The sequence below is a fragment of the Hemicordylus capensis genome, chromosome 3 (genome assembly GCF_027244095.1).
Source record: "Hemicordylus capensis ecotype Gifberg chromosome 3, rHemCap1.1.pri, whole genome shotgun sequence".
NCBI lineage: Eukaryota > Metazoa > Chordata > Lepidosauria > Squamata > Cordylidae > Hemicordylus > Hemicordylus capensis.
Genome location: NC_069659.1, coordinates 17,604,277 through 17,748,455, shown reverse-complemented (window position 1 = coordinate 17,748,455; position 144,179 = coordinate 17,604,277). Strand labels below are relative to the sequence as shown.

Sequence of the window (144,179 nt, the reverse complement as noted above, 5' to 3'; positions counted from 1 at the left end):
GAAGGGGGCGGGCGGACGGACGGACATCTCCCCGCTGCCCGCCCGAGCGCCATAGGACTCGGTCCGGGGCGAGATTTAAAGGGCTAAAATGGCTTGAGGGGGCTTCGGGGGCGGCAGGGAAGTATCCTGCCGCCCGATTTTGAAGACAGGAAGGAGCCCCGGTCCGGAGCCATAGGAGTGGAGGGCGATTCTGCGGCGCATTTTTTAAATGAATTATGGCACCAAACTTGCAAAGCGCGGGAGGGGTGAGTAAAGCCCCCCCCGCCCTTAATGGAACCCCCCACCCTAACCCTCCCGAACCAAAACCACCCCTTGTCCGGACCAGTTCGGAGGCCAGTAGAATGGCCTCCGAACCGGTCCGTGCACACTACTACACTTGAAAGGTAAAGTGTGCCGTTGAGTCGGTGTCAATTCCTGGCGCCCACAGAGCCCTGTGGTTGTCTTTGGAAGAATACAGGAGGGATTTACCATTACCATCTCCCACGCAATGTGAGATGATGCCTTTCAGCATCTTCCTAGATTGCTGCTGCCCAATATAGGTGTTTCCCATAGTCTGGGGAACATAGCAGCAGGGATTCGAACCAGCAACCTCTTGCTCCCTAGGCAAGTTACTTCCCTACTTGAGAGTAACCCCTTTGAACTCACTGAGACTTCCGAGAATATTCCGAATGCTCCCTATCATCATTTGATGGCTCCCTATCTCCAGCGGGCTCACAGTTTAAAAGGAAGCACAAGGGAGACTCACTAGCAACAGCCACTGGAACGATGCTGTGCTGGGGGATGGATAGGGCCAGTTGCTCTCCCCCCTGTGAAATGTAAAAGAATCACCACTTTAACAAGGTGCCTCTTTGCTCAGTTAGCACGAGACTGTGCTTTGCAGGGGAGGGCAAGGCTTTCATATAGCAACTGGTCCCTCCCCATGAAGAGCAAAATCAGAACAAACTATGCTAGAGGTTTGAAAAAATGAGTCAGTCGGAACTTCAGTAAAGGTAAGCCTCACCACTGCTCTCTGATCCTATTTGATACCAAACTGATATGGTCTGGAATGCATCAAATCGTCTCCCAATAATGGAGGAATTTTTCTCCGGGATCGTTTCTGGATTAAAAATGCCCCAATAGAACCTCAGACAGAATTACCAGTTTGATGTGATGTCCAGGCCTAGAAAACTGCTACTAATGGTGGCCTTTGTTCTGTTGAAAGAGGGGTTCAAAAACAGATGTTGTAGAATGGGGGAGACTGCTATGGTAAATTGGGATGCAGGGGAGGGTACTACTTCCCGGCTCCCTCTCACAACAAACAGTGATAGGGGGGTGGTTAAAATGTTGGGGGTGACCCTTGGGCATCTTCTACATGGGGAGACTGGCATGCCAAAGCATTTGTGTTCAACACTCACATCCTTGGCCATGCACTGAGAAGAGTACAAGAACTACTGGTCTGTGCTTTGCACACTGAGCGTCCCTGTAACATTTTACCGGTAGAAGCGCCTGCCGGGCAAACCAAGAGGATCAATGAATGCTCTCTCCAGCAGCATCAGCTGATCGTTCATTCTCCGCACGGCAAGGGGGCTGTAGAAGTTGGAGACGACAGGTACATGACACACACACGTGGAAAGCACTTTCACTTTGGGTTCTACTTCCCATGGGCCAGTTCGGATGATACTTGTAAACACACGATTGGTATATCTGTGGGAGGGTCTTATACCCACTTAGAAAACAAATTCAGACGAACAGACCAATGTGGGTAGAGTGAATGATCCTATCCTGGACTCAGTTTTTACAATTTGAACTCAATAGTGTGTGGGGTGGAACACACCACTTAGCACTCCAGACGAACATCTAAATCAAGGATTCTCAACGTTGGGTCCCCAGATGTTATTGGACTTCAATTCCCATAATCCCCAACCAGAGGCCACTGGAGCTGAGGATTATGGGAGCTGAAGTCCAAGCTAGAGATGCTACATTCTAACCAGCTTGGGGTGTTTGAATTCTTTGCAAACTTGTTGCTGGGAAAATCCAGACTCTAGGCTTATTCAGATGATCAACAAGAGGGTAGAAGAAACCGCCTACCCTCATCTGGGAGGGGCGTGCACTCCAGATATTTGATCGCCTGTCAGTTCGAGACAAAGTTGGAAGCGCCGTCCACACTTGTATGCTAAGCAGCACAGAAAGTTCCCTCTATACTCAGCTGCTGAATGAGGGAGGAGGAAAAGCCCTCTGACCCTGCTGCTGCTTAGCACATGAGCATGGATGGGGCCTCCAGCCTTGTTTTGAACTGACAGATGACTGGCACACGGGAGCACAGACAGCTCCTGAAAGGGGGTAGGAGGTTTCCCCTACCCGGCTTCCCCTACCCTATTCTCAACTCGGCCTATTCTCTACCCTATTCTCCCCGGCTTCCCCATCCCTATTCTTGATCATGTGAACTGCCCTAATTTGTCTTTCCTTGCTTTTGTGCTCACTCCCTTGGCTGCCTCCTTTCTTCTCCCTCCACCCGCTATCAACAGCCCCCATTTTCAGCAGTCTCTGTGGCTCCATTTCACTGTGCATTGGAACTAATTAAGCAGCACTTAAGTGCACTGAAGTATTTTAGTATGCCCACTGGAAATCACTTAACCATATTAAAGCACATATTACAGCAACACTGCAAAGTGTAGAACACTCTAAGGCAGTGTTCTCTCTATTTTTCCCCAATCTGTGCACAGAATGAGTTTTGTTCTGGGCAGCAGCACCAAGGCAGTGTTGGCGCATCTATATTCTGATTGGGATCATCCTGATTCAATCTGAGCGCAATCTAAAATTAACTGAGAGGGAACACTGCTCTGAGGGCCAAACTACAAGTTACACTAAGCCCATCATTAACGCTGGCGGGCTTAACTTTTCTTTCAAAAATAGCAGCCAGGGGATGCAGGTTCAAATTAGGACCATGGTAGGGGGAACAGAACTTTAAGCTTTTACCCTCACCATGGTCCCGATTCAGACTGGCACTCCCCACATTTAGTATTTAACAAGGGGGGGTACTCCCATTGAGGTGAGGCCAATGGAGCTTTCCTTAGGAGACAAACAGTGGCTGACATAGCTCGTTACTCATGGGGGTTCCATTCCTTGCCTACTAGTGTGAGTAATAAAACCACATGTAACGAGGCATTATGCCTATGGAAATGGGGAAATGATTCCAGAATGGAGATAAAATGCTTTAAAAAACCCCAGCTTAAATACAGATTGAAAATGCAAAATTGCTTACTGTACCATGCTCTGTGGGGTCTGCATGTGCCCAGGAATGCCCCACCCCACCACAAAAAGTTGCGGGGGGGAAACCTGTTTTTTAAAAAACGAGCCAGAAAATGGCTCCTACAGACAGAAACAAGCCACAAAATGGCTCCTGTAGACCAAATGGCGCCAGAAGTGACTTCCAGGGTCACTTCCAGCCTTCTAAGAACCACGGAGACGTGGGTTTTAACCCTTTCGTATCCGTAGATAATGAAAATGAGTGTCAATTAGACACCCATGGATACGCAAAACCACGGATGGAGAGTCCGCAAATAGCAAGCTTTCCCTGTACTGCACAACACTGTATGCACTTTGAGTATTGTGTATACACAGTTGCGCAAGAGTGAAAATTGCACATACTGCATTTATACAAGAATGAACCTGTTATTTCCAAGTCTTGTATAAATGTGTTTTGCACAATTTCTGCTGCTATGAAACGCAGATCAGGCCTCCTATAACTGCTATTTGTCTCAGATGGAAGGCTCCTACTGGCTCCAATGGGAGCTTTTTTCTTTGTCGAGTCCAGATCAGGACCATGGTTGGAAACAAAGGATTACGCTCCCATCCCTGCATGATTCCAGTGAGCATCTCCCTTCCTCTAGTTACTATTTTAGAAAGAAAAGGTTAAGCCTTATCAGCAGTAATGACAGACAAGTTAATCTCCAATTAGATGAAGTCTGCAAAAATGGAACCATGGTTAATTCTGATTGGAACATTCCCCCCCCTCTTTCCTATCAGCATTAACCATGGTTTCATGGTTGCAGATTTCTACTTGTTTGATAACTTTCCTTTCGGATTTCGATAAGCCTTAAGCTACATCAGAAAACTACAGAGTGTGTAAAGCTCCAGTGTAGAGCACACACCACTATGTGAGTTTGAATTCACTAGGGTACTGCATTGACAACACAGAAGAGAAGAACTCAAGATAAAACGTTCTATTAAAATACTGCTTGCAGCTGGTTAGAAGTTCCCCATGGTTCATGCACGGATCTGGCAATATGCAACTGGCCCTGTTACTGTTCAATTTCTTGCAAATCTACTCTAAATAATTCAAACGGAGCAAACAGAGATACATTTAATTTGGAATTTTGTATTGGGTTTTACTCACTCATTCTTATTGAGTTGCGATAGCCTTTGATGAAAATCTGCTGCTGCCTCTGTAAAATTGGTCACAGCAGAAAAGAGGGGATCTGTGGGGGGGAAAGTTACCTTTTCACTTCCTCATGAAAGAGAACCCCAATATCTGTACTGTATTAGTAAAAAGGTACTTTTAGACAATAGTATGAGGGCAGGTGAGTGTCCACAGGACACTCAACCTCATTAGGGTTGCTCCTGAACTGGAAGATGGAGTTGCAGAACCCTGAACACAAAGTATTATATCTTTCTGAATTTTCAAATGGGGTCCAATTGATTCCATTTTCAAACGAAGAATTACATAAGAACCTGTCTAATACTGACTCAAACCATTGGTTCATCTACCTCAATACTGTCTATTCTGGCAGTGGATCTCCACGGTTTCAGATAAGAACTAGCTTGATTGGCTCAGAGCATCTGCGTGCTAAAAGGTGGCTCTCCTCATGCCCACCCCGCCCCCACCACAGCCCCCTCACCCCAGAGACCTCCTCACCTTCACATGAGCCCCCTCCTTGCTTGCTTTCTCTCTCTCCCACCTTCCCCTCTCCCTTTCTTTCCTCTCCTTCTTACCCACCTGTCCCTCTTCCCTCCCCTCTGGCGGCGGCCCCAACCCCGTACTCACCTTGTGTGCAAACTTTCCCCTGGGGGAAAGTGGAGTGGATTTTCCTGAGAATGTATGTGCGAGCAAGAGAGCATGTGCGCTCCCACAGTGCCCTGATTGGCTTAGCACTGCAAAGATTGGACTTGCCACATACCACCTAAGGCTTTAGAAAGATCCCAGCCCTACCTGGAGATGCCAGAGATTAACCCTGGGACTCTCTCCCTGCCACCACTGAGCTATGTCCCCATCCCCACATCTTTCTAATACACATTGCAATGCAAAATTTGGGGGGAGCCTCTGCAAAATAAATACGTTCCTAGATACATAAAATAATAAACACAGAAAGCTGCCTTCTACCAAGTCAGCCCTACCTGGAGATTGAAGCTGGGACTGTCTACATGCAAAGCAGATGCTCTATAGGGATGTGTGAGCCGGCTCGATTCGAACTGTGGTTCAAATCAAGCCGGCCTGGTTCAAATTTGAACCAGACCGGGCCCGGTTCTAAGAAATGGCTTATGGGCCGGGTCGGGGATACTTGTAAAGGGGAATCCCCTAATCCCTATCCTAAAGGTGTGGGGTGGGGTGGGGGTGAGAGAAAGGGGTCTCTGTACCTTTAGCGGAGGCAGCGAGGTGGTGGCAGAGCCATTGGAGGTGGTGGGGGCTCCTCCTTGTCCCCTGCCATCCTCCTGAATGACAACTTGGGGTGGCCGCTCTAATTTTCCAGGGCAACCCTAAAAAAGGTCCAGTTTTGAGTCGCAACCAAGCTGGTGGCAACCACAAATGGCCCTCCTCTGATTATCTAAACAGGCAGCAGCGTTCATGGAGAAGAACACCTCTTCCAACACTTGTGAGGAACCCGAGTGAACAAATAAGCTTTGAAAGAGAAACACTACCTAATTTTGAGCCGTGGGAGTTGCATGAGCTACATATTTGCTGTTGACAGAGATCAATGTCCTAGAATCAGGTTTGCCAAACCTCCAGGAATTCTCATCAATCTCCAAGGAACCACTGGAAGCAATCCTGGAGATTGCAATGGCCTGATACTATGGGGGGGGGGAATTGGGGGGAACCTCCCAGAATAGCTTGTGTCCAAGTTGGCAGCTCTAGCAGAATTGCATGGACTTAGAACACTATTTATGTAATACTCACCAAACGACACTTGGTACATCTCAAATTGTGCTTTGTGTTTCAGGGCCACCTCGTAGATTCCATTGGCGTAGGTCCTTAATGCTTCTGCGTAATCTCGGCAGTTGAGAGGAATGACGGGGGAGTCAGCCAGCTCATAAACCAAGCCTCCTCGGACCTGAGCAACAGCAAGCTGCTTCCTGAAAGTGGGGTCGTAGAACCATTCAACCAACTCAAAGGTCTCGTAGGTCGTGTGGTAGACGGGATAGCTGCTGAATCTGTCCACTTTCTGTCAAAAAGAACAAACAAGTGCATGTCATGTCCAACCTGATCCAAAGTCATGCACACTGCTGCCCCTTGTGGCAGCCTGCCACACTGCAGCAGGGTTTTTATTCTCTCAGGCTCCAGCCAAGCTCCACCTTCTGGAACCATCCATTGGCTCGCCCTGTAGCAGGAAGTATAAAAGGATTCCTGGCCGAGGCAGGCCTTGCCTCAGTATCAACCTCCTTTTGCGCTGGTGTGTTTGTCCTGCTATGTCTGCAGATGGTCTGCTTGGTGCATTCTTGGCTTGTTCCCAGCTCTTGTTCTGACTCTTGAACACTACTTGGCTAGACCTCTGGTGTGTTACGAGCTCCCTGCTCCTGTTCTGACCCCCGGCTCCTGACTGCTGGCCTGGCTTGGCCTTTGGTGTGTTCCTGGTCCGTGACTCCTGACTATCTACCTGTCTTGACCTCTGGTGTACTCATGGCTCCTGTCTAAACCCTCTGGATCCTGACTATCTACTTGGCTTGACGTCTATCATGTTCCTGGCGCTTCCAGTCCTGGCTTTGGACTCATGCCCCCTAGTGACCATTACCCACAGCTCAGCTTCTGAGTGTGTTGACTGCCTTCACAGTGTCCACACCAGGCAAAATAATTGCATACCACCAAAAACAGTCTCATGGTGGTTTACATACATAATTTAAAAATAAATAAAAATCCAAAGCAATAAAAACAATTCCAACAGTTTAAAACATTCAAAATGATTCAAACAATTGTAAAAAAGTAACCAAAAGCCTGCTTACACAGGAATGGAAGGGGTGTTTTTTGTTTGTTTGTTTGTTTGTTTGTGTTTGTTTGTTTGTTTTAAAGCTGTCAGAGGTGCATGGCGCATTTTAAAGTATGGAAGCACAGAGTGCATTCCAAAAGCCAGGAATGGCTATAGAGAAGGCCCAGGCCTGAGTCGACACAAGATGAACCGGTGACAACTGCAGACAGACCTCCCCTGCAGGGATTCAGGGCCAAACTAGAGAGGAGGACGCTAAAGAGTAATACTTCAGAATGAGGCTTGACAGAAAGGATACCACTTCAGATGAAGAATGTGCAGAATGTTCTGTCAGCAGAACGTTCTGACTCAAAATTAGCTGTTTCGAGTGTTCGGAGCTTGGAACATAATGCCCTTCAAATGAAGGGACTGTTCCGAGCTCAGAACTGAACGGCCTCCTTCCAAGTCAGAATATTCGGAGTGCCATTCTTGACTCCAAAATGGCGTTCTCCTGACCTCTGCTCATATGTGTGGCAGTCATTTGTGTGGCCAGCACCACCACACAAATGGCTGCTTTGCATGCACAGAGACCAGAAGAGTGCCATTTTGGAGTCCAAAATGCCTCTCGGTCCAACTCAAAACAGGGTTGTTCTGTAAGAACAGCCAGCTCAACCAGTTGTTCAGACAGAACGTTCCAGGTATTTGTGCTCCATTCCAAGTTTGGAATGGAATGAAAATACTGTTCCATGCACCGCCCTACTTCAGGCTACGAGGAGGGAGGAACTTTTAAAAATGATCTCTTATTTTTTAAAAAAATAAATCTCTGCAAGCAGAAGGCTAGCCCAGCAGGGAATGAGCTAGGCTAGAACCATCCTCCTCAATGTGTTCATTTTCTGTAGCAATCAGGACAGCAATATACATACAGTTCACAGAATTCAGCTTTTCATGGTGTGAAATTTGGGCTTTCCCTGGTAAGCCAACGGTTTCATTTATTTACTGCAGTGCACAAGAGACTCAGCACTAAGAGCCAGATTAGACAAGGAGGAGATCAGATCCCGCAATTGTTAGGGGTTTTTGTTGCTGTTGCAAAAAGCAGCCATGTTAAGGGTGGGCAGAATTCATACTCAGACCATGGAGTTAGGTAACATAAGAAGCTGCCTTATAGTGAGTCAGGCCATTGGTCTATCTAGGTCAATATTGTCTACACTGACTGGCTGCAGCTCTCCAAGGTTGCTGGCAGAAGTTTTCCCCAGCCATACCTGAAGATGCCGGTTAGTTAACCTGGGACTTTCTGCATGCAAAGCAGATGCTCTACCACTGGGCTGCAGCCCCACAGGGGAGGGAGAGGACTTAATCCTTCCCTCCTGTGTTTTCTAGGGATGTGCACGGAACCGACTTGCCCGGTTTGGTTCGAGTCCAGACCGGAATCGAACATGTCTGGGCCAGTTCAGTTTTTAAAAGTGCATTTTTTTAAACCTTATCATTCCTGGAGGTGTGGGGGGGGGAGTGGTCTGTGGAGGTTCCCCCTTCCCCCCGCCGGCCTCCATAATCACTCCCTCCATGACCCTGGGCCTATGGAGGCCCATAGGTCGCAAGTGGCTTCTGCGGGGCCTGGTATGACCCAGGACCCATTGAGGTCCGTAGTTCGGTGTGGTGGCCATTTTGGACTCCACCACACACGTGCAAACAGCCTTTGCGAGGCCTTGGGTCATACCAGGCCTTGCAGAGGCCAATTGTGCATGTGCGGTGACTTCCAAAATGGCCACCGTGCCGAAATCCGCAGGCCCGAATGGGCTGAAGAACCGGGGGTGATTACGGAGGCCAGCAGGGGGAGGGGGCCCTCCACTTTTTAAAAAGATCCATGAACCGCCCTCCCCCTGGGGTTTGGTCTGGGGCTGGACAAAACAGGGGTTGGTTCTGTTCGACGTCAAACCCCGTTTGACGTCGAGCCGATTTGCACATCCCTAGTGTTTTCTCAGGGAAAATCTATCCCTTCCCAGCTGGTGTTTGATCTGCTAAGGAAAAACCTTATGGATATAGGCAACCTTTTTAAAAGTGAGGGTGTGAAGGAATGAAGCACAAACCTCTTCTCCATTGTAAATATGGATAGAACGTTGGCTGGTCTCTGTGTAGGGCCATAAGTTCAGTCTTGCTTCACATTTGGTTTAGCATTTTGACAGTTGATTATTTTATTTTATTTTATTTTTAGGGAAGAGCTTTTAAAAAATTGGAGGGAATTTTGTGTGCGTTCTGATTGGATGGGCTGAAGAACTGATGGGCCAGAGAAACTGTATATATTGGGAGAGTTTAGAGAGGGAAGTCAGAGTCCTGGAAGGAGAAGTCAAGAGAGTCTGCTAGAGCAAGTCAGAGCTGGAGGTTGCAGCAGAAGGAAGGGAATCTGGAAGTCTGCTCGAGTGGATCCATGCAGAGAGTGAGTAGCCAGCAAGAAGAAGAGAAGCCTTCTAGCTGAAATCACGGGAAGAAAAGGAAGAGCCAGGCTGCTGGACTGAGCCCCGGAACTGTGCCGTAATCAGAACAAGGAGTCTGCCCAGCAAGCCCGAAGCCGAGAAGTAAAAGTCCAAGAGGACTCTGAGTAGGGACCAGTATAGAGCCACGTAGTGATTATGTTTCTCCAGCTTTTTATTTTCCCTGACCGGCTCTGTAAGTAACTGTTTTGAGTTTGTATTATTTTCTGTAAAAGAAAGGTTTTAATTGTACACATCTTTTCTTAAAAAGTAAACTTTCTTGTTATAAAAAAAAATTAGAAGCTTGTTGATTTGTCTCTACCCCACGCCTATAAGCCTTTCCACACTACTGAGGTTTGTTTTGGGGTTTTGGTTCTTTTGGATAAATGTGAAGGGCTGCTGTAGTGGACCCAGCCACACCCAAAGTCCACTTGGTGGCAGCGGTAAAAAGGTTAGGAGGAATAGAGGGCTGTGCCTCCACAGAGGGCAAGTAATGGCTTCTGGGGTCAAGCTTCATAAAGAAAACGGTGCAAGGGAAAAGGGACAAGCTAGTCCCACCCCCGGCTACTTTTTGCAAATATATATTTTTAAAAAATATATATTGCAAATATATTTTTAAAAAATATATCTCTACTTTTTCATCTAGCTTGGTCCTTAGTGTTAGTCTCATTAGTACTAAAAATTGCTGACTGACATTCTAATAGCCAGCCAGTGCATTGTGGGATTTTCCAGTGCTGCAGATAAATTCCAGACTAACACAGTGCATTTGCAGGGTGTGTGTGCACAATTTCGATGACCTCCCCTTCCCCTGAACATCCGCTTCATCACTCAAAGCTATGTCCCTGAAGGCCAGGTGATAAGAAGAGCCCTGCTGGATCAGGCTCAAAGTCTGTTTAGTTTCCTACAGTGGCCACCAGATTCCTCTGGGAAGCCGACAAGCAGGAGAGGAAGGCATGCCCCCTCTCCTACTGTTACTCTCCTGCAACTGGTATTCAGAGGCATCCACAAAAACAAATTAAGTGGCACAAAGAGCTTCTAGAGGTGGTTGAAATTCTCTCTCTCTCTCTCTCTCTCTCTCTCTCTCACACACACACACACACACACAACGTGAGTGTCAGTACTGACTTAATCACATGCACAGCACCCATCTCATGAAGCAACAATACTTTGTTAGGATATCAGCCATTAACAATTCTGGACCAAGGTACCCCAGAATTTCACAAGAAGAAAAGCTGGATTCTGTGATCCATAAGAACGATGCAAATTATTGTCCTCCAGACAGTCCCAGGGAAGGGGATTTTTCCTTTTAAAAGGAGGTGGCCAAAGGAGAGAAAAAAGAAAGCCCACTCCAATGGTGCCTGTGCAGCTCCCCAAAAATAAACCCGCAAATGGTGGTGTCAGCTTTCAGACAAGCTGGTCGGCTTACCCTATTCTTAGTATAACGTGCTCTGCCCGATGCAATCCCCAGCCGCTGAAAATAAGCTTCGAAATCACTGCCTGATCCCAGTTTGTTTATTCTGCCCAGAGAAGAGAGATGCTGGATTTAAGCCTCTTGCAGTGTTGCAGCATGGCATTAAAAGCAGAAAGCAAGCCTGATGGTTGCTCTAGTCAGAGATGGGTTTTCTAGAAATTTTTGATTTGTAAAATTATCTGGGGCGGGGGAATCTCATCTTGTGCAATTTCTCTCTCACTTGCATACAATTTGCAGTTTTTTAAAATCTCAGAAAATGGTACTTGGCAACTTTCCTGATGCCCTAAATGGATTGTGATTGATTTGACATGCTATATATATGTAGTGTTTAAAAAACAAACAAACACCATATTACCTCCCTGTATTCCAATCAATAAAACGTATATATACTCTTCTCACACCCTTCCTAGGGACAATAATCTGAAAAGCATTAATTACAACTTTGAAATTGCCAAGCTTCCCTAGGATGGCATTGGCACTCATCCATTATTATTAATGTATTTTATGAAACAATGCATTTTTAGAAATGGATTTTTTCTTCACAGAAAAATAAGGTGTGGGGAAATCTTGACCCCTGCACCTCTGGCTCAAAAAAGGCCACTTCCAACATTTGCCAGATAAAAAACAAGTTGGATTTTAAGAACAGCCCTGCTGGATCAGGCCCAAGGCCTAACTAGTCCCACACCCTGTTTCACACAGTGGCCCACCAGATGCCTCTGGGGAGCCCACTGGCAAGAGGGGAGGGCATGCCCAATCTCCAGCTCTTACTCCCCTGCAACTGATATTCAGAGGCATGTTGTCTCTGAAGCTGGAGGTGGCCTATAGCCCTCAGACTAGTAGCCATTGACAGACTTCTCCTCCATGAATTTATCCAAACCCCTCTTAAAGCCATCCAAGTTGTTTTGGGTAGCAGGAAAGCTCTGAAGCCAGACCCTAGCACAGGGTAGAGATCGAAGCCCATGGGGTCTTCACATGGGTGTCCAGAGTGGGGACAAGAGAGAACAGTCCGCCGCCCACCAGGATTAAGCCAGTTCCCACTGAACTCAATGTGTCACACTCCCAGAGAGGGCAGTATCGGATATCTGCCCCCTCAAAAGCCCTGCGGATGCTCTTGGGCTGCGGTTGGACATCATCATGCTAAGAGATTTTGTGTTGGCCATGCTGATAGCAGCAATGATGCTAAAGCTTCTAGCAGGGATTGGCTTGCTTGCCTGCCTGCAACAGAGAGAAGTGGCAGCAGTGACAGGGGCCGTCATCATTGGGCAGCTGCTGTGGGCCTGCGGCTGATGCCCAAACCACCTCTGTTCCCCAAGCTTTCATGTGGAGGTAACAGAGGGTCACCCATGCAAGAGGGGCCTCATGGGGGAGAGTTTGCGGAGGGCCCTCTCAAACCTGGAGATGGCCCAGAGGAAGGGCCTCTGTTGGCCACTGGCAAGCTGCTATAGACAAGGGCAGAAGATCCTCGGGAAAGTGAGGTAAAAGAAGCCGTGCTTGGAAGAGTGGATGCTCCCAGAGAATTAAGGGAAGAGGAGAATTCAGCAGGCAGAAGTTTGAGAAAAAAGCAGAATGGGAGGAAAGAAGAGGAGCATATGAACACAGATGGAGAACTCTGGTACAAATTTCTATTATATTAATTTTCCTGAGTGTGCCTTGGAATGTGCGTCCCAGAGCCCAGCTGATTGGCTGGGCGGCGGACGTGCTTGATTGGCTGAGGCGCACCCAGGAGGATTGGTTGCTGCGGCAGCGGCCCGGCCATGGAGGCCAGAGGTGGTGGGCCCGGCCTGGCCATGGAGGCAAGGCCCAGGAGGGGGGAAAGAAAGGGGGGCGGTGGCAGTGGAGAGGAGAGGTGACTGGGCCTGGAAGCAGAGACTGGGGCAGGAGGGGGGGGAAGAGGTAACCACCGGTCCCAAAGAGCACACAGATGCTCTGTGCGGGGTCGGCTAGTTGTTTTAAAATAGCTAGACCTTTGATTGTAGGTGACAGGCAGATAGGCAGAAGCTGCAGCTCAGCCCTTGTTTTGCATGTATAAGGTGCCAGGTTCAATCCATGACATCCCCAGATAGGGGTAGAAAATACCTTGTCTGAAACCCAAGAAAACTGCTGCCAGTCAGTCTGCCTCTAGCCCTATTCAGACATTATGTCCAACACTTGTACAATGAGTGTACAAGGTATACCCAGTACACATATGTACCCAGGTACAGTTATGCACACCTTAAGATGAGCACAGGTGCAGCAGTACATTTCCTATCTCTAACATGTATTTATTATTATTTGCTTAAGATATTTATATCCCACAATACTGCTTGGGATGCCTCACAAAGAAAAAACAGATAAAACTATACAAAATTAATAAAATTCTGTTAAAAACTAGATCACTTTGAAGGGCCTGTACCCAGGTTCACTTTTAAAATGGATCCAGGTAATATCATTCACACAAAAACATGTATGAGTGTACAGATGTCTGTACACTTGTACAACATAATGTCTGAATTGGGCTATGGTCTTTGTATCTAACACACACACGAGCGCGCGCGCACACACAATCTTCAAGGCAGAGCTATGGAAATGCAACCAAAGTGGGTTAGTAATGGGTCTCAAATTCTCTAAGGAAAAACAACAGAACCTCGGCATGTGGCAAGACTGTGGGATGGAAGGCAATGCCTGTATCTCTGGGTCACATGAGGCTGGTATGTTATACACACACACACACACACACACACACACACACACACACACACACACACCAGTGTCCATGGGACCCTTTACTTTCTCTGATCTGTAAAGACATTCCCTAAGTGAATGACAGCTGTTGACTCTCATGGAGAAAATTAGTATTTTCTCAGGGGGGAAACTGGGACATTGATCCAGTGAGAGCAGAACCTCATGCCATCTGTTACATCTGGAGGGGCACCCTAAAGGATGCCTGTAAAAAACTCTCCTTCCCTACCTCTCATGACAACAGGCATTTTACGCTCCTCACAGGGGTAATTAGATTAGTCACAACAACAAAACAAAAAGCAGCTGCAGAACAGAAGATTTATTCCAACGCATTTCGATTGATACGGTTTCCAAATTGCAAGGAATATTTTGCAAGAATCCTTGCATGAAAGTACCTCTGCCAGGCAGTTCCGTGAAAATATTCCTTGAAAACAGTATCAGTCGCAACACGTTGGAATAAATCTTCTATTCTGCAGCTGCTTTTTAGGAACCTAGGGAGCCGCCTTATTGAGTCAGAGCTTTGGTACATCTTGCTCAGTATGGTCGACACACAGACTGGCAGTGGCTTCTCCAAGGTTTTACGCAGGAGTCTCTCTCAGCCCTATCTTGGAGATGGGCTTTTGTTTTTTGTTTTTGTTGCAGCTATCTCAGAAGACATTGATCCTCTATATAGATCCTCTCTCTCTCTAGTTTTGTAGTCTCTTACAGCAAACAGAAAAATAGAATAGAATCAAACTTGCCTAAACTCAGCATCCATCAGAGGACCTCAGCAAGATGAATCAGGAGTGAAAAGATCTGCCTTTTCACTCGAGTGGTCTAAGAAGGGGAAGCAGGTATACAAAGCATCCAAGGACTGGATCACAAATGCATGTGCATTACTGGATTTCTCTGCACCTGATGGCTGAATGTGTGAACTGAAAAGCACTGCAAGTGAAGTGGTGTGAGTGATATGGATGTTCTACCCATGGCGTGAGATTCTGGATGGTGACACATACATGCTGACACTGGCATGCGATTCTGAATGGTGACACATCAAGTTATGAACCATACTAGGGGATCTCTTACCTGGGAAGATGCTTACTTTCTGGGGAAGGGTCCTTTTCAAGCCAGCTGTCATAGAGAGACTTGCTTTCATACCCTTCATCAGGGCTTAATATCTGGAGAGGGAAAGAACACAAAATAACCTTGGCTACTGTGATTGTTGCTCAGGCACTTAAGGATATTCCACGTGTACCAGAAGCAATGTAAAGTAAGATAATGCCCATTACAATCTACCTGTACAAAAAGGGCAGACTTGCAAATGGACAAAGGGGAAAGAAAAGATGTATTTTCTGTGCACGCATTCAGTCCCACACGTGCACACCAAGAAGTAAGTCTTGTTGAACTCAGGAGGAAGAAACTTCTGAGTCAACATGCTTAGCACGCAGCCATAAGAGCTGGTTCACAGACCGCTAGGAATGCAGATTCTATATGTTATGGCATACAGAAGGAGGGTCTTGTGCTCATGCTTATATTCACAACCTTAAGGTATAGGAACCTGGGAAAAAGTCAAGATTCTCAAGAAACTGGGTTCTGTACCCTGGCTACATTCTGATTTTTCTGCACTTGCATGGAATACACACACACACACACACACACACACACACACACACCCCTCTGTCTTTGTTCATTTCAGTTGCCTCTCTCAGGCACATTGGGTTAGAAGATGACTAGTAGGAAGAGGAAGTGCAGGAAGAGGAAGTACAGCCAGAGAGACTAGACTGCTTTGTACCTCTTTGGTCAGATTATACACCAGTTGGTTGAGAAGGGGGGTGCAGTCAACTCTTAATGTGTAGTTGCCTGAAAGTTGAAACACAGATAGAAGTTGCTTTATTTAAACACTAGTGCCCTCTCATTCCAGATTTCTCACCCTCTCTTTCCAGATTCCAGAGGAGAGCTGGTCTTGTGGTAGCAAGCATGACTTGTCCCCTTAGCTAAGCAGGGTCTGCCCTGGTTGCATACAAATGGGAGACTAGAAGTGTGAGCACATTCCTCTTAGGGGATGGAGCCGCTCTGGGAAGAGCAGAAGGTTCCAAGTTCCTTCCCTGGCAGCATCTCCAAGACAGGGCTGAGAGAGATTCCTGCCTGCAGCCTTGGAGATGCTGCTGCCAGTCTGTGAAGACAATACTGAGCTACAGTAGATAGACCAATGGTCTGACTCAATATATGGCAGATTCCTATGTTCCTATCTTGATTTCATCTTGCAGATACTTGTCCCCTTAGGACAGGGGTGGGCAGTTTATTGTGGCAGGGGATGCTAGGAGTTGTAGATCAGCAACTACAAGGAGGGCCAAGTTTGCCCACTCCTGCCTTAGGAACTACTAAGGCAGGCCTGCACAACTTTGGCCCTCCAGTAGTCAGGGATGATGGGAGTTGTAGTCCAACATCTACAGGAGGAAAAAAAGTTGTGCAGCCCTGTGCTAAAGGGCACAAATTGGACAAATTAGTAGTTTCTCACACACAACTACTTACTGATCAACTCTGTTAGGAATTAATCAACCAATAATTTACAAGCCACACAAACTTATTTCTATTATTTTCTGCCTTTGGATGTGAGGGACCATTGTTTCTTACCTTCCAAAGGAAAACATAATAGGTTGTGGGGTTTTTTAAGAGTCGAACTTCCATCTAGAACAGGGGTTCACAACCCAGTTGTTGCTGGACGACTACTCCCATCAACGTCACAATGTCATGGGGAGCAGTCAACAGTGGAGCTGAACAGCTGCTTCATAAATCGCCCCCCTGCAGCGTTCTTTGCACAGGAGTGGGTTAAAAGCTCATAAAATTTGGAGAGCAATAGCCAGGGGTGGGGGAGCTTCTGCAGTTTCATCTCCCATGTTGTAACAATAATGGATGGTTGTGTTCTAAGGCCTGTTGGATTTCTTCCTGCTACTTTTATCGACCACATAGATAGATTCTCTCCAGGATGATCTGTCTTCAACTTGGCCTTTAAGGTCTCCCCGTGGTGCATTTACTGCTGTAGTAATCGGGTCCATCCACCTCGCTGCTGGTCGTCCTCTTCTTCTCTTTCCTTCAACTTTCCTCAGCATTATGGAATTCTCAAGGGAGCTAGATCTTTGCATAATGTGTCCAGAGTATCATAGTTTGAGCCTGGTTATTTGTGCCATAGATTGTCACGGAAAAAACCATTGTTCGAACAATTCTAATCTTTGTAGGTGTAGACACATCACAGCACCTAAATATCCTTTCCAAGGCTTTCATTGCAGTCCTACCAAGTGCTAGTCTGCGGTGTATTTCTTGACTGCTGGATCCTTTACTATTGATGGTCGATCCTAAAAGGCAGAAGCTATCCACCATTTCAATGTCTTCATTGTCAATTCTGAGGCTGGTTGCTGTACCCTGTTGTCATTAGTTTAGTCTTCTTTACATTTAGTTGTAGTCCCATTTTTTCCACTCTGCTCCATGACTTTCATTACTAGAACTCGCAGATCATCCTCATTCTCAGCTATCAGAGTGATGTCATCAGCGTAGTGCAGGTTATTGATGTTACCTCCTCCAACGTTAAAACCACACTCATTTTCTTCCAATCCAGCTTCTCTCAGCATATGTTCAGCATATAAACTGAATAAGAAGGACATAGCCTTGTCTTACTCCTTTGTCAATCTGGAACCAGTCTGTTTAACCATGTTCCGTCTGAACTGTGGCTTCCTGTTCTGTGTATAGGTTTCTCATGAGAACAATGAGGTGTTCTGGGATGCCCATTTTCCTAAGGATATTCCACAACTTGACATGGTCAATACAATCAAAGGCTTTTCTGTAATCAAAGCACATATTGACTTCTTTCTGGTATTCTTTGGCTTTCTCAATTATCCAGCGTGCATCAGTATAATATCCTTATACAAAACTATGGTGTGGCCACACCTGGAGTACTGCGTACAATTATGGTCACCACATCTAAAAAAGGACATTGTAGAACTGGAAAAGGTGCAGAAGAGGGCAACCAAGATGATCAGGGGCCTGGAGCACCTTCCTTATGAGGCAAGGCTACAACACCTGGGGCTTTTTAGTTCAGAAAAAAGACGACTGCGGGGAGACATGATAGAGGTCTATAAAATCAAGCATGGAGTGGAGAAAGTGGATAGAGAGAAATTGTTCTCCCTCTCACATAACACTAGAACCAGGGGTCATCCCATGAAATTGATTGCCAGGAAATCTAGGAACAGCATACGGAAGTACTGTTTCACACAATGCATAATCCACTTGTGGAATTCTCTGTCACAAGATGTGGTGACAGCCGACAACCTAGATGGCTTTAAGAAGGGTTTGGATAACTTCATGGAGGAGATATCTATCAACGGCTACTAGTCGGAGGGCTATCGGCCATCTCCATCCTCGAAGGCAGGATGCCTCTGAGTACCAGTTGCAGGGGAGTAACAGCAGGAGAGAGGGCATGCCCTCAACTCCTGCCTGTGGCTTTCAGTGACATCTGGTGGGCCACTGTGTGAAACAGGATGCTGGACTAGATGGGCCTTGGGCCTGATCCAGCAGGGCTCTTCTTATATTCTTATGTCTCTTGATCCTCGACCTTTTCGGAAAGCAGCTTGAACATCCGGCATTTCCCTTTCCACGTAGGGCTCTAATCTGCATTGGATGATCCTGAGCATTATTTTGCTAGCATGTGAAATTAAGGATATTGTGCGATGGTTTGCGCAATCTGTTCAGTCTCCTTCTTTGGTATGAGTATGTAGACTGACATACTCCTTCCAATCTGTTGGCCACTATGTTGTTCATATTTGCTGGCATAGAGCCTTGACTGATTCTTCTTCTGTTGCCTGCCATATTGTATGGGGAAAAAATATTTCTGTAGCTATTCCATCAATTGCTGTAGCCTTCCGACTTGGTAATTACTGGAGTGCTGCTCTAACTTCATCTTCCTGTACTAGAGGTTCTTGCAAGTAAGGAATATCTTCTAAAGTATCTTGGATGTTGATGTCCCTGCCATACAGATTTTCAGTATACTCCTTCCATCTCTGTTTGGTCTTACCTGAATCAGTTACTGTCTGTCCTTTGGCATCCCTTAACATACCAATTCGAGGTTGGAACCACCCTCTGAGTTCAGAGATCTTTTGGAAACTTGCCTTGTTTTTCCATGTCTATTTCCATCCTCAAGGTCTTTATAGATGTCATTGCAGTACTGCTCCTTGTCTCTTCTAACAGCTTTCTGAAATTCCCTATTAAGTTCCGTTCTGAAGTCTTTATCTTTCTTGACTTTGGCTTTTCTCCTCTTCTGGGCAATTGCCTCAATTTGTTCTGATATCCCTTTTGCTTTCTTCTGTTTCTTGGTCTTTGGCCGTCTCTTTTCACATTCGTCCTTAACAACTTCTTTGATTTCATTCCACAGTTCCTCTGGTTCCCTATCAATGAGGTTCAGAACTTCAAAGCGGTTCCTGATGTTCTCCTTGAAAATGGTGGGTACATTCTCAAGATCATATCGTGGAGGCTGGATAGCTTTGTTTTTCCACTTTGACTTGGAACGTGCACATGAGCAGTTCGCGATCTGTTCCACAATCAGCCCCTGGCCACGTCTTTGCTGTTATAACTGAGCTCTCCCACCTCCTTGCACCAATTTGTTTTCTGTGTACTCCATCTGGTGATGTCCATGTGTTAAGGTGCCGCTTTGATTGTTTGAAGAATGTGTTAGCAATGAAGAGATCATTGGCTTGGCAGAAACTAATAAGTCATTCTCCTGCTTTGTTTCTGTTTCCTAGGCCATATATGCCAACTGTGTTTTCCTCCTTAGCTTTTCCAACTTTGGCATTCCAGTCTCCAACCACCAGCATCAGGGTATCTGTGTGTGTGTATATGTATATGTGTGTATATATATATATATATATGCCTATTCTTCTGCTACAATAAATTTGTCAGTCTTTAAGGTGCTCCAAAAGACTCTGTTTCTGCTGCAGATGACACAGCTACTCCTCTGAAAGTAATCTCCCCATATCATAGTTGTTTTGTAGTATAAAGAGCTGACCTTGAGGTTCAGTCCCCACACCACCACTGCACCATTGTTTCATAACTGTGGAGAATTTATGGAATGTCTCAGCACGAGTTGATACATGCATTTTTGGGAACAGCTTTTTCCACTGGAGAGGATCAAGAAATCAGATTTTTTTTTTTTAGTTCACAAGATGGTGCAAATGATCCCCCGTGTGGCAAAACCATAAACAGCAGCCACTGCTGTGCAATGCATATAATCAGTACTCTCATAGGCAGCTTTGTATGCATTCTGCACTAAAAACAATATTCTGTGCCAAAATTCTGCATTCTGCAACTTGTGTACATTATGCAAATCAAGCACATTTGTATAATCTTTTCTCTTGCATAACTTATTCCCCAGTAGTAGTATTTTCACAGGGATGTAGACTTTGCAATTTCCTTGAGCCAAACCTAGGAAAGCTGCAGGTTTGTTCATTTATATTACCGTGAAGTCTAGACTAACCCCCATAATCCTGTACTAAATACCATATGATTGAAGCCCAAGATCCAGAAAAATCAAGCAACTCCTTATTACAGAGCTTTTAAAAAGGAACATTTCGAACTGCCCAGTAGCATGCTATCGTAATTTGCGCATGTATCACAGGCCTCTGCAACCCATTTGTGTGGGGCCTTGTGGTGGGGGCACAAAGGACAATTGCCCCAGGCTCCAAAAATGAAGGGGGGCCCGTCCAAATATGGCTCAGTATCTGAAATGATCAGATGCATCCTTTTCATTCGTCAGTAAAAATAATCAGTTATATGTAATCCCAGGACCAAGAGATATTTCAGCATTTGGAGTTATTTTATTTTATAATTTAATTTACATTTATATCCTGCTATTTCTCTAAGGAACCCAACATGGTTATGTCTATCCTCACAACAACCCTGTGAGGTAGGTTAGGCTGAGGTGTACATGTGGCTGGCCCAGAGTCACCCAGTGAGTTTCATGGCTGAATGGGGATTTGAACACAGGTCTCCCTGGTCCTAGTCCAACACTCCAAGCACTACACCACACTGGCACTGGATGCAGTGGCTGACATGCTGTGCAACATTATGCCCATGGTGGAAAGTAATGTTTGTGCAATTGCACAAACTCTGGTTGGGAACCACTGAAGTAAACCATTCACATGAGCAGTTCAATGAGCAAGAGAGCCAGATAAAATATTCTCTGAACAACTTAATTTCTGCAATTTGATGCAACTTTGCAAACGTTATGTTCCACGGTGTGTATAATGTGCACCAAGAGAGCATCCAAACAGGACTTCTCAACTAACTGCACTGGTGCACACTCCCCTTCCTCAGAAAGCCCTCTGTGCCACCCAGAAATATGTCCCCAAGGCTGCTGGACCAGATGGACCTTTGCTCTGATCCCTCAGGGTTCTTTTCACCAGTAAGCAATTGATTGTTTAGAAGCCTGAACAAGTAGATCAGTGGTTTCCAACCAAGGTTCCTCCAGATGTTGCTGAACCACAACTCGCATCATCCTCAGCTACAAATTATTGGGGCTGGGGATGCTGGGAGTTGTAGTTCAACAACATCTAGAGGAACCCTGGTCGGGAACTACTGAAGTAGACCATTCACATGAGCAAGAGAGCCAGAGAAAATATTCTTTGAACCACCACCACCACCACACAGAGAAACCCAGGATCGCTCTATACATAAACATCTCATGGAACTAAGGCCCCAAATCCAGCTTCTGGCTTTCTTAAGCAAAGCAAAACACCACTCACCTTCTATTGAGGAGTCTGTGTTGATGTAAGCAACAGCCCGGGCCTGCAGAATTTTGACATTCTCCTGTAGTAGTAAAAAGATGAAGGCACAATCACAGGAGAGTTGGAAGGGACCTTGGAGATCTTAAGGTTCAGATTCTTGCACAGTGCAGGCATCTGCAGCAGCAGGGCTGCGCAATTTTGGCCCTCCAGCTGTTTTTGGACTACAACTCCCATAATCCCCAGCCAGAGTGGCCAATAGCCAGGGGTTAGGATAGTTATAGGCCAACATCTGCAGGAGGGCCAACGTTGGGCAACCTTGTGCTACATCATCTTTCACAGACAGTCAAAATCTCCAAATCTCTAGTGAAAGGGAGCCTACCACCAGCAGACTGCTTCACGGTTGAATAGTTCTTACAGTTAGGAATTTCCCACCCCACAATATCCAGCTTGAATTTGCTTCCTTGTACTTTTAACTCACTGGTTCTAGTCCTGCCTAGGATGTGCAAACCAGTTCGGGGGTTCAGTTCAGGGGTTTGATGGTTCGGGGTCAAACCAAACCCACCCACCCCGGTTCCATCCGGAACAGGACCGAAACCCCGCCCTCCCCATACACACCAATTCGTGATTTTAAAAAAACACATTAATTTTTTGTTTAACCTCTAGCCCCTTTGGGGGGCTACCTCTAGGTCACGGTGGGTCCAGGAAGGATCCCCCTCCCCCCTCCAGGCTCATTTATCACCACTGTGGCCCAGTTCACCCCCTTTTTCAGCCAGTTTGGGCCTTGGTAAGCTGGCACAGTGGCCATGTTGGTAAGCTGGCGCAGCGGCCAAAAAATAAGTCTGCCACACAGACCTGCCTCGCAGAGGCCATTTGCGCATGCATGGCAGCAGGCAACATGGCCGCAGCACCAGCTTTACAAGGCCTGAACAGGCTGAAAAAGGGGTGAACCGGGCCATGGCGGTGATAAATTAGGTTGGTGGGAGGAGGGAAAACCTTCATGGACCCACCGTGACCTAGATGAAGCCCCCCAAAGGGGCTAGAGGTAAAAAAAATTTAAAAATTCATGAATGGGTGGGGGGTTGGTTTCCGGTCCTGGTCCAGACGGAACCGGGGGGGTGGGGTGGGAGAGGTAAAGAATTAAAATATATATATTCATGAACCAGGGGAGTTCAAAGGGCGCCGGACCAAATTGGTCCGGTCAGGTTCGAGTGCAGTTCGCACTCGAACTGAACCAGGCCAGCCGTAGTCCTCCCCTCTGCAGCAACAAAGGAGCCCACTTCTCCTCCTGTGAGTCAGCTCTTCAAGTATTTGAGGATGGCCAACATTCTTTCTTTATTTTTGTTCCATTTCTATACCACTTTTCTCTGAAATAACCCCAAAGCAGTTTACAATATAATTGAAACAATGCACAACAGAAATTACAAGTACCAATATTAAATATAAAAGAATAATATATCTCTGTTTAAAAGTTTAAAAAACCTATATGAAACAGTACCATACAAAACACAAAGCAGCAGCGGTAAAAACTACTCTCATATAAAAGCCTGGGTGAAGAGCCACATTTTTACTTGTTTTCTAACAACTCTGATGGAGGCTGAGGAGCAGAGGCCAGCCAAGAACATTCCAAAGCCTGGGGGCAATGACTGAGAAGGCCCTGTCCCGCGTGCTCGACAGCTGAGCCTCCCTCACCGTGGGCACACGGAGCAGAGCCCCTTCTGATGATCTTGTCAAGTGGGCAGGAAGTCTTGGGAGCAGGTAGTCCTTCAGAAACCCAGGGCCCGAGCCATTAAGGGCTTTAAAGGGCCCAAGCCGTTAAAGACTTGAATGGGACCCAGATTATTTTCACCTCAGTAATATGATTGTCTGGGTTGCCTCCAGAAGGAAAACCCTGGCAATATGAATTGGAAGTCCAACTGCATTAACAAGTAAGGACCAAAAGAGCCTAATACATTTGCTCCACTGGTCTTCAGACTGACGCCCAGGACTGTCTCCATCATGTTCTCTGGCACCACCTCCCAATGTGGCTTATGTGTGCAAGCCACCAAACGTACATATATGAGTGGATTCCAGCTTGTGAAAGAAGACATGCTGAGAGCTCTTTCTGGGGAAGACTAAGGAGAACGCATGGGTGTGTACATGGACTCCCTTCACATCCCTCCTCAAAATCCATCTCTTCCTACAAGCCTTTGGCTCTAACCCTTTCCTCCAGATCCTCTTCTACAACTAGCTTCTGTGGTCTTCCCACGGCCACTTTCTGGCGTGTTCTGAGCCCATGCCAGCCGGCGGGATCAATGGTCTGACTCAGCATAAGGCAGCTGCCTGTGACAGAGAGAGCAGCTGACATCCAGACTCACCCAGACCTTGGCTTGCATGCACAAGGTCTCTGGCATAACGAGAAGACATTGCACAACCAGATGAAAAGTCGGCAATGCCCTCTGCATGCTATTTATGGCATTGGCCTAGAATCACCTAAAAGGGACAGATCCTCAGTCTATTTCAGGAGATGTTTCCATCCTTGCAAGTACTCTGCCCCATCTGAAGATAGAACACAATTCAGTCCAAATTAACCACATTTAAAGTTGCACTGTCGGGTTGCTGTCGACTCCTGGCTACCACAGAGCCATGTGGTTTTCTTTGGTAGAATACAGGAGGGGTTTAGCATTGCCATCTCCTGCGCAGTATGAGATGATGCCTTTCAGCATCTTCCTATATCGCTGCTGCCCGATATAGGTGTTTCCCATAGTCTGGGAAACATAGCAGCGGGGATTTGAACCAGAAACCTCTTGCTCCCTAGGCAAGTTACTTCCCCGCTGTGGTCTCCTTTATTTGACCTGAAGCACAAGCTTAACTTTTTGCCACTGAAACCACTTGAACTTAACAGTGCTCAATTAAGGCTGCATTGTGTCCTCTGGGCCATTTTTTGGTAAATGTTTTCCGCTTTTTTTTAGCAACATAGTTTCATCCTCTGTGCTCTTTTGATCAGTAATGTGTTTCCACTCACTAAAGATCAGAGACAGACTGTTCCCGATTCTTGCCGAAATTATATTCTTGTAAAGGTCAATTGCTTACCTCCGCCCACTCTGTAGAACCCAATAACCCAAACTCTTCTGCATCCCAGCTAGCAAAAATAATCGTCCTTCTAGGCCTCCAACCTGTATACACACAGAATTAAAGTTACACAGAAGAGCTCACATTTCCACTTTTTTCCTTTAAAAGTGAACAAAAATATTTTTAGAACATATGAACCTACCTCTTAGAGTCAGACCATTGCTCTACCTAGTCCAGCACTGTCTGCTCTGACTGGCAGCTGCTCTCAATTAAAAGACTCTTTCATCCTCCTTTATCCCAAATTAGTCCACCTGGGATCTTCTGCATAAAAAGCATGTGCTCTACCAGTGTGCTATGCCCCCTCTCTTAAAACGTGGACCTTCTTAGAATAAGGAAATCTTCCCATGTAGCTCAGCATTGTCTCCACTATCTCGATATGGCTCTACAGGGGTTCAGGCTCTTTCCAGATCAAGAAACAGAAGTTCTTTTTGCTTATCTACATGGTGTGCAGATGGTGTTTTTGGCCACTGTGCCATTTTGCAACACCACCGTTGTGAGAAACATGTCTTTGGACACTACTTTTAAAGGTAGTCAAAAGTTGCAATTCTCATTACAGACTGGCAGCAAATGGCCAGCAGATGGTGCTGCAAAATCACACAATGGCCAAAAAGGTAATCTCAACACCACATAGATAAGTGAAAAGAACCTCCATTTTCAAACAGATGTTTTTCATCTGGAAACACCCTCAGATAGGAGTCTTTGCTGGGGATGGAACCCGGGAACTTGTGCATGCAACGTATGTGCTCAACCACTGTGCTACAACCCCATCCAGGGAAGGCCGTGGAGTTCCCAACATCAGAGTGAGAACTGCTGGAGCTGGATTTTGGCCTCCATCCCTCCAAAACTGGCAGAACATAGAAACTTGCCTTACACTGAGTCAGACCCTTGTTCCATCTAGCTCAGTATTATCTACACTGACTGGCAGTGGCACTCCGAGGTTTCAGGCAGGAATCCAGGGGCGTAACAAGGCTGGTGTGGGCCCAGAGACAAAATTTTAAAATGGGCCCCTTGCTGACACACACACACACACACACTCTTCACATGTGACTTGCCTCTGGGGGGCCCTCGAGGTGTGGGGGGCCCCAGGCAGCCGCCTCCCCTTGCCTAATAGTAGTTACACCCCTGCAGGAATCTTCTGCAGCCCTACCTGAAGATGCCAGGGATTGAACTTGAGACCTTCTGCATGCAAAGCAGATGCTCTTCCACTGAGCTACAACTGACATCAGTATCAGCTGTCTCATCAGAAACTAAATCCTGGAAGATGCTTTTACACAGCATCCCACGGGCAACCCACATCTCAATCTGGTAGAGGATGCATGTTCTTGCGAAGTCCAGCTAAGAAGTCCCAGCTTATCCTTACTCTCCCCAGGATGTTCCATATTTTGCTCTTTGCAACCATCATTACCTTTCATCACCATCTTGCCAAAACTCCGAGCAACTTCTTGAAGAACGGCTGCTCCCGTGGTTGGGTCAATACCACCAAACACCCAGGAGTCTCTATGGCCTCCAATAATGATATACCTATCTGGGATGGGGGTGGGGGTGGGGGAGGTAACAAAAAAATGGATTCCACTCAGAATCAACTTGGCAGACTTTTCTTTCCTGGTTCAGATCAGAAATGTTTCAAGGGGTGCAAACTATGGAGTTTTTCCACCCAAGGCAGAAGATCCAATTCGTTGTCTTTCTGAGCCACACTGCCATCAAATTCTTTTGCAAACTTCTCTCTCACTCACAGAATCTTAGTTATTTGTGAACTTTCCTATCTGGTCACATCATGATGCCAGGAAGAAGTAAGAATTGCAAGGCAGGAAGTTACAGTCTCAAAACTAAAGTCAGCTCAAGGTGATGCATGCAGGTCTGGCTTTGTCAACACTGAAACATATTCTTGTTTTTCACTGTCTTTTGACAGCCTCTGAAAACGTTGCTGTTCTTCATCCTGCCCCGGGACACACTGCATTGCAAGACCCAAAAGGCCATTTTTGAAGGCTCTGGGAATCTGTGCAGTCCTTAAAATAGTCCACAGTACCCAGCCGTCCTTTGTATCAGGCCTCAACGAATTCTCTTGACTCTAGGAGCCGAACCAAGAATTTACGAGCCAGACTGCCCTCTACTCCAAAAGCGGGCAGGGGGTGGGCCTCACTGCTTGCCCCCACAACACCCTCTGCTCCATGAGGAGAACACTCCCCATCTTGCTCACACTTCCTTCTGGTTGCACGTGTCTGGCTCAGGCTGGCAACAGACTAGTCAGTGTGACCAGGAGGAGTGAGCAAGGCAGGAAGAGTGTGTTGCTCCATCCTCTTCCCGGCAGCATCCATTTGCCTCATTAGCCATGATGGCTACATGGGAGGTTCAGAGGTAGTCTATCTCCCTGAATACCAGTTGCTGCTGAGCAGTGGCAGATGAAGCCATAGCCTTCAGGCTTTTTTTGCAGACATCCTAGATGCATCAGGTTGGTCACTGTGAGCAGCAGGATGCTGTACTAGATAGATCTTCGGTCTGATCCAGTGGTACTCTGCTTATGTTCCTATAACTTGCCTAAGGCTACTGAGAGGCCTAGACTTGCGGTGAGATTTAAAAGCAGGAATACCCAAAATCCCTGCTCATGGTCTCACAGTTCATCAATTCATTCATGTTAGGCTGTTAGTAACACCCTAAACTCAGCAATCATTAAGCAAAGACTCACCAGGCTCTATTGCTCCTTTGATGGTCCCGATTACATTGTGTATTTGTGTGATTCTACTGATGGTGTGAACATGCATTTGAACTTTTCTAAAGAAGAAAAGGGAAAGATAAAGGAGATATGCTGTGGAATCACAGTAAGGCACAGTAAGGAGGAGAGCTGGTCTTGTGGTAGCAAGCATGAATTGTCCCCTTTGCTAAGCAGGGCCTGCCCTGGTTTGCATCTGAATGGGAGACTACATGGGAGCACTGTAAGATATTCACCCACATGCAGTCTTCCTTAAGCTGCTCTGCTTTTTAAAAGCCAGGGAAGAATCAAATAACTCCCTTCTGAGTTGTGGCTAACCTTCTCCCTTCCTGTATTTAGACGCAGGCTGAAAACTGTCTCTGAGTACAGTGATTTTCTGCTCGATTCTGGTTTGGCTTTATGTTAGTTGCTTTTTAATCATTTTTAGTAAGATGTTTTTGTTGGAGATGGAATTCCAGGAGCACCAACTCTTGGCACCTTTTATCCTAGCGATCACTAGGGGCACTAGTGAGGAAGGGGCTTCCTCTTTATTTCACTTTTCTCTCACTGGGTTCAGAGTGACAGTACGGCCAGAGGTCCTCAAACCTGAATGTCCAAAGGTGGGAAATCGCAGTTCAGACCCTAACTCAACCCAAGGGTTCTCTCACCAAACTCCAATTTGAAACCTTTGTAGTGAGGTTCGCTGCTTGGGCAGCTTGATTTGCGGCTGCCATTATGTCTGAATTCAGTAATGCAGACAGCCTTCCCCAGGACTGGAGTTGAGGGAAGGAAGCTCCTCCCTCTCCCCATCCCAATTGGCTGCCGTGGCTGACCATCAATCAAGTTGGCTACTCGTTTGGATGGCTTTAAGGTTTGGATAACTTCATGGAGGAGAGGTCTATCAACGGCTACTAATCTGGTGGCTACAGGCCACCTCTCAGAGGCAGGATGCCTCTGAGTACCAGTTGCAGGGGAGTAACAGCGGGAGAGAGGGCATGCCCTTAGCTCTTGCCTGTAGGCTCCCAGCAGCATCTGGTGGGCCACTGCATGAAACGGGATGCTGGACTAGATGAGCGTTGGGCCTGATCCAGCAGGGCTGTTCTCGTTCGTTCTCTCTCTCTCCCCGCTGCCCTTAATGCAGACAGAAAGCTCAGGCATACAGGCTGTTCTATCTAAGAATAAATTTAAAGCTTACTTGCTTTTGGATCTCAAACAACTGTCTCTTTAATGGGCTCAACCTTTACAGCTTACACTGGTTCCATTATAACTGGGGCTAGTCCAACTCCTCCCCACCAACAGTTTTAATGACATTTTTGTATGCAGTTTTGAATTCCTTTGCAGAATTATTATTATTTTTAAACGGTATAACATTTTAATACAGATACATAAACAAACTCCATTTGAGATAGAGCTTGAGTGCTGGAAAAATCATTCACATTAAAGTGAACATTACAAGACTAACACTGAAACAGGGGAACAGAAATTCTGTGCAACTCAACCGGTGATGCTTTTCCTAGCACACGGAGACAGGACTGAGCAAACATCATTGTCTGAGCTGTTGTGGTTCATGCTAAAAATAATAGCAGCAGCAGCAGCAGTAGCATATTATTTATACAGTGCTTTATAGTGTCTAAAGTACACCAGAATCCCTACCCCAACCCTGTGCTGCATATCAGGATTGTAATCCCGATATTGCCAGTGGACGGGCTGAGGCGGAGAAAGAACGGCTTGCTTAAGTTCATGGTGGAAGTGGATTTGAGCTTGAAGGTAGCTTAGGGGCTGAGCTATGAATCCTGCCCCACAGACCTCTAAACTCACAGCTCAGCCACTGAAGTTACAGCAGACCTGCGGCTAGAAAATAACAGCCACTCTCATCTTGTTAGCAGGACTCCTACTAACTGGGCAAAGAGGCACCTGTCAAAGTGGCGATTCTCTTTAGTTTAGCAGGGGGAGAGCAACTGGCCCTATCCACCCCCAACACAGCATCCCTCCAGTGGCTGTGGCTGATGTGTCTCCCTTGTGGTTCCTTTTAGGTTGCAAGTTCTTTGGCAACAGGGAACCATCTTATTCTTATTTTTCTATGTAAACTGCTTAGAGGATTTTTTTTGTTGTTGATGATGAAAAGAGGCATGTCAATAAATAATAAATAAATAAATATCTTGAATAGGCTTGGTTTGTGGGGAGAGCAGCAAGGGGAAGGCAAAGAAGCTTAAGCTGACCTTGTTGCATGGGTGCCTGAAAACCCAGGCCCAATGTTATAGGAGACATTGAGCTTTCCCTTCCAACTCTCATCTGGTGCTGTAGGGCCTCCCATGAACCTGTGGGGGGAAAAAAACCAAGTCAAACATTCTCCAAACAGCAGTCAGTCCCCTACTGTGACCGGCAAAAGGGAGCACTTTTTCACACAATGCATAATTAACCTGTGGAATTCTCTGCCACAAGATGGGGTGACAGCCATCAAGCTGGATGGCTTTAAGAGGGGTTTGGATAAATTCATGGAGTACAGGTCTTATCAATGGCTACTAATCTGGTAGCTATAGGCAACCTTTAGTCCAAGAAGCAAGATGCCTCTAAATGCCAGTTGCAGGGGAGCAACAGCAGGAGAGAAGGCGTGCCCTCACCTTTTGCCTGTGGACTTCTCAGAGGCATTTAGTGGGCCACCCTGCAAAACTGGGTGCTGGACTGGATGAGCTTTGGGCCTAATCCAGCAGGGCTGTTTTTATGTTCTTATGCAACAACTCCAAAGTGACAAGATGGGACCCAGCATTTAATCATGGGAGGCTCAACGGTGGAGCATCAGCTCATCATTAATTCTATACAAAACGGCTTTCTACTGAGTCAGACCATCAGTCCACAAGCCCAGAGCCACTACCAGTCAGAGCAGACCATACTGAGCTCAATGGACCAGCCACTGGACTCAGGACAAGGCAGCTTCCTATCCCTATTCTAGGGATTCCAAATCTTGGGTGGCCAGATGTAGTTACTCTCTTTCATCCACATTTTAAGAACTCAATAAATATTCCAGAATGGTGTATAAGGCAGAATTTTTTTTTTTTTAAGAAAATCATTAAAATGACAAAACATAAAATAGCAGCTCTATAAATTCCCATGCAGGCCAATCCTATCCATGCCAACATTAGACAGTCTTGCACTCATGAGAGTGTCCACCATGACGGGGAGGGCTCTGCCTTCCTAGGACAAGCCGCATCGTAACCATGAGTGGCAGGGCACATGCGTGAGTGACGCGGCAGGGGCGGGACTTCCTCTCCCTTCACCCCACTCTACACGGCTACAGCGGGGAGAAGTTATAACGTTCGAAAGAGGGTCATTGTGGGACTTATTTCTAACAACATTCAGTGGTGCTTACACCCCAATATGGGTAACTTGTAGCTTTCAACACTAAAAGGCCTGGAAAAATTAAAAAATTCTGCAAACACGAGCACCAAGGTATATTAAATCTACATACTGTAATAGTTTTTCAGCATCATGGTAGCCAATGGGATGCACTGGGATTTTGGGAATCCCTACTCCATCATCAATGTCATACCGGAAGGTGTACTCTGAGAAACCAAGAACAGGATGCTTGAAAATCTGCAGACACGAACTAGTGGATAGCCTACATTCCTTTAGAAGTGGGGTTCCAGATCTTAGGCCTCAGAGGTTGGACTACAACTCCCATCATCCTTGGCCACAATGTGGATGGCGGGAGTTGTAATCCAGCCTCCGGGGACCCAAAGCTGGGAATCTTTGCTTTAGAAGCAGGGAAGTCTTATATACTGAATAGACACAATCTATCAGGTGTGCAGGAAATGCGTATACGCTGGATATGTTAAATGGTTAATTGACCTAATGCAACTTATTTGGTGTGATAAAATACCAGCAGCAAGGTACCAAGGACTTGCTATTTGAATCTTGAGTTTTGAAACTTTTCCTGAATCTCCGTGGACTTTGTAGAGGTTCACCTGAGCCCATGTTTAATACAATAACTCAGGGTTTCTTAACCTTGGGCCCCCAGATGTTGTTGGACTACAATCCCCAGAATCCCCAGACATGACATTTGTGGCTGGGGATTCTGGGAGTTGTAGCCTAACAACATCTGGGTGCCCAAGGTTAAAAAAACCCTACAATAACTACCTGCCACAGAAACAATGCAAGTTTCATGTACTGCTTTCTGCATACAGCTAAGCAAAGAGAACCAAGGAGAGACCTGGGGCACACACACGGTCTTCCCCCAGATTGTGGACACACAGCTGCACCTCTTAGAGGCTACTGCCACTCACCCTTGGCTGGATACCCTGGAGTAAGTGGATCTCCTGCCCCATTGAGATTTAATACGTTCCCACGCTGGACTCCTCCTCCTGGAAGATTCCACCCATCCGGATAGGGATTCACTCCAGGAGCACAATAATCAGCAGGGTCCGAGTAAAGGATGATCCCTTTAGCTCCAGCTAACATGGCATTTTTAACCTACAATGCAGTTAAACATTAAAAAACAGTTTTCAACATAGATATCCTTCGAAGACAAGAAAGCAAGCAAACTGTGTTTCTGTTGCTACAGAAGTAACAGATCAGCAAGCTTGGAGAAATCTCTTCAAACTGCAATTAGTTCAACCAACTGGCCATGGGACATAATGGTCATCCACCATGCAGCTACATTTGTAAAAGTCACGCATTTATGCAAGAGCGCTCTCGTTGAACAGCACGCACATTATGTTAAAACCCACACAGAATGTTGCACAACATGTTAGCCAGTAATTAAAAACTGGATTGACCGGCCATCTTTAGATCAGTTGTCAGCTCTAAACATTAACTAAAGTTAATACAAAACCACAGAATATCTCCCTCCAAGGAACAGAGGACGCTGCCTTATATCAAGTCAAAACATTGGTCTCTCTAGCTCAGTATTGTCTTCACAGACTGGCAGCGGCTTCTCTAAGGTTACAGGCAGGAGTCTCTCTTTTAGCCCTATCTTGGAGCTGCCAGCGAAGGAACCGGGAACCTTCTGCTTGCAGATACTCTTCCCAGAGCAGCCCCATACCCCTCATTCTTGTCAAATTTGCAGTGGAATTAAGATTTTTCAGAGAAAATCAAAGAGAGGGGCATCATTTAGGGAGAGAGGAGCTGCAGCCACACATGATTAATCTGCTGGCACAAATACTAGCACTTATTATTCGGTATGAACACCAATCACAAGAAATTCTCTGGTCATTTCTAATCACAAGAAATAATGGGAGTTGTACATAGGAACATAGAAAGCTGCCTTCTACTGAGTCAAACCATTGGTCCATCTAGCTCAATACTGTCTACACAGACTGGCAGCGGCTTCTCCAAGGTTGCAGGCAGGAGTCTCTCTCAGCCCTATCTTAGAGATGCTGTCAAGGAGGGAAACATGGAACCTTCTGCATGCTCCATGGATGCAGCCTCATCCCCTGAGGGGAATGTCCTATAGTGCTCACACATGTCTCCCATTGAAATGCAAATCAGGGCAGACCCTGCTTATCAAAGGGGGCAATCCATGCTTGCTACCACAAGACCAGCTCTCCTCCCATAGTCCAACAACATCTGAGGACTCAAGTTTGAGAACCTCTGCCTTACTGAATTGGCGGCTCTGGAGAGGGGTGGGAGGAGGGAGAAGGAAGGAGAATGTAAGAGTGGCATTAAAAAAAAACACAACTTACTTTATTTCCTCTGAATATTTTCCCATAACGAGCAATGACAATTTTTCCTGAACAGTTAATTCCCATCTCTCGTTCCAGTTTGAAAAAGTCTTCCGTGCGGCCATAGTTTACATACACCAGATCTGCCTTTTCAACGATGGAAAGAAAAATTACACACGGTGTTAACATCTTATCTCTCCTTTACTCAAAACACTTGAATTTAAGGGGTTGTGCAATGGAATTCATTGGCAACAGAGTGCATATGTACAGATTTTCATTACTGCAAGCAATCAAAATGTATAACAGGAAATTAGGTCCAGCTTATTCTAAGGATCATCCAGTTTTGAAAACATAGAACATCAGAAAGAATAAGAACATAAGAGCAGCCCTGCTGGATCAGGCCCAAGGCCATCCAGTCCAGCATCCTGTTTCACACAGTGGCCCACCAGATGCTGCTGGAAGCTGCAGGCAGGAGTTGAGGGCATGCCCTCTCTCCTGCTGTTACTCCCCTGCAACTGGTACTCAGAGGCATCCGTAGCCCTCTAACTAGTAGCTGTTTATAGACCTCTCCTCCATGAAGTTATCCAAACCCCTCTTAAAGCCATCCAGTTTGTTGGCTGTCACCACATCTTGTGGCAGAGAATTCCACAAGTTGATTATGCGTTGTGAGAAAAACTACTTCCGTTTGTTGGTCCTAGATTTGAAAGAGCTCATTTGGAAGTACTCTGGGTGGTTGTGAGCCAGTTCAGACAAACTCATCCCTGCCCACACAATTAGGAATGGAGTTTGCCAAGAGTGCACCATTTGTGACATCTTCCATGGACATCCCTTTTATCACATGAGGAGGCTGTTCACCTAAATGGCCCCTCTATGAGCACTCCAAACACTTGAAATCAGGGTGGATTCTATCCCATTTGAAAAGCAACAAACAGTTCTGTTAAGAACTAATCTGGGCACGTCCCAAGAAAACCGTATAGGGAGGAGTTTAGTTCAGGTGATATATTTTGTCAGACAACGACTACTGGACATAGATCTACAGGAGGAGTGTACACGATTACCAAGGGGAATGTATATAAGCTCCCAAAATTTCAGTCATAATCCTTCTGAATATTTAGATCATATATTTGTACCTAAGTTTCGGAGAGCATTGACCCTTACTTGTTTGAATGCCCTTCCTTCTGCACTCCTAGATGGGAAATATAAACAAGTTCTGTATGCATTGCATCGTTGCTCTTGTGGCTCAGGGGATATAGAGTCAGTTGTTCATGTTGCTCCTCTCTTAAAGAATCATCCTGGCCATATGGATCAATTTTACTTGGACTTCTTGTTGTCAGATTTTAAGTCTGTTACCTCTATTAATGTGGCCAAGTTTTGTTTTGTTGCATCCAAACTTCGTAGAATCTGTATTAGCAACTTGAATATTTTGTAAATTATAAATGCATTATTTTAAATGTTAAATTGGTCCAAGGACTGTAATAAACTTACTAAACTTTCTACTGAACTGCCAACTTTCCTATCATATTAACTGATAATTACCATCCTCACAAGTTAGCCAGCCCACTTGTGCCACAAATGTTCAACATCTTGAATCAGGGTGGATGACATCATTACAAACTGTCCATATCTGTCACTCACTACAACTGTACCAAATTTGGTTCAGATCGGTTAGGCGGTTCACAAGTTAGCCCACTTATGCCTCAAATGTTTATGCATCCACCACCATGGACTGGGGTGGAGGACATCATCTCAAACTACACCATTTAGGTATCCCTTCAACCATATCCAATTTGGTTCATATTGGTCCAGGCATTGTGAAGTTGATAGGTGGGGGGCACACCTATCAACTACATACACAGAATGCTGGGTGATTTCATAAGCTTACTTATGAATATAGTCTAAAAACAAACAAACTTTATGTTTAGTGTTTTGCTGCTCCCAGGTTAGGATCAAGCTGAATGAGGTTAAATGGCCTGCGCTGTTTCACCCAACAGCCCACTGTACTAATACCTAAAAGTTCCACTTTTACTAATAAAAAACTGGGATATCGACAACCCCTATTGCACTGCATGGGAAAATAAAAGTACGATGCACTTACGGCATTAGGGGTCAAGGAGACCCCACAAAAAGCTTGCCTAATACTTATGTCCATGGATACAGATTCTGCTCTCTCCATGTCTTGTGGGAAAAGAGTGTAGAGGTTGAACATACAGGATATTTTCTATATCTGTAACAGAGCAAATGCTCAGTCTCCTCATCTGAGAGTCAAACAAGGATTTTGACATAGGTCCATCTCATTCAGCATCATCTACTCTGAGTGACAGTGACTTTCTAGGATCTCCAGCCTTCTCAGCCCTGCTTCCCGGGATAATTTTAACGGGAAATACCAAGGACTGAACCTAGAACTCTGCCACTGCACTATCCCTCGAACGATGACAAATTTAGATCCTGGTCGGGGTTCTCCAGGGTCTTACATGAACCATTTTGGCTGGAGATGGTGGTGCTATCTTGCCCAAGTTGCCCTAGAGGCAGAGGCAGGCCCTTGAAAAGGTCTCACAACTTGACACAACACTGCTTGGAATTAGACTGAGCCCTAAGCACTCCTGAGCCCAGACTATCCTCCTTGGCTCCACCTCCAAGGACCCCAGCGTCAGGGTTTCCCCAGGCTCCAGTCCATTGTTATGGTCCAGAGCTGGTCCCGCCTCCTCAGATTCTGGTCTGGTGTCATAATCCAGGGCTGGGGCCGACAGTGGCTCCCCCTCTCCAGTTTCCAGCTCAGAGTCTATAATAAGCAGGGGTTGGGACAGGCCGGGTTATGATAAGCACTGTTGCCTACTGGCCCCATGGTCCCTTGGCCAAGGCCAGCCTTGGCCAACCCTCAATCCTGGCTCTCATCACAGGATTTATGCAAGATTTATGATTACCCAGTCCTTACCACTGGTGTGCCTTGTGCAGAAAAGGCATTATAAGGCGGCAGCACCCCCGAAACATTTTCATATCCTGGAGGAGGGGGCTCAAAGAGCGACGACCTGAAAATCTGTTGGGAAGAAAAGATGTTGAAAGCGGAGAGAGAGAGAGAGAGAGCGCTGAAAATCAAAACTTCACTACAACGAAATGCCAGTTCAACATTTGAAAATTCTGGAACAGTTTCACAATCAGAATTGGACGCTTTGGATTTCAAACCAGTTCAGATTGCGATTATGAAATTCAGCTTAGGAAAAATGGCTGGGAACGAGGAGAGTTGAAGTTCAACAACATCTGAGGACCCACAGCTGGGAACCCTGGAACAGAAGATAACTTCTTAAGAGAAGAAGATAACTTCTTTACGTAGCACAAGGAAACATAATAGCTATTCAAGTCTCACCCGCTCTCAGATCTGACTGCAGGATCTGACATTGCTTGATCCTAGTGATCTTCTGAACACAATTCTTTTTGTGGCTCGCATGTAGCAGAGAGAACATTCTGCCCTCTTTACCTCAGTTCCATGATCATCAGTAATAGCAACATAGTTGGGGGTGCTTTGGTTTGGGTAGGAAAGCAGGACATCATAATGAACTAGTTCAGCTTTATCCAAGCCAAATTCCTTCCACTGGGTTTGAATTTGCTTTGCAAGATGAAGATTCTGTGCTGTTCCTGCCACGTGTGGGAGCTTGGTGAAAGAACTACAACAAGCAGAGAGAGAAAAGCTGGTAAGCAACAAGATCAAGTTTGCAAATGGGAAGAGCAGATGGACCCTTTTCCAAATAGTTTTGTAGGCCAGCTTAGCTGGACGTCTTGGAGGGGCAGACCTAACAGCAAGGTATTAGCCCTAATCAGACATCATGTTGTTCAAGTAAACATCTAGTCCAACTGCTGACCATTTTGTTCCTCCTTCTCTATTCATGCACAGCTGAGGATAAGAACATAAGAGCAGCCCTTCTGGATCAGGCCCAAGGCCCATCTAATCCAGCATCCTGTTTCACACAGTGGCCCACCAGATGCCTCTGAGGGGATCACAGGCAAGAGGTGAGGGCATGCCCTCTCTCCTGCTATTGCAACTGGTATATAGAGGCATCCTGCCTCTGGGGCTGGAGGTGGCCTATAGCCCTCAGACTAGTAGCTACTGATAGACCTGTCCTCCATGAATTTATCTAAGCCCTTCTTAAAACTATCCAGGCTGGTGGCTGTCACCACATCTTGTGACAAATAATTCCCTAGGTTTATTATGCATTGTGTGAGAAGTACTTCCTTTTGTAGGTCCTAAATTTCCCAGCCTTCCATTTGATCGGCTGATTCTTGGTTCTAGTGTTATGAGAGAGGGAGAAAAATGTCTCTCTATCTGCTTTCTCCACACCATGCATAATTTTATAGACTTCTATCATGTCTCCCCGCAGTCACCTTTTTTCTAAACTAAAAAAACTCAGGCATTATAGCCTTGCCTCATACAGAAGGTGCTCCAGGACCCTGATCATCTTGGTTGCCTTCTTCTGCATCTTGTCCAGTTCTACAATGTCCTTTTTGAGGTATGGTGGCCAGAAGTGGACACAGTACTCCAAATGTCGGCATAGTTTTTTATAAGGGCAATCCCCTTCCTAATGACTCAAAACATGGAATTGGCCTTTTTCACAGCTGCCACACACTGAGTCGACTCTTTCAATTGGCTTACAATGGACCATGACAAGATCCTCTCTTGGTCAGTCACCAACAACTCAGACACCATCAGAGTGTATTTGAAGTTGGGGTTTTTTGCCCAATAGGCATCACTTTACACTTGCTAACACAGAACCACATTTGTCATTTTGCTGCCCACACCCCCAGTTTGGAGAGGTCCTTTTGGAGCTCCTCACAATTTGTTTTGGATTTCACTTCATGAATCCGATGAAATGGGTTATAGTTCACAAAAGCTTATGCCACAATAAATTTGCTAGCCCTTAAGGTGCCACAAGACTGTCTGTGCTTTTAATCTGCAAAGCTCTATAATCTGTTCCATCATCATATACTTTATTTGTTGACTGACTCATAACAAATTATTGTCTGGGTGGTTCATAACACAACAGTTTTAAAAAACACCATCAAATAAAAACACATAACACAAGACAAACAAATTACAAAACAAAATAGGAAATACCATGCAAAACACTTTTAAAACCTTTTTTAAAACATCAATTTTAAAAAGCCTGAGCGAGCAGTAACATTGTAACCCATATATATTGTCACTGTTTTACAGCTCTGATGCTAGACCAGGAATTCCCAAATTTAGATCCCCAGTTGTCCTGGACTACACCTCCCATCAGTGTTCCCTCTAACAGGGATTCCCAGATGTTGACTACAACTCCCATAATCCCCAAGTAAATGCCACTGTAATTGGGGATTCTAGGAGTTGTACTCAATGACATCTGGGAATCCCTGTTAGAGGGAACACAGATTCCCAGCCACAATATTCTTTGGGAATAATGGAGCTGGTCTTGAGGCAGAGAACATGACTTCTTCTAGAATCAGTCAACTGATTCCCTAGAGGGCAAATCCAACTTTACATTTTTGTACTTGGATATAGACATCCAAGTCCAATCTGCGTCTCCAGGTCAACTTGCATCCCTTTAAAATGCTGGGAAGCAGAGGCCCAAACCATTTTTGGTTGCCACTTTCAATGCCCTAAACTTGCTCTTGGCTTCCATGAGATGGACCTTGAAAAGATCATTCTGGAGCTCTCTGTAATCTGCTTTGGATCTCATCATCTTAAAACAGTTGGTTGTCAAAGAAAGCAGTGAACTCACCGCAGAAATGCCTTGATGTTTTCTGCTTTCATTTCTGCAAGAAGTTGGCTTCTTGCATTTTGATAGACGGCTGCCGTGCCCCGTGGGCTCTCTCGCGATTTTGCACACCAGCCTGCAGGATGTCACAAGAACAAATGGCCATTTTGTCCCCATACCCAGTCAAGCAACACCAAGGACAGGTTCAGACAACCTGGGAATGGGCAAACCGTCAGTTCCTCGAGCTCAGTGGTGAGCCCAACCTCCAGTTGCAGGGGGTGGGGAGGATACGCCAACATTGGTCATGTCATCTGAACCCATCTAAAGGCTTGACTACTGTAGTGTACTCTATGTGAGGCCTTTGTACATAGGCCAGAAACTACAACTGGTACATAATGCTGCAGCCAGACTGGTCTCCGGGATAATCTGAAGAGACCCTATAACACCAGTCTTAAAACAATTGCACTGGCTGACAATATGTTCTGAGCCTCTAGTTCACCGCCACTGCTTTCTCCCCCCACCACTGCCACCGCTTTTTTGCCCACTTGCCACCTTCTTCCCTCGCCCGCCTGCCACTGCCTTCTTCTCATCCACCCGCCACCATTTTCTTTGGCCAGCCAGCTGGCTGCCTGCCGCCATATTTTGCTGCTGTTTTCTTTGCCCAACAGCCAGCTGGTAGGCTACCGCTGCCATTTTCTCTCCCATCCCTGTCACTAACCAGGAAGCTGCTCACAAACTCTCGCGAGAGCTACCACACATGGGATTAGTGACGGGCACACCTAAGAGAAATATATATATAGATATAGAAGACAGATTACCTACAAAGCCCTTAATGGTTTAGGTCCAAGGTATTTAAAAGAGCACCTCCTATGTCATGAACCCTCCTGCCTATTCAGATCATCTGGGGAGGTCCAGTTATGGCTACCACCAGCTCATTGGTGGCTATTCAGGACCAGGCCTTCTCTAAGACTGCTCCGAGTCTCTGGAATGCACTTTCTGTTAAAATCAGAATTTCTCCATCTCTGGCTGTTTTTAAAAAGACCCTTAAGATGCACTCATTTTCTCAGACTTTTAATTAATTTTGTATCTTAACTGTTTTAATCATTTTATCCTGTTTTTATATTTGTTGTATTTTAGCTTATGCACCCTGCCTAGGGATGCACATGTCAGGCAGTATAGAAATAAAAGACAGATAGACAGAGTCAGCATATACTTTCCTGCTTGCAGTTCCAAAGGTAACATCTGTAACCATCTTCAAATCTTGGCCACAGATGTCAGGTTCAGAACCACAAGTAAGATGGAATATGCCAATATTGTGGGTTCAAGTGACATGGCCAATGTCAGCACATCGCCCCCGCTTCACCCCACAGGAAGTTGGATGCTGCCAAGCTCCAGAAACAGCAGTTCACCTTTTGGCATGTCGCCTGAATCCACCCTAAATCAGAACCAAACATCAGCTTATTCACTTGCTCATCCGGCACGCTATCACCTGCCAATAATGCTGCCTCAGCTGCCCCACTTCTCTGAGTGGCAAGGAGTTCCAGAGGTCTGCAACAAATCTTGGATTCTGACTTCCTTGGAAGGAGCACCACTGCAAACCTATGATGTCTTTATAATATTTGGTTTCTTTACACAACTATACAGGTTGAGCAGCAGCTGATGTTGAAGAAGATAGCAGATCATTTTTAGAAGTCAGCAGCAGAATATATCACAGAAGCCAGACTCTGCATCCTGAGATGCTACAGATTCCTTCCTTGGCTGCTACTTTCCTGGCTCTCTCTAAAATCCTTCCCCAAGTCTCTCCTCAAGCAGACCACCTGATTTTTACACACGTCTTGAAGAGAAGGGGGATCTGTCAATCCTGCATCTTCTCAGGAGTCTCTGCCATGAGGTGGGAGAGATGTGAGCAGGGTCAGCTCAAGTAAAGCCCCCTTCTGATGCAAGGAGCAATCTGCTGCCTGCCTTCTCGGCCCAAGCCATGACCTCGCCAGCCCTGCTTCCCAGCTGAGAGCCAACACCATCCCTCTTCCTCTTGTCCTTCCAGGCATCTGCTCTCAGCTAGGGTGGTCACTGCTTGTTGTATTAGGCACCATGTACCCTCCAGATCCACCTTCCCCATCTCTTCCTTCTAGAACTGGGATCTGGAAGGGAGCAATGGGATAATGAATCCAGATAAATGAGCATGGTCTTCTGGATAAACACACACCATCAAGGACCAGTTGTGGGGGTGGGGAAGCGAGCGAGAGCTGGGGGGGAGAGTGAGCGAGAGTTGTGAGTGGGGGAAGAGAGAGTGAGAGAGTTGTGGGGATGAGGGAGTGGGGAAGGTTTCACCCCTCAACATCCAAGCGCTGTGTGAGCTCTCCTGGGGTTGTGTGAGAGGGGGGGAAACCAACAACAAACTACAGGGGCATATGAGGAAGTGGGAGTGGCAAGGCTATTGGGCTATGCCCACACTGGATTGCCCACACTCACCACCCACTCGACACCTCAGGCCATTACCTCACCTAACAAGAGAGCTGCCCTTGGATGTGAGTCTCAAAATTTCCTCATGGCACCCTTCTCCAAGTCAGGAGGAAGCCTGATCACCTTGTCATCAATATCAGGAAATGGCATTAGCCCCTTAAATGCCTGCCTACAGGCAGTAATGGGCTGGATGAGGGATAATAAACTGAAGCTGAATCCAAACAAGACGGAGGTGCTCATTGTTGGGGGTTGTAATCTGCAAGATGGGATAGAACGTCCTGTTCTGGAGGATGTTACACTCCCCCAGGAAGAACAGGTTCATAGCTTGGGAGTGCTCTTGGGCCCAGGTCTCACACTGGTGCCTCAGTTTGAGGCTGTGGCCAGGAGTGCTTTTAACCAGCTGCAACCGAGTCGACAACTCCTCCCATTCCTTTAGAAGAATGATGCTAAAACAGTGGTACACCAGCTGATAACCTCCAGGCTGGACTACTACAATGCACTCTATGTAGGGCTGCCTTTGTATGTAGTTCAGAAACTTCAATTAGTCCAAAATGTGGCAGCCAGATTGGTCTCTGGGGTATCCTGGAGAGACCACGTTATGCCTGTGAGGAGCTCCAAAAAGATCTCTCTAAACTGGGGGAGTGGGTGACAAAATGGCAGATGTGGTTCAATGTACGCAAGTATAAAGTGGTGCATATTGGTGCAAAAAACCTCAACTTTGCATATACAATGATAGAGTCTGAGCTGTCAGACTGAGTGACTGACTAGGAGTGACTGCCTAGGAAAGAGACCTTGGGGTCGTGGTGAACATCTCATTGAAAGTTTTGACTCAGTGTGAGGAAGCTGTGAAAAAGGCAAATTCCATGCTAGGGGTCATGAGGAAGGGAGGGATTGAAAACAAAAGTGCTAATATTATAATGCCCTTATACAAATCTATGGTACATCCACATTTGCAGTACTGCGTGCAGTTCTGGTCACTGTATCTTAAGAAGGAACCTGTAGAACTAGAAAAGGTACAGAAGAGGGCAACCAAGATGATCAGGGGCCTGGAGCACCTTCCTTATGAGGCAAGGCTACAGCATCTGGGGCTTTTTAATCTGGAAAAGAGGTGACATGATAGAGGTGTATAAAATTATGCATGGAATAGCAGGGAAATAACCTGCCTAGAGAGCAGGAGGCTGTTGGTTTGAATACCCGCTGGTGTGTTTCCCAGAATATGGGAAACTCCTATATCAGGCAGCAGCAATATAGGAAGGTGCTGAAAGGCATCACCTCATATTGCGCAGGAGATGGCAATGGTAAACCCCTCCTGTATTCTACTAAGAAAACCACATGGCTCTGTGGTTGCCAGGAGTCGACACCGACTCAATGGCACAACCTTTACCTTTAGAGAGAGTGGACAGAGAGAATTGTTTCTGCTTCTCACACAACACTAGAACCAGGAGTCATCCAATGAAACTGAAGGATGGGAAATTTAGGAAGAACAAAAGGATGTGCTTTTTCACACAACACATACTCAATCTATGGAATTCTCAGCCACGGGAAGGATGGCTTCCATTAGCTTGAATGGCTTTAAAAGGGACTTGGACAAATTCACAGAGGACAGGTCTATCAATGGCTACTAGTCTGGGGGCCACCTCCAGCCACAGAGGCAGGATTTCTCTAAATACCACACAACAAATATTTTTATACCGCTTATCAACAGAAGTTCCCAAAGTGATTTACACAGATATAAATAAAATGGCGACTCTATCCCCAATGGGCTCGCTCTCTAAAAAAAAGAAACATAAGATAGCTGCTGGAGGGATGCTTTGCTGGGGATGGAAAGGGCCAGTTGCTCTCCCACTGCTAAATAAATAAAGGGCATGCCCTCACCTCTTGCCTGTGGGCTTTTCAGAGGTATCTGGTGGGCCACTGTGTGAAACAGGATGCTGGTTTAGAAAGGCCTTGGGCCTGTTCCAGCATGGCTGTTCTTATGTCATCATTACTCCTTCCTCTCGCCAGCATCAGATTGCGGAACTAGAAGTTACTCTATTGATCTTGGGTCTCATCCTGCTGCATGCATAGGCCAAGTCTTAGAGAGAAAGCCCTCAGCAGCTTATGCCCTATATAAATAAAATCCAGTGCTTTATGTGCCGAGAAATGTATTGTAGACCCTGGAGAATTGACATTACCATGTTCTCTCTGACCCACTGCTAAGGAATAAAAGTTTAGTGCTTTACTTTGATTGTCCTTTTTGTTCTCTCTGACCGACATAGCAAAAGCATTTCCAAATGGCTCCCTTGGTGCTTTCACGCACAGAAAAGAAAAACCTTGCTTGGGCAGATTAGTGAATGAAAAAGGGTTATGTAACATCAAGGTTTGGCAAAGGCCTACTGGTTCACCGTTCGGTTGCATAACAGCCTCACCTCTACCAGCTTTCCATAAAGATGTGTTGAACACATGAGTCTGGTGGCTGTGGGCCACCTCCAGCCTCAGAGGCAAGATGGCTCTAAATACCATCAAACAAATATTTATATACTGCTTATCAACAGAAGTTCCCAAAGCGATTGAAGGGCTGGTGCTATGGGCTACGAAGAACATAAGTGTGCATATTTTTGCATGTGCACACACATATGTGTATGGAGCGGGCAAGGACTTATGTTATGTTAAGGATGTTAGCAGAGGTGGATTAACTGTAGGGTTGCAGGTATCACCCAAGAGATCATGCTGGTACCTTTCAATGCTCCAAAACAGCCAGGAAGGACGTAGTTGAGATCTCCCTGTGCTACTCCATTGGTCTCTTTGTTCACTGTCCGCCACACAGTAGACCTGGGATATGGAGGCTGCATAAACCCCCACTGCTTCAGATCTTTCCTTGTGCTCTGGGATGGCTATGGTTACTTCCTATGTTCCCACACAATAGTGTAAACCCACATGAGAACAGCATTTAATTGCTTCTGCAGCCATGTGGGAAACCAACCATGCTTTAAAAATGTCTGTTGAACCGGGTCTGCTAGACTAGGCCAGGGATTCTCAACCTTGGGTCCCCAGATGTTATTGGACTTCAACTCCCATAATCCCCAAACAAAGGCCACTGGGGCAGGGGATTATGGGAGTTCATCTGGAGACCCAATGTTGAGAACCACTGGACTAGGCGGCCCCCACCCTTGGGTCCCTAGATGTTCAGTTCTTGGACTACAACTCCCATCATCCCCCACTAGAATAGTCAAAAGCTGGGGGTGATGGGAGATATAGTCCAAAAACATTAAGCATGCAGAAAGCAAACTCCATCTCCCACATCTGCTCATTACGGATACAATATCTCAAGAAGGAATTTATTACCTTATTGCTGCTATCTGCAAAGTTTACAGTTGTCACCAGTTGGGAAAAGAGTAGAACACCAGATAGAAGAAACCGGTTCCAAAGAAAAGGGGACATTTTAATTCAGGAAACACTGTGCTTCTCTGAGTCTGAATGACAAATGTCCCTTCTGGAAAAGATGGATTCCTTTTCTAAATTTTATTGATAATTCTAAATCAAATTATACCAGGGCAAAATGATTAAAATGATATTTATTAGGTAAACATTGTTTGTGTGTGTATATTGTGTTATTGGGTATTTTGTAGGTTCTATTAGAGATTAATTGTGCTGAAGTTTTGTATGTTTTCAGCAGGGGTGGCGAATTATCTATACTGCTCTGTATTTTGATTATACATGAAAAATTAAAAATATATTTTTAAAAAATACTGGCTGACGTTCAGACTAATTTATTTATTTATCTATCATATTTTATACCGCCTGATATGTAAATCTCTAGGCGGTGTACAGATGCCAACATTAAAATCACAGGTTAAAATACATAGCACACAATAAATACACTATAAAACAAATTATTAAAACAATTAGAATTCTAATTAAAAGCTTGAGAAAACAGGAAAGTCTTGAGGGTCTTCCTGAAAACAAACAGAGAAGGAGATGCTCTTATTTCAGCAGGGAGCTTATTCCAAATCCCTGGGGCAGCTAAAGAGAAGACTCGGTCCTGAGTCACCACCAGATGAGCTGGTGGCGACCACAACTGGACCTCTCCAGAAGATCGTAAAAGGCAGGAGGGTTCATAACAAAGGAGGTGCTCTCTTAAATAGCCTGGTCCCAAGCCATTAAGGGCTTTATAGGTAACAACCAGCACTTTGTATTTCACCCAGAAACATATCAGCAGCCAGTGAAGTTCTTTCCAAACCGGTGTTATATGGTCCCTTCATGTTGTCCCAGAGACCAATCTGGCTGCCACATTCTGTACCAATTGTAGTTTCCGGACTATGTACAAAGGCAGGCCCACGTAGAGCGCATTATAGTAGTCAGGTCTGGAGGTCACCAGCGTATGTACCACTGTTTTAAGGTCATTCACCTCTAGAAATGGATGTAGCTGATGTATCAGGCGAAGCTGATAAAAAGCACTCCTGGCCACCACCTCAACCTGAGAAACCAGGGAGAGCTTTGGGTCCAAGAGCACTCCTAAGCTACATACCTGATCTTTTAGGGGAGTGTAACCCCTTCCAGAACAGGCAGATCTAAACCATCTCTCGGGTCCCAACCCCGCCACTTCCGTCTTATTTGGATTCAACTTCAGTTTGTTATCCCTCATCCAGCCCATTACTGCCTCCAAGCAGGCATTTAGGGAAGATATGCCATTTCCTGATGAGATTGACATGGAGAAGTAAATCTGGGTGTCATCAGCATATTGATAACACCCAGCACCAAACCTCCTGATGATATCTCTCAGTGGTTTCATGTAGATGTTAAAGACCACTGGAGACAGTATGGAGCCTTGTGGAACTCCACACTGCAGTTCTCACTTAGCAGAGCAACAGCCTCCAAGTGACACCATATGGAATCTACCAGAGAGGTAGGAGCGGAACCACTGTAAAACAGTGTCACCCACCCCTCTCAGGCGGTCCAGAAGGATACCATGGTCAATGGTATCGAAAGCCACAGAGAGATCCAAGAGGATCAGCAGAGTCACACTCTCTCTGTCAGCCAACTAGAGGTCATCTATGAGGCCAACCAAGGCAGTCTCGATCCCAGAACCCACACGGAAGCCAGTTTGAAATAGGTCTAGATAATCTGTATCGTCCAGAACTGCCTGGAGCTGAGAAGCCACCACCCACTCATTCACCTTGCCCAACCATGGAAGGTTAGAAGAAAGTTACTCTACAATAATACACCAGCATGGTGTAGTGGTTAGAATGCTGGACTAGGATCGGGGAGACCCGAGTTCAAATCCCCATTCAGCCATTATACTTGCTGGGTGACTCTGGGCCAGTCACTTCTCTCTCAGCCTAACCTACTTTACAGGGTTGTTGTGAGGAGAAACTTAAGTATGTAGTACACCGCTCTGGGCTCCTTGGAGGAAAAGCAGTATTATTAATAATAATAATAATAATAATATTCAGCCATCCCAGGTTCTTGGGAAGGACTCGATGTCTGAATAAAACAAACCAGTCAATAACACCTGTCTGACTGTGTAAACAAGAAATAATAATAATAATAATACTCAGGAGTTGTTCTAAAGGACTTCTTAATTTCAATAGGACAACTCAGTAGTAATTTAGTTTGTCAGCCACTTGATACCATATTTAGTACTTTCTATCTAATATTTTCAAAAGGATTATGCCTATTCTGGAAAACAACAAATGGTTACAAACTTTCCAACAATTATATCCTTATTTTAAGACCACCCATATTTAAATTTCCAGACTATCTACAAGGTCCAGACAATCAACAAGATCTGTCAGTGGCCCAGCTCAGAAGTAACTAGAGCCTGAATAATGGAACCCAGGTTGGTTTCTCCAGAGCAGGTCACACTGACAACCCCCTAAAAGTTGTGGGGAAAGCCATAGGTGCCCGAGTATTCAGAGAAAGTGTTGGGACAAGGCACAACCCACACTGAAAACCTGTTCCTTTGGGAGAGTCCAGCTCTAGCTCCAGCCAGAAGAGGCTGTACAAGCTCATCCAGATCACCAAAATTCCTATCCTCCTCCTTATCAGGGTCATGTTTGAGTTTACTCATCCGCTCTGAACTGACACAATGCAGGTAACCACAACCCCACCCAGTCACTAAGCGGAAAGACTGCAAAGGTCTAGGCATGCCTCAGCCCCAGGACCCCTCCTCTTTTAAAGAAATCAAAGAAATCCTAGAGAGGCACACCCAAAAGAAACGACAAGCTTATTGAATAGGGCTGGTGGATGACAGATGGATGGAACTGGTACAATGCAACTGGAGCCCAAGACTCAGCAGGGGCTTCAATGCTGAAAGTGAAGCGTCTGAGCATGTACAGAGTGCCTTTATCAGTGCTCACATTACAGGGGGCCAGAGCAGTGTTCCCTGTAACACAGATTCCCAGATGTTGTTGACTACAGCTCCCAAAATCCCTAGCCAAAGACTACTGCTGCTGGGGATGCTGAGAGTTGTAGTAAACAACATTTGGGAATCCCTTTTACAGGGAACACTGCGCCAGCTTCCTTACTTTTTGAGCTCAGTGGCCCAAAGGTGGCTCCAGAGGCGGGGGGAGGGAAGAGTGAGCACCCCCTCAGACAAGCAGTTGCCCCCATCTGTCCCCCATTTCTGTTTCAGAAATCTAGGCTCACAGCTCACCACTCAGAAAGACACTGTGCCCCTTTTGTGTCCACCCCCAATATCTTCCCCTGATGCCTCTGGCCTCCTTAGCCCCTATTTTCAGAAGGCTAGAGGAAGAAGTCATGGGACAGAGGAAGCTGAGTCAGACCATTGGTCCCTCTAGCCCAGCACGGTTTGCACTGGCTGGCAGCTGCTCTCCAGGGTTGCAAATGGGTATTTTCCAGCCCTACCTGGAGATGCCAGTGAATGAGCCTGGGACCTTGTGCATAAGCAATACAGGAACATAGGAAGCTGCCATATACTGAGTCAGATCCTTGGTCTATCTAGCTCAGGATTTTCTTCACAGACCGGCAGCAGCTTCTCCGAGGTTGTAGGCACGAATCTCTCTCAGCCCTATCTTGGAGAAGCCAGGGAGGGAACTTGGAACCTTCTGCTCTTCCCAGAGCGGCTCCATCCCCTGAGAGGAATATCTCACACTTCTTCCCTGCTTAGCTAAGGGGACAAGTCATGCTTGCTCCCACCAGACCAGCTCTCCTCTCCAAATGCTCCACCACTTAATGAAGCCCCCTTAGCCTTTCCCCTTTACTTCAACACAGGCTGCCCCCGCATTACCAGCTCTCTCTCTCTCTCTCTCTCACACACACACACACACACACACACACACACACACCGTCTTGGGCAGCCAGGCTGAGCTTTTAGGTAAGAAGGTCTGATCTGAACCCCAAGCAAACACACACCCCGCCATGTTCTCTGGCTTGGAACCTTTCGCTCCTAGCTTCCAGTTCCAGCCCATCCTCCTTCCAAGGTCCCAGCTCGGCCTGCCTACCCGCTTTCCCACCCAGCAAGCCCAGAGCCCCTGGACTCACCCACCAAGACGCCCAGCAGGAAAAGCGCCAGCAGGGCAGCGCAGCCCAGCCAGCTGCAGAGAGAGACTTTCCTCCTGGCCATGATCCGGGCAAAGGAAAGAAGCTAGCTGCCTTGATGGGCAGGACAGCAGGCGGCAACCCTCCCGACCAGGGACCCAACCCCTCTCTCCTCCCACTGTGATCGCTCCCTCCCTCCCCCGGAATCCAGAGAAAGGGACTGAAAAGTTGAATTGAGGTTGCCAGAGGGGCGCTCCAGGCCACGTGCTTCTCTCCTGTGTGGGCACTGGACGTCTCCTGCCCGCCGCGCTCAGAAGTTTGCACAAACAGCAGGGAGCCGTCCAAAGGACGTCTCAGGTTGTCTTGGTTGGGTTTTGTTTCGTTTCAGATTGGAGGGTTGTGGTTTGTCTTATGTACAAGGACACTTGCAAAGTAGGGTGTATTATTTTGAACTTTTTTTTTTTAAGTGGCAGGGCTTGGAAATCTGCAGTTAATGATGGAAGAGGGCCTTGGGCACGTGCAGAGTGTTTTTAGCACCTCTTCTGCTGCGGTTTCCCGCATTGGAGGATTAACACCTGCAGAGCAGGGCTTGTGATTCTGTTGAATCTCTCTGTGTGTATGTGTGCGTGTGCGCGCGAGCGCGATGTGTGTTTTTAAGTGGTAAGTCTTGGAACATTTTGCTGTTAATAATGAGAGAAGCATGCGTAGGGCGGATAAAACTTTTCAGCCGTGCAACTTTTAAAGGTGTAGCAGCCCTGTTGGGCTCTAGACTAGGGGTGGGCAAACGTGGCCTCCGGCTGTTGTTGAACTACAACTCCCATCATCCTCAGCCACAATACATTGTGGGGTGATGAGAATGGTAGTTCAACAGCAGCTGGAGAGCCAAGGTTACCTATCCCGTTTCTGCAGCTGCTCTAGACCAGGGATTCTCAACATTGGGTCCCCAGATGTTATTGGACTTCAACTCCCATAATCCCCAACCAAAGTTCACTGGGGCTGGGGATCATGGGAGTTGAAGTCCAATAACATCTGGGGACCCAACGTTGAGAATCCCTGCACTAGACTATTCTTCGCAATGTTGTACTACTTGAACTGCAGTTCTAAGCCCTTCCAGTTTCCTTTGCCCCCACATTGCATTTCCCCTCCTCGGTTCCTTGCAAACTCTTAACATTTCCCTCAAACCTCCACCTTCACCTACTCAGGCTCCTGATTCCTTGAGTATGTACAAAGTTCTTTTCAGTTACCACCTCTCCTGTTGTTCCTCTTGCATTGGAGGATTATGGTTTGTCTTTGTGTATAAACATTATTGGCCAGGCTATTAGGAGGGGAACACATGAAGCTACCTTAAATTCTGAGTCAGAGCTTTGGTCCATCTCACCCAGTATTGTCTATCCCGAGATGTCCAACCTGAGGCTTTCTAGATGTTGTTGGACTACAACACCCATCATCCCTAACAGATGATGGAAATTATAGTAGAACAACAATGGCTACAACTGTTGGACTAGAGTTTCTGAAGATGCAAAAACAAATGGTGCAAAACTGTGTATTGATGGGGGGAAAGGTCCCTACACATTTTGAGGAATCACTTCTCCAGTCTAGGGGAAAGTCTTTATCCTGCAGAGTACAAAATGTATCTCTGATCCCAGTGTGAGGGATGATGGGAGTTGTATTCCAACAACAACATCTGGAGAGCCTCAGATCGGCCACACTTACTGGCTTTTCAAGGATTCAGTGGCTACTAGTCTGAGGGCTATAGGCCACCTCCACCCGCAGAGGCAAGGTGCCTCTAAATACTAGTTGCACTTGCAGGGGAGTAACAGTAGGAGCGAGGGCATGCCCTCAGCTCTTGCCTGTGGGCTTCTCAGAGGCATCTGGTGGACTACTGTGTGAAACAGGATGCTGGACTAGATGGGCTTGCTTGGGTTTGATCCAGGAGGGCTGTTCTTATGTTCAGATCAGATGGGGTTGGGTCTTTCCCAGTCCTACATAGTTATGCCAGGAATTGGACCCAAGACCTTTTGCATGCAAAGCAGTTACTCTTTCCCTGAGCTATGACCACTCCTCAAAGCACAGGTGCTCGTGTTGTATTTATCTTCTCTTTTACTTCTTGCATTGTAGCTATCTTCCCTCACCTTCCTAATAACAGCTTTGTGGCTAATAACAGCTTTGTGGCGGGCAGTTTCCTGCAGAGAAATGGCAGGGTGGGAGAGCTAGCCACCTCCCTTTCCCAAAACTGCAGCTGCTTCTAAAGCTTAAAAAAAGACATCAGGAGTTTTTTAAATCATGGATCTCCGGGGTGGGGAGGGATGTAGATTGACCCTCAAACTGATACTAATTATGCAAAGAAGGGGGTTGTGGGGGAGAGCTCATTGAAAGTGTAGACTCAATGTGTGGAGCTGTGAAAAAGGCCAATTCCATGCTAGGGATCATTAGGAAGGGGACTGAAAATAAAACGGCTAATATTATAATGCCCTTATACAAAACTATGGTGCGACCACACTTGGAGTACTGAGTACAATTCTGGTCACCACATCTTAAAAAGGACATTGTTGAACTGGAAAAGGTGCAGAAGAGGGCAACCAAGATGATCAGGTGCCTAGAGCACCTTCCTTATGAGGCAAGGCTACAACACCTGGGGCTTTTTAGTTTAGAAAGAAGATGACTGCAAGGAGACATGATAGAGGTCTATAAAATCATGCATGGTGTGGAGAAAGTGGAGAGAGAGAAATTCTTCTCCCTCTCACATAACACTAGAACCAGGGGTCATCCCATGAATTTGATTGCCGGGAAATTTAGGACCAGCAAACGGAAGTACTTTTTCACACAACTCATAATCCACTTGTGGAATTCTGTGCCACGAGATGTGGTGACAGCCAACAACCTGGATGGCTTTAAGAGGGGTTTGGATAATTTCATGGAGGAGAGGTCTATCAACAGCTACTAGTTGGAGGGCTACCTCCAGCCTTAGAGGCAGGATGCCTCTGATTACCAGTTTTAGGAGAGTTACAGCAGGAGAGAGGGCATACTCTCAACTCCTGCCTGTGGCTTCCAGCAGCATCTGGTGGGCCACTGCGTGAAACAGGATGCTAGACTAGATGGGCCTTGGGCCTGATCCAGCAGGGCTGATCTTATGGGGCGGGGGCGGTTCCTATAAAGTGACATTTATTTCTTGTCATGATTAATGCCTATCTTAAGTGCTATAAACAAACTATGAGTCCCCACCCCCCGGACAAATTGGAAAGACATCCCTTCCATCTGCTGCCCGCATTCTCCTCTTCATCACAGATTGAGAGACTGCCCCATCAAGTCAATGTCAATTCCTAGCAATCACATTCCATGGGATTTTCTTGGTAGAATACAGGGGTGGTTTACCAGTGCCTCCTCCCGCGCAGTATGAGATGATGCCTTTCAGCACCTCCCTATATCACTGCTGTGCAATATATGTGATTACTACAAGTCTATTTACTAGGCACAGTCTGGGAAGCACACCAGCAGGGATTTGAATTGACAGCCTCTTGCACTCTAGTCAAGCTGCTTCCTCGCTGAGCAAAACTCATAAACTGTCTCCTTCAACCTAGCCAGGGAAAACAGATGACTTATGTTACTTTCAATACTTTTTGAACTAGCTGATTCGGTGATTTGGAGGTTTCTTGGCTGTAGGAAAGTATTAACCAAGGGCAACCAAGATGATCAACCAGAGGGTAAACAAGATGATCAGCGGGCACTAGAGCATCTTCCTTACAAGCTACAACACCTGGGGCTGTTCAGTTTAGAAAAAAAATGACCAAGGGGAGACATGATAGAGGTCTATAAAATCATGCACGGTGTGGGAAAGGTTGATAGAGAGAGAATATTTCTCCCTCTCCCATAAGACTAGAACTGGGGGTCATCCTATGAAATGGATTGCCAAGAAATTTAAGACCAACAAAAAGTAGTTTGCACACAATGCATGGAACTTATGGAATTCTCTGCCACAAGGTGTGGTCACAGCCTGCAACCTGGATGGCTTTAAGAGGGGTTTAAATAAATTCATGGAGGGCAGGTCTATAAGAACAGCCCTGCTGGATCAGGCCCAAGGCCCATCTAGTCCAGCATCTTGTTTCACTCAGTGGCCCACCAGATGCTGCTGGAAGCCACAGGCAGGAGTTAAAGGCATGCACTCCCTCCTGCTGTCACTCCCCTGCAACTGGTACTTAGAGGCAACCTGCCTTTGAGGCTGGAGGTGGCCCACAGCCCTCCGAGGCTATGTGCATGTGCGCTATCAGTGGCTACTAGTTTGCACTGTTCCCTCCAAGGCATGCACATGTACATGCGCTCACACATTTTCTGTTGTCCACGCAGCTAATTTTAGATCCCGCTCAGCTCCCTGGTTCCCATTCTGAATGCATGTGTGTTCACTCTGCCTTGATCCTGCCACCCAGAACAAAACTCATTCCGCACACAGATGAAAATAATTAGGGAGAACCCTGCTTGTCTAAGGGCTATAGGCCACCTCCAGCTTCAGATGCAAGGTGCCTCTGAATGCCAGTTGCAGGGGAGCAACAGCAGGAGAGAGGGCGTGTCCTCAGCTCTTCCTGTGGGCTTCCCAAGGCGTTTGGCGGGCCACTGTGTGAAATAGGATGCTGGACTAGATAGGCCTTGGGCCTGATCCAGCAGGGCTTTCCTTATGTTCTTCAGTTAATGTATGTTGCAAATGTGTGCACATTTGTGTGTGCACATTTGTAGGCCTTGGGGAGGAAGGATCATTGCTGCAGATCATATAAGAGTCTGCAAAGGTTTCAACAGCAGCTGGACATTCGTGCACCCACAAAACCTACTCAACATCCTGTTTTAAACTGCCACTCTATGATCTGTTTTGGCTTTGAGTCTTGACACTTTAAGATACCTTCTAACACTTTCAGATTAATCTTGTTTTGTTGTGTGGTCGTGAAGAGATGACTGTCAGGTTTGATGACTTAAAGCTTGGGTTGCTAAAGTGATTCCTTCGTGCCCATTGATGGTCACACTTTGACTGATGTCCCCAGAGCCTGCACTGCAGGGCAGACCCTCCAGCTAGTAGTGTGGGGCTGAGACCAGTGTTGTGCCTGAAAATGTAGCCCTGTTTTTACATCTGGGCTGGTCTGTCCAATAGGCAGACCTGAAACTGGGGGTGCCCAAGTTGGTTTCTAGGGGTTTCCTGCCTTCCTGGAGTGAGTGTGTCTTCCACTGAAATTCCCCTTGTATATTTGTACATAAATTTTAAAGTGTTGTGTTTTAAATTTCTTGTTTTTGTTTTTAACTAATGTTTTAATGCTGTTTTTTATCTGTTGCGAACGGCCCAGAGACATAAGTTTTGGGAGGTATAAAAATATGTTAAATAAATAAATAAAGCAATTATTGGGGGTGGGCATCCCATTAACTCTCCAGAACTCTCCCAACCAAAGGAAATTAAGCCTCTGCAAGCACTGTCCTTGGAACATCTCGCCACTTGAAGAGGGGAGCGTGTAACTTTGTTCTTAATGCCAAACGTATGTAACAGAGTCATTCATGGAGTCCCTAGATTAAGCTATCAGTGGCATCCATTGCTCCAGCCAGCCTCCTAATCTCTTGGAGCCTGGCTGTTCTTGATAGTCATCACCAAAGGCTAGACTGTGCATGCAAGATTATTATTATGGGTTCCCTCCCCACCCCTGCAGCCAGACCTGATGCCATATTGTGAAGCCTTCATCAAAACACAGACCATCAAAGGCTCTCTTGCTTCAGCAGGTCTCAGCCAAGGTATATTATCCAGATGGAATTCCACCTCTGCAAATTGTAGCTGTGTAGGCAGCATGTCTTATTAGCATGACATAATCCTGGAGGCGGTTATTTAGAGATTTAAGAGACAGCGGAGGGGCAGGACACTGCCCATAAATAACCTGTTGTTTTCAAGGATTATGTTCAAGCAGCCTCCACAATGAATCATTGCTGGTATGCTCAACTCCCACAATATCGCCCTGAACAGTCAGTCCTCAAATTCAGCCGCCAGAAGTCTCATCTTCAGGTTGGCGCATCATAACAAGAAGCAACAGCAAAAGCCTCTGCAGGGGTTTTCAAACTTGGTCTCCAGATGTCACTGGACTACAACTCCCATCACGCCCTGCCACAATGATGGTCTGTCATTGTGGCAGGGGGTGATGGGAGTTGTAGTTCGACATCATCTGGGGACCCAGGCTTGAGAACCCCCAACAGGGCTTTTCTTATGGTCTTATCTTATTATGGTCACCTGGTCCAATGTAATTAAAGATGAGTTGACATTTCACTAGGAGGAAAGTGTAAGCCTCTAGGAGGTGTGTTAATTTTCCCAAGATGTGAGCTAAACTTGCCCTTTATCCTAATGACACAGGTCTTTGGAAGATTATTTCTTGTTTACACAGTCAGACAGGTGTTATTGACTGGTTTGTTTTATCCAGACATCGAGTCCTTCCCAAGGACCTGGGATGCCAGAATTTTATTGTCAATGGTTATAGATATCGTCACAGAATATAGGCTGTTCCCAGTAAAGCTGCTTTTTGGAATTGGCTGATGGTGATTTCTGTGGCCCCTATGGTGCTGAGGTGCTCTTCAAGGTCTTTTGGAACTGCACCCAGGGCGCCAGTTACCACTGGGATTATTTTGGTCTTCTTCTGCCACAGCCTTTCAATTTCAATTTGTAGATCTTTGTATTTGGTGATTTTTTTCTATTTCTTTTTCTTCTATTCTGCTATCCCCTGGTATTGCTTTGTCGATTATTTTGACTTGTTTTTCTTTCTTCTCGACTACAGTAATATCTGGTGTATTGTGTGGCAGATGTTTGTCTGTTTGTAGTCGGAAGTCCCATAATATTTTTACATCTTCATTTTCTTCAACTTTTTCAATTTTATGGTCCCACCAATTCTTGGCTACAGGTAGCTTGTATTTTTTGCAGATGTTTCAGTGTATCATCCCTGCTACTTTGTCATGCCTTTGTTTGTAGTCAGTCTGTGCGATCTTCTTACAACAGCTGATCAGGTGGTCCACTGTTTCATCTGCTTCTTTACAAAGGCGGCACTTGTTATTATTAAATAATAATAATAATAATAATAATAATAATAATAATAATAATTATTATTATTATTATTATTATTATTAATTCGATTTCTATACCACCCTTCCAAAAATGGCTCAGGGCATTTTACACAGAGAAATAATAAATAAGTAAGATGGCTCCCTGTCCCCAAAGGGCTCACATTCTAAAAAAACAAACACACAAGATAAACACCAGCAACAGTCACTGGAGGTACTGTGCTGGGGGTGGAGAGGGCCAGGTGGTCATGTATAATTATAGCTGACAGAGCAAGGATTTACCGGTACAGCAAGAGAGCAGCCTGAACGTACTTCCAAACTCACTGCACTGGAGTAGCAGCAATTTTGACACCCTCTCCTTCCCGAGGAAGTCCTCAGTGCCACCCAAAAATATGTCTCTGAGGGTTGTGTAGCCCTCGGGGACATATTTTAGGGTGGCCCAGGGGCTCCCTAGAGAAGGGGAGGGTGTCAACAATTGCTGCTTCCCTGGTGCAGTTAGTTGGGAAGTTCAACTAGGCTGCTCTCTCGCTGCATGGCTGCATCTTTGCTTTGTATGTCAGCCGATATTTTTATCCCACCCTTCCTCCAAGAAGTCCAGGGGGTTATATATGGTTCTCTCCCTTTTATCCTCACAACAGTCCTTTGGGGTAGGCCAGGCTAAGAAATTGTGACTTAATCCTAACATAGCTGTGCGCAGGAAGCTTGAAGTCAGGCCTCCCCTCGGGATCTCTGTCCATTTTCAACTGTATAAGCCAGAGCGTGAACTTCTGAAGAGGGATCAGGTTTTGCCAGTAATTCGTTAATAAATTCACAGGCTGCTTTTCTCTCATCTTGTAACATGTCAACTTAACTATTAAAGCAGTCATCTGCCAGGAAGAAAAATGTGGACAAACAGGTTCGACGAACACAAAGAGAGGATATGTTTAAGGTGATAAAAGTATCTAGATTTTAAAAGCTGGGCATTGTGGGGCTAATGAGTGCATCTATGAGTGTATATTCCAAGTGTGATTGGGGAGGAATATCCACATTGAATATGTTTTTGGCAAAAATAAAATACAGCGGGGAGAGAAAGCGCCCCCCCACCCACCCCGTCCGTGCCATGGTCCGGAGCTGGATAGCCCCCACATCGCATTGCTTTTTGTTTTAAAAAGGAGATCCTGTTCAGCCCTGCCATGACATGGACCCCTTCAGGGAGTATATTTTGAGGCTGTTCTCATGAGCAGCCTGTTGGAAGTTAAAGGACTTTGCGCTGTCTCTTGTCTCAGACAGTGGAGGACAGACTAGTGAGTCAGAGGGCTAGAGGGTCAAGACATTGGTCACCCCTTCTCCACTGCTCTGATGCTATCCCTTTGATATGTAGATTGCTAATCTCAGGGACTAACTTCCTTTTCTCTCTCTCTTCCCTACCTGCCCGCCTACCTTACAACATGGCAAGCCTCTCTCCCTGCACCAAAAGTGCAGAGAAGATACAGAATCCATCTGCATCCAGCTAGATAGATAGATTAGAGATCCTAACTCCTCACTTTCCTATCTAGAATGGAGTTCCTTAATAAATGCCTTTTATATTGATTTGAAACTATGAATTGGCTCCAAGTTACTTTACTCTCAGCATACACGCATGCCTAACTAAATCCGCTGTGTTGTGCCTCTGTGCACTCTGCTATAATGAGAAAAGGATTCTCTCACCACAGAGAATTTCCAACACAGCCAAGACCGGGCTTGCCTGCCCGTGAGAACTGCCAGGAGTTGTCTGGCTCTCAGCGGCGCCTTGGGGACAAACCCGCCTAGGGCGCCCCCTGGTTAGCCTAGGTGAACTACTTGTTAACCTAAGGGCGAGCGTGGCTTTAACTCGGGTTAACTACTTGTATGTCAGTGCCAGCTGCTCCCAGTCGGTGCTGACACAGCAGCAGGATCCTATCTATTACTGGGGGAGATTCCCACAATGCACCATGCACTCGCGTGTGGGATTTCCGGAGGCCAGGACGATGCATCCTGGCCCCTGAACCTCCATGCTGCCTGGGGCAGCCACGGCTTTTCTGGGCATGTGATCTGTGCACCCAGCAAGCCTTTTAGAGCATCTCAGTGAACATGAAGCTGCTGCAACTTTCCCCGCCTGCTGCCCTCAAGCCCGCTCAGGGGATCATGAGAAAGGCTCTGTGTACAGAGTCGTGGTTCTCAACCTTGGGGTCCCAGATGTCGTTGGGCTACAGCCCTTCCATCAGCAGCCACGGCGACTTTTCATCTGTCGCAGCTATGGATGATAGAAGTAGTAGACCAACAACGTCTGGCGATGCAAGGTTGGGAACCCTGGCATAGAGGGTTTCATCAAATTAAAACCACTAACTTCAGATTTGTTCCCCTACGCAGATATAAAAGAAGGGGAGGTGATTTAATAGAAAGTGAAGGAAAGGAGACAGATCTGAAAGAAGGAATGAAGAGGTGGGTTGGTTTTAACAGCAAAGGCGAAGGGAGAGTGCTGTGCATCAGGCAACAAAATGTCTTGGGTTGGTACTGCAAGAAAGACACACGTCCGGGGCACATCTGCTGTTAGCGATGGGCTTAATATAACATGTAGCCTCTCTGGGAAGAGCATCTGTGTGCTTGCATGCATACGGTTCCAAGTTCCCTTCCTAACATCTCCAAGATAGGGCTGAGATTCCTGCCTGCAACCTTGAAGAAGCCACTGCCAATCTGTGTAGACAGTATTGAGCTAGTTGGACCAATGGTCTGACTCAGTATATGGCAGCTGCCTATGTTCCAATGTAGTTTGACCCTAGTGTTGGCCTGTGTCAGCTGTGGAAGTGCTTGAGGTCTTTCATAACCCTCAGTGGAATCTTTCAACTTCTAAACCGGGTAGATACTGGAGTGTTCCAATTGTCCCGAGTCCTCTGTTCCTTCTATAGAGGGGCAACCCTTTCATGAGGTGAGGTGAGGCACTTGCCTTAGGCGGCAGATTCTTGAGACTCCAACAGGGCAGCAAGATGTCCCCCTGCCATCACCACTGAGCAGCTCTTTGGGACAAATGTGGCCCTTACAGGCTTTGTGAGGAGTGCTTCTCCTCCCACTCCTTACCAAGTTTTCATGGAGCATGAGGAGAAAGGAGGCTGCTACAAGCAACCTTCCATCCTCCCTGTCCCCTGCCCCACCTTCAAAGCTTACAAGGCTCCGCTTTGCAAGGAGGCTGGCTCCCAACCTGGGCGTGAGGCAAGGCAGCATTTTGCACCTCACCTCCGACTCCACAATACTTTGGGCCACCCCGACTTTCATAGCTTTGTTAATTTTTCTCGTTATTCTCAAAATGTTTGTACAAATGCACCTGACACTCGAGAACATGCAAGTACATCATTATAGTTGTAATACAAGAAAATGCAAATCCCAATGGGACTTATTCATAGGCAAATTTGCACAGGTTTTTAGCTCAGAAAAAAAAAATACCAAAAAGACTATTCAGCATAAGCCCACCTAAAATATTTTTTCCCCAGAGTTCCTTGTAGTTTGAGGTCTCCCTGGGTTTGAGGACATTAGTGGAAGTTTCTTGATGGACAAGGAAAGTTCCATAGATATTAGTCACAGTGGATATATGGAACCATGTTCAGAGGCAGTGTACAGTACCATGGAATTTGAGTTGCTGAACAGAAACTGTGGGAGAGGGCTATTTCCTTTTATGTCCTGCTTCTAGGGTCATAAAAGGCATCTGGTTGGTCACTGTGGGAGGCAGGATTCCACACTAAATGGACTCTTGATCTGATGCAGAAGCATGACTGTCCTCCAGCAACCGAGGGATGGGCTCTCAGTACAATCAGCAAGAGTGCACTGAAGGGACAAGAAACATGAAGATCACCTCAAGGGTCACCTGCCTCCAAAGTTCAGTAGAAATTTGCAGAGGAAAGGCAACTTCTTGCAGCCTCTCTGTTTTCATGCTGTCTCTTTCAGAGTCTCCGCCGCAGCTGCCACTGTGAAGGCTGCGATGGAGATCTGCCTCTTAACCTCTCTCCAGGCCTTGCGCTGGTCTGCCTTGCTGGCAATATCAAACATGGCATCGTAGATCCCAGGAAAGGACACGCCAGCATACTTGTTGTGGCTGTTGGGAGCAAAAATGATGTGTCTGAAAAGAAAAGAAAAAGGAACATCAATACTTGGCTATCAGGAAAAAACCAACAATGGAGGTCTTGATATTAGTTCTGATGTTGTTGAAGGGGTGGAGAACCCTTTGCCAAAAGGCTGTCTTTTTCATGGAAAACAGATAGTAGGGCAGTTCACACAGTTGTCATTAAGGCAGGAGAAGCGTTCTACCCACATCTGGGAGCTGGAAATCCTGCTCCTTTTTCGACCATGTGTGAGATAGAAACAAAGTTGGAGGCCCAGCTGAGTAGGACAAGGGCACCCTACCAAGATTCTGCCCTCCGCTTCTGAATGAAGGAGGCAGGAAAATCGTCCTATCCAGCTGGGGTGTGACTGATGATCAAGCTTCTTGCCTTTGACCTTGTTTTTCTCTAACACGTGATCAGAAATCGGGGGGGGTGTGTGTGTGCGCCAGCTCCCAAATTAAGGTAAAAGGCTTCACCTATCCTAATGATGATCATGGAGATTGCCCTTCTGTCTCCATTCTTTCTTTCTCCATGCCCCAGGTACATCACACTTCCTGTTCTGCTCGTCTGCTAGCATCAGTGACTAGCCCGTTCTGGAAGGGAGAGAGTGAGCCAGTCACTGGTACTAGCAAACCACTGTAGTGCGAGACAGAGGGCGGTGATGCTTCATTGTTTTGGAAGTGCTTGCCTTTGCTCTGAGTGGGCGCTGGAAGACACAGGACACTTGCTGCCCGCCTGCTACAGCAAGCAATGGTGCATGATGAACCCAGAGGTCCCCTGCTGGTCCCCTGCTAACTAAGCAAAGAGGCACCTTTTAAAAGTAGTGATTCTCTTTATTGAGTAGGGGGAGAGCAACTGGCCCTATCCATCCCCGGCACAGCATCCCTCCTGTGGCTGTTGCTGGTGTCTCTTATGTTTCTTTTTTTTAGATTGTGAGCCCTTTGGGGACAGGGAACCATATTATTTATACCGATGTAAACTGCTTTGGGAACTTTTGTTGAAAAGCGGCACAGGCGTTCCCTCGCATATCGCGGGTTTCCCAATCGTGGATTTGAGCATCCACGATTGGGAAACTGTCACCATCCTCGCCAACCACAACCTGAGTATTTGCGGTTTGGTGCTCTTTTTCAAAAATTTGGGAGGAATTTCTGGGGTTCACGGGGGATTTTTTCTATTTTTTCTTCATTTCAAGGTACTTTCCCGATCGTGATTCCCCTAACCCCATTTCCCATTACTCTCAATGTCTCGCCTACCACAAATTCGCCAACCGCGAGGGTTTCCAGGAACGGAACCCTTGCGGTTAGCGAGGGACAACTGTAAATAAATGTTCATCATATTCATGTGCATCCCACCCAGAAGGTTAAGGGGAAGATGGGTGTTGTTGTTTGTTTTATGTATTTATTATTTATTTTATCAATAAATTTATTTATTTTTTAAGTTAAGGGTTTTAATTTGATTCTCCCTCTCTATAGGGCTGAGAGAGACTCCTGCCTGCAATCTTGGAGAAGCCACTGCCAGTCTGTGAAGACAATACTGAGCTAGATAGACCAAGGGTCTGACTCAGTATATGGCAGCTTCCTATGTTCTCATCCTTGCATCTCCAGATGTTGTTTATACTTCCTTTCATTAAAATAATCCCAAGGCGGTTTACAAAACATTTAACCATAAAAGACTATAAAAGTAACACAATAAAAATATTAAATTGGAATATAAAGATACAGACCTAATTAAAAGCTTAAAAAACATACACACTATGACCATAAAATACAGAGCATCAGCAACAAGAACAATACTTATATAAAAGCCTGGAGAAAAAGCCAAGATTTCACTTGCTTTCTAAAAACTGTGATGAAGACTGAGAAGCGGATGCCCACCAAGAGAGCATTCCAAAGTCTGGGGGCAATGACTGAGAAGGCCCTGTCCCGTGTGTATGACAGGGGGACATGCCCTCAACTCCTGCTTGTAGGGTTCTCAGAGGCATCTGGTGGGCCACTGTGTGAACCAGGATGCTGGACTAGATGGGCCTTGGGCCTGATCCAGCAGGGCTGTTCTTATGACAGCTGAGCCTCCCACATTGTTGTCAAGCAAAATAGAGCCCCCTCCAATGACCTCGTCAAACAGGCAAACCCTTGGGAGCAGGCGGTCCTTCAGGTATCCAGGGCCCAACCATTAAGAGCTTTAAAGGTCAAAAACAGCACCTTGAATTGGACCCAGAAACAAATTGGCAACCAATGTAGCTTTTTCAAAATGGGTGTAATATTCCAGTGGGCAGCTCCAGATAAAACCCTAGCTGCCGCATTTTGCACTAGCTGCAGTTTCTGAATATTCTTCAAGGGCAGCCCCACGTAGAGCATGTTACAGTAATCCAGCTGTGGCATAACTAAGGCACGGGTTGGCTTCTGATCCAGGAGATGGGGCATCAAGGATGGGGCAGGATGGGTTGGAAAGGGGACTGGAAGGGGAAAACATGCTTTTTAAAAAAGTCGGGGCAGCAGTGGAAGTGAAGTGGGACAGCGGCAGCAGGCAAGTGAGTAATACCTGCAGTGGGAGGTGAGCCACTTGCCGTCTGAGGCTGTCACCTCAACTTGCCTCATTAGGCAGCTGCCCCTGAAAGTGGTGCAACACATGCTTTAGATTCCTGCAGTCTCATGTTATGGGATGGCTTTCAGGGCCAACTTACACTAGGGATGTGCATGGAACCCCGACAGGGAGGCTCAAAGGCGGTGGGGGGTGCTGCTTTAAGAGTGGGGGGGCAGTTTTTTAAAAAGCCCTTCGGGGTGGCAGCGTACTTCCCTGCCACCCCATTGCCCCCATTTTCCGGATATGACCGGAAGTCTCCTGCACGCACAGGCACTTGTGTGAGCACACGGCCCATGCTGGCGTGCGCAGGTGCACTGGAGACTTCTGGTCATATCCAGAAAATGGGGGCAACGGGGTGGCAGGGAGGTATGCTGCCACCCCAATGGGCTTCTTTAAAAATGGATGCCGGCGGGGGGGGGAAGCGGTGGGAGGGGTAAGTGCACCCTCCCCGCTCTTAAAGCTAGACACCAACCGGCAGAACCGCTGGTTCTTTGAACCGGTTCGGAGGCCCATAAAGGGCCTCCAAACTGGTCCCGTGCACATCCCTACCTTACACAACTAGTCTGATGTGTTGTGAATGTGGGTAGAGTGGATCCACTCAGAGTTTACTAAATCTGTACAGAATTTGTGACACAAAGCAGTTGTGTGACTGCTCCCTCAGGTGGCCTGTTCTTAACACCCTCTTTGTATCTCACACTATGAAACTTTGAATGGTGGTGCTGTTAATGGAGATGCATCCAAATTTGCTATTGATTAAAAAACTCCACACTACTGGAAATGTCTCTGTATCTTTGTCAAAACAGAATGAGGGGGAAAGGCCTATGAACCTTTAAGGCCAGGAGAGTAGAAGAGGGATTTGTCATACTTTCTTCCTTACCTGTAGAATGGTCTGTCCGGTAAACCAAGAGGATCAATAAAGGCTCTTTCCAAAAACATGAGCTGATCATTCAAAGATCTCACTGCAATTGGGCTGATAAGTAGACGATGGGAGGGAGAAAAATAACTATTAGTGCTAAAAGGCTTTTAGTATAAGCACACACTGCAGAGACCTTACATGCACTGCTGGACAATTGCAAATATGTGGAGAATTACTTTTTGGATTGTAATATGCAGCCAGTGGATTTCTTCCGCTGAAGCACCTTCTCATAGCCCAATCCAGGGCACGTCAACATATAGACTCTAGGCCACAGCTGCACCTTTTCAGCCCCCCTACAGATGTTGGACAACTCCCACCATCCCTGACTATTGGTCACTGTGGGAGTTGTAGTCCATGGGAGTTGTACTCCAAAAACAGCGGGGGGACCTAAGTTGTGCAGGCTTGCTCTAGGCAGAAAAATCACTAATATAGCATGTGCACACCAGCACTTAAAAAAAGAAACCTCCTCCCAAGGCAAACTTTGGGACATTGGCTGGCATCCAGATTAGCACTGCACTAGTGCAAACAAGTTGCACTAGCTAGTTATGCTACATCGGATGCTCGAGTTGCAGACTAGTGTTGCGCTGGTGCAGTAGGGTGTGCTTGCGCAAACTGTGGCTTGTCTCCTGCTCTGTAACCTCCTCCTCAGTCCATATATGTTGTAGGGAATTATGCAAAGCTATCTGCTATCCTTGTAGTGCAATGTATGCACAGGTGGACTGAGAGCAAGAGCGACTGAGTAGCTTTGAGCATATGCAACCTTTGTGTGTAGGTGCATCCTTGTTCATTGTACTCGTGCAGCAGCGTTAGTCTGGAAGTCAGTCACTGTTTCCCCAGGGACAGGAGCCAGAAAATGGGAAGTGCCCCTGATGAATAGGGGTAGCTGATGTGTTTGCAACATTAAACATAAGAACAGCCCTGTTGGATCAGGCCCAAGGCCCATCTAGTCCAGCATCCTCTTACACACAGTGGCCCACCAGATGCCGCTGGAAGCCACAGGCAGGAGTTGAGGGCATGCTCTCTCTCCAGCTCTTACTCCCCTGCAACTGGTACTCAGAGGCATCCTGCCTTTGAGGCTGGAGGTGGCCTATAGCCCTCCAGCTAGTAGCCGTTGATAGACCTTTCCTCCATGAAGTCACTCCAATTCATTCCTCCCCTCATACTGTGAAGCGTATGGCCCCACTCATTCTGAAAGAGCAAAATGGTCCCTTTTCTCTTTCACTTTCATAAGCCAAATACCTTCCACGGATCCCTTTTTTGAAACACCCTTGAAAATGACAGGGATGGTGTGCATAGGGAGAAGACCCATATGGTGAGGGGCCACAGCACAGTGGTCGAGAACGTGCCCCACATGCAAAACAGCCACGTCCCTCTCCATATAACACAGGGAAATACCACTACCTGGGACCTTGGAGAAGCTGCTGCCTGTCAGTATAGACAGTCTGAGCTGACCAATGGCCTGACCCCGGAGAAGGCAATTTCATATTTTTTACATGGAATAAATGTATTCCATGTGCGGCAGGGTCATAGCTCAGCAGTAAAGCACATGCCTTCCATGCAGAAAGTCTCAGGTTCACTTCCTGGCATCTTTGGTTAAAAAAAAGGATCCGGTAGCAGGTGATAGGAAAGGCCCATCTCTGCCGGAGAGCCCTTGGAGAGCCACAGTCAATGAGAGTAGACACTACTGGTCTAGATGGACCAATGGTCTCGCTACAGGTATGGTCAGGGAAATAAGGCATTGCTTCTTAGCTCAGGAGAAGAGCACTGTTCCTTCTAACAGGGATTCCCAGATGCTGTTCACTGCAACTCCCAGCATCCTCAGCTGCAGTGGCCTTTGGCTGGGGATTCTGGGAGTACTAGTCAATAACATCTGGGAATCCCTGTTAGAGGGAACACTGCTGTGGAGTGCAACCTGTCTCTTCTGTTCCAGGCTGAGGCAGACTCCCTGCCAAGGCAGGGAGATAGGAACACTAATAAGGTTTCTGCTTCTGGACTGATTTGTCTGGATCAGCAAAGGCTTAGCAGACCTACTTATTGGTGTCCAGTTTCAACAGTCTCTGGTGGAAGTCATCAGCAGCCTTCGAAAAGTTATTTGCCGCAGAAAAAAGAGGATCTGGAAGAATGGAAAACGGTTACCCCCAATTAATCTTGTTCCAAATGTTCTCCAGCCCTCTTCAGATGTTACAGGGTGCAGCAGGGGTGCTTACCTTGACAACTCAGAAAGTGGGCTGGAAGTCCCTCCCCACTGCTGCCACTCACCCCCTCCACCTGCTCACAGTTAGAGATTTGTTGGAAGGGGAAAACACCGTAACCGTGATGGCCAGTTCCTCTGTGAGCGGTGTTGGAAGTGAAGGACTCTGCACTGTCTCATGTCTCAATGACAGAGGGGGACAGACTAGTGAGTCCGAGGGCTAGAGAGGTCAAGACATTGGTCATCCCTTCTCTACTGCTCTGACACTATCCCTTTGATATGTAGATTGCTACTCTCAGGGACTTCCTTCCTTCCTTCCTGCCACTTCCTCTTCCTCTTTCCCTTTCTTCTCCCTTGCAACACACACGCTCCTCTCTCCCTGCACCATGTGTGCAGAGATGCAGAAACTATCCCTCTGCATCCAGCTAGCTAGCTAGATTAGAGATCCCATCTCTCCACTTTCCTATCTAGAATGGAGTTCTCCAATAAAGACTCCTTATATTGATTTGAAACTATGAACTGGCTCCAAGTTTCTTTTACTCTCAGCATACATGCATGTCTAGTCAGACTCCACTGTGTTTTGGGTCTGTGCACTCTGCTGTAATAGAAGGGTATATATTACCAGAGAGAATTCCCAACAAGCGGCAGCCTGGATTGCCTGAGGTTGCTGCTCATGGAAGCGCCAGCCATCACAGATGCAGTGCTTCCCCCTTCCAACAGATGGCGCTGTAACCATGAGCAACCGTCTGGAGGGGGTGAGTGACAGCTCCGGGGCAGGACTTTCTTACCACTTTCCAAGCTGTAACCATGAGCGCCACTGCACTCTATAAAGTCTACAAAGAGGGCTTCTGAATCCAGAGGTGGTTGAGCACCCATGCACATTAAACCATTTGTATTGTGCTTTTAAGTGGTGACCTTTCAAGTGATGCATTGACGTTTCTCCCAGAGTAAGAATTTCAAAGAAGCAAGAATCCCATGGAAACAGGCTGGAATCAGCAGCTGGTACCACCTGCCCCAAAGCCAGCCCTTCCAAGGGTGGGGCCTGCGCTCCAAACCATCAGTTCGGGATGCAACTACTGTATAAGGCTTGCCAGAAAACTTCTTTAAGGAGAGAGGAGATTTGGACTCACATTTAGCAAGCCTCCCACTTATTTGTCAAAGCAGCCTTCTCGCATATATATGAACTCAGGGAGGTGCAGAGGTCATTACCAGCCCTCCTTCCAGAGAGTCTTTTAATTGGAGATATATCAGGGATTGAACTTGGGAACTGAGTGTTCTGCCACTAAACGCCAGCCTCTCCCCGAACTATGGCAAAAGCAACTCCTGATCAGTGCGGCAGGGTCAGAGCTCAGCAGTAAAGCACATGCCTTGCATGCAGAATGTCTCAGGTTCACTTCCTGGCATCTCCAGTTAAAAAAGGATCAGGTAGCAGGTGGTAGGAAAGGCCCGAGTCTGCTGGAGAGCCCTTGGAGAGCCACAGCCAATCAGAGTCGACAATACTGGTCTAGATGAACCAATGGTCTCACTATAGGTACGGCCAGAAAAATAAGGTGTTTCTTCTTAGCTCAGGAGAGGAGAGCTGGTCTGGTGGTAGCAAGCATGACTTGTCCCCTTAGCTAAGCAGGGTCTGCCCTGGTTGCATATGAATGGGAGACTAGAAGAATGAGCACTGGAGGATAGTCCCCTCAAGGGATGGAGCTGCTCTGGAAAGAGCAGAAGGTTCCAAGTTCCCTCCCTGGCAGCATCTCCAAGATAGGGCTGAGAGAGATTCCTGCCTGCAGCCTTGGAAAAGCCGCTGTCAGTCTGTGAAGACAATATTGAGCTAGATAGACGAATGGTCTGGCTCAGTATATGGCAGCTTCCTATGTTCCTAGGGCACAATCAATATACTACTACTACTATACCACCTTAAGTGGCGCAGCGGGGAAATGCTTGACTAACAAGCAGAAGGTTGCTGGTTCGAATCCCCGCGGGTATGTTTCCCAGAGTATGGGAAACACCTATATTGATATAGGAAACACCTACATCTGGCAGCAGCGGTATAGGAAGGTGCTGAAAGGCATCATCTCCTACTGCATGGGAGAAGGCAATGGTAAACCCCTCCTGTATCCTACCAAAGAAAACCACAGGGCTTTGTGGGTGCCAGGAGTCAAAATCGACTTGATGACTGCTATCCCCCAGCTAAATATAAGAGAACCACCACTTTAAAGGGCTTCTCTTTGCCCAGTTAGCAGGGTTCTGTAGAGATGCAGGGCCCACACTATGAACTATGTTCATAGTTCACTGCATGGATGGGCAGAAGGTGGAGCAACATAATTCTTCCTAGTCTAGTTGTGATATGTAGAATTCAGAGGAGCCAGGGAGGGAAACTGTATTTCATCAAGGCAGAGGTTCTCAAACTCAGGTCCCCAGATGCTGATGGACTACAACACCCAGAATCCCCAGCCACAACAGCCAAAGTACTGTGGTGAGGGATGATGGGATTTGTAGTCTAACAACATCTGGGAGAACCCCTGCATTAGGGAGTCCTGCCTTCAGTTTTTGTAGTACATACCCAGAGATATGCTGTATGTGGCCAGTGCAGTCTGATGTTTCAGGGTCATGTTGTTAATGACTTGAATGTAGCTCTTCAAGGCCTTGGCATAATCGCGGCAGTCAAAAGGAATAACGAGGGAATCGGCCATCTCAAAAACCAGCCCTCCTCGCACTTGCGCCACAGCCAAGTGGTTCTTAAAAGTGGGGTCGTAAAACCTCTCCACAATCTCGTAGGTCTCATAAACACTGTGATAAACTGGGTAGCTACTATATCTGTCCACTTTCTGAAAACAAACAAGTAAATGCATGTTTTGTGGTGGTTTTATCTCATCAACTTAAACAACAGTGTATTAAACTGGAAGAAACTTTTACAAAGCTAAACAATTGCTTGTAAGGAAGAGAAGGTCCTTCCAGCCATGGATATATTCCAGCATCAGCACTAATTATGACAAAGAATCCACACTAAGAAGGAAGAGGTGTTGTTGTATTCTTAATGCCATCTTCTGGCAATCTGCAGCAATCCGTTAAATGTCGCCTTGTCATATTCTGAACTCTGCAAAGTTCAGAATACCACCCCATCCAGAGGCTCAAGAGATATCATTTGGACCAATATTTGGGTGCAGTGTTCTCTCTGACAGGCATTCCCAGATGTTGTTCACTACACTCCCAGCATCCCTAGCTGCAATGGCTGTTGGCAACCGATTATTATTTATTACATTTATAAACCGCCCCATTCAAAGGCTCTGGGAGGTGTAAAACAAATTTTAAAAACATGAAAACACATACCATTTAAAACACAATGCTAAAAACAATATAAAACAATTAAAAACAATTAGAAACATTTAAAACTAATTAAAATACTTTAAAAACCTTGGAAGGCCAGCCAAACAAGTAAATTTTTAGGGCTCTCTTAAAGGCTGACAGCGAGCCTAAACTGCAGATATCTGTTGGGAGTGCATTCCATAGGCCAGGAGCAGCTACAGAAAAGGCCCGGTTCCGAGTCACCACCAGACGTACTGGTGGTAACTGGAGATAGACCTCTTCAGATGACCTCAACAAGCGATGGGGATCATAGTGAAGGAGGCGCTCTCTAAGGTAGCCCAAGGCATTCAGAGCTTGAAAGGTAATAACCAGCACTTTGTATTTCGCCCAGAAACATATCGGCAGCCAGTGCAACTGTTTTAAGACAGGCATAATAAGGTGTCTCCAGGTTACCCCAGAGACCAATCTGGCTGCCGCATTTTGAACTAACTGAAGTTTCTGAACTACGTACAAAGGCAGCCCCACGTAGATTATGGGAGTTGTAGTCAACAACATCTGGGAATTCCTATTAGAGGGAAGACTGTTTGGGTGGATTGACTTCAAATCCCATCTAAGAAATATAGCTCATCTTAGAATTCTTCTGGCTTCCCTCGACATTCCGTCATGACGAATGCCTATCAGGAGCCTCCAGATTCACCTCAAATTTTTCTTTAGATCGATTTCTGTGGTACCCTAGGGATCTGTAACCCATCTGCCTCCCCTTTAGAAGTTTTGATGAGTTGGCGATAGTAAGGCTATGCACACGAGCAGCCCCACCCAGGTTAGGGAAGCCCACCTTGGGTAGGGCTGCTCATGTGTAGTGCTGGGTTGAAGGCCGATTCCAGCACTGCCTTGCCCGCAAGCCCGGACTTTGTACCCGGGCTTTTACCTGGGTTAAAGGGCACCCAACTCCCAGTGATACATCATGCGGTGATTCCTGGAGGCTGGGACAATGAGTCCAGGTGTCCAGAGATCTATGCTGCTCCATGCAGTGGGGCACTGAAGTGGAAGCCAACAGTTGTCTGGGGTGGGGAAGTAGATGAAACCCTGCCTCCCCCACCACCACCCACCCACCCGGCGGGAGTATAGCCTTAGTAATGATTGAAAGTAGTAAAGGGGGCATTATAAGGGTATTGTTTGCCATGGGCATTTGTGTCCAGAGAAACAGGTCTATCCCTGACTACAAGCTAGGATGGCCATATAGAACCCCCATGTTTCAAGGCAGTAGGCAACTCAATACTAGGGAGGTGGCTTATTGCCTTTGGGCCTTGCTTGAGGGCTTCTCGGAGGCATCTGATCGGCCACTGTGGGAAGCAGAAGGCTGAACTAGATGAACCTTTGATCTGACTCAGAAGGAATCCTCCTGCTTTCTCAAGGCTAATGTCTTTGAACAGGAAAGTTCTATTTAAATATTTGGGACACAATTCAAATACATTTTGCAGGCTTTTGAAACTACAACAGTTGGAAGGGTTTACAAATGGGCAGCTATGTCCCTCTCATACCAACTTCAACACTCTGAAAAAACTGTCTCCAGTCCTGCTATTATCTAAACTTAACTCATTCATTCATTCTTATCCCATCTTATGGAACTCATGGTTAGGTTACATGAGGTTCCTAGACAGTCACCCATCCAGGTCCTGACTAGACGTAGATCTGCTTAACTTCCATAAAGTGGCCAGTGATGTAGTTGCCAATTCAGAAGTGCAGGCACTCTCCTCGACAGACCCCATAACCACGCCCCATGGCCACACCCATCCCAATGTCCACACCCCTCAGACAGATGCAATAATTTGGGGAGGGGCATTCTGTTACAAGAAACCAAGGGCCATGTAGATTCTTGGGAATGTACTAGAATGAATGACAGGGGATGCCCTCTGAAATGCACTGATTCCTTTCCAGTGGCCATAGGGATGCATGGAATTTTGAATAGCCATTGGTCATTCAGAAATTCAATGCATTCCATGGCCAGTGCATTCCAAGGAACCAGTGCGTTTCAGTGGGCATTCGCTGTCATTCATTTTAGGATGTTCTGACACTAGTCAAAAGAACAGCCCTGCTGGATCAGGCCAAAGGCCCATCTAGTCCAGCATCCTGTTTCGCACAGTGGCCTACCAGATGCCGCTGGAAACCCACAGGCAGGAGTTGAGGGCATGCCCTCCCTCCTGCTGTTACTCCCCCGCAACTGGTACTCAGAGGCATCCTGCCTTTGAGGCTCATGGGTCTTGAATGCTGACGGTCCCAAGGTCAATCCCTGGCAGCATCTTCAGGAAGAGTTGGGAAATACTCCTGCCTGAAACCTTGGAGAGCTGCTGTCAGGCTCTCTCTGCCTTCCCTTCTGGGTACAGTTTCTTTCTTTGCCAGTTATAAAAAGCTGGTATCCTGCAGAGTGGTTTCCTCCTAGCTGGCTTTGCCTCAGCTAGGAAGGAGAGCTGGTCATGTGGTAGGAAGCTTGAATTGTCCCCTTAGCTAAGCAGAGTCTGCCCTGGTTGCATAGGAATGGGAGGCTTGATGTGTGAGCACTGTGAGATATTCCCCTTAAGGGATGGAGCCACTCTGGGAAGAAAAGAAGGTTCCAAGTTCCCTCCCTGGCAGCATCTCCAAGATAGGGCTGAGAGAGGTTCCTGCCTGCAACCTTGGAGAAGCTGCTGCTAGTCTGTGAAGACAATACTGAGCTAGACAGACCAATGGTCTGACTCAGTATATGGCAGCTTCCTATGTTCCAGTCAGCCAGGGCTGCTCAACTTCAGCCCTCTTGTAGATGTTGGCCTACAACTCCCATAATCCCTGGATGTTGGATACTATGGCTAGGGATCATGGGAGTTGTAGACCAAAAACTGCTGGGGGGCCGAAGTTCAGCGGGCCTGGAATACTGAGCTAGATGGAACAAGGGTTTGACTCAGTATTAGGCGGCTTATACTGCCTTATACTATGTTCTTAAGACAGGAAGAATGGTAATAAATGGTTGGAATAGCAACAGCAGCACATGATTCCATCTAGAAAACCAAGGGCTTTGCGTCCTGCTGAGACCCTGAAGGGGGGAAGGTACCGGGACTGTGTCCCTGCCCATCCCTGTAGCACGACACCACTGGAGGTGTGCTCAAACCATGCCCTCTCTCTTTCTCTCCACTTCCCTAGGAACTCCTCAGACATTGGACTGAACAAGAACCACCAAATTTGCTTTGGATTTTATTTAGGGGGATGTCCAATGATGATTCTAGCCAATAAAGGTTTTCCATGACAACCAAACCCACAGCCCCCAGACAGGATTTTGGATGGAGCAAGCTAGAAATCACAATGCATGAATTGCATGCATACATGGGGCACAATCCACTGAGAAGTTCTCCTGCACAAATCCCATTGAAATAAACAGGAACTTCTCTGAAGCAGACTTCTCATTCGTTTCAATGGGACTGGAATGGGGAAACCTTCCTGGTGAATTATTGCCTGTTGCAAGAATGTGAAGAGATGTAATACAGCAGGATGTAATCCAAGTTCAGCCAATCAGGGGAAGGAATTTGAAACGCAATGTGGCTGGAGGAGGGAAGTTGACTCTTTCTCACCCATGCCTTTCCACCTAAAACTGCTTTTTTGTTTATTTTTTTAAGGCTGGCTATTTTGTTGTTACTAGCAGGAATTGTTTCTGGTCTTGGATTCTCACCAGGAAAAAGATGGTTGAAAACGCAAAGGTGGGGGCAGAGGCAGGGGAGGGTTCAACTCCCTCTCCTTCTCACTGATACTGTGCTTGCCCAGCCAACTGCTTCATATGGATTCAGCAGCAGATCCAATTCTCCACACAGGTCTGTCAACATCATGAGGTCATTCACACAACACCGAAAACTGGGTAGGACAAGTGTCCTACCCAGGCTTGGGAGCTGTGTGTGCTCCCAATTTTTGGTTGTGTGAGTGCAAACAACGAGGTAGGAAGAGGGAGATGTGACTGTATGGAATCAAGGTAGGAGGAAAAGCAAGGTAGGGCTGCACTGTCCTACCCAGCTTTCATACCCAGCATTTGACCAAGGTAGGTATTTTACCAGAAAGCTGCCCTACCCAGCATTTCCTCCAATCTTGATTCTACACAGTCACTTCTCCCTCCTCCTCCCTGTAGTGATGTGATTTTAAGGTACTGTCCCTTTCAGACAGGCTTCCCCAACAACCTGCGCCACCCCCAGATGTTGCTGAACTACAACTCCCAGCATCCCTAGCCACAATTTATTGTGGCTGGGTATGCTGGGAGTTGTAGTTCAGCAACATCTGAAGGGCCACTGGTTGGGGAAGCCTGCTTTAAGGGGTTAAGAGTAAGAAACCAGCTGAAAGGGATCAGTGTTTATCTAATGTATAAGAGAGAGCAGTGAGCAATGGGAGTTAGTTCTTGCTTTGCCTTGACTGACTGCTTGCTCTGCTCTTATGGTGTTGTACTGTCTTGAGAAGATGCTTATAACAAATAACTTTTATGGAACTTATTGCTCGTGTGTCCTGGATACAACACTCCCTAGTTGTTTGCACTCACACAATCAAAAATTGGGAGCACACACATCTCCCAAACCTGGCTAGGACACTTGTCCTACCCAGTTCTCGGTTGTGTGAATGTCCTCCATGTCTAGCCTAGCGTGGAGTGTTTTCCAGACACAAAGGTTGTACACACAACCAAAAATGCTGGTGGGGAGGAGGGCTGGCAGGGAGACAGGCTCTTGCCTGCCTCCCCGCACACAATCTCCTTACCCTTAGGAACATAGGAAACTGCCATATACTGAGTCAGACCATTGGTCTATCTAGCTCAGTATTGTCTTCACAGACTGGCAGCGGCTTCTCCAAGGTTGCAGGCAAGAATTTCTCTCAGCCCTATCTTGAAGAAGCCAGAGAGGGAACTTGAAACCTTCTGCTCTTCCCAGAGCGACTTCATCCCCCGAGGGGAATATCTTGCAGTGCTTACACATCAAGTCTCCCATTCAGATGCAACCAGGGCAGACCCTGCTTAGCTATGGGGACAAGTCATGCTTGCTACCACAAGACCAGCTCTCCTCTCTTCCTCTCCCTTCCAGGCTCTGCCACTCACCTGACACATGATTGGTGATTTGTCGAGCAACAGAGCAGGGAGCCAAAGAAGCAAGTCCCCCAGAATCCCTCAGTGCACCCACCAGGAAGATCCTCCCTTAGCTGGGCAATCTTGCCGCCCAGTTCTGTGTGTGCACAGACTCACACAACCCATGCACACACATGATCTGAACTTGGGGTTAAGGGTGCTCTTGTGCCCTTAAACTCAGTTTAAAGCCTGGGGTAAATTCCTGGCCGGGCTTGAGGCTGAGGCAGTGCCAAGATCAGGCTTGATCCCGGCACTTCACATGGGCAGCTCGTGTGAACAGCCTCACAGTCTTGGATTCACTGAATCTCACCATAAAGTTCTCTTTTATTTCAGTGATCACCCGCTGAGCATTTTGTTAAAGTAATTTTGTATGCACAAGAAATTTCAACACACAGCATCTGAAAGGCTTTCATTGATGGATACCAGGTCCCCCAGATAGCATGTTTTCATGAGTTAGGAAGACAAAAGTGATACACTCGAGAAAAAGAACAGGCTTACCCAGTTCTTAGTGTAACGGGCTCTGCCAGAAGCAACGCCCAATCTCTGGAAAAAGACTTCGAAGTCATTGCCAGAGCCCAGCTTGCCTATGCTGTTGATATGAAAAAGAGAAGAGATGTGGAGAATCAGTAGCCGGCCTGCTAATGCCATGCTTGCAGAAGAAACAAAGTTGCATTCGCGCAAGAAAATTGGGTAGCTCTGCGAAATCACAGGGAAATTGCACGATTGCACAAAAGATCCCGGTAAAACATGTAAGGCGTGCCACAGGTTGCACATCTTGTTGTGCAAGCACAGATATGTTTTCACTAGTGCAACAGTAGCTTGGAACATGAGCTCCAGATTTAGCACAACCAGCTAGTGCAACGTCCTTGCACAATTAGGATGCTTTTATTATTTCACAGCAATACAATAGAGATACTGGCCCTAATAATATACCTATGCAAAAAGAAAGGAAAAACTATTCTGTGTGTGCAGGAGTTTGGTTTTATTGCTGACACACAAAATATTATTCAAGGGTGAAGGGCACATCCCAGCAGATCCAGAACATTTTCACTTGTTCAATCAGATGCATCACAACTGTGCACACAACTTGTGGCATGTGCAAGACAGGAGAAGCATTTCAGTTTAGCAAAGGGCTAGCAAAGAAATTGCAGCAAGGAAACAAAATGCACAGCAGGGCTCAAAAGCTGATTCTTACGTACTATGGCTATGCACAAGCAACCTAACCCAGGCAAGGACAACCCAGCCTGCGTTAGGCTGCTCATGTGGAGCACCAGGATCGCTCCCAATCCAGGCACTTCTGCCCCCACTAGCATGACTCTTAACCCTGGCCCTTAACTGGGGTTAGAGGGCGCAAACGTGCCTTCAACCCCAGGTTTGGGATCTTGTGTGCGCTCGGACTCACCGGGGAATCTTCTCCCTCCAAAACCAAACTGTAGAACAGGAGCTGTGAACGTTTGACCCCTGCACAGCTTTTAAACATAGAGAATAAGCAAAGCAATTGCAATGCAGAAGTCTTCTTATATACAAAAAAGAGGAAGTTCAGAGCTAATTCCTTCACGCAAGCATACGTGTTTATCAACATGTATGTGTGCAAACAAACCTGTTTTGCATACATACATGTTCGTTTATAAAATATTCCACTTTGGTCCAAATTACATATTTTGAAATTTTCATTTTTGAACCGAAAGCTGTTTGTAAAGCTATGAGTTTCAGAGGCGGAATGCAGGTAAGGTTGTGCGGAGAAGGGGATTAACCCTTTCGCTTCCCGGCAGTTTTCTGCTCAGATCTCTCTCTCCCCCACTACCATTTCTTGATACATAGAATCACAGAGCGGGAAGGGACTTTGGATGTCTTCTCGTCCAACCACCTGCCCAATGCAGGAAACTGCTACAGCACCCAACAGATGGCTATCCATATATCTTTTCCCTTGCAGGCAGGAATGTAGACTTCTCAGTTTCCGGGGCGGGGTGGGGTGGGGTGGGCACGAGGCACATGGGAGAAGAGGTCTTGTGGTAGCAAGCATGAATCCTCCCCTTTGCTAAGCAGGGTCCACCCTGGTTTTCATTTGAATGGGAGACTACATGTGAGCACTGTAAGATATTCCCCTTTAAGGGGTCTTAAGGGGTCACTCTGGGCAGAGCACCTGCATGCATAGAGCACCACTAGCTTTTGTCCTTCTTATACTACTTCCAGTCAGAGACTCAAAGAGTGAAAGGGCCCTGAGAGGGAGCCGTGCCTCCTATGAACTTCCTGAGCTGCTACAAAGACAACACAGGACTGACTGTGTTGTTCAACTGACTGATGGACTTCAGCATGAGAGCTTGCTGAGGCTACCTGGCAGCCGGCACGGGGGGGGGGGGGCAGGGGGGCACTGCCTCCCACAAGAAATCTGGAGGAGAGATTGAGCCCACCCCCCACGAGGTTTATGCCCCTGCCTGCAGGCAAAAAACAGTGGTGGGCAGAACAATTTTGACTAGAGAAGTAGCTGGAAGGATAAGAATTGCCCTTGCATTTTGGGTGGTATAGAAAGAAAGAAAGAAAGAAAGAAAGAAAGAAAGAAAGAAAGAAAGAAAGAAAGAAAGAAAGATCCTAAGGGTATTCACACGTGCAGCCTAGCCTGGGTTAGGCTGCGCATGGGAAGCACCAGGAGAGAGGTCGCTCTTGATGCTGCACCCATTCCAACCCCAGCCAGTGATTGCCGCCGGTTAAACACCCTGGCCCAGGTTAACCAGCTTCATTTCTGGCAGCGAAACGGCCGGTGGGGAAGGAATAGCTGCGCCAAGAATGGTGGCAGCACTTACTAGAGCAGCCATCGCACCCGTGCCCTGGGGTACCCTGGAATGAGGGAGACAGAAGTCCTCCTGCTCCCAGTGCCTCCCTCCGCCACACCGCTGCTCGTGTGGGCACATGCTACGGCAGAGGGGAGGACGCAGGTTGCTCATCTTCCGGAGAAGGCAGCCAAGCTCCCGCCTTCCCCCCAGCTCTCCCCCACTCCCTGGCGAGGTTGTGCGCACGACCTACCTTTCTTTCTGCTCAACGACTCTTCTGCTTGAAAGGCTGCTTGCAGTTTTTTTAAAATGGGAAGATATGTGTCGTTTGGCCCTCAGTCTGTGTAGCCCGTGTGCTGGTCAGAGCCACAGACGTTCCTAAGGAATCATTCCTCACAGGCTGAGACACTATGTGGGGGATACTTGCCTCCCCTGCTCTTCTTGATGGTGGCCCTGTTGTATTCTATCTGGTACTCTTTTAAGTTTTGCCATGGAAACGTATGTCCCAGTGGGGATCCTGTAGAGCGTGTGGGGAGTGGAGTCAGAAGGAAAAGGGAGAGGAAGGGGAAGGAGAATCTGGAGTTGTTCTGAATAAAATCCTAGTTAAAGCTACCTAAGATTACTTTGTGTTTATGGGGGAAACAGGACCAAAGTGGTGTATTTGTGCTTCTGGAGGGAAGTCAAGCTTTGCTGTCCTGGCTCAATAGCTGGGGATAGGGCTATAGCTCAGTGACAGAACATCTGCTTTGAATGCAGAAGGTCACACGTTCAATACCTGGCAGGAACATAGGAACATAGGAAACTGCCATATACTGAGTCAGACCACTGGTCTATCTAGCTCAGTATTGTCTTCACAGACTGGCAGTGGCTTCTCCAAGGTTGCAGGCAGGAATCTCTCTCAGCCCGATCTGGAGATGCTGCCAGGGAGGGAACTTGAAACCTTCTGCTCTTCCCAGAGCGGCTTCATCCCCTGAGGGGAATATCTTGCAGTGCTCACACATCAAGTCTCCCATTCATATGCAACCAGGGCAGATACTGCTTAGCTATGGGGACAAGTCATGCTTGCTACCACAAGACCAGCTCTCCTCTCCTAAAGAGCTGAGAAAGACACCTGCCCCAAACCGTGGCATGTTGCTGCCAGTCTGTGTAGACAATACTGATCTAGATGGATCAATGGTCCAACTGAGTATAAAGCAGCTTCCTAAGTTCCTCTGTCCTACCTCTGTCTTGCAAAACATGCTGTGGCAGCATTTTCACATTAAGCCTGTTCTTCCACTTCAGCTACGACAAAAAGAAACCCCATCTCTGAAAAGAATAACAAACTTCCAATTTCTACCCCCACCTGCATGTACCTGGGGACATCTTTATGTTCTGTTGATGGGCTCTTCTCGTACCAGCTTTCATAGAGAGATTTGCCTTCAAAGCCTTTGTCAGGGCTGGATATCTATTAAAACATAATAGATTTTGCATATCTGTCTATCTATATATTTTCCTAAGGTGTACCCATCGCTAATCCCGTGCGTGGCAGTTCTTGCGAGATTTTGCGAGCGAGGGAGGGGGAGAGGAAGGCAAGAGGCCAGTGAGAGGAAGCAGCGGCCAGGCCAGACGGCCGCTGGGCAGGGAGAAGAAGCGGCATCCAAGCCGCCCGGCCACTGGGCAGGGAGAACAAACTGGGGCTGAGTAAGGGGGAGCAAACCGGGGCTGGGTGGGAGGGAGAACAGCTGAAGAGATGTGGGCGGGGGGAGAGACAGGGAGAACCAGGGGCACAGATGCTCTGCGCCAGGTCATCTAGTATGAAAATAAAAGAGACTGGCATCCTGATACCCCCCACATTACACTAAAATGGAGATGGCAGGCAGGAGGCACCCTGCAAGATCTGAACTGGATTGAAAACATGCAAGGAGTAGAGGGAGAGCCACCACTGAGGTTACTAACTCTGTTGCCTCATGCTGCCATGTTATTAACATACCTAAAAAGGAAACCATTGGCTTTAATTATATTCCCCAATCCTTTTATTTCTCAACTGAAAGTTCGAGGGAAACTGAAAATCAGAGGCATTATAGTAATCCACATGTCACCCCCCCACACTCCTGTGCTCTGAGTGAGACCTTAGGACCTGTGGTAGACATTAGGTCTGTGGCTCAGTCTGTGACATCTACTATTATAAATATTGTGACATCTGTGACATCTACTACTATAAACATTGGCTGACATTCTGATGAATGCAGCTTCCACCTACCTCAGCGCACGATGGGGGGAGGGGTGGCAATTTGATCTTCCCTACCTTTGGAAGTGTTATTTGCCTTCCAAAAATATGTCCCTGAGGGCTATGCAGCCCTCAGGGACATATTTTCAGAAGGCACAGGGCACTTCCAAAGGCAGGGAAGATCAGAAAAAATTGCTCCTCTACCCCCCCCATGTGTGGTTAAAGGGAAGGCTCTGATTGCATTAGGAGCAGGCTCCTTTTTTGCCCTGGCTTCTTCAGCCAAGATACTTGTCAGCCAATCACAAGTCTCAGGACTGAGAAAAACCTTTGCCCGAGACCCCAGAGAGCTGCTGCCTATCAGAGTAGACAGTCCTGGGCCAGAGTGGACCAATGGTCCAACTCAGTATAAAGCAGCTTCATTATTCAACAAACTTATTTTTTTTCCTCCCCAAAGCACTTTTTTTTTACCTCTTTAGTCAGATTGTATACCAGGCTGTACATCAGTGGGGTACATTCAACCCGAAGTGTGTAGTTGCCTGAAACAATGTACAGAGACATCTGGATCAAAACAAAGCAGACAACTTGGAATGAGACAGTAGGCGGAGACACATGGATTGATGTTATTTAAATTGATGCAGAAGGCAAGCCCGATCACCACTTGTCTTCTCGCTGTGCCACTCATGTGGGCGTGCAGGCAGCAGAGCCCTGATTGGGCTCTGGTCGTCTGGGGGAAGGCAAGTAGGCTCCTGCCGTCCGTTCCACTTCCCCCTTGTGGCCGTGTGAACGACATTTCTGTCTTCCTCTGCACACCAGATGCTAGGGACAAAAAGCAGTGGATGCTTGTCTCTATCATGCCCTGATGATGCACTTCCCTGAGGCATCTCTTCCCAAGCACTGTTGGGGAAAAGAGTGCTGGGACCCGATAAACCTTTGGCCTGATGCAGTGTGGCTAATCTGATGTTCTTTCCCAAATTCTGTAGCAACAAAAAAAATGCAGTCATCGAGAAAAATCTCATCTCAACCAAGGGGGCAGGGGGAATATTACAAGTTCACAAGGATGTTCAGAAGGCTTTACAAATTTAACCCTGTGTTTAACAAATAAACTATCATTATGTTTCATAGAACATAATCATAGAACAATGGGTCATAGAACAAATCAATCCAGAATTTTCACTCGAGGCACAAATGACCAGGCTCAAACTATCATACTTTGGACACATTATGCAAAGACCCAACATCCTTGAGAATTCCATAATGCTGGGGAAAGTTGAAGGAAAGAGAAGAAGGGGATGACCAGCAGCAAGGTGGATGGACTCAATGATGACAGCAACGAATGCACCACTGAGAGAGCTTAAAGGCCAAGTTGAAGACAGATCATCCTGGAGAGAATCTATCTATGTGGTCGCTAAGAGTGGACACCAACGTAACAACAACACTTAATCAACCAATCAACCAATCAATGACAACATAGTGATTATGCCCCTCCTTCCTCTATCAAACCCTGTGTCTTTTACCTTCTATGGAGGAATCAGCATTGATATAAGCCACCCCACGCTCCTGTAATATTTTGACATGTTCCTGAAATAAAGGAAAAAATAAATTCAGGTTCACGCCTGAAGTATTACTCTGTGGGTCAGTTCACACATGCAAGTTCATCATTCAGTGACAAGTGATGACCTGCATGTGTGTATGGGCCATCACAGATCTAACCCTACAGTAGAAAGTTTGTATCACCCATGTTAACTTAGACACAATATTGAGGTTTTCTGAATTATGATTTTGATTGCTTTTGACCTTTTCTACACACAAAAAATGATATTTCAGAAAACCTTTCTGGGATTCATAACATATTGAAAGATGAAAAGTGATAAGAGTTTGTGATTTACATATGTTACTGAATTAGCACTTGAAGTGCAAATGCATGGGTCATAAACTATGCAGATGGGAAAGAAATTCATCAATATTCAGAGCAAAGGGTACACATTTGTATTTTTAGAAATTGGAACCTGATAAGACAGATTCATTTGAATCGAGCTCCATGTGTTCTGGAACGAATGGATTATGACAGGGCTTCTCAAACCAGGCTCCTCAGCGGGCCATTGTAGCTGGGGATGATGGGAGTTGTAGTCCAACAACATCCAGGGACCGACATTTGAGAATATCTGGGCTATGAAATGAATGATGGGTCCAATTTCACAACACTCATTCCTACTCATTTATTTTCATTTTTCTTTTAAACAAGAGATTTCTTATATGGCAGTTCTCTACAGGAACTTCCAAGATACAGATGGGAGTTATAGTCCAACAACATCCGAGAGCCCAAAGTTGAGAACCTCCGTGCTACACAAATGCCAGGTATTACACTTTACTTATTACTGACTTACCTCTGCCCACTCTGTAGATCCTATCAAGCCAAACTCCTCTGCATCCCAGCTGGCAAATATCACCGTTCTTCTAGGTCTCCACCCTACAGTAGCAATATTTATAGAATTGTTGTTATTACAATAATCAGATATTGTAATATCTGGATTATGATATTCATCATATATATTCATTTTAATATGTATGTTATTATATATTAAATATTAACATATATATATATAAAATTTAAACGTTATTTCAAAATTTTATATACATATTTATTTACTTATTTATTACTGTCCCATCCCCAGCCAGTGCAATACATCCTGGGGCAGCTCTTTCAGTCCTCGGAAAAACCAGCTTGTCGATTCTAAAACAAAGCCCAACTGCATTACTTGTGCATGCGCACTGGGTGTGCAGAGACCCTGCTCATTGTGAGGATTGGGGTAGGAAAAGATTGGGGTAGGAACCCATTACCCACCCGAAGCACCTTCAGATGCTCATGTGAAAGACCATATGATCCCCCTGACTACAGCTCCACAAAGAACATGGGAACAATGGATGCTGCATTATACTGAATTAGACCACTGGTCCATCTAGCTCGCTGTTGTCTACACTGACTGGCAGCAGCTCTTCGAGGTTTGGGGCAGGGTCTCTCCCAGCCCTACCGGAAGATGCTGCCAGGGATTGAAACTGGGACCTTCGGAATGCAAATCAGATACTCTACCACTGACCTACAATCCCTGTCCCTTACCTATGGAACTAGCTTAAACCATATCAGACTATTGGCTCATCTTTTCCAGTCCTCCCTGGAGATGCCAGGACTTGAATCTGGGACCTTCTGCATGCAAAGCAGGTGCTCTACCATCGAGCTATGGCCTCTCCCAAAGTCTAACTGAGCAGATTCACCATTTTAAAGTGGCGATTCTCTTTGTTTAGCAGGGGGAGAACAATTGGCCCTATCCATCCCCAGCACAGCATCCCTTCAGCGGCTGTTGCTGGTGGCTGTCTTACAGTGGTGTTTTGTTGTTGTTGTTTTTTTAAGATCGCAAGCCCTTGGGGACAGGGAGCCATTTTATTTTTTTATATCTATGTAAACTGCTTTGGGAAATTTGGTTGAGAAGCAGTATATAAATATTTGTCATATCCGTAACTCCTAGCCTTGCAAAGGGTGGTGGGGAGATTTCAAAGATCTGGTTGGAAGGATTTGGAGGAAGCATTTTGTCTTCCCCGCCCCCTACAAATTGCTCCCTGCAACCTGGTGATACATCTGATCCTTTAATTTGTATTTTGTATCCTGCCCCATTCATTTTATAATAACTAAAAATTGTTCTCTATTCTTTTTGCAAACTGCCCTTCATGCCAGCCTGACTCAGTCCTTTGCAATTATAATCTGATCATTCAAAATAACAAGCCATTGTCTCATAAAGCCCCTCATTATCACAAACTCAACTCAAAGGCGAACTGTAGCAATGCCTTCGCCATTCTTTCCTTTCTGTGAATACTCAGCATTTTGGCTGCAGTCCTGTACAGCGTGAGGCTGCTTAGCTCATCCCATTGATCGCAATAGGACTGTAGCAATGTGAATGCATGCAGACTTGCAGCTGTTCTGCAAAATAGTTGCAAAGGACTGAAATCCTCGAAGTTCAAAGGCCGAGTCTCCATTTGGAATTTTATTTCATTCATTTCTCAGGGAGGAGATCTGGTCTTGAGGTTAGGAACATAGGATCATAGGAAGCTGCCATATACTGAGTCAGCCATTGGTCTATCTAGCTCAGGACTGTCTACACATACTGGCAGCAGCGGCTTCTCCAAGCTTGCAGGCAGGAATCTCTCTCAGCCCTATCTTGGAGATGCTGCCAGGGAGGGAACTTGAAACCTTCTGCTCTTCCCAGAGCAGCTCCATCCCCTAAGGGGAATGTCTTACAGTGCTCACACTTCTAGTCTCCCTTTCATATGCAACCAGGGTGGACCCTGCTTAGCTAAGGGGACAAGTCATGCTTGCTACCACAAGACCAGCTTGAGCATGAATTGTCCCCTTTGCTAAGCAGGGTCTGCCCCAGTTTGCATTTGGATTGGTGACCACATGTGAGCGCTGTCAGCTGTAAGTTGGAGCTATAGCTCAGTGGCAGAGCATCTGCTTTGCATGCAGAAGGTCCCAGGTTCAGTCCCTGGCAGGGCTAGGAGAGACTCCTGCCTGAAACCCTGGAGAAGCTGCCGGTCAGAATAGGCATTATTGAGCAAGGTGGGCAAATGGTCTGACTCCGAAGATGGCAGCTTCCTACATTCCCATCGGCATAGACATTTACAGCCTCAGTAAATGACAATTTTGTAACACATTCATGGGGGATGCAGGATGCTGCTATGGTCCTGTGTGCACTTTGCTATGGTTCCAAGAGAGTGCAGAAGAAGCCCCAGAATGTGGTACCTGGAAAAGAGTTCAGCTGCCTGAGGATCTCAAGACCAAACAGAATGTTACAGCAAGCCTGTCACGGACCCCTGTGTGCTTGGGGTTTCTCTCCTGCTAAATTGCAGCCATGGGAGGGGGATCCAAATCAGAACCGGGGGGGGGAATCATCTTTTCCCCCTTGCATCTCAAAATGGATCTCATCCACCTTGCATAACTGCTATTTGTCCTGGGAGGAATCTCATTGGTGCCAATGGCAGCAACCCCTCTGGGGCATATAGTAGCCACTGAGAAGGGCAGCCTGGATCAGTAGTGTAGTAGGGGGAATCGTTAAAGCCTTCCTCCCCCATGCTGTGACCCCAATCTGAATCACTTCCCTCTTTGTGGATGCTATTTACAGGCGGTGGGGGGGGGGACATGAGAGGGTTAGAATAAACTGTGCAAAATAGTCAAAATTGAAAAATGAATGGTGCTAAACAAGTGCAGATGTGCTTCATTTGCATAATTTCTGCAGGTTGCAGAATCCAGCTTTCCTAGGTGCAGGGTTTGTTTTTTTTAATTGCAGTGTACGCCCAGACTTGCTGTGTCCACACACAGCTGTGTCAGATTCTCCCTGTGCACTGGAAACTATGCAGATCTTGAGGATATGGATTCCTTCACTGTGTGGAAATGTTGTGATATATGCAGCTGATAGGTGACACAAGCATTTGCTAGTAGTGATCCTAATTGGAGGCAGTGTCCCTTCCTGCTTCCTGCCTGTCCTTCTTGCTGAACTCGTCTCATCCTGTAACACAATAAAGTCGTCTTGGCCTATCATGGCTGCCTTCTTCTGAACTTTCATGACACTCACCTTGCTGCTTCAGCTTCCCAAAGCTTCTGACAATCTCATGGACAACAGCAGCTCCACTCTGAGGATCAATCCCACCAAACACCCAAGAATCACGGTGGCCTCCCAAGATAACGTACCGGTCTAAAGGAACGGGGAAGGAAACTTTTATGAAATATATGGAAGCTAATTAAGAAGTCCACCCAAGGATGGGAGGAGTAGAGACAAAGATGCACCCGCTTTTCTCTCCCTCTTGCAGCCAACATCACATCCTGCTCTTTCAAGAAAGTAGCCAGCCAGACTATTTCTACCTGGGCCAGCTGCCTGAGTAACTGGAATATAAACCAGGGATTGCCAACCTTGGGACCGCAGATGTTGTGTGTGTTGGAAGTGAAAGACTCTGCGCTGCCTCATGCCTCAAGGACAGAGGGGGACAGACTAGTGAGTCAGAGGGGTTAAGACATTGGTCATTCCTCCTCTCTACTGCTCTGACACTATCCCTTTGATATGTAGATTGCTACTCTCAGGGACTTCCTGCCTGCCTGCCTCCCTTCCCTTCTTCCTTCCTCTCTTCTCTCTAGCACACACGCTCGCCTCTCTCTCTGCACCATGTGTGTAGAGATGCAGATAGCATCTCTCTGCATCCAGCTAGCTAGATAGATTAGAGATCCTATCTCTCCACTTTCCTATCTAGAATGGAGTTCTCCAATAAAGACTCCTCATATTGATTTGAAACTATGAACTGGCTCCAAGTTTCTTTTGCTCTCAGCATACATGCATGCCTGGACAGATGCCGCTGTGTTTGGGGTCTGTGCACTCTGCTGTAATAGAAGGGTATCTCTTACCAGAGAGAATTCCCAACAGTGTGACTATAACTCCCATCATTCCCAGCCACAAGGTCCTTCAACCATTGTGGCTGGGGATGATGGGAGCAGGAGAAATGGCCAGCACTTGGAAAGGCCAGCTCAGTGTTCCCTCTAACAGGGATTCCCAGATGTTGTTGACTACAACTCCCAGAATCCCCAGCTACAATGGCTTTTGCTTGGGGATTGTGGGAGTTGTAGTCAACATCTGGGAATCCCTGTTAGAGGGAACACTGGCCAGCATGGCCCTCAAGACCTAATTTCCCAGCTTACTTCATTGTTGGTTGGGTGTCTTCTTCATTCTCTTGGGAATAAAGAAAAAATCCAGCCCACAATGAAGCCAGCTGGGAAAGGCTGGCTGGAGCAAGGGGAAAGGAGCAAGCCAGGCAGTTCTCAGGAGCCCAGTGGCTTGAGTTCTTTGAACCCATCCTCCCAATCTGACCCTGATTCTGGTCCAGAGATCCGGCCACAGTGAAAGAAACCCAGCAGTTGTAGCTCCTGCTTATAAGTTAGCTGCTAGACACAGGTCATTGGTTGCATTAAGCTGGGATGGAGCTAATCTTTCCCTCACTAACGAAAGCCCTCCCCACCATACAGGTCAGAGCTGCCCAGACCAATACAGTGGCCTGCTGTTGCATAAACCTAGACTAGATGTTATACCCATTGAGGTCATCTGGAGAGGTTCATCTGCAGTTGCCACCAGTTCATCTGATGCAGGGATGGGCCTTCTCTGTTGCTGCCCCAAGACTCTCGAATGTGCTCCCTGCTGCTATAAGAGCCTCCCCATCTCTGACAACTTTTAAAAAGTCTCTAAAGACTCATTTTTCCACCCAAGCTTTTTAACTAGATCTGTGGTTTTAAATTGCTTTAAGGTTTTCATTTTTAACCTGCTTTCTGTTGTTGTAAGCCACCCTGAGACGGAAGTTTAGGGAGGTTTACAAATTTGAAAAATAAATACATAAAATAAAAAATACCTATTGCATGATTGGTTCTGGCATGTTTGCTTTTCTAAAGGAAGGCGAAATAGCAGCTGCACAGGGGTCTGATCCATACCAGCAGCACCTCATCAGGTGAAGGGAGGCTTGAACTCCTGACCCCACCACATCCCTGATCTAGATATCCCCCTCAAATGGCTACCTTAGGAGAAAGCCCTGAGAGGAAAGTCCCTATGGACACCCATGGGATATTGCCTTCTGGGGCAAATATAAGCCACAGCCCCCACACCTCCCCGTCTGGATTTGATGGGGAGGAAGGCTTCAAGACAGCTCCCTCCTCTGTGGTCTTGATCTGGATTGGGGCCCTGCAGAGCAGCTCTTTCCATTTAAAAAACCAAAGAGGCAGGTCCCAGTTGCACAATCGGCAGATTGTCACATTTGGCCTTCTTGGTGTCAGAAAATGCTGTTGTCACGGCTGCAACGCCCAGAGCTCACAAGAATTAGACCTGCTTCCAAGGTGCCTACCCTGAAGCTGCTGTTTTAAGTACGGAAAAGGAATGCAAGCAGAATGACACATTGGGTGCCATGTCTGGTTTAAGATCATGGCCATCACCACAATCAGTGGCAGTTAATTGCATACAGTAGTTTTGCATTTCTTAAGTACGGGCCAAAATACAACAGAAATGCAATGACATCCCTTTGAAATGGTGTTATTTTCCAACCTGTATATTCCCTATGTACCAAAGGTATCTGTTGTCTGGTTATTTTGCAGGGGAAGGTATCTAAGAGAATGCACACCTTCTTCTTCATGAACTCTTCTGCCTATTCAGATATCAGGGGAAGTCTGGTTGTGGTTATCACAGGTTTGCTTGGTGGCAGCTCAAAACCAGGCCTTTTCTAGGGTTGCCCCAGGACTTTAGAACATGCTTAGAGCCTCCTCTCCTGCTCAAATTAGAGCCTCCTTTTCTCTGGATGTTTTAAATAAAGATCTGAAAAAATACCTGCTTAATCAGACTTTTAATTTATCATTTTAAGTTTTACATTCTAGAGTTTTTATCTCTCTCTTAAACTGTATTAATTGTATTGATGTTTTAATTGTGTTTTTCGATTATTTGTGAACAACCCAGAGACTTGTATGTGGGGCAGCATAGAAATGTGCTAAATAAAGTAATTGAGCAAGAGGGTCGCTTTACCTGGCTCTGTTGCCCCTCGGAGAGTACCAATGACGTTGTAAATCTTTGCCATTTTCTTGAAGCTGTGAATGTGCATTTTGACCTTTCTAAAGCCATTAAAAACAAATCCAAACAGTAAACCTCATCAGGTTAAGAAGTAATAGCACCTTTTAAAAGTTAAACAGCTGAAGGCTGGAAAAGATTAGGGTCGAACATTTGCAATTACCCTACACTCATGTAAACCCAAAAGAGCAGTCATCTTTAGCTGTTTCCAGGCCATAGTGAATGGGTCAAGGGAACTCTACAATTGGGTGAATTTCCCCTCGGTGTCTTCAAAAAGCAGCCTCAGAGGTGGTGGGGGCTGACTGATTTGACTGGGGGCTGTATCACAGGGGGACTGCCCTGCCTCTGAGTCAAGCCCCTGAAATTGCCTCCCCCCCACAAGTGCAATTAGCCACTGAGGGGAAAATCTATGGGCACAAAATTGTAAGTTCTCAATACAGCTTTGCAAGCAGGGTAGGGGGGGGTATTTTGTGGCTCAGTTCCAGACCAGTGATGTACTAGCACAAGAGACGTTGTGCACATTTAAGAAGCTTGCAGGGCTTGTGGTGCTACGCGATGCTGGACTCAACTGGCCTTTGGCCTGATCCAGGAGGGCTGTTCTTCTGGTCTTGGATATCACAAGTCTAGTATTTTTGTATTTTGATGCTGCGATTACTTTTTTATTGTTTTAATAATACTTTGTGCAAGGCCACTGCAAAAATTATTTAACTATAAAGCGGGGCACACATACACACACACACACACATAAATAACTGTTTCTGTTTCTAATGTTCTGTCACACACTGGTATGGCCAGAAGAAGCAAACTCCCAGGATGCGGCTGATGAAAGGTCTTTCCAGATAGCAATAAGCTATATTACGTGAGAGGGTTTCTCAGAAGTTTCAAGTGTGAATGTACTTAACCCCTGCTAATTTGGCAAAGAGGCACCTTTTAAATGTGGTGATTCTCTTTATTTAGCAGGGGGAGAGTAACTGGCCCTATCCCCCACCCAGCACGGTACCTCCAGAGACTGTTGCTGGTGTCTATCTTATGTTTCTTTTTAGATTGTAAGGCTTTTGGGGACAGACCCCAATCTTTATTTATTAATTATTTCTCTATGTAAACTGCTTTAGAAACTTTTGTTGAAAAGTTGTATATAAATATTTGTTGTTGTTCACCTCCACACACTCCTACTGCCTTCTGTCTTCCTTTCCAGTAGCTCTAATCAGATGCAGGCTCCTCACATAATTTTTACAGCTCTACCTGCTGCCCAGCTCTCGTTTTTATCTCCAAAAGCAAGAGCTGACCAGAAGATGGAGCTGCAACAATTATGTGATGAAAAAAAATTAAAAGTGGGTCCTGCATATTGCAAATTAGGGTTAAAAGTGGGTTGTGGGTCTCAAATTACGTTTGATGTGGGAATTCTGTGATCGAAATTCTTGTTGTCTTTCTTCAGAAAGGAGCTGCCCAGGGTGGAGGTGGTTTTGGCTGGACACATGGGGGAGAGGGGACTCTTTCTCATACTCTGTGGCCTCAATTCCAATTGCCCTGTCTAAACTGCCATTAGTTTTGGAGGAGAAAACTTGCAGACACAGGTCTACATCCAGGCACCTATTGTGCTTGCATAACTATACTGCACTAGCATAAAAACATAGCATAAGACCAGCCCTGCTGGATCAGGCCCAAGGCTTATCTAATTCAACATCCTGTTTCCCACAGTGGCCCATCAGATGCCTTTGAGAAGCCCACAGGCAAGAGACAGGGCATGCCCTGTCTCTTGCTGTTGCTCACCTGTAACTGGTATTGAGAGGCAACTTGCCTCTGAGGCTGGAGGTGACCTATAGCTTTCAGACTAGTAGCCATTGATAGACCTGTCCTCCATGACTTTGTCCAAGTCCCTTTTAAAGCCATCCAAGCTAGAGGCCATCACCACATCCCGTGGCAGAGAATTCCATATATTAAATATGTGCTGCAAGAAAAAGTACTTCCTTTTGTTGGTCCTAAATTTCCTGGCCTTCGGTTTCATGGGATGATCTTTGGTTCTAGTGTTGCAAGAGAAAGAGGAGAATTTCTCTCTGCCCACTCTTTCTATTCCATTTATAATTTTATAAACCTCTACCATGCCTCCCCGTAGTCGCCTCTTTTCCAAACTAAAAAGCCCCAGAATCTGTAGCCTTTCCTCAAAAAGAAGGTGCTCTAGGCCCCTGATCATCTCAGTTGCCTCTTCTGCACCTTTTCCAGTTCAACAATGTCCTTCTTAAGATATGGTGACCAGAACAGTACACAGTACTCCAAATGTGGTCACACTATCGATTTTTATAAGGACATCATAATATTAGCATGTTTATTTTCAATTAGAGGTGTGCATGGAACTGATTCTGGTAGTTCAGTTTGAATTCAAGCTGAATTCAAACCGGACTGCCGGACAACAAGCTGATTCGAGTCGAATCAGCACCCAGCTCAGTTCTAGGGTCAAACTGGGCAGAACTGGTTCAAAACTGGTTCTGGGAATCTGGTGAGGATTCCCCTTTACAAGCAAAGGGGGGGGGACCCTGCCTTTAAAATACTAGTAAAGGGGGGAGGAGAGAGAGGGCAACTTACCACCACCACTGGCGGCAGCAGCGTGGCTCCTCCAAGCGCTAGACCAACACATGCATGGAGGCCAGAACCAGTCGGTGTTCGAGCACTAGACCCAGTCTGGAGTTTGGAGGAGCTATGCTGCCAGTGCCAGTGGTGAGGTTCCCTCTCGCCGCTCATTCACAAGAGCGTCAGGCCATGGAGACACACGTGCGGGCTGGATAGCAGATGCCACCCAGCCTGGTTGCTTGATACAAGCAAGCCGCAGGGATGGGCACCCCTGCAATACCTCTCCCTATCTTGGCGACTGCTGCAAATAAGTGTAGTCAAAGTGGGCCCTCTGCCAGCCTGTCCATCCATTACAACATGTCCATCGCTATTTTTGCAGAGAACGGTGACCCCACTCTTCTTGGTTTGCAGACAACCAGGGCTCCCCTCTCCTGTGATTCCCAGAAGCAGCAGATTGCATAGGAAGCAACGCTGGTCCAATCCTGGGAAAGCTGAACAATGGTTAAGATCTTTCCCCGGTCCCAATGTTTCCCCAGTCTGCCCACCCAGCTATGCCCAAACACATGGAGATCATTCAGAATCTCCTTTGGGTACGTCAAAGGCTCCCCTCCCCTGGAGAGGAGGGGATCGCAACACAAAAGACTGATCATTAAGCAGATAGAACAGGGGGCCCACACAACCCCCCTCTTTTATTTGGGTAACTCAGCTCATGAGTGTGCAGTCCAAAGGAAGTCTGAAGGTTGGCAAGTCTAAGGTCCTCCACGGTAGACTGGCCCTCTCATGAGAGTGCTAGTCCCACTATGGGGACAGGAGTGTGGTTTGGTCTCCATGGACTGCTTTGCGAGGGTGAGCTGTCACAAGAGCATCCTTGCTCACAGCGAGCCAGACCCCAACATCCTTCGCTCTCCTTCATATACATATCCCCTCCTAGGAAGTCAACATGTTCCCTTCCCTTTCCTGATTTACAGGAAAACAGTGCCCTCACCCCAGCTTCCTCCCACTGGCAGAAATTGTGCTTGTGTGAGATCGTGGCAGGGCTCTTGTGTGAGATTGTGGCGGGGCTCTTACGAAGATAGCAGTACAGTCTTTCCCTGATGAAGGGGGGCTTGCATGGCATTTCAAGGGATTATAATGCCTTTTCCCTGCTGAGTGTGGGCAGACCATTCTGAAAAGGCACCATCATGTTCGGCACGCCCCCTTGCAGATCGTGGCCAATGGCTGCCACCCTGCAGACGTGTTGGCACCTTGCCCGTAACCTGGCAATGCGAGTGCTATGGAGCTTACTTGGATGTGGCCTCAGCAGACCAGGAAGAGGGAGGGGGCTCCCCTGCTCTGAAAATGGAGGTGGCTGGCCTGCGGTTGGATGGACGTCTAGAATGTGATTCACAGTTAGAAAAATTAACCGCAGGTTTGGCAACCTCCAGTTTCACATTATGTGTGAACGCCGCCTATATCTATGTTTTCACTAGCAACCAAACATTCTAGCTCGCCCATCTTGGCTAGGAGGCTTCTGGCAGTGGCATATCAATACCTACAGGCCTAATCTCTTACCTGGTGCCCCTTACTGTCATTTGACCTTTTTGACCAGCTGTCCTAATCCTGGTTCTACTGTGACCCATTTTGGTTTATCTGAATTTGAAAGGTTTGCACCCTTGCACCTTAGGGGATTTGGCTTGCCACCCAATTCCTGTTGGCAACCCCCCAGGCGCAATTTTAAATGAGGCTCTGTGAACTTTTGGATTTTAAGTGCCAGCAGTCTAGTTCCATCTTGGTTCAAGTGGAGCTTGTCCCCTTTTTATAGGCTTTGCTTGCCCCAAATTGTATCCCAGTGCCTAACAAATCTAAACCCCTCCTTCCGGCACCATCATCTCATTCACACATTGAAACACCTCAGCTCTGCCTGTCTCTCTGGCCCTATGTGTGGAACAGGTAGCACTTCAGAGAATGGTACCCTGTGGGTCCTGGACTGCAATATGCTACCTAGCGGCTTCCAGAACCTCCCGACTGCCTTTCCCAACATCGTTGGTGTCTACGTGCACCACAATTAGACCAGCAATATGACAGAAGTATTATAGACAGATAAACTTAAACTAGGAGAACATTAAAACCCTGGTCAAATAAGAGGGTCTGATATCTACAGTCTGTAGATGAATGGATGGGTAACCCTAAATTGCTGAAGTATGCATAGGGCTAGTGAATTTTCTCATACTGTGGCTCCATTTTCCTGTTGATCATTTGCTCTAAGACACAAGGAGGTACTTTTTGCCCACCTTTTTGAGGCAGTTCCTTTAAAGCCTGGTCCAATGTTGTAAGGCACAGAAAGATTTCCTTTCCAGCTGTCATCAGGCGGGGCAGGCCCACCCATGTCCCTATTAGAAAAGAGAACATCAGAGTTTCATTAATAAAACTATTTCATAGGAAACCTGTTCCACCTGCCATTTCTCATTCATACTCTAAATTATACTCTAAATTATATAGCCAGTGTAGTGGTTAAAGTATTGTACAAGGGCAGGGGAAACTCAAGTTCAAATCTTCACTCATTTATGAAACTCACTGGGTGACCTTGGGCATTGCTCTTTCTTGGCCTAACCTACCTTGCAGGGTTGTTGTGAGGATAAAAGAGGGGGGAGAAGAAAAAATGAATTTGTGCAAGGCACAAATAGGAAGTGTAGTATTGTACATGCAGTGAGCATAAAAGTCCTATTCAGACATTATGTTGTACAAGTGTACAGGCATCTGCACACTCAAACGTGTTTGTGTAAATGACTGTACCTGCATTCATTAAAAAAGTGAACCTGGTTACAGGCCTCTCAAATGCATGGTACAGACACGAAGTGTACTGCTGTACCTGTGTGCACCATTATGTGTGAATAGCTATGTACAGTTATGTACCAGTGTCTATTTCACACAGATACTGAATTCAGACATTATGCTGTGTGGGTGTACAGATGTCTGTACACTTGTACATTTGTTTGTATGAATGTCTGTACCTGCATTCATGTTAAAAATGAACCTGCGTACCAGCCCCTCAAATGCACATCCAGATAGGAAGTGTACTGCTCTAAAGGTAAAGTGTGCCATCGAGTCAGTTTTGACTCCTGGCGACTACAGAGCCCTGTGGTTGTCTCTGGTAGAATACAGGAGGGGTTTACCACTGCCTCCTCCCATGCAGTATGAGATGATGCCTTTCAGCATCTTCCTGTATCGCTGCTGCCCAATATAGGTGTTTCCAGTGGGGATTCGAACCGGCAACCTCCAGCTTGCTAGTGAAGTCATTTCCCCGCTGCGCCATAACATGTGATTGACTGTACCTGTGTACAGATCTGTACACTACACGCATTGTATGAGTGTTCAGCATAACATGTAAAGGGGCCTTATATGTACGTACAGAACTCTACATGCATACATTGAATGCATACTATGTGCATTGAACATAGTGTGAATAGGGCTCTTTCTGTTGCTTGTATTTGTGGATCCAGGAATATTGCACACCCACACCAGTGGGAAAGATAGTAGAAAATGATCACCATGGAGGTGATCCAGACACCTGCCACAGACTTCCCACCTTCCTTCCAGTGTACGCTGCCCTGCACACAGAAATCCCTGGCCTTCGATTTGAATGAGTAGCAACTGCCAGAGAGCTGCGTTTGAGAGCTGAGAGGAGAGTTGGTCTTGTGGCAGCAAGCATGACTTGTCCCCATAGCTAAGCAGGGTCTGCCCTGGTTGCATCTGAATGGGAGACTTGATGTGTGAGCACTGCAAGATATTCCCCTCAGGGGATGGAGCCGCTCTGGGAAGAGCAGAAAGTTTCACGTTCTCTCCCTGACTTCTCCAAGATAGGGCTGAGAGAGATTCCTGCCTGCAACCTTGGAGAAGCCGCTGCCAGTCTGTGAAGACAATGCTGAGCTAGATAGGCCAATGGTCCGACTCAGTGTATGGCAGTTTCCTATGTTTCCTATGCGTATGTGCAACAATGCACATAAGGGGCCAACTGAACTGGTCCCCTATGTAAAGACGACCAAAAAAGCACCACTGGTTTTAATTTAGGTCGGAGTGTGACTACAGAGAGGGATAAATTCAAGATAATGACAGCCTGAGTGGGTTCTGATTTCCTGAAAGACCAAAAAAGGAAGCTGAGTAACAAGGCACACTTAATGGATCCCAGACTTTTCAGTCTGATAATAAATGAACTTTGTACTCCAAGTGTGTGTGTGTGTGTGTGTGTGTGTGTGTGTGTATGAGAGAGAGCGAGAGAGAGAGAGAGAGGCCCTTGCAAAGATATCTTGACCTCTTTATTTTTCACATTCAGCACTGACTCCCCACACCCCATGCTTTTCTGGCTCAAATCATGATTTCTGCAAGGCATTTCTAAGGCAAGGGAAAGTGAGGAAAAGGCTGAAAAACATGTACCAGCACAGAGTGTTCTTTTCACCATTGCTTGCAGGATATGATCTCTCTTATGTAAGTAGGAGTTCTAAGACAAAACTTCTCAAACCATATTGTCGGCAGTCTCCCTATGAGTAGGCCTATAGGTCTCTTGCTTTTTCCTGAGGTAACTTGTTCAGTCAACCCATTTTCACTCACACTTTGTAGTTTTGTGAACTGTTCAATACAGGATTTCATAAACTACATTAAGAAAGAGGGGCAAACTTTTTTTCTAAATTAAAATTAGAAATACATATAGAAAAAGACATATCTTAATTGTTTTTATTGTGCTTTTACTTGTTGCTGCATTTTGGACAGTGGTACACCACCTGGAGATCTGTATGTTAGGCACTTTATAAATGTGACTAAATGAAATAAATAAATAGTCATTACACCCACAAAGCTGTGGGTGGCTGACATACAGAGCAAGGATGTATTGGTACAGCAAGAGAACTTCCCAACAGAACTTCCCAACGAATTTAACTGCATGGGTGCAGTGGGAAGTTTTGACATTCTCTCCTTCCCCAGGAAGTCCTTTTGTGCCACCTGAAAATATGTTCCTGAGGGTTACACAACCCTCGAGGACATATCTTTTAGTGGCACAGAGGGCTTCCGGAGGAAGCTGGCAAACTGGCAACAATGATAACCCCTCCCCCACACCAGTTACCCAATGCAATTTTCACACACATCCCAATCTGCAATTAGCTGTGGAAGAGAAAACATACTGGTATCCATATTGTGCTTGATTATTTCCCCCTTCTATGGCTAAAAATAACTCAGAGAGGAGGCTTCAAAATGGGGGCCACTACAACATCAGGGAAAGCAAATGCAATTAAAAAACCAAATTGGTGGGATCCATGGCTGCTTTTAATATGAGAGAGAGAGAGAGAGAGAGAGAGAGAGAGAGAGAGAGAGAGAGAGAGAGAGAGAGAGAGATTCACACACCTTCAACATGTTTAATTTGGGCCTAAGTCCATTGCTTATTCTGTGGTCTTCCTTCAGTGTCCTTGCCTCTGGGACCCCTGTTCCTTCATTTCCTTCTGTGCTGGGACCTCTCCTCAGTCCTCAGTTAGCCTCTTTGTGTGGGGTTAATCCCAGCCAAAGAGACAATTTCCCCTTCTCTTACAGAATTTGGACTGCAAGTTCCCTGAGCAACTGAACATTTCTGAGCCATCACACCAGCCCAGCTAAACACTGTCAGAGAGACTTCATCATCATAAGCACAAAACACTATAGACCAGGGATTCTCAATGTTGGGTCCCCAGATGTTATTGGACTTCAACTCCCATAACTCCCAGGTACAGTGGTCTCTGGCTGAGGATTATGGGAGTTGAAGTCCAAAAACATCTGGGGACCCAACTTTGAGAATCCCTGCTATAGACTGGAGTAAGGGATTTGCAGAACAGCTGCACAAATGTCAGGTGATTTGCCTGACCTGAGCTGTGGTTAATTGCTATGATGTTACTGTATTTACCAGAATCCAAGACCAGTCCCCTGCCAGCAAGTTCTTTGACGTTAGAAGCCAGGTGGTCATCTTAAATCCAGAGTCCTCTTCTTTTGAGTAAATATAGGTTTAACCTGTACTTAGTCTTTATTTTTAAAGGGACTCTTCTTAAATTCATAGTCATCTTGTAATCAGGTAAATACGGTAGCTGTCCCTGTTGGTCAGGTTGTTACATAGAAAGATAGGAAGCTGCCTTATACTGAGTCAGACCATTGGTCCATCTAGTTCAGTATTCTCTGCACTGGCTGGCAGCAGCCTTCCAAGGTTTCAGGCAGGAGTATTAATTCCTAGCCCGACCTGGAAATGCTGCCAGGGATTGAATCTGTGACCTTCTGCATGCAAAGCAGATGCTCTACCACGGTGCCAGTGTTCCCTCTAACAGGAATTCCCAGATGTTGTTGACTACAACTCCCAGAATCCTTAGTTGTAATGCCTTTGGCTTGGGATTCCCAGATGATTTTGAGTACAACTCCCAGAATCCTCAGTTGTAATGACTCTGGCTTGGGGATTATGGGAATTGTAGTCAACAACATCTGGGAATCCCTGTTAGCGGGAATACTGCACTGTGCTTTAACCTCATCCTTCTTTTTCTTCTTGTAGAAGGCAATGGCGTACCAGGATCGTAAGGTCCCACAAACACCACCTACTAGAAATCTTCAGATAAAGTTAAAGTCGTTCAAATAGCCACGACGTTTTGAGAAGTCTCCACAAAAGATTCTTAGCTATCGACCAATTTCGACAGTCTGAAAAGAGTTCTTGTAGTGATCTAATAGAGAGATTGACAGAACGAAGAGATAGGAAAAAGATTTCACGCTCACTGTAGAACTGAATACAATCCCACAAAAGACGATCAATTGTTTCAATAACACCACACATGGGACATAGATTGTCTTCAGATTTTCCAATAAAATACAACTTGTCCTTGGTAGAGCAATGTCCTGTCAAAGTTCTTAGTAAGGAAACTTGTCAGATTCTTCCCGAAAAAATAACGTTGAAAATCACTCAACTTTGGGCAGAAAGAATATATTCTCTGGCCAGTAAGGTCGTTATCCCATTCCTTTTGCCACACATTCCCCATCTCACGTCTACTGAAAGGTATCATACAATCCGCAGACTGATGGTGCATAACTCCATCTCCAAACAAGGACTGCTTTAAAACAGCACTGTTTAATTAACTAAACCTGCATGTGATACCAACAGATGTACTTACCTCAACAGCTGCTCAGCATCATGATAGCCAATGGGGTGGACAGGAATTTTTAAGATGCCTACCACCTCACTGTCATCATAGCGATAGGTATAGTCTGCAGCAAGAAAGCCAACAATTACTGCTATTGCTGGTGCTACTGCTCCTACGACTACTATTTATTACTTATAAAGCACCTCAGGCTCTCAGTAATTAAGTTATTAAGTGAAAAATAAGAAATGCTGGCTGACAACTTGACTAAATTACTCATGAGTCATCCCATTGAAATTAATAAAATAAGTTAGCCATGGCTAAAAATGAAGGGCTGGCATTCTCTGCAGCCTTTTGGTGATGGAAGAAGGGCTGCAGGTTGGCAAGAAGCCTTCTGCATCCCTGCACTGAAGGTTTTTGTGCAGCAGTCGGCATAGAAGGGAGCAGAGGCAGAGCCACCACTGAGCAAACGGGTTCAAAGAACCCAGGCCGCCGCCCCTCAGGGGCCGCACCTCACACCCCAGACACACCCCCGTGTCTGATGTCAGACACTGGGGGCATGGTTTAGCTCCCTAACGGGGTGGGGCGGCCCTCTTTGGGAACTATATCAGCTAGCGCTGCATTTGCAGTGTGGCTGGAGCAGGTATCCCTGCCTCCCTCCTGGCCACGCTGCAAATGCAGTGCTGGCTGGATTTAGCTCCCAAACGGGGCTATGCAGCCCTGTTAGGGAGCTCGTCCATGCCTCCTGTGTCTGATGTCAGATTCAGGGGGCGTGGCTAACTGCTCCCTGTGTCTGATGCCAGACACTGATGTAGGGGGCGGGGCTAGGGGGGCCGCCGTGGTGGGCTGATCCCGGGCTGTTGCTGGCCTCCCTCCATGCCTAGAAGGCAGAGTGATTTTCATGTCTCTCCCCTCCTTCCAACAGCTCTTTCCAGTTGTATAAATATGTCCCTGAGGGCTGTGCAACCCTCAGGAACATATTTGTACAAGTGAACAGGGCTTTTGGAGGGAGGGGAGAGACATAACAGTCCCTCTTTTCTTTGCCTGGACTGCTTTGTAGCAGGGTAGCAGGCTGCTTGCAGACCTACAGCCCTCCTTCCATCACTGGAGGGCTATGAGAAATATCAGCCAAGGAATGTAATGTTTCTTTTCAGTACTACTATTCACCTTTGGCTGGATATCCTGGAGTGAGGGCATCTCCAGCGCCATTCAGAAATATCACATTCCCACGTTGGGCTCCACCTCCAGGGAGATTCCAGCCCTGCGGGTAAGGATCCACCCCAGGGGCACAGGAATCAGCAGGGTCGGAGTATAAAATAACACCCTTGGCACCAGCCTGCTCTGCATTCCTCACCTAGAAAAAACACATACACACATAAAACTGCATTTTGGAGTTGTCTTCAGGCTGCTCTTTCATACAAAGTGGAATACCTACTACTACTACTACTACTACTACTACTACTACAACGAATATTTATATACCACTTTTCGACAAATGTTCCCAAAGCACTTTACACAGAAAAAATAAATGAATGAATAAAGATGGAATCCTCTCTCCAAAGGGCTCACAATCTAAAAAGGAACATAGGAAGCTGCCTTGAACCCTTGCTGCATCTAGTGCAGTATTGTCTCTATATAGACTGGCAGTGGCTTCTCCAAGGTTGCAGGCAGGAATCTCCCTCAGCCCTTTCTTGGAGATGCCAGGGAGAGAACATGGGGCAAAGGTAGAGTTGCCATGCCCCCTGAAATTCCAGGTTTTACCTGGATTTTAAGCCTCTCACCCAGAATGCTTAGGCCACCCAGATCCGTCCGGATTCCAGCTTTCTTTCTTTCTTTTTTAAGCTAAGCTCTAGCCCTTGTAGAAGCGGAGTTATGGAGCAAAATGTGCAGTCACCATTCTGCTCAAAAATTATTTTTAAGCCAATTCAAATAATATATGCAAACTAAGCACCCGGATTTGGAAAGCCAGCATATGGCAACCCTAGGCAAAGGTGAGGCTGTGGCAGTTGCCCCAGGTGGGTGGGTCACACCTGCAGGGTTCCCATGCTGCTAGATGTGCTCCCCTCCCGAGGCCTTCTCCTCACCTTGCTTCATGGGCAAGCTGTCCCAGGCTGCAGACATCTGTGTCTATGTGGATGGAGTGTGGGCCATGATCAAAAACATGGGAAAAGCCTGTTGGCCTTTTCAGAGGCTAAACTAAAAGATGCTGAACTCACGTATGTCTAAAACCGGGCACCCCAGCCCTGTCACTCATCCCCTCAGCCCACTGTTCATGGTTTCTGTGGTACTCCTCTGAAGTGAATGCCATATCCATGATGGTGACCACTTTGAGCCTCCTGATCACAGAGGTGCCCACTATCACAGACAAAGCGTTCACCTGGTCCCTGGGAGTGACAGGCTGTTGGATGACATCACAGTGTCTTTTCATTTCAGTGCTGAATAGGGCTTTTGTCTTTGCAGCTGCATTCTGCAACCACACATATATACTATTCCTGGCTCTAACTGCAAATGCTCCCTCCCCAAATCCAACTGCATAGATCAGGGACATCTAGATTCCACTGCATAGATCTGGTGCAATCTCCACATTTATGTTCTGGGCTGCCACTTCAAATATGTCCACCCCTAATCCATGGCAGGTTGAAAAGTATGCACCAAGTATGAACAGGGAACAGAATTGCCATGGTTCCACCAAACAAGACTGAACCAGAGCTCAGCTCTTCTGTATGGGAATCACGAGCTCTCTCACTGAGCAATCGCTCCCCTACGCTGGAGTCGCTTAATTGGAAAACTCCAAAGTGGCACTCACATTTCTATCCCTGCTCTTCAAGGAGACAGATCAGACCTTGCTACTGCAACTGGATAGCATCATTACCTTGTTTCCTCGGAAGATTTTTCCATATCTGGCAATGACAATTTTCCCAGAACAATTAATTCCCATCTCTCGCTCTAATCTGTGGAAATCTTCTATGCTGCCGTAGTTCACGTACACAAGATCTCCCTGGAGTATAAAAGGCACTATTTTAAAGACAAGCAAAGGAAGGGGAAAGACTGACGGTCTGTGGTTTTAAGGAGGATCCGGCTTGGGTTGTGGGGGCCATTCATCATGTCTCCCCAAGTGAAGGAGGCCATGAATGGCCAACAAGATTGTAGCTGAAAGGAGGAGGGAGAGAAGATGCATTCCATTGATCCATGGGGACCAATTGTGTCTTGCAATTCTTGTGCTAGCTGTAGCCAGTTTTTCTTTTTTAAGAATAAGGCAGGACATAAATCTGAATGGGAGAATAAAAATAAAATATATGTATCAATGCACAGATTCCTTCCCTGCCTTTGCCGGATCGTTCCAAGACATTTATGTAGCCAGCTGATTTGGTGCATGGGCAAAAATGCTGGCTGACATTCAGAACAAGGAAGCACTGGCATAGTGAGAGGAGCAGGCGAAAAGCATTTCCCAACTAACTGTGTCAATGTAACAGGGAAGGAGCAATTTTTGATGCCCTTCCTTTTGCCAGAAAGCCCTCTGTGTCACCCCAAAATATGGCCCTGAGGGCTGTGCAATTTTATGTCCCTGAAGGGCTATGCCAGTTTTTGCCCTCCATGCCCCCTGCAAGATACGTCCCAGAGGGCTGCACAATTTTGGATTACCTCCCCTTCTCGAGGAAGCCCTCTTCCTGGGGAAAGGGAGAGCTGCCTGAGGAAGGGGAGGTCCTCAAAAATTGCCCTTTCCCTGGTACACCAGTGCAGTTCTTTGGGAAGTGCTTTTAGCCTCCTCTTACTGCATCAGGGCGCCCTTATTCTGTATGTCAGCCACTAAAAGTTATAACACATTTTTCAAAATTGAAATATCAAGTGCAGTAAGCTAACCCATTGGGTCTGAAGCTACTGAGATCAGCCATGTAGTGTTGGCTTTGGCAATGCTTTGGCCGTGGAGGTAAAAAGGCTGAAATCACTAAAGAAAAGTGTGTTGTCTTTGGTAGAATACAGGAGGGGTTTACCATTGCCTCCTCCCATGCAGTATGAGATGATGCCTTTCAGCACCTTCTTATATCGCTGCTGCCCAATATAGGTGTTTCCTATAGTCTGGGGAACATACCAGCGGGGATTCGAACTGGCAACCTCTGGCTTGCTAGTCAAGTCATTTCCCCACGGCACCATGAGGTGGCTCAGAAATCAGTACTTCTATTAAAAAATCAGTATTTTCAGTAAAATCAGTAAAATTAGTATTTTGCCCCAGATGCAAAATACATACTACTAAAGCTATCATCTCCGTATACTAAATACTTGACACTAAACCATCCTATTATTATTGGCTGACATCCAGACCGACACTGCCCTCGTGCGACAAACAAAGTTGTGCACATGCAGAAAGGTTAAGGACTGTGTGAAATCACAGCAATGCTTGGAACTGCACAATCTTTTGTGCTTTCATTGCACTTGTGCACCAAGGACAGTGGAACAGGACATGGGCATGTCATGGCAAGAGACACACCACAGGTTGTGCCCTTTGATTCACAACACCCCCTATTGCACAGGCACAACAATGTATACCCAGCAGGGAACTGCTGCCTATCATGGCTTACTGATGAGTACACCTGTAAAATACACAGGCTTGCAAACATATATTTGTTGCATACACTTTATACTTTTTGGTACACACTCAAAAATTTAGGTATACACCTAAAAATGTAGTGTGAAGCCCCTTGAAGCCTGAAATCTTTTGGACAAGGCACAATTCTGACCTATTACTCTACAAGATTACTCTGTTGCTATTTGTTATCACTATAAAGCAGATAAAAGGAGCATGAAGTTGCAAACCATATCCTCTGCCGAGAATATTTTTCTTCCCTGATTTTTTTATCTTGTTCCATCCAGCCTGGAGAAGCGTTCTGAGTAGATCAAAAGCCTGCAAAACAACTTTGTGCTCATTCTTCAGTCCTCTTGAAGGTATTCTTTTTATCTCACTTTTTAAAATCTCCATGAGTGTACCATCGTATATTCCAAAGTCAACACCAGCTGCACCAGCAAGGTTTGTGATGCAAAATCCATGTGGTGCCAGGTGGCAGGAAAAGGGGAAGAGTCAATTTCTTGGAGGACCCTTTATACGTATCCATCTTCCACTCACGTATTGTACACTGAGAATAATTAGCTGACAAGTGCATCTAACTGATGCTTGGAGATTAAAAGGCTCTTAAAATACCACTGGGTGCTGTTGTTCCTAGTATTCAGGTAATCTTCTCCGTGAATTAAAATAAACTCCATTTAGTTGAAGTGCTGTGTGGGTGGGCTGAGGCAGTACGTGGAATGCTTTTCAATCGGATACTGACCAAGATGAGGATGTGGATTGCGTCCAGGGGGAAATAAAATAATAGGTATGTGCATGTACAAACAACTCCATTCAGAATCCTATTTGTTGGGGGAGCTTTCATTTTGTTCATTTTTGAACACATTTGGGTCCTGCACCACTCATCCTGAGACCTATTTTGAAGTACTGACTTCACCTCTCATTTTTGCTTATTTTCAGTTGTAGAAAATCTCGTTTTTGCTTGGTTTTTGCTGCCAGTGGTGTTGGTATTTGGCCCTGGTATTTTTAAAATTAAAAAACAAAACAAAAACAAACAAACCCTCACAACCCCCCCCCCGAACAGGTGGAGGGGCAGTTTTCTTTCCGAGGTCAGACCAAACAGGGGGTGGTTCGGTTCAACCCCGAACCATTAAACCGCTCCTGTTCAACCTCAACCGCACCGGTTCAACCTCAAACACATTCGACATTGAACATCCCTAGCTCCTGGTGGTGTTGGCCAGTGGCTGTTGTTGGTGTATACCTTATGTTTCTTTTTAGATTGTGAGCCCTTTGGGGACAGGGGACCATCTTCTTTATGTATTCTTAATTGTTTTCTATGTAAACCGCTTTGAGAATTTTGTTGAAGAGCGGTATATAGCTATTCGTCATCGTTGTCGTCATTTTGGCATTTTAAATTGGGCTACATCCTTACACCCCCAGTGTTACATCCAGCAGAGGAACCATGCATGTATTGCCCATTTGCACAAGGGATCCCATAAACAGCTAGGCACAGACATACTGAATCCTGCTTCCATGCCTGTAGAGCCCCTAGATGGATCAGAAAAATAGGCTTTTTGCTAGATCTGTTTTTGTACAACGATCCAAAGAGAGCAGGTAGGAAGCAAGCATGCCAGCACGTTGGCAAAGTCATGCTAGTCTTTCATTCAGCATCCGGCTTCCAAAGGCAACAGCATATCTTTCCAGCTCCTCCAGGGGCTGCTTCTTGCTAGCCAACTCCACAAACTCAAGCTTGTCCTCTTTCTCTGATCAGATTCCAAAACGTAGAAATTGTTTTCTTGTAGCCTCTACCTGGGCAGGTGGCATATGACAGAAATCCATTGGTTTGAAGTAGCCGCAGAGTGCATTCAATTCTAATCCATACATACCTACTGGCGGCAACACATGAGTAGTTCAGCATCATAACAAAGGCATGCCCACCCTAATGTCACTGTAGAATGACCCTTTGTTTGTTTGTTCACTTTCTAGACCGCCCTTACAAAATAGCTCAGGGCAGTTCACAAATACCACAAAACACTTAAAATAAATCAATGATCAAAAACAAAAAAATTAAAATACAATAAAGCAGCTAAAACCCGATACATTAAAAAGCCGATACATTAAGATACATTAGTGGTGTTCATCTGCATCGCCCCTCTGCATGCACTCCAAAAACCAGAGTTCTGTAGTGTGCAGAGAGGAGTGATTCAGAAGAACGCCCTCCCTCACCCAGTTAAGAGATACCCCAATAGAGGCCTGCTCAACTTAGGCCCCTCAGCTGTTTTTGGACTACAACTCCCACAATCCCTAGCCACAGTAACCTATAGCCAGGCATTATGGAAGTTGTAGGCCAACATCTGCAGGAGGGCTGAAGTTGAGCAACCCTGCCCCAATTGCATGTCCTCCAGTGATGTCTCCAAGCGCATGTGCTTGGCATGACTCTGTTCTACTCATCTGTTGTGGCCAGGGCTTGTGAAAGCCGGCCCCAAAAGATGGCTATCTTGCATAAGTACATAAGAACAGCCCTGCTTGATCAGGCCCAACACCTATCTAGTCCAGCATTCTGTTTCACACAGTGGCCCACCAGATGCCTCTGAGAAACCCACAGGCAAGAGGGGAGGGCATGTCCTCTCTCTTTCTGTTGTTTCCCTGCAACTGGTATTTAGATGCATCCTGCCTCTTAGGCTGGAGATATCCTATAGCTCTCAGACAAGTAGCCATTGATAGACTTGTCCTCCATGAATTTCTCTAAGCCCTTTTTAAAGTCATCCAGGCTGGTGATTGCGCTCACTACATCTTGTGGCAGAGAATTCCGTAGATTAATTGTGTGTTATGTGAAAAAGTATCTCCTTTTGTTGGTCCTACATTTCTTGGCAATCAGTTTCATGGGATGGCCCCTGGTTCTAGTGTTATGAGAGAGGGAGAAAAAATTCCAAACTAAAAATACCAAAAAGCATGTTCACAACAGCAGTGCTTACCTCTGGGGTGCCCTGGGCTGAGAAAGAATTGTAGGGTGGGACAATATCTTGAATGTCCTCATAACCTGGAGGAGGAGGCTCAAATAATGAGGTATTGAAGATCTATTTAGTTAAAGAGAAAGTGAAAGAATAGAGAGCATATTAAAGAACACGCAAATAAGCTTGACTGCTATTCAAAAGACAGTCAGATTTGGATCCATCAAATGGTCAGAGTTGTAGCTGAGCACGATTTCTCCTGCGTGGGGGCGACATGCCTCAGCACCCTATGTACCTCTCCCATAAAGTTATGCAAAACAAGGAAATTATGCAAAGTTCTGACAGAGCTGTACTTGCTTTATGAAATGCATATCTCACTTCCAAGGTGGCTTAAGAACAACATTAAAACACGACCAATAAAATTAATAGTTCATATTAGATCACATCCAAGAACTGGCTAAAAATCAACTAAGAAATCAACTGCATTACCACAAAAAACTCAAAATGGCCAAAGACTACTGATGTTGGGAGTTGTTAGGGTTGCCACATGTCCAGGATTGGTCTAGACAGTCCAGGAATGGGACATCCTATCCAGGTTATAGAAAACATTTCACTCTGGAGATGAAACGTCCAGGAATTTGAGTTGAAAGATTGCTTTAATGAATTTTACCCATTTTCTGGTGTTTTCCTCTGGGCCATATGCTGTCAATGTCCCATATTCTTACTCTTTCTCTGGCACCGGTGCTGCTGATAGGCTATGTTGGCTTTATATGGCTGCTGTTATCCATGGAGTGTGTTGAGAAAACCCATAATTTCCAGGCAACCTCAACTGTTGCATTTAACGAGCATCTAACCAGGTTTGCTAACTGGGATCAGATCCGGTTTATCTATTCTGGTCCAATGCTTTTTAACCACAACAATTTAACTGGAATTGCCCAGATATAATGGGTTCTCAGAATATGCTCTGCGAAAGAGTGTGGGGCTCACTTATTGCAATTAACGCTGTAACTATGACCGTTCTGGTCATGAAAATGTGGCCCTTTCATACTTTGATAAACTTTTCTGGATCATCTCTAGAGTTAGAGAGGGTGTTAGTGGGTCTCTGCGTTTTGCTGTGAAGTATACGGACAGAAAGAACTCCTTTTTCTTTTTTCAGGAGTTCCCAACCTGTGGTACTCCATATGTTGCTGAACTACAACTCCCATCATCCTCAGGTACAATTTATTGTGGCTGGGAATGATGGGAGTTATAGTTCAACAACACCTGGATTACCACAGGTTGGGAACCCCTGCTCTAATCCAACTGTCTTTAAACAATGGCCATTTTATAAACTGTTATTAAAGGAAGTGAACACGTAATACAGGTTTCTTTCATTTCTCACCTGCACTTGTGCTACTGTCATAATATTTATTTTACATATTTGATTTGCTGAGGTGAGACACTTCTAAGCCTTTCCTGTGCAAAGAAAATGCTGGGGGAAATGTGTGAAACAGTTGCCAAGCTCCATTATTGTGCACCTTTTCCAATTCTGGTAAAAAAAATTAGAGTTTTAGAAATTTGCCTCCCCCCTTTTGAAGGCTGTGTCCAGAAATTAACCCCTATGGACATGGCAACCTTAGGAGTTGTAGTCCAAAAACAGCATGTTACTCAAGGCTGATATAATAACAGAGAACTAGTTAAGTTAGTTCTGCTAGGAACAAATTAGTTCCTATCTGTCAAGATTTGAAAACATGAAGGAACTCAATATCCTTTGTTTATAAGAAACGTCTCGACTCCATGCACTGTAGAATACCAAATTGCATGAAGTCTTGGGAAAGCATGAGGACTGGATCTGAGGAAATTGCTCTGAGCGACATCAGTCAATATTTGCCATGTTTTGGAATGATACTCTTGCTGAGGCCCTGTGCTCTTCTGAAGTGAAAATGTGGCAATACGAACAACACAGGCTGACATCCACATCAGCACTGCACTAGTGCCACAGGGGCTGAAATCCGGTTCCCGCCAGTTGCTAGAAGGAGCAGACCTTCAGTCAGCTTTGGGTGATGGCCACTGAGGAGCCAAGAGCATGGTCAGGGATGTATCAAGATATGAGAGCAGAGGGATAAGCGGGATCAGAGGCGTCTCTGGAGGTACATAGCAGTTGAATCCAGGATTTAAATGCTCAAAAAGGCCTAGCCTAGTGACATGGGTGGCAGCCCATGGTTAGATCTTTTGGTGGCACCCCCCCCCTCACCATCACTAGCCTCCACCCAGGGGCGGAGGGAGGCCAGCAGCAGCCCGGGTCCTGCCTGCCACCGCAGACCTCCTAGCCCTGCCCCCTGCGCCTGATGTCAGATGCTAAGCTCCGCCCTGTGTCTGATGTCAGATGCAGGGGCAGGGCTTGCATGCACACGGGCCGTGCTGTGAACGTGACACTGGTTTCGCCCACAAACGGGACCGTGCAACCCCATTTGCAAGCAAAGACATGCCCACTGCATCTGACGTCAGATTGCAGGGGGCGTGGCTGGGGCGCCAGGTGTGGCCCCTGATTGGCAGAAGCTCAGGTTCTTCTAACCTATTTGCTCAATGGTGGCTCAGCCTCTGCCTCCTTCCCACCTTTCCTCCCTTCCACCTTCCCTCTGACACTGCTGGTAGCAAAGAGCCAGCCCGTGGGCTAATGATGTCACTGCCTAGTGCGTGTTGCCGGGCAGTTACAAATTAGCCCGCACATTCGCAGGCAGCTGCAAAGTCAGGCCGGGCGGCATGTGACTCCACTGGCCCTGGCCCCATTGGATGGCCCATGTTCACTGCACACGGTGGCCCAGCGGTAGATCCACCCCTGCTCCAAGGCACTGGGATGGTTGACAAACAAAGGTGGGTGGAAGCCACTCTCTCTCCTCTACCTCGTGTCCTTGTTCGTCAATGATTGAGATGTAGTTGGGATTTGTTCCGTTTGGGTAGGACAGCAGGACCTCATAGGGAGCCAGCTGGACAGAATCCAAGCCAAATTCCTTCCACTGGGCTTGTATTTGTTCGGCTAAGCGCAGATTCTCCTGTGTGCCTGCCAAGTGAGGACGCCGAGTGAAATTGCTGAAAGAGAGAAAAGGACATGTTGTGTTTGAGAGTGGAAAGAGGATTTGTTCTGCTGCTGGTGTCTTTGTTAGAAACTGCCTGCTGGAACATTGGTCTTCAGCTGTTGCTTTGGGGCTGACACTGAGTCGTGCCCTGACCGAAGGTGGGTCACACTAGCGGCAGCACCACTGCCTTTCCTCGAAATGTTTGCAGCCGCTACTTCTCCCTCCCTCTTTGGAGATGGGTCCGTAGCTTTGCATCAGGAAGAGCATCTGCAGAAGGACCTTTTGCAGAAGGACCCAAGTTCAATCCCTGGCAGCATCTCCAAGTAGGGTTGAGAAAGACTCCTCTTGGAAACCCTGGAGAGCTAGTGGCAGCCTGGATAGACAGTACTGAGCTAGATGGACTAAGGGAAATTTATTTATTTATTTATTTATTTATTTATTTATTTATTTATTTATTTATATCTATATAAACTACTTTGGGAACTTTTGTTCAAAAGTGGTACAAAAATATTCATTGTATTAATTGTCATCATAATGGTCTATCTCAGTATAAAGCAGCAGGACTTCCTTCCTTCCTTCCTTCCTTCCTTCCCTTCTGGAGGTGAGTTACACATACAGGTCATGCACATGATCAGCAAAAGGGAGGTTGGAGGCAGTAAACCCAGTTATTTTTGATCATGAGAACCCATGGGACTGCTTCCAAAATAGACCGCCCAGATCTGGGTAGCCTCACTTCTCTGTCCGGGACATTACTGAGGTTGGAGGCGGGGGGGAAGTCCCCATACCCCAGTTCACTTCTCATGTGCAGAGATCACCATTGAAAACTGTTCCCGGGCAGCCATCGGCCATATTTATCATAGAGTTCTGTGGCTAGAGGAGCCAAAAAGGGGAGAGCTGCTGCTGTACTGAGGATGGCCTCTACTGTGTGCACAGTGCATGGGATATCCTTGGAGGACCCAGCTCTGTTTCCCCAAACCGGAGCACCCAGCTGCCTTGGTAATCTGTGGAGTGAGTGAACAGAGCCAAATTGAGGCTCTGCTCATCTGTTGGGAAGAGGGTAGGAGCTCTTCCCTCCACCCAATCATGACCCAAGATGACAGTGTGAAAGACCTTGTATTTTGAAAAATCATAAGTAGCTGTGCCAATTTTTAAAAAATTTCTAAAAAAAAATTTTTTTAAATCTAAAAGCCAAATGAAGGAAATAACTCTATTAGGACAAACTAAAAAATCTCAAAAGGATTGAGCAAGCTTTTGAGTTTTCCAGAACTCTTCTTCAGGCTGGATATTAAGCAAACAAAAGTGGTCAGGAGAGACAAATTAGAGCATAATGGAAAAGTCCCCAGATCTGCTCAGCAACATTGCTTAACCACCATGAAACAAGCAGTGAGGTTGGCTGGACAAATTTCCACATATTGATTGATGATTCTGAGTTATACCATTTTTCTTTCCCACTGGAAAATATGTTCTGTATCTTGGGTGTTGAATAACAACATCATAGATTAAAAACACATAATTTTGTTATTACAAGTGTACGTAGCTAAATTAATCCCAGAGAACTCTGCCATCTTATTTAACTGAAAACATCTTACAAGAAGCTACAAGATAGGGGAGGTGGTAATGTAAATGCACTTTTTTTCCAGAATAGACAGATGGTAGTATCTGTTATTACTTCATCCTATTCTTTTTTTCCATTTTGCATTGAAAGACAATTATGAATGCTGAACTATAATCCTTCAATGCTTTGTTATAGGAATTATTTAGCCCCTTTAAGCATGGGGGAAAACGTAAAGTGTGCCATCAAGTCGGTGTCGACTCTTGGTGACCACAGAGCCCTGTGGTTGTCTTTGGTAGAGTACAGGAGGGGTTTACCATTGCCTCCTCCCATGCAGTATGAGATGATGCCTTTCAGCATCTTCCTATATTGCTGCTGCCTGATATAGGTGTATCTCAGATTTGAACCAGCAACCTCTGACTTGCTAGTCAGGTCATTTCCCCACTGCGCCATTAGCTGGCTAAGCATGGAAGTACATTCATGTAAATTTCAGACAGGTAGCCCTATTATGGCAACAGCTTTGCCGGCACCCTGCAGAACAATACATGTATTGTGATGTAAGCTTTTGTAGGTCAGAGCTCACTTTGCCAGATGCATTAATGCTGGCAAACCCCCAGAATTCAGCACTAAAAAAGTCCTGTTCAGACATTATGTTGCATCTGCATTCAGATGTCTGCACAAACATACATGTGTATGTGTGAATGACTGTACCTGTGTTCATTTTAAAAAGTCATCCTACCTGGTATAGGCCCCCTGTAATGCAGAATACGTTACAGGAACATTATTGGTCAGTATGGGCGGATCAGGGGGCAGTAAATGAGCCTCAGGTGAGAGAATGCATGCCACCACCCTGATCTGTCCAGCTGCCACTGGATAGGAAATATATGGCTGTATCTGTGTTTAACATAATATGTAACTGTATACTGGGATATTGATCTGTACCTGCATGCATTTGTTAGAACACCTGAAAGGGGCTGAGGAGGTGAACCAAGAGCTGTGATCTGGGATGCTTGTTATGACGTCATCTGTTATCTCGCAGATCTGGCCACAGTTACCCACTCCGTAGTCACAACACGGCTGGATTACTGCAATATGCTATACGTGGGACTGCCCTTGAAGATTATTCAGGAACTGCAGTTAGTGCAAAATGTGGCAGCAATGATTTTATCCGGAGTGGTCTGCCATACTAAACCTATTCTGAAAAAGCTACATTGGCTCCCAATTTGTTTACGAGTCCAATTCAAGGTGCTGGCTTTGACCTTTAAAGCCCTTAAAGGTTTGGGCCTTGGATATCTGAGGGAACGCCTTTCCCCTAAGGTAATCAGAGGGGACTCAGCTCTGTGTGTTGATGATGAAGGAGGCTTGGCAGCTATACTTGAACAGTCATTGCCCCCAGGCTTTGTAATGTTCTCCGGGTGGGAATTTGCTCCTCCTCAGAAAGCAAGTAAAATCATGACTTTTTACCCAGGCTTTTATATGAGCCTTTTTTTCTTCTTGTGCTTGTTATTGTTGCTGCTGCTCTGTGTTGTGTTTCATGGTTTTATTGTGTATGTTTTTTTTAAAAAAAACCTTTTAAATAGATTTGTATTTTTTATATTCCAACTTAATATTGCATTGCTTTAATTGTTGAATAGTTTTGTATTGCTTTTAAATTTATTGCAAACCGCCTTGAAACCATTTTAATGAAAGGCAGTACATAAACCCAACAATAAATAAGCAAGCAAGCAAGCAAACAAACAAAATGTGGAAGCATTCGAAAATTCAGCTGAGAACACATTGAAATCCTGTTTGTAAACATCAGCTCCTGTTTTTAAGCTATGGGTGTGGGCAATGAACCCTTACACCCATTGTTATTGTCATTTGATAACAACATTGGCTGACATTCACACGCACGTTGTACATGCTGAAAAACATTTTGTGCACAGAACAGGGGAGAAGCATTTTTCTCTGCTTTCCTTTTCCCTCCACACTATACTGTGCCTTTGGAAAATATTTCCCTGAAGGTTACAAGACCGTCAGGGCCATATTTCTAGGAGGCGCAATGGGCTATAGAAGGGAGGAGAGATCAGCTAAAATAATCCCTCCAGTGCACATGTGAAATTTTATTCCCTGTGCACAGCTTGAATCTAGATGGGAGCAATTGGCTCCCTTACTGTGCAGGGAACTGCTGATCCAACAGGAAGGAACACGTGTTGCTTTGGAGCCACTCTTTAGCCCATCCATGCTGCTTACGAAGGCAGGGCTGCTCTGTGGCTACTAAGGTGTGTCATTAGGGAGGAGAGCTGGTCTTATGGTAGCAAGCGTGAAGTGTCCCCTTTGCTAAGCGAAGTCTGTCCTGGTTTGCATTTGAATGGGAGACTACATATGTGAGCAGTGTAAGATACTCTCTTTAGGGGATGGGGCCACTCTGGGAAGAGCAGAAGGTTCCATCTTCCCTCCCTGGCAGCATCTCCAAGATAGGGCTGAGGGAGATTCCTGCCTGCAACCTTGTTGAAGCTGCTGCCAGTCTGTGTAGACAATACTGAGCTAGATATGGTCTGACTCAGTATATGGCAGCTTCCAATATTCCTGTATGAAGAACATCTGAGGTTTCAGGTTCCTTTCCTGACAGCAGCTCCAAGACAGGGCTGGGAGAGACTTCTGCCTGCAGTCTTGGAGAAGCCACTGCCAGTCTATGTAGACAACACTGAGCTAGATGGACCAATTGTCTGACTCAGTATAAGGCAACTTCCTATGTTCCATTGCATTTGTAATGCTGCTCTGACTGGGAATGTTGGGAGTCACATCATTCCACAACAATGCACTGATTAGTGGGCATGGGACCAGCCCAATGGTTCTGGGCACCCTAGGCAAAGTTTGACTTTGGTACCTCCCAGTCAAGAAGTGGTGGAGCTCAACTTTAACTTGAGCCAGGCAAGCTGGGAGGGAGAGAAAGCAAAGGCAAGCAAGGCAAAGTTGGCTTTGCACACTCATTCTTTTTCCCTCCCCCCAAGCCCCCCACTCCCCCTATGGGGAGGAGAGTGAATGGACACTCCCAGCAAGTCCGACATCATTGGCTGCTAAGAGAAGGAGGGAGGGAGGCATGTAGTGTCCACCAAGAATTGTTGCTCTAGGTGACCGCTCTAGGTCTGCCTAGTGGACAGGCAGGCCCAGGAGCATAGCTAGGGGAGAGGGGCCCATATTCACCCCCCTCTTGGGCGATAATGAAGAGATAATGAAGAAGATAGGGAGGGGTGGATCTGGGGAACCCTCAGAAGCTCGGGGGCCTGGGTTCATTGAACCCATCCTCTCAATTATAGCTACACCCCTAGGCAGGCCCTTTGCCCCCAGACTCCCCAAATGAAGACAGGACACATGTGTAGGGGATAAATAGGGCCACACTTTATTAACTGTCTATAAAAGATATGCAACAAGCTTAGCAACAGTTAACTAGAGTGCGGGCTACTCCAACCCCTCTCAGGGGCATTCAGTCTCCTAGTGAGAACTGTCTGCCACCATCACTCTTGGGTGGCAAGAGTGAGGCCTTTCAACCAGGCCTGAAAGATGCCAGCAGCAACCGCTGCCTAGCTTCTACCATCCACACTGTTTACTCTGCCAAGGAGGCAACCACCCAGATCATGTCTCACTCAAGCCCCACAGCTCTGAGTGGGTGATCCCCATGGCCACCTAAAAATGGTCCATTCCCAGCTTGCCCGGGCCCCGAAACCCTGAGGGGCTCTTCCATGGAACCACCTTTCACTTAACAAAAGTGCCTCCGGTTGAATACCCTACCTTGCCTTGCCGGCACTCACCCACTCGTGTCACCAAACTCCTAACTTCTGCTCATGCGACTCGCACCCCTAACTTCCCTAAAGCAAGCCTCAGTGAGTAGGCAAGAAATTCTACACCCCCGAGCCAATTGAGTGAAGACAAATTCCTACTCGGTCCGGAAGTGACGTGCTAGTTTCTTGTTGAGTAATCGGGAGGGTGGGTGGGCGCTGGCAACCTGGTTAAAAGTGAGGGGGAGGGAGCGTGCGCTGCATATATGAACACAGCTCTCGCTCCCCCACAATAGGCCAGAACAACCATGTGGCCTCAGCCCCTCACAAGAGCCCTACCCTCTGGAGGCCCATGAGCAAATCTTGCTTTGCCTGACAGCCATTATGTGCCGGGCAGAACGGCACGGTAGGCACAGAGCAGCCCTGCCTTTGTAAGCAGTGTGGATGGGCTGTGGAGTGGCGTAGAAGAAGTAATCACATCTCTCTGTTGGATCAGCAGTTCCCTGCACAGTATAGGAGCCGTTGTTCCTAACAAGGCGGGGCAAAAACGACATCCTAGAAAAGTCCACCAAACTGTTTGCATGGCTTACTATAAAAATTGCTTGATGTTCTCTGCTTTCATTTCCATCATAAATGACTTCTTCGTTTTCTCATTAGAGCCCATAGCTGGCAACTGATCCCAGGGCTTACTCATCCAGCCTACAAGACAGACCAACATATTTCCACAACACAAAATAGGCAATGTGAAATACACATACACTCGGTTTTCAAATTCAGCTCTATAAGATGATCATATCCAAACACTCCTGCTAATTCCCAAACTTGTGTCCTGAGATTTATTAAAGTGCTGCAATATAAAAGAGTTGTTGGTGTGTGGTTTTGTTTTGTTTTGTTTTGTTTTGCATTACCCCAAAGTACCACTCTGAATAGGAGTTGGCGTGCCATGTCTCTGATGATTAACTGCTCTGACCTTCTCCCCTTCTAACCAGGAGGCAGAAGCAGGGCCGGATTAACATAGTAGCAAATGTAGCATTTGCTACGGGCCCCGCGTTTTCTAGGGCCTGGCTTGAATGTCTGGCTTGAATGTCTGCTCTCTATTTGGTGCTCTCTGCTGACTCTCCTCATTGCCTGCTGCTACCCATTTTCATCTCCGGCATCGCTCTCGCTCGAGGACGTTTAAGCAAGGTCTTCCTGGCATCATGGTGTTGATTGGGTTATCTGTTATGTTAAGCAGCACGGGAGGGGAGTAGTAAGAACAACAATAGGAACAGATAGCTTGCAAAGGGGTCTCAAAGATAACTTAATCGCCAGGGAGTTGGTCCTTATTTGTTTAAACTGTAAAAGTTTTTAAAAACATACACACAGAGAGTAAAAGAAATAAAAGCAGTTTAGATTAAAAAAACAACTAACTATTAATGCCGGGTGGAAGAAAGGAAGCTAAAGAAGATGCTAGTTGAATGTTGCCAGTGTTTTCCGACTGACTGGGAGAGGGTAAAGATAAACAATGGGAATGTGTACCTTTAAGAGGAAAAAGAAAGCCGGAAGTAACTCAGATGCACGGCAAGAGGAGTCTCAAAGTTTAGTGGATCAATTGAGGGGAGCTTGAAGGGAGATTATATTATGGTCTTGTTGAGTAAGGTCACTTATATCCTCCTTTAGTATCTAGTGCTGTTGGGTGGGAATTTGTGATCATTGCTTTTCAAGGAACTGCCAAATTTAAGGTGAGCTCCTCTCCTCTCCTCTAGAACTGAAATAACTACTGCTGCGTTGCCAACTTCATTAGCTTTACATTGGGATGCCCGTTGAAATTGTCCAAAGATAAACGGAGGCTGCAAACCTAAACACACTTACTAGAGAGTAAGGCTTATTGAGTTCAGTGGGACTTACTTCTGAGTAAACATGCTTAGGGTTGCACTGAATGATTTGTGCATTTCCTCCTTTTAATATTAAGCATGTTAGTGTAATTTAGATCGAAAGAGGCTGTGCCTCCTGCCAAAAGATTGTCTTTTGGATACTTCTGTTTTCATGGAAGTTGCTAATGCACCTCATCATAATCACATTCATTTGCAATGCATCAACTACTTTAAATATACATCTGCTTTCCTGTCAGGCTTGCACAAGAGGTTAAACATATATTCTTAATATTGTCAAATGGCCCTTTTAATGTGATGGCTGCTGGGATCCAATATGTTCTGCACACATTGGAATCAAACATCCACTGTTGTGTGCCAAAATTGCTAATAGGTTCAGATTTCTCAAAGTACAGAATTCCTGAGAACCTTTTAATTTAAACATTCAGAGTTTTGTTCCCCACCCCCTTTCTCTTTGTGAAAATAACTCCAAAGGAGAACCCATGGTCAAGAGTCACAAAAGTGTGGGGGGGGGGGGCAAGGGGGCGGGGGTGTTTTGCAAAGTTTGTTGACTGGCTGGCTCAACTGAGTGGAGGCATCGGGCGGTTGGTGGGGGCGCACTAGGCAAATGAAATAATTGAATTACTTTACTATGCAAGTAAATAATTTATGTTTCAATATTTATGTGCATTTTTTAAATTTGGGGCCCCTTCATAACATATGCTACAGGCCCCACACTAGCTTAATCTGGCCCTGGGCAGAAGGTTTAAATCACAAGACTCCCCTAGATAAGAGAGGAGGGGGAAGCTAGATAGCCTTTGTTGAAGGTCAATTATCTGCTTGCTAATTCAGTGCAGGAAATTTTACTACATAACCTTTGATCTCTATAGCTTTAACATAGTTTAACCATCAACCCATGTTTACCAAATGTTAAAGAATGAAGCCCTTGCCCCCTTCTGCTCACATTTTCAGACATTGGGAAGGGGAAGGGGAAGAAATCCTTTCCTTTGCTACCTCTGTTTGTCTTTCCTCTCTCTCTGATCTGTTGTCGACTGGAGGTCTGTAAGCAAATTGGACGTCGGGCCATGCAGGTTTTTTCTGCTTATGACATCCTATGAAGTGCCATGTACTTCAATCACAATGGCCAACATCCTAACAACTGCACAACAAAGTTGCTCTACCACAATAAGATCATGCAGTAGATGAGCGCCTGCTAATTGAGCAAAGAGGCACCTTTTAAAAGAGGCAATTCTCTTTATTGAGCACGGGGAGAGCAACTGGCCCTATCCATCCCCAGCAAAGCATCCCTCCAGTGGCTTTGGCTGGTGTCTATCTCTTTTAGATTGCGAGCCATTTGTGTACAGGGAACCATTGTATGTATGTATGTATATCTATGTAAATATCTTTGGGAACCTTTGCTGAAAAGCAGTATATAAATCTATTTATTTATTTATTCATTTATTTACTACATTTCTACACCGCCCCACCCAAAGGCTTAGGGTGCTGCACAACAAGTAAAATACAAGAACAAACACCATTTAAAACAGGTTGAAACAATATAAAAACTTATCTAAAACAGTTCAGAGCAATTAAAACTAATTAAAAATACTTAAAAACAATTTAAAAACCATGGAATGCCAGGCCAAACAAGTAAATCTTTTAGGGCTCTCTTGAAGGCCAGCAACGAGCCCAAACTCTGGATATTTGCTGGGAGTGCATTCCATAGGCCACAGAGAAGGCCCGGCTCTGAGTCGCCACCGGATGTTCCGGTGGTAACTGGAGACAGACCTCTCCGGATGACCTCACGTGTGATGGGGATCATACAGAAGAAGGTGCTTTCTAAGATAACCTGGACCTAAGCCATTTAGGGCTTTAAAGGTACTAACCAGCACTTTGTATTTGCCCGGAAACATATTGGTAGCCAATGCAACTGTTTGAGAACAGTCATATGGTCTCTCCAGGTTACCCCAGAGACCAATCTGGCTGCCGCATTCTGAACTAACTGAGGTTTCCAAACTACGTACAAAGGCAGCCCCACATAGAGCACATTTCAATAGTCAAGCCTGGAGGTTACCAGCTGATGCACCACAGCTTTGAGATTGTTCTCTTCAAGGAATGGACGCAGCTGTCGAATCAGCTAAAGTTGATAGAAAGTGCTCCTGGCTGAGATACCAGGGTGAGGCCTGGATCCAAGAGCACTCCCAAGCTGCGTACCTGTTCCTTCTGAGGGAGTGTAACCCCATCCAGCACAGGAAGATCTAACTCATCCTCAAATTCCAATCCCCCACAATGAGCACCTCCATCTTGCTTGGATTCAGCCTCAATTTGCTATCTCTCATCCAGCCCATTACCGCCCATAGACAGGCATTTAGGGAATGAATGCTATTTCCTGCATACGAATATTTTTGTGCATACAAATATTTGTCATATTTGTATGCAGCCGCACTAAATCACAGGGATTTTGGACTCTAAATCACAGGGTTTTTGCTCTTGCACAAAAATTCTCTGCAAAACGTACAAGGCCAGTGCAAGCATCTTTGTGCTAGTGGAACACTCATCTGAAATGCAAGCTTCAGTCATAGCACATCTACTTAGCGCAACAGCCTGGTGTCCATGTCCTTGTGCAAGCTCAACATTCATTCGGATGTCAGCTATGGGAGATTATTACTGGCTGACATCCAGCACAGAGTTATATCTCTGCAGTGCTGCATGGCTCTGCTATTAAAAGGCAGCATCAGGGTTGTACAAAACAGGTGGTCACACAAGCAGTGCTTCCACAGCAGATTCCCACCTTCAGGACAATGGGGAAATCTGCAGAAGCACTGCATGTACAACCTCCCATTTTGCACAGCTCCCCTATTTACTTTGAACAGTGCAACATCTCCACAACCACATTAAAGAGATGTAATGCTGTGCTGATGTCAGCCACTATTCAGTCATTCATTTGCTGCTACTGCTGCTACTACTAAGAATATTTGTAATGATCATCTCATTAAGGAAGGGTATCATCGCACAGATGTTGTCCCTTTATTAGTTAAAGGACAGATGTTCATCATTACATAGGACTGTAATGCAAATTACATTTGCTGGATCGTAACAACAGAGCATTTGTATTAGCTCTCTCTCTCTCTTTCCAACACCAGCAACACAGTGCCTCGAGGAAGAGCACAGCAGGGCATGATGGCCCTGGAAACATAGCAAGTTGAAATGGACCTTAGAGGTCTTCTAGGCCAACCCTTTGCTCAGTGCAGGAAACTGCTGCAGCATCCATGAGAGATAGTTGTCCAGCTTCTGTTTGAAAACCTCTAGAGAAGGGGAGCCCACCACTGCACGAATCAGACAGCTCTCTCAGTCAAGAAATTCTGCCTAACGTCTAGCCTAAATCTGTTTCCTTAGAATGACAACTTTGTCCTTGACAAGAGGAGAGGAGAGCCAGTCTTGTGGTAGCAAGCATGACCTGTCCCTCTAGCTAAGCAGGGTCTGCCCTGGTTGCATTTGAATGGGAGACTAGGTGTATGAGCAGAGGCGTATCTAGGGAAAATAGCACATAGGGCAAGCACTGAAATTGCACCCCCTGTCCAAACATCTGACACCCATCTTTCAGATAACTTTACCATCATATCAGCTCAAAAATACAAATCAAGCTCGTCAATCTTTTAATATTTCAAAAACTATTTAGCAGTGGACATAGCCAGACCAAAAAATACTGGAAAACTATACATTTCAGTATGCTGGGGCTCATGAAATACCCAAATACTATGTGGAGATGTACTTGGAAAACTAAACAGAAGTGCCTGTCTAATTCTCTACTATGCATTGTAGCATCACTATTACATAAGTTTTGAAAAATAAATGGAGAATTTGACTTTTCCCAGATACTCTGAAAATAATTCAAGGATATGCAGAGTAAACTGTATCACTGCTTGGAATATAGTCTAGTATTTCAGAAAGACAGTTAAAATGAGAGAAAGAGAGCAAGAAACTCCCAGTGGGCCTTAATACTAAGGATTTCACACTGATTCAAAGACAAACTCACCATTAATAGTCTTATTATTAAGACATCATGTTTAACTCACTTATCAAAAGAAGCAAAATAAGAGCAAATGAATACAATTCTAGCTCATAAGCTTCAGCTCAGTATTCACAAGCCCTGATTCTCTAGACATAGTGCCAAACTAAATATGTGTACAGTGACTTATATTATATTATATTATATTATATTATATTATATTATATTATATTATATTATATTATATTATATTATATTATATTATATTTTATATATATATATATATATATATATATATATATATATATATATATATATAAATATAAATTAATTACCTGTAGCCCCTTGGGGGGCTTCCTAAAGGCTGTGGGGCGGGGGTCTGCAAAGGTTTCCCCTCCCCCCTCTGGCCTCTAGGGCCTTGCAGAGACCATTTGAGCAGGTGCAGTGGCCATTTTTGAAAATAACTTTTTTTAAAAAAAATGGCCGCTGAAAACAAAATGGCCTCTGCACATGCTCAAATGCCTCTGCGCGACCTGGCATGGCCTAGGGCCTCACAGAGGCTATTTGAGCATGCACGGTGGCCATTTTGTTTTTGGTAGCCATTTTTTTACATTCTAAAAATGGCGCCCCCTTCAAGTGGCGCCTGGGGCATGTACCCTGCCTGCCCTACCCTAGATACGCCCCTGTGCATGAGCACTGTAAGATATCCGCCCCCTCAGGGGATGAAGCTGCACTGGGAAGAGCAAAAGGTTTTGAGTTCCCTCTCTGGCTTCTCCAAGATAGGGCTGAGTACAATTCCTGCCTGCAACCTTGGAGAAGCTGCTGCCAGTCTGTGTAGACAATGCTGAGCTAGATGGACCTATGGTCTGACTCAGTACATGGCAGCTTCCTATGTTCCTATGCTCCTAAGAGACAGCTGTGGCAGCTTTACAGTGAAAACCTTGTAAGGGCAAGGTGACAGCTTCCCCTTGCAATTCTTCCTGAGCATCGGAGTGCTAAGAGGTAGCCTGCCACTGGACATGGAGGTTCTGTTGAATTACCATAGCTTGTAGCTGTTGATAAATCATTCCTCCATGACTCTTCCAATCTTTTTTTTTTAAAGTCATCTAAGCCAGGGGCAATAACCGCAGTGCACGGCAATGCATTCCAAATTCTTTCTTTTCTCTGTCCAACCCTCTTGGGGATTCATGCAGCTGCAAGCAGGAAAGGAAGATCCTCGCCATGTCTATATCTTTAGAGAAGCAAGCAGTCTTCCTTAATCTTGCTCCCAAACCAAAAGAACTTTGACTCTCCCCTCCCCACTTCCACCAACTTAGGAGGGAAACTAACTCTCTCTCCCCTCCAGAATGTGAAAGCAATTTGCCTTCCATCTCCAGTGACACAGACGCACCCCCACCACACACTCCCCCACACCCCCTTCCCTCCAAGTGCCTTTGCAGATAAAGGCAAATCCTGCCCAGCTTGCACTGTACCGATGAGGAAGCCGAGAAGGAAGATTCCGACTGCAGCCCCCACAGCCAGAGTCCAGAAACGGCTCCTGCTGCCACATCTGCTGGACCTCAGGAAGGTGGGTTCGTGGGCAGCCTGGAGAGAGGTCCACATCTTAAGGGGCTTCTGCACTTCTGGCTGCAAAGAAGCCTTCCAGAGCTCTGGATTCAAGCTGATCTTCTACACACACACACACACACACACACACACACACACACACACACACACTTACTTCAAGAGGACAAAGTCTATTGCACAGATCTTGACTCCTCCTGCAGGCTATGGAAAGAGGAGTGAGACAGATTCTCTGCATGCAAAACAGGCCAGGCTCCAAGTGTTGTTCTGCTGCCAAGTTTCACGGTCTGGCACCACTGTTTCTTTGTTCAGGATAGTAGACACGCTAGGGACCGGCTTCTTCTCAGCTGGCTGACATACATACATGCCAGTCCAGTGAGAACATGGCCTGACAGAACTTCCCAACTAACTGCACCGGTGCAGCCGGGAAATCGCAAATTGTGATGCCCTCCCCGCTTCTAAGCAGGCTTCCATGCCACCCAAAAATATGTCCCTGAGGGCTGTGCAACCCTCAGGAACTTATTTTCAGGTGGCCAAGAGGGCTTTCTGGGGAAGGAGAGGTTGTAAAAAACTGTCGCTTCCTGGTGCAGTTAGTTGTGAAGTTCTGTTAGCAGTGGCAGAGGGAGTCCAGAGGCGGCCTCAGTTCAGCCTGCTGCCATGGTCCCCCCTAGCCCTGACCCCTGCATCTGGCATCAGACACAGGGGACGTGGCTGGGGCATGAGGCGCAGCCCCTGAGGGGTGGCGGCCCGGGTTCTTTAAACCCATTCACACAATGGTGGCTCCGGCTCTGTCTCTTAGGCTGCTCTCTTGCTGCATTGATCCATCCTTGATCTGCATGACTGCTGACTTTTCTAGAAGTAAGCTTTTTCAACACTTTTCTTTAAGGGAGCAGGTCTAGTGAGAGCTGGTCATATGGTAGCAAGCATGAGGAAGCAAGCATGACTTGTCCTGTTAGCTAAGCAGGGTCCACCCCAGTTGCATATGAAAGGGAGACTAGATGTGTGAGCACTGTAAGATATTCCCCTCAGGGGATGGAGGTGCTCTGGGAAGAGCAGAAGGTTCCAAGTTCCCTCCCTGGCTTCTCCAAGATAGGGCTGAGAGAGATTCCTGTCTACAACCTTGGAGAAGCCGATTCCAGTCTGTGAAGACAATACTAAGCTAGATAGACCAATGGTCTGACTCAGTATATGGCAGCTTCCTATATCCTTATGTTCCTAGTGCAGTGACAAATACTCCATTCAATTCTAAATTCACCCACAAGCTCACTAGGTGGCCTTAGCAAAGCCACAGTTCCCTGAGCCATAGCGCCTTGGGGAAACCACTGTGTCCTAAGCCCCTGCTCCCATCCCTGTAATAGGAAAGCTACCAATCCCTGAGCCTCCACTTCCCTGTCTGTAATAGGAGTATAAGAACACTATTCACAGGGCTTTGTGGAAGGTGTCTGGGATGATGGATGTAAAGCTTTTTTGGGCACTTGAATGGCACTAAATCCTGGACATATTTGCAATGCTTGGAAAATCAGACTGGCAAATTGGTCACTTGCTAAGTTGCTAATGCACTGCAACAAGCCAGAGGAGCATCAGCCTAACTGGATAGTTGGTCTTTGACTGATTGATTAAGTGCCATCAAGTAAGTGTCAACTCTTAGCAACCACCTAGATAGATTCTCTCCAGGATGATCTGTCTTCAACTTGGCCTTTAAGGTTTCTCAGTGGTGCAGTCATTGCTGTCGTAATCGAGTTCATCCACTTTGCTGCTGGTTATCATCTTCTTCATTTTCCTTCAGCTTTTCCCGGCATTATGGACTTCTCAAGAGATCTAGGTCTTCACATAATGTGTCCGAAGTATGATAGTTTGGGCCTGGTCATTCGTGCCTTGAGTGAAAATTCTGTATTGATTTGTTCTAGGATCCATTTGTTTGTTTTCCTGGCTGTCCATGGTATCCTCAAAAGTCCAGCACCAAAGTGCAAAAGTGTCAATGCTTTTTCTATCTTGCTTCTTCAAAGTCCAGCTTTCGCATCTATAGAGTGTCACACAGAAAACCACTGTCTGAACAATTCTAATCTTTGTAGGTGTAGAAACATCATGGCATCTAAATATCCCTTCCAAGGCCTTCATTGCAACCCTACCAAGTGCTAGTCTGTGGCGTATTTCTTGACTGCTGTATCCTTTACTGTTGATGGTCTATCCTAAAAGGAAGAAGCTATCCACCACTTTAGTGTCTTCATTATCAGTTCTGAGGTTGGTTGTTGTGCTTGTTGTCAGCAGTTTAGTCTTTACATTTAGTCGTAGTCCCATTTCCCCCCTGTGCTCGACTCAGTCCTACCTATTTTTAATGAAACAGTGTTGAATTTGTACCCACTACTGAAGCTTTTCTGTCCCTTTTTGGCAACCGGGAGTGTTACTTGGGAACTACATCTCACAGCTGTCCTAGGATGGACTGAATTCATACATTATGAATATTGTAAGTGTTTGGAAGAATTGGTTATGACAACAGAAAAGCATGGTGGCTTATATACTGCACAATGGTAAGTCAGCCTAGTAACGTATCATGCATGCAAGTTGCGCAGATTTAGACAAATGATTTTGCATATGAGTGAGTCATTTCCAGTGGGTTTGCTCTCATGCAGTGGATTGCTCTCGTGAAATGTCATTTGCGCATATTTTGCACCTGTGCAGCTTGTGTGCACGAAACATTACTAGGCTGACGGAGCATTGCACCGTCTTAGCCAATTTTATTAAATCTGAAATGTAGTTTATGAGTTTTGAGGAAATACATATATTGAAGTGCCTCTTTCTAGACTTGTCATTCTCTTTTTTCTTTCTCTTTCTCTCTTTGCAAAAAATCTACAATTGTATTATTATTATTATTTTCATTTTATATCCCGTTCTTCCTCCAAGGAGCCCAGAGCAGTGTATATGGTGAATTTTCTCCTCACAACAACGCTGTGAAGTAGGTTAGGCTGAGAGAGAAGTGACTGGCCCAGAGTCACCCAGCTAGTATCATGGCTGAATGGGGATTTGAACTCGGGTCTCCCTGGTCCTAGTCCAGCACTCTAGCCACTACACCATGCTGGCTCCCACGTGGTGTGTGTATGTATTGTATGTAGGGAGGAACATAGGAAGTGATGTAGACAGAGCCAGACCTTTGGTCCATCTAGCTGTCCATCTAGCTGGAAACTCCCCCGGAACTTCAAATGGAGTCTTTCACAACTCTTCCTAGAGAGTCAGTTTTCCTAGACATTTAGTCTTCAGCAAATACCATAGATTCAGGAACAGTTCACGGAGATGGAGGGGTGCACAGCAGCTGTGTTAATCTGTTGCTGCAAACCCAACAAATAATCTTGTGGCACCTTCAAGATTAACACGCAAACATCCACGGGCACCCCTCAGAGTAATCAAATACTATTCACTGCTTTCCCCCTCTGGTTTTAAGTGTGTCTGCTGACTGTATTTAAGTTTTAGACTGTGTCTTTTCTTTTAATGTTGGTGATCTACCCTGATAATGTTTATCAAAAGGTGCTCTAAATTAATAAGGCACATAGGCAACTCATTGCTTCAGGTTCTGGTGATGGTTGCTAACTTAGGTGGCTCTAAAGGGATCATGAAGAAAGAGGAGAGGTAGATCAAAGACCAGGATTCACGATGGCTACATGGAACCCCCATGTTCTCAAGTGGTCTACCTCTAAAAACTAGTTTCTGAGGGACAACACGGGGTGGGGAGGCCTTTTGAGGTGGTTACCATGGGAAGCAAGATGCTGGACCAAATGGCCTTCTGAGCGAATCCAGTAGGGCTCTTCCAGTGCCCTTGAGGGTACTGGGCATAAGAACAGCATTGCTGGATCAGGCCCAAAGCCTATCTATCCAGCATCCTGTTTCACGCAGTGGCCCAGCAGATGCCTCTGGGAAACATCCCCGCAAGAGATGAAGGCATCTATTGTGACATCACCAGTCCTTGGCGCAACTCAATTGCCAGCCCTCTCTGTTGGCCAGAGGGAGACAGTTTGGTGAGCTAAAAGGTGCTAGAGAGAGCTGGAGAAAGAAAGGAGAAATTGAGAGCATCTGCATAGGTATATTTTCTTCCTTTCCTCAATCGTCAATTTTTTTAAAAAAAAATATGTAAGTAAGATTCCTTAATGGCCTCTACTTTCTGGTTCTTCATTCTCCTTGATACTTCAGGACAATCTTATGAAATCCTTCCCCTCCACCCTGAGCCAGGGCAGGGTTTCCTGAAAAGTGACGTTCAGGGCAGATGATCCGGGGGCTGATCATGATCAGAGACATGAGACAGAATAATTTGGATTTTGCTTTATAGTAGGGCCTGCTACCTTACCATGCTAACTGCCGTCTGCTAACTGAGGAAAGAGGCACCTTTAAAGTAGGTATATAAACAGAAGTGCACCTAGGTAATTTTGGAGCCTGGACCTGAAGACCTTTGGAGGCCCCACTCCCCTGCAAATTAAGCATCATTATGCTCCGCTGGTGACCACACCACCTGGGACAGACTAAAGAGGATTTTGGGGCCCCCGGGGCTGTGGAGGTCCTGGACTTTGGCCCTGAAGTCCAGGGGTAAGAGCGCCTCTGTATATAAATATTCGTCATATTCACATTCATTACCATAGTTTTCAAAAATGTGAAGTGCTTCAGGAAGGGTTTTTTAGGATTGGTTAGAATGATAGCGATATCACCTGCAAACAGATTTATTGTGTGTGTTTTGCCCTGTGTGTTTAAACCATTAATTTGTGTGGAGGACCTTTTGACATTTTCTAGTGGTCCCAAAGAAAGCACAAATAATCACAGTGATAAGATGGCAACTTTGCCTTATGACTGTTGGAGATGGCGTTCCAGTGCCTCAACCTTTTGCACCAACTATCCTAATGACCACGAGGGGCATTGGGAGTAGAGTTCGTTAGTGAGGGTCACCTTACCTGTGCCTGCTTTTCCTCTACTCTATGACCCCTGCCTTGACTCCTCAGGGATTTCCTGTAGCGAGTCAGTCTTACTCAGGGGCGGATTAAGCTTTTTGCAGCCCATAGACAAAAAGGCTTTTGCTGACCTTTCACCTTAAACAAAAACGGTTTGCTGTTTTTATATAAGGTAAAGGGGGGACTTTATCCTCTCCCACTCCACCCTTGCTGCAGCCGCCGCTCCCCACAGAAAGGGGCAGCAAAATTTGAGGAGGGGAAAAATTTGCTGCCCCTCAAATTTTGCCGCCATAAGCAAATGCCTACTCTGCCTCTCCGTTAATCCACCACTGGCCTTACTTCCTTTCTCCTAGGAGAGCAGATGGGAGCATCTCTCTCCCTCCCCTCCTGTTCATTATGAGCTCATAGTTAGGATAGGTCTTTCCTATCTCCAATGTACTTAACCCACTAAACCTTATTTAGTTTATACAGCACTGCAATCTCCATGCTTGTTTTTAACTAACTGCAACAATAAGGCTCTGCACTCCTTTGTAACTGGAGTGGTCAGCTTCCTCTTGGTGCTTTGCTAAACAATTACAAACTCCAACAATGCCACGGGCAATATCAATTTGAGGAGAATCATAAAAGTTTGATCTAATTGTAGCTTTGGTTGGGTGGTATAGTTGAGAGATAATATGCAAAAAAATCTTCCCCACTCCCATTTTCCCTAAATGCATTTAAAATAAATGCTTTACACATCTCCAAAGAGATTTAGTTTTGTTACTATGATGTATAATTGAATTGAATTAAGTATTGATTAGTCATCTGACCATATCAAACCCATTTTAAAAACCAATTAGAAGCAGTAATAAGAAATGAAAAAGATTTAAAAAAAAAAAATCCCGTTAAAAACAGCCATATAATAAAAATGGAGAAGAGCTCATTTATTATTATTTTATTTATTTATTTATTAAAACAAAATTTTAATAGCAAGAACAGTAGTTTTAACCCTTAATTGTAAGATAGCAAAAATATTATAACAATAAAAGCAGAGATTTTATGGTACATAATATTCTGAATTCTTCTAACCCAAGCAGAAATCTGCCTCCCAGCATAAAAATTGCATCCATGGGTTCCTTTAAAATCCAGTGCTGATAATTTTTGAACCTCCTAGTATGGTCTGTATGTTAGCACAATTCTTATTCAAAACATGACTGGATCCTAAGCTAAACCCTGATAAGAGAGAAAGGCAACCCCAATGAATAAGGCAAGAAGGATTTATTTTGAATATTTACTCAACAGAGTCAACAACAAACCTCCTTGCATGAAAATGTATGTGAACCCCTCATTCAGTAACTAGTGACACCTCCTGGAGCAGCAATAACTGCAACTAAATGTTCCCTGTAGCTGGTGATCAGTCTCTCACATGGACTTGGAGGAATCTCGGCCCATTCTTCCATACAAAACTGTTTCAGCTCTGTGACATTTGAGGGCTTCCTTGCATGAACGGCTCACTTCAGGCCCCAGGGAGTTCACAAACATTTTCTCAGCATCATACATAAGCATAGTGGTTTCAAAGTGTTGTCACAGCTTACAGAGATGTTAGCAGTCTTTCTCCATGCTGGGATTCAGGTGCCTTGCTTGGTTACAGAGTTTCTGCTCAGCCTCGCTCCTGAGGGCTTCTGGGTCTTCTCCTGAACAGGCATTGGCTTGCCAGTGGAGAAGAGATTCACCCCTGCCTGCCTTCATCTAAGCCCCACTTCACTCTTCATCAGAGAAACCTTCTAGGGATGCATGAACTAGCTCAGTCTCGAGACAGCACGAGCTCAGACCGGTTCGGTTCGAGGGCTCAACCTTGAACTGAACCGGGACTGGTTGAGGTCGAGCCAAACACTGTGGGCCAGTTGGGGACCAGTTCGGGGATGCTGGGTGACACTGAGTTTTGTTTAAAAAGAGTTTGACTTATCACTGCCAAGGGCTTTGGCAGCCTTGGGGTGGGTGTGCTGCTTGCAGCCTTGCAGAGGGGTCTCTGGTGGCTCCCCTTCCCTCTGCTGCCCACCCCCCAGTCTCCATGGGCCTGTTCAGCCCATTTTGGAGCTGTTTTGGCCCTGTTTGTGTGCAAGGGCCATTTGTGTGACCTGGGTCATGACTTGGTCACACATCTGGCCCACATGCATGCGCGGCAGCCCAAAAAATGTTCACATGCATGCCATTTGGGGGGGAAGCCAAACATAGAGAGGAGAGCTGGTCTTGTGGTAGCAAGCATGACTTGTCCCCTTAGCTAAGCAGGGTCCACCCTGGTTGCATATGAAAGGGAGACTAGAAGTGTGATCACTGAAAGATATTCCCCTCAGGGGATGGAGCCACTCTGGGAAATGCAGAAGGTTCCAAGTTTCCTCTCTGGCATCTCCAAGATAGGGCTGAGAGAGATTCCTGCCTGCCACCTTGGAGAAGCTGCTGCCAGTCTATGAAGACAATACTGAGCTAGATAGACCAATGGTCTGACTCAGTATATGGCAGCTTCCTATGTTCCTATCCCCAGTCCGGTTCAAATCCAGTTCAGACTCAAACCGAACCAGGTAAACCGGTTTTGTGCACATCCCTATAATCCTTCCTGTTCAGAACTCTTTTCTCCAAGCCTCTGGTTAACCTTCTCCTCTCTTCACCATCCAGCTGTCATCCAACTGATTTCTAACTCCCTGCCTCCTTCTGCATTCCAAAACGGGTTTCCTTCTCCCTCCTACAGGGGCCTCACTACTGCTGCTACTGTCACTCCACTGCACAGACTTAGACATCAGTGTAAATATACATTCCAAAATACACATAAACACAATAAATATATTTAATAAGCAACACACACACCCGCCCTGCCCCCCAGTCAAGCTGGTAGAGGGAAGCGCTTGTACAGCTTTGGGGGCAGAAATGGCCACCACACCAATTGCACTGACACTGAGGAACAGTAATTAATCCCTGTTCCAAAAAGGGTATGGACAGGGCCAGTTGGACAGGGAGGATGGGGAGAAGCGTAGGAGTGGGGCTGGAGCCTGGGATACTGATTTCCATATCCACTCTCTTTCCCCCACTACCAGGAGCTTATGGAGGTATCAACACACCCTCGAGATCCAATGCAAATACTCGTAGTGGCCATGCCGGCATTGTTTAAAATGAGGCTAGGCATCGCTTTTGGAGCAAGGGGGAGTGAGGAGAACGTCTATCCATGACAATCAGGCATTGGCAGGGTGGAGAGGTGCACCAGGGCAGGAAACATATGCTGGCAGGAAAGCATACCAAAGAGCCAAGAGGAAAAGGATGAGGGGTTGTCCCACTGTGGCCAGGGCTCACTTGTTCCACCCTAGGGGATATTGGAAAGCCAGTCTTCTTCTACCCTAGAAGTGTAGGGCCGGTTTTTGCTTTCTCAGAATGAAGTGGTAATGCCCCTGCGGACTGCACCACTCGAGGCTGCAGAAGGGATACAGGAATGTTGCATGCTACCACTTAATAGTAATACATACTCAAACATGTTGTTCTAGTAAGTAGGCTAAAAACAAAACAAAACAAAACAACAACAACAACATCCTTGGGCATATAAAATCTGCCCCCTGCCCATGCTATTTATTTCTGGATGTGCAGGGAGCTTATTATGGGGAAGGGTTCATCTAGTCACCCTCCCCATCTGTTGCCTGAAATGGTGTAATCCAATAAGAACCTGACCCCTGGATTTTGCTGTATGTTTCAATTGGCCCTCACATACCAGCTGAGTGATTGTTCTTAGTGCTGCTTCCTTTCTCCCATGGAGACCTTTCCCCCCAAAGGAGACAATTTCTCAAAAAGGAGACAATTTCCCTGCCCAATCCATTGGGCAGGGACCATTCTCTGGGTGGACTCACCATTCCTGCTCTCTGGGTGGATGCACATATTACACAGTCCTGAGTCCCCTCAGCCTGAGAGATGGAGGCAACCTGAGGTTAGTGCTGTAGCCAATACCTTGGTTTGTTGGAAATAACCAAGTTGTACCAGCGCCACACCCCCTGTCCAGGCTTCCCAATGGAGGCCCTGGATGCTATCCCAGCCTGCTTTGTGCTGCCTAGCAGAGCCATTGGTTGTGATGGAAAAGGGGTGAGGTTCACCTGGAACAAACCAGAGCTTCATTAAGAGCATAGGTTCAGACATAACGCACCTCTCAGTGGGAGTAGCACTTGGTTTGGAGGAAGCCAACTTCAGATCTTGCTTGCAAATACTGGTTTGTGTCCCTACCCGAACCTGAGGTTCCCAACTTGGCTTGGCTTCAGACAGTCACAGTCAGTTGGTTACTGACTTTGTGAAGGAAGATTTAAGAAGGTTCCATATGTTCACTTAAAGCAGGAAATTTTGAAACAACAACTCACTTTCTGTTATACTGTAATTTTTATAATAACATTTGTAGTTATTATTATTTTTGCCATTTTTAAAAAGACTATCCAGGAAGTTCTGAAAGGTTTTATTTAAGTTATCTTTTCTCTGATATGAATATGTTATCTTTAAATGTAGCAAAGTTTTGTTTTACAGCAGGGATTGGAATGTTTGTTATACTTTAATTGTGTTGTTATTAAACTTAAAATTGTGATTAGTAGTATCTAAGTATTATTTAGTCTTTTTTCCTTGCTCTATTCGGTGATCAAAATAAAGATTCATTCATTCTACTTCATAAGTAGGTTTCGTGTTATGTGTGAACCTGCCATCTGTGAACCACCATGCACACAGACGGCACTACAATACATCAATAAACAAATTTGCTTCCAATTTTAATCTGGGTGGGGGAGGGAGTATGGAGATCCCAGAAAACAACTTGATTAGATTCCACCCCCCACACACACACATACACAAAGCACGAACTAAAAGGCCATACTAAATTTTTCTTGTAATTTTACAATTTACCACTAGATGGCAGGAATGCACAAGAAACAACTTCAATCACAATTTCTCACTTTTAAGGCTTTTTAATAAGATGCAATCTGTTGCTATCCCAGCATATAGGACCAAATTACATTACATTTAATGTTTTAATTATAACTGACATGCTTCTTTTTAGTAAACAGTGCATGTTCCACATCATCTCCCCCATGTATGCTGTTTACTGAGAGAAAAAATAAGCCAGTCAGCCCTAATAATGAACCTAACATAACGTGTCACTTGGCCCAAAGAGGCAGGGCTGCCAGGCTGCAACACAGCAAATGAGCACTTTCACAAGTCACACAGAACCCCCAAAGGTAGCCTGTTCTTGGCCTCTTTGTTGTTCAGAGGCCCTTTTGTTTGTAGTGCGACAAAAATGGATATGACTGCATCAAACGTTCCCATGCCGACATTTTTGCAACAAAAATTGTGCTCCTGTGGGAAGTAAAGTGTTTTCTGCAAAGCTCCTTTAGTCAAACTTTGGTGCTGCTTTTCATTGGCCGTTCACTGCCCAATTGGCAGGTGTGTCCGCACCATTTCCCCCCCTTTGCAATTGAGTCTTTTTCTGAGGAAGTGATCCCAGACAATCAGGGATCCTATTGCCATTGTGATGACATCACAATGCCACACAGCCATGGGGAATGCAGGAGCACAGGGATTGTTCATATAATGACCAGAACATGGCTTCATGAAACGCCAGAATATATGGGGCCTACCCCACATCTTCAATCATAGAAACTTACCCCACTCTGGTGTTTACTGTTTGTTTCCCAATCCAGGACTGGATCAGGATATCAAAAATTCCAGTGGCACTTTCCCTGCACTTGTAAAACAAGACAGGTTAAAGTAAATGGTATTAATGAAATTAGTTAAATGACTTATAAGCTAATGGCATCTAAAATCCTCCCCCTTATGGTGACCACTTTGACTCCTTCACAGCTGGCCTGGCTCTGTCCAAATCCAAGACTGGGCAGTCAAATTAAACTCGTGTTACCAATTCAAATGCATCAAGAGGCTCATAATTTGATTATTCAAAGAAAACATTTGAAACGCATTCTCATAATCTGATATTCATTTGAAAACATTTGATACTCCTAATCTGATACTCATCTGAAAACATTTTAAACTTATAACTCGATACTCATAATATGATCAGTCAAAGAAACCATTTTAAACATCAATTATTTTGATGGCATCTAAAATCCGCCACCTTGTGCCATGGTGACCACTTGCTGTTTCCACTGCAGACCTGGTTCTGTCCAAATCCAAGACAGGGCAGTAGAATTAAAAACTTTTTAAAAACATTCAAATGCATTGAGATACTTATAATTTGATTAGCCCAAGGAAACATGTTAACTTCCATTATATTAAAAAAAATTAAAAAGGAGGGAGAAAGCTGTAAGAAAAGGGCATGGTGGCATCAGTGGATCGGATTTTCCCCAAAAAAGCTGGTATGCTCCTGTCGAAGCATATCAACCAGAGCAATGAGCTCCCCACAGATTCTCTGCAGGACTGCTGTATCCTCGGATTTGGTTCTGCTTGCCTGCTCCACTCTGGGGAGTCAGGCATGGGTTCCGGAAGGCAGAGCAAAACTGGCATTTTAATACCTTGCCTTACCTGCTGCAAAAGAGAGCACAGCGGGGACGTGGGAGAGAAATGAATTGCATATATATATATGGATGGAACTGGGATTGAGATGCTAGCTCGCTTCCCACTTACATTGCTATTTAAGAAGATCAGCACCATTAGCATCTATCTCAGTTACAGGGGGCACCCACTCGTCTTTGGAAGGCATGTCAGGAACAAGAATATGAGAAGCTGACTTGAGAAGGAGAGGGGTTGACAAAGGAGGCAACTGGTTGCCTTCTGTAGCCACCAGATTGTTTGGGATGATGTAGATGGGGAACCTTATACTGAGTCAGAACATTGATCCATCAGGCTCAGTATGGTCTACACAGACTGGCAGCAGCTCTTCAAGGTTTCAGGCAGGAGTCTTTCCCAGCCCTACCAGGAGATGTCAGGGATTGAACCTGGGACCTTCTGCATGCAAAAGCAGATGCTCTACCTCTGAGCTATGGGCCCATCCCCTAAGGGGAATATCTTACAGCAGACAGTGCTCGTATGTAGCCACCCATCCAAATGCAAACCAAGGTAAACCCTGCTTAACCACGGGGACAATGGATGCTCACTGCCTCAAGACTGGCTCTCCACCATGTTGGATGTAGAGCTGCTCCCACTAGAGCAAGGCGGGGATTACAGATGGCCTATATAAGATTCTAAACCAGAATCCAGAACCATCATTAAACCACCATTCCCAGGTTCTTCACTGTACTCACATTTGGAAAAAGCCGGGGCTGACCCCTTTGTGGTGACTTTGGAAGTGTGAGTCAGCTGACCGGCTCCCACTGTCATAACCTTTGTCACCAGACCACCCTATCTGCCAATCAGAGCATCTCCCAGGGGTCTTTGCATCAATATGGCGACTGGGGAATGATCCCACTGGGCTGGGCTATGGGGAGGTGGGGAGAAGGAAGAGCTGCCGTGAGAGATGAGACTCCGCAGAAGCTCCTCCTCCTCCCTTCTCTGCTGGCGAATGGGCTTTGTCTCAGATGCCCATACAACAATGCAGGGACCTTTAGGAGAAGGCCCATTGGCCAGTGGGAGGGGGAGGAACTGCTGGCAAAGTTCTTGACGACAATGGTGACTTCTTCTCACCCTCCAAGGGCGGGAGGGGAAGGGACTGGCACCACCTGCTCACCCACCACCAGCCAATGTTCTGGGGGGGAGCCTAGCAAGTTTGAGGGCAGGGGCTGAGTAGAGGGTCCTGCCTCAGGGTCCAACACAGCCTGGCACTGGCTCAGAGAAAAGCATGTGGGCCAGTTCTCCTGGGATTGTACCACTTCAGAATGCAGGTAGAATGGTCCTACTCAACAATTCACAGATACATGTAGAATACATGTCAAATTGGGAATTGGGTCAAAATAAGAGCTTCTCCATCTCCATTAAAAAAAAAAAAAGACCCTCAAGACCAGTGTTCCCTCCAACAGAAATTCCCAGATGTTGTTGACTACAACTCCCATAATACCCAAGCCAAAGTCGTCACAACTGGGGATTCTAGGAGTTGTAGTCAACAACATCTGGGAATCCCTGTTAGTGGGAACACTGCTCAAGACGTACCTGTTTTCTCAAACTTTTAATTAAAATTGTTTTTAAACAGTTTAACTGCTTTTATTCTGTGTGTAAAGTGTGTAAAGTGGGAGTTGTACTTAACAACATCTGAGTCAACGACATCTGGGAATCCCTGTTAAGAGGGGACACTGATGCAGACTAAGATACTAAGCTATGCAGGAATTACTCTAATGAACTACTTAATTTCAACAGGACTTCCACTGAGTAATTTAGATAGGATGTCAGCCAATGGGTTTCAATTTGATGTATGAATAACTTTAGGAGACACTCCCACAAGGTGGCGTGCACAACCAGCATAGAAATTGCAATGCAGTCAGCATCGTAACACACAATAAAACAAAGAGCAAGAGGCAAAAGCAGCAGAGGAAGAAAATGACCTCTCTCTGTAAAACCTAGAGAGGCTTAGACAGTGGCGCTCTTCGCATGATCAGTGAGAAGAGTGCTGGGGCGGTCAGGGAAGGTGGGTTTAACTTCCCTTCCTCCCCAAACTATCTCCTACTGTTCCTTGGGTGGGCAGATAACTCGGTCAGACAACCGGCGGCTCGCCCGGCCGCTCTGGGGGTCAGGGTGCAGGAAAGTGCTGCCGTGCGGTCCCCCCCCCCACCGAGCACTGATAATGCACCACACAAGTGCATGATGCATTATGGGAACCCCCCCAAAACCAGGCTGAGCTCCCTTCGCCCGGTTTCACACGCTCTTGTGAATAGCCTCTTTGATTGTGTGAATGACCGCAGCGACTTAGAATGCCTTACAGCAAGCGTCTTCGGAGCCTGCTTAAAAGCTGGGAGGTTGAAGGCATGATGTATCTCCAGAAGGGAAGTCCACGGCAGTGGGGCAACCACCGGGAAAGCCCTTTTCCTGGTATGGGCAAGTTTTATTTAAGACCACAGTAGATCAGTTAGCAAGATAGATGCTGATAGTAAAACTCAGGTAGGTTTGTATGAGTACAGATGGTCCCGTTAAGGCTGGGGTTCTTAAACTTGGATACCTAGATTTTGGACTACGTATCCCACCACCCCCAGAGACCATAGACTAAGTAAGTAATGGCCTATGTCCATTTGTGGCCAGTGCAGGGGCATAGCAAGGTTGTGGGTGTGTTGTCCTGACCTCTGAAACTACCAGGATGCACTGCGCTAGTGTGCAATGCATCCTGGGGATCCCCCTCCTCTCCCCAGACTCCCCACAGTGTGGCAGTCTAGGGTTGAAGCTGCCGCGGCTGCCACACGAACAAAAAAATGAAATAAAGGGAGCGTTCACTCCCTTAACCTCATTCTAGAGGGTGGCTTCACAGGCGGGTTTGCCACCATGTTGCCACCGGGATCGGGCCCCAGGATCTGGCCCCAGGATCTGGCCCCGGGATCTGGCCCCAGGATCGGGCTCTATCCTGGCAGTTCACACGTGCATGCAAAACCGGGCTGGGCTCTCTCAGCCCGGTTTTGCACGCACGTGTGAATAGCCTCAATGCTGAGCTAGATGGACCAATGGTATTTTGCAGCCGCCTATTTCCCTACATTCCTAATTCCCATAACCTCCAGGTTTCTGAACCCCTGGTCTAGAAGCCTACATTTCCTCCAGAGAAGTTTCCTTTTTGCACGGCCTCGTGAATTATGGGTTTGCACTAAATAAAGCTTGTGGCCCTTTGCATGACAATGCGAGATCTCCTTCCCTTCTTAGGATTTTCTCATTTTCCTGCCTTCCCCGAAGCATAATAAAAGAGCAGATATTTATAGTCTTTTTCACCAGCGATCTGGTGCGCTCTGTAAAAATTAAATGCTGAGCATCTGCCGCAGATTTATGGCACTGGCAGAAACGCTGCCTCTGCCACTCGCCGCACCATTTCCTTTCTCTGCAATAATAATCTCATTAGCTTGCAGTACACACATGCTTAAGTTTATTGATCCCCCAGCTTCCCCACCCCGATCTCCCACCCATCTTCCTCCCTCAAACTCGCGCCTTTGAAAAACACCCTTTAGGACAAAATCCATGGACAGGTCCCACGGACATGAATAGAAGCACGCATTGCAACTTGACCTCGTGGCTCTACCGTTCAATTACACACAGAAAGCACAGTGGGGGGGTGGGTGGAGAAAAGGAGCGGCCAGGGGTAGAAGGGGCCCGGCGGCAGTGGGGAGGCAGCCATGGTACCAGCCTGAGACATAGATGTTCTGCTCCTGGCCTTGCTAGTATGCCAATAAAATGCATTTAGAAGCATTTAGGCATAGGAGCCCTTCTCACGATCAGTGAGAAGAACATAGGAACATAGGAAACTGCCATATACTGAGCCAGACCCTTGGTCTATCTAGCTCAGTATTGTCTACCCAGACTGGCAGCAGCTTCTCCAAGGTTGCAGGCAGGAATCTCTCTCAGCCCTATCTTGGAGAAGCCAGGGAGGGAACTTGAAACCTTCTGCTCTTCCCAGAGTGGCTCCATCCCCTGGGGGGAATATCTTGCAGTGCTCACACATCAAGTCTCCCATTCAGATGCAACCAGGGCAGACCCTGCTTAGCTATGGGGACAAGTCATGCTTGCTACCACAAGACCAGCACTCCTCTCCGTGGAGGTCTTCGAGGGGAGTGGCTTTGACTCACCCTTCCCCCAGATGACTGAGCTCTCTTCTTGGGTGGGTGGATTGCCCGCCCAGATGACTGGCTGCACTCCTGACAGCTCCAGGGGTCGACGTGCCAGGACACACTGCTGCATTTTGGGGGATCCCCCCCCGAGCATGCCAGGCATGGCTGCAAGCAGCCGCTGCTGATACACGATTACAAAAATGAGGTTAAAGAAACACTCCCTCCCTTAACCTCATTTAAGAGGCCGGCTGCTTAGGTGAGTTTGCTCTTGGGTAGCCACCGGGATCAGGCCCGATCTCAGCGGTTCACACGAGCATGCAAAACCAGGCTGGGCTCCCTTAGCCCAGTTTTGAATGCTCATGTGAATAGCCTCATAGACTCTTAGTCAGTGGGGCTAGGGCCCCCTAATCTATGGGACTGGCTATGGGCCTGTATACAGTAGACACCTTAAAATATTTAGTAGAAAAATGGAGGTCACCCCCCCTTCCATCATGGTTGTAGAAGAAGATCCAGTGTACCCCGCTTGCCCCCCAAATCTCCCAAATAAGCCACAGATTGACTAGGCAATGAAACCCAAAGCCTCTACACACACTCTGCATGTAGAGCCTGAATGGGGTTTGAAGGGAGAGCAGATTTGACCCGCTCTCCCTGCAGATGAGCAGGGAGTCCTCCCTGGGTGTCTGGATTGGCCACCCAGACGATTACCGGCTCTGTCAGGGAGCTGGTTGAGGCAATGGGGTTTGGGGGCCTCCTGGCCCCTGGAAGTCCCAGAATGTGCGGGGCATTCTGGGAAGACTCACAACACCAGGAGGTTTGTTGTAGACTCCCCATCGAGGAGCTACTTGTGAGTCGCTGTGGCACAGAGCTGCACCGCGACGGCACACAATCACCTAAACCACTTAGCGGGCACTCTTGTACCCGAAACCCAGGTTAAGTGGCAGGCTACCCAAGAGGGTTTGCTTCCATGCCACCATCGGGAGCCACATGGCTCCCAGCGGTTCTCACATGTTGCGGAAACCGGGGTGGGCGCCCGGTTTCCGCAGCGCGTGAGAATAGCTTCCAAGTCAGAAATAGGAGCAGACACACTTCACAATGTTGGCACCACAACTGAAGAGGCCCTGCCCCTTTGCGCTTTCCCACTGCACTTTGGTCAGCAGGAGAATCTAAAGCACAACTTTTGATGTCCAGAGTGCCTGACAAGGTTATACAGGATGGGATAGGGTCCATCATGTTGTAAATATTGCTCTTCCCAGTCATGACATGACAATGTAATGGTCTACTGTCATTGCCATGCCCAAAGCTGGCCATGCAGGAGGAATTCTCATGCCTTGTGTTCCCAAGGTACAGATAGGGCTGGCCTGCCAATGAGGCTGAGTGAGCCCACTGTCTCGGGTGGCAGATTGCCCATCACCTGCCTGTTCTGGCCAGCTACCTCCAGGCCTCCACCCTACATGGTGGTGGCACACCACCTACTGCCACCACTTCTGTTCTCCTCCTCCTCCTGGACCGATCTCTGCATTTTCAAAAGCTAAAGAGGAAGGGAGTGGACTGCGTTGTTGAGGAGGAGAACAGAGAAGTAGGCCAGAGTGGAACCAAGGCCAGACAAAGGGGTTTGGGGGCCTAATGAAAAATGTGGTTTGATTGATTAATTGTTGTCTAGTCATTGTTGACTCTTAGCGATCACATAGATAAAGATATGTTAAATAAATAAATATAATAATAATAATAATAATAATAATAATAATAATAATAGATAGATAGATAGATAGATAGATAGATAGATAGATAGATTCTCTCCAGGATGATCTGTCTTCAACCTGGCCTTTAAGGACTCTCAGTGGTGCATTTCATTGCTGTCGTAATTCAGTCCATCGACCTTGCTGCTGGTCGTCCTTTTCTTCTCTTGCCTTCAACTTTCCCCAGCATTTTTGACTTCTCAAGGGAGCTGGGTCTTCACATAATGAGTCTGAAGTATGCTAGTTTGAGCCTGGTCATTTGTGCCTCAAGTGAAAATTCTGGATTGATTTGTTCTATGATCCATTTGTTTGTTTTCCTGGCTGTCCATGGTATCCTCAAAAGTCTTCTCCAGCACCAAAGTTCAAAAGTGTCAATACTTTTTCTATCTTGCTTCTTCCAAGTCCAGCTTTCGCATCCATAGAGTGTCACAGGAAAAAGCATTGTCCGAATCATTCTGATCTTTGTAGGTATAGACACGTCATGGCATCTAAATATCCTTTCCAAGGCCTTCATTGTAACCCTACCTAGTGCTAGTCTGCAGCATATTTCTTGACTGCTGGATCCTTTACTGCAGCGCACAATTTTTGGAGGAACTTTTTCTGGGGAGGCTCTTCCTACACCATTCGCCCTGACAGCCTTGCCTCGATAGCCATACAGGAAATTGCTTTACACTGAGTCAGTCCATGGTTCCCTCTTGCTAAGTAGTATTTCTTCTTTGACTGGCAACAACTCTCCAGGGTTTTTTAAACAAGGTTTTTCCCTACCCTGCCCTCCCTGCAGATGCTGCCAGGGAATGAACCTGGTCCATTCAGCATGCAACTGCAGATGCTCTCCCACTAGGGAAACAGCAGGTTTATAAACAAGGCAGAAAGGATGTTGTCAAGGCACATGCTGATAGTGTGGGGGAAGAGATATAGGCATACCTGTTTCTCTTATTCATTTACAAACTATTTAGACCATCTTTCAATATGATACTTTCAAAAAAGGATTCAAAATGAAATGGTAATGCTCAAATAACTAAAGAATAAAACATAATAAGACAATCACTCACACATAGGGGAAACACCAAGCCAGCAGAAGATGGGGGAAAGGCATGTTTGCAAAATCTGCTTGTATCACGAGAGATATGATATGAATTCCTGAAGCTGCCTTCTCAGGAGTCTGACCATCAGTCTATTAAGCCTAGGGCTCTGACTGGCAGTGGCTGCTACTGCCAATCAACTCTTAAGCTTGATGGACTGATACTCTTGAGATCTCAGGTCCAGACCAGGCCTTTTCCATCCTTGTTCCTGAGATTCTTTTAACTTGAGTCAACAGAAATGCCAAATTCATGTCAACACACATCATGGATCAATTAAGAGATAAAATAACTTTGCACTCCCTGGTCCAACACAACTCCTCTGTCCTTGTCCAACATTTTAATCTCAGGCGACATGACTTCACCTTTCCTGCAGATGTTGGACTACAATTCCCATCATCCCTTACAACTGGCCACTTTGGAGATGATGGAAGTTGTCATCAAAAACAGCCGGAGGGCCAAAGTTGTGCAGCCCTGCTTTAAATACTACACTGTATGAAAAAAGAAGAAGAGAGGAAATAAAAAGGAGAGTGAGTACATGAATAAGCCTCTTCACTTACTGTGCTGCTTGGGGCTGCATTCAGTACTTCCTCCTCCCTCCATACCAGCTACAAGCTAGGGGTGTGCATGAACCGTTCAATCAAACAGTGGTCTGCCATGAACCAGGCCGGTTCGACGGTTCAACCATGAACCAGACCAGCCTCCAGGAGAGGCAGGCCAGTCCGTGATCAAACCAAACCAAGCCCGATCCATGGTGGATCGGTTCGAACTGGTTCGGCCGTTCAGGAGGCTATGCTTGTAAAGGGGAATCCATTGAGGGGAATCCTGGTTTAAAAAGGCTTCTAAAGGGCACCTGGGGGGTGGTGGTGAGAGGGCGCAAGTAAAGGAAAGGTGCTTACTGGTCTGGCACTCCCCCCAGCAGCATGCCAACGTGGTGGCAGTGGAGTTCCCAAATAGTGGCAGGCCTCCGCGGATGCACGGAGGTCATTTGTGTGACCTCTGCACATGCACAGAGGCTATGCTCAAACCGGTTCAATCCAATGGACCGGATGGGATGGTCGGTCCGCAGACTGGCGGTTGGGTTTGAATTCAGTCTGAATCCGAACGGAACCGCAAAAATCAGTCTGTTCACACCCCTACTGCAAGCTGCTCCTTTATCAGAAGGGCGGCTGCTGGGATGTGGCTATGCTCTTGTGTTGTTGTCTCCAAGCAAAAGCTGAGCTGCCACCACGAGACTCAGGCCCAGCTCCAGCCCTGGGACAGGGGCTATGCAGCCTGGAAACAGTCACATTCTTTAGGTGCCTTGGTACATGCAAAAGGATATTATGCAGCAGCAAATATGCCATCTGACTTGAACTGAATATAGACATGTGCCTTTCCTGAATGTTTCTTCTTCTGGGGTCCTCTGTCTAACAGCAATAAGCTGAATGCTCTTAAATCTGATAGGACATTGGCAAGAGAAAGTTATGGGGGAAAGGACTTCTTACAAGAAACTGTAAAAGATAGAAACTGACCTCAGCCACGGCTATCCTTGCTGAGAGCCAGTCTGGTATTCAGAGGAATCCATGGTCTTCTTTTTAAATTATTATTTTTTTAACATTTGACGAGTAAATGATTAGCAGCACCTAGGATGCATATTGACATACTAGGAGGGGTGGGGAGAGGAGGGAGGAGAGGGGAGGAAGAGACTCACCAGGGAAGGGGAAGAACCAGACTGCAGGGAGAGGAAGAAGAGCAACATGTTCTGCATGCTGGGGAGGAGGCTGGAGTCATCAACTCCCGTGCTGTTTCAGTGGGGATTTGCTCCGGAACTGCACAGGACAAAACTGGCTTACAAGGGATCTAAAGACAGATCTGAATTATGTCCCGTTTTGATATTGCTCCTCACTCCAGCTTGAGAAGCAACCGGATCTCCTTTAATTACCCTAATGCAACATGATCTACCTTAATTAAGAAAGGTGTTATGCTGCTGGTGGTGGTAAGTTTGGAAAAAAAGTGACCAGACATGAGCAAATCTCGAATCCAGAAGGAGGTTAGACTGCAGCACCATCACTATGCAAAATGCTTCCTGTTTGGCGTCGGTTGCATAATACAGCTGTTTAAATGGGATAATCTGTACAAGAGGCCATGATTAACGAGGCAAAATCAGAATGGAGAGGGAAATGAGTGTGGTGAAAAACTGATTGTGTCTCCAAAAGGAGTGATGTCTTTTAAAGCAAGGTTAATTGAAGAACAACATCAAAATGTTTTTGTTTCATTTTTGGAAAATCAGTGATAACTCTTGAAAAACCACCACCCGTATTTAGTTGCCTCCGCCAAAAAGGAAACACAGTTCCATTGACAAACTGTGTTTTGCATATATATTTCCCCCCCTACCTTGGCCAACAGAAGGTACATTTGGTTTCTGGTGTCTTTATCTGAATTTGAAATGCTTGGCTACCACCCAGCAAGGGAGTGCTACAATCCCCTGGGGATGTCCCATTTTCGGCTATGGAATGACCTGCCTTACATGGAACCATTCTTCGAAAGCTGACAGTGGAAGCACACTGTGCTTAGAGAGCAGAGGGTCACAGCAAAAAAGGCCCAGTCCAAAGCTCTACAGGGCTCCAGTGTGTACGTGGAGCTCGATGCGTATGTGGAGCTCCATGCAGCTCTGTGCATCATGGCACTGCTGAATTTCTTCCATTACGTAAGCCCTATTCACACGTTATGCTGAATGCATGTACACTCTGAATACCGTGAATGCATGCATGTTGGGATATGGCCAAGGAGTTTGGATCAGCACTGAGCTTGGCTGAGTGCATTCACGGCCAGGCATGTGCTGTCCAATATCCTGACTGATGATATCACTCAGACTACAGGGCCGGCCTAGGCGATCGCCTAAGCCACCAATTCTTGCGGCGGTGGGGGTGAGGGGTGGGCACATATGTTGCGACCGAATATAGCACTGCCAATTATGCTTTCTCTCCTTCTTTGTGCCCCAGCAGTTAAGTACTAAACATCGGAAGATGCCATATACCGAGTCCGACCATTGGTCCATCTAGCTCAGTATTGTCTTCACAGACTGGCAGCGGCTTCTCCAAGGTTGCAGGCAGGAGTCTCTCCCAGCCCTATCTTGGAGATGCTGCCAGGGAGGGAACTTGGAACCTTTTGCTCTTCCCAGAGTGGCTCCATCCCCTAAGGGGAATAGCTTACAGTGCTCACATGTAGTTTCCCATTCAAATGCAAACCAGGGTTGCCCCTACTTAGCAAAGTCATGCTTGCTACCACTGGGCCAGCTCTCCTCCCTCAGAGGAGATTGCACAGTGGTGTAAGAATGTAATAGGCAATACTGTACCCTGCTATCCCAATGGCCTGCACATTCTGCACCCTGAAGGACAGTCTTCTTTGCACATTGCACCTCAGCCCTGTGAAAACAGCTAGTCTCAGGTTTTCCTCCTCCCTAGGTTTTCCTCCTACCTTGCTTCCACACAATCAAAAACTGGGAGTACACACAGCTCCCAAACCCAGGTAGAACACAGTATTTGATTGTGTGAATGACCTCCCTATCTGCTTACAGCTTGAGGTAAGAAGTGCCAGTAATTCTTTCATCTTATATCTATTTCCAAAAGAGCTGGAAAGGTTGTGATCCTGCAAGTGAGAGGGAGGTACCAGCAGAAGTGGGGTAACTCGTAGATATGTTGGTTTCACAAAAATCTGGGGCGGGGTGGGGGGAGCCAAAAGTGCAACCCCCTCCCAGAACGTTGCCAATGTAACTCAATGGAATGGAAAGTTGGCAGACTCCAAAGCAGTTAACAGACAACCAGGTGGGTGGAGCTAATAGAACTCAGTGGCAGGTGGTGAGGAAAGGAGGGCTTGAACAAAAAGAATAGGACATTTCTCAGCTTGAAGAATATCCCCTCAAGATAGTCATGACTCCTTCTGCTTGTAACGGGGAAAGGTGTCTAAAACTTTCTCCATGCTCACACACAGGCTCAGGTAACACATGCACACCAGGGATATACTGGCGTTGTGTGTCTATACTTATTGTTTCCTGTTCTTTAAATTTCATCTTTCTGTGCTTGCAGTATAATGGAATTCTCTATTTCCATTCTGGTTTCTTCTGAATACACTCTTTCATTTTTTCCCCTCTTCTGAAATTGTAGCTTGACAGAGGCATCCATTATCTTATTCACTCAGTACAGCTAGTTGACGTTGAATATGATACCATTAGGGCAACATGGGGCATCAGCAAATGGACCAGATGTTGCCAGCTCGGGATGATTACCCAGTGACATATTTGTAGAGGGTCCTCATTTATCCAGCAGCAGTTGGAGAGAACATCTGGTGTTGGGAATTCATCAGCCATCTTTCATCAGCCACTGTTCTAACAGAAATAACTGCAAATGCTGATAGGGTTGTGTTAGGAAAGTTGTGGAAGGTATCCAAAGGGTGAAGGAGACAGAAATTAACCCAGATGATAAGCAGAAAAGAAAGGGCCATTTTTCGCAGCATAACCTGGACTAGTGGAATCCTACGGTAGCAATTAAACATGCTTTTTTGGCACCCTCTGCCCACCGTCCATCATTTTAAATGGAACACATTCAGGGACAATATTTCAGGGATTCTTTCTTTCTTTCTCTCCCTCCCTCCCTTCTCATCTCATTTATATACCACCTATCCAAAAATGGCTCAGGGCAGTTCAAAATCCAAAATTAAACCATTTAAAATGTTACCATAAAAACCCCCACATTATTTATTTATTGATTTGATTTGATTTGATTTGATTTGATTTGATTTGTATACCACCCTTCCAAAATGGCTCAGGGCGGTTTACAATTAAAACAAACCAAAGAACAAAACAAAGAGCCAGTATGGTGTAGTGGTTAGAGTGCTGGACTAGGACTGGGGAGACCCGAGTTCAAATCCCCATTCAGCCATGAAACTAGCTGGGTGACTCTGGGCCAGTCACTTCTCTCTCAGCCTAACCTGCTTCACAGGGTTGTTGTGAAAGAGACACTCAAGTATGTAGTACACCACTCTGGGCTCCTTGGAGGAAGAGCGGGATATAAATGTAAAATAAAATAATAATAATAATAATAATAATAATACAGTGAAAAGCTAAAACAAATTAAAAACAATATAACAATTAACAATTTAAAAATATTTTAAAACAACAATTAAACAATTACAGTGATTAAAATCCCAAAATCGGGTTTTTAATTTTAAAATAAACCAGATATTAAAATCCCCAAAATTTAGGAAGCTGAGAAAACTTGGGTGAAAAGATGGGTTTTCA

The 144,179-nt window shown here is 46.1% G+C and overlaps 2 protein-coding genes across 11 annotated transcripts in view; both read right to left on the bottom strand.

Annotated features, from left to right (window-relative positions):
* Positions 1 to 48,808, bottom strand: part of LOC128351854 (N-acetylated-alpha-linked acidic dipeptidase 2-like) — a 50,860-nt gene extending 2,052 nt beyond the window's left edge. The window contains exons 1-19 of one of the 6 annotated variants that reach the window (XM_053311830.1): positions 48,676 to 48,808; positions 38,755 to 38,866; positions 36,477 to 36,663; positions 35,937 to 36,038; positions 33,026 to 33,151; positions 31,628 to 31,814; positions 30,814 to 30,907; positions 29,567 to 29,665; positions 27,345 to 27,430; positions 26,067 to 26,186; positions 24,623 to 24,705; positions 21,572 to 21,635; positions 15,577 to 15,644; positions 14,871 to 14,962; positions 11,043 to 11,133; positions 6,152 to 6,416; positions 4,376 to 4,457; positions 1,474 to 1,566; positions 746 to 806 (exon numbers count right to left, since the gene is read on the bottom strand). In XM_053311830.1, the coding sequence (XP_053167805.1) occupies positions 746 to 806; positions 1,474 to 1,566; positions 4,376 to 4,457; positions 6,152 to 6,416; positions 11,043 to 11,133; positions 14,871 to 14,962; positions 15,577 to 15,644; positions 21,572 to 21,635; positions 24,623 to 24,705; positions 26,067 to 26,186; positions 27,345 to 27,430; positions 29,567 to 29,665; positions 30,814 to 30,907; positions 31,628 to 31,814; positions 33,026 to 33,151; positions 35,937 to 36,038; positions 36,477 to 36,663; positions 38,755 to 38,866; positions 48,676 to 48,757 (2,094 nt within the window). In that variant the 5' untranslated portion in view covers positions 48,758 to 48,808. Of the gene's footprint in view, positions 1 to 745; positions 807 to 1,137; positions 1,192 to 1,473; positions 1,567 to 4,375; positions 4,458 to 6,151; positions 6,417 to 11,042; positions 11,134 to 14,870; positions 14,963 to 15,576; positions 15,645 to 21,571; positions 21,636 to 24,622; positions 24,706 to 26,066; positions 26,187 to 27,344; positions 27,431 to 29,566; positions 29,666 to 30,813; positions 30,908 to 31,627; positions 31,815 to 33,025; positions 33,152 to 35,936; positions 36,039 to 36,476; positions 36,664 to 38,754; positions 38,867 to 48,675 lie in introns of all 6 variants that reach the window. The other 5 variants (XM_053311831.1, XR_008320086.1, XM_053311829.1 and 2 more) reach the window with 5 other exon arrangements.
* Positions 48,809 to 59,062: 10,254 nt separating this feature from the next.
* LOC128352500 (putative N-acetylated-alpha-linked acidic dipeptidase) lies at positions 59,063 to 120,664 on the bottom strand. Of its 5 annotated transcripts, XM_053313132.1 has the most exons (19): positions 120,404 to 120,661; positions 113,663 to 113,771; positions 107,589 to 107,775; positions 104,731 to 104,832; positions 100,070 to 100,195; positions 98,365 to 98,551; positions 97,231 to 97,324; positions 92,362 to 92,460; positions 87,485 to 87,570; positions 84,518 to 84,637; positions 81,284 to 81,366; positions 80,414 to 80,477; positions 79,368 to 79,435; positions 78,046 to 78,137; positions 74,424 to 74,514; positions 68,064 to 68,328; positions 65,350 to 65,431; positions 63,280 to 63,372; positions 59,063 to 59,839 (listed from the first exon to the last, which is right to left on the bottom strand). In XM_053313132.1, exons 1-19 carry the CDS (start codon positions 120,531 to 120,533, stop codon positions 59,650 to 59,652), a joined length of 2,268 nt encoding a protein of 755 aa, XP_053169107.1. In that variant the 5' UTR covers positions 120,534 to 120,661; the 3' UTR covers positions 59,063 to 59,649. The 5 variants fall into 5 exon arrangements, 4 of the variants coding, with proteins under 4 accessions (XP_053169107.1, XP_053169108.1, XP_053169109.1 ...); XM_053313133.1 differs by lacking the exon at positions 84,518 to 84,637 and having other exon boundaries at positions 120,404 to 120,663; XM_053313134.1 differs by lacking the exon at positions 100,070 to 100,195 and having other exon boundaries at positions 120,404 to 120,657.
* Positions 120,665 to 144,179: the final 23,515 nt, after the last annotated feature.

What these genes read in the sequence shown, in the direction of transcription:
- LOC128352500 (XM_053313132.1), bottom strand. Translation starts at nt 120,533, where the DNA reads ATGTGGACCTCTCTCCAGGCTGCCCACGAACCCACCTTCCTGAGGTCC. An exon ending in CCTTCTCGGCTTCCTCATCG is followed by an intron (nt 113,772 to 120,403) that starts GTACAGTGCAAG and finishes TCTGTCTTGTAG; the next exon opens with GCTGGATGAGTAAGCCCTGG. An exon ending in AAATCTTCCGAGGAAACAAG is followed by an intron (nt 98,552 to 100,069) that starts GTAATGATGCTA and finishes TGTTTTTTCTAG; the next exon opens with GTGAGGAATGCAGAGCAGGC.